Below are 126,506 nucleotides of genomic sequence, written 5' to 3'. Positions count from 1 at the left end.
GAAAACACATATATAATTACATATTGTTTTTGTGATTAATCACTATGCTTTAATTATGTTCAATGTGTAACAATGAAAATACATCCTGCATATCAGCTATTTACATTACGATTCATAACAGTAGCAAAATTACAGTTATGAAGTAGCAATGAAAATAATTTTATGTTTGGGGGTCACCACAACATGAGGAACTGTATTAAAGGGTCGCGGCATTAGGAAGGTTGAGAACCACTGTTCTAGACTGACACAGTAGATAAAAACATACAAACTCGTATGTCATTGTAAGACTTTAAATCTCCTGGGATAAAGAGAGATCTTAGTAGATTACAAAGGATCAAATTATAATGCTCTCTGGGCCCTGGCTGGTTTGGCTCAGTGGATAGAGTGTCAACCTATGGACTGAAGGGTCCCTGGTTCGATTCTGGTCAAGGGCACATGCCTGGGTTGCAGGTTCAATCCCCAGTAGGGGGCATGCAGGAGGCAGCCGATCAATAATTCTTTCATCATCGATGTTTCTATCTCTCTCTCTCCCTTTCCCTTCCTTTCTGGAATCAATAAATATATTTTTAAAAAATGCTTCCTGGTTTTTCAACAATAATACTAGAAGCTAGATAAATCAATGCCTTCAAAATGTTGAAGAAAAATGACTCCTATCTTAGAATTCTATGCATAGGTAAAACACCCATTATGTATGGGGATTGAATGAAGACATTTTAAAAAGGCACTGTTTCAAAAATCGCATTTTTCCATGTGCCTTTATCAGAAAGCTACTAAAGGATATGCTTCACCAAAACAAGAGAGTAAACCAAGAAAGAAGACATAAGATACAGGAAAGAGGAGATCCAACAGAAGAGAGGAGTGAAGGGAATCCTCAAGAAGGTGGTGAAGGACATATCAGGATGACAGTTCTACACCAGATGTTGAAAACAAACAGTCCAGACTGGACCAGGTCAGAAGATGTGGGGGACACTTCTTCAAGATGAACAACTTGATTAAATATGTGATGCTCTGAATGCTTTGAGGGGAAGTTTATATAATTGAATGAGAGTTGGTGTTTGAAATAGTGATAAGCAATAACAACAACAATACTAGTAATAATAAAAATTATTATCCAGAAAACAAAAAGTTGTTCAGGATAGGAAAAGTCATTACAGTTTACTACATGGCTTAGTTCAGAGTAACATTTATCTATATATATAAAAGCCTAAGCTACCATCGTAACCGAATGGACGACCAAACAGGCTGCAAGGGGCGACCAGGTCGGCAGGGGGGGTTAGTGAGGGGTGAACAAATGACCGAACAGCAGGCTGTGTGGGGCGACCAGGCCCATGGGCGGGGAGTTGAGGGTGACCAGGCTGGCAGGGGGGCGCAGTGAGGGTCAACCAGGCTGGCAGAGGGCGCAGTGAGGGGTGACCAGGATGGGGGGGGGGCAGTTGGGGGTGACCAGGCCAGCAGGGGGGTGAAGTTAGGGGCGACCAGGCCAGGTAGGCAGGTGAGCAGTTAGGAGCCAGTTGTCCCAGATTGTGAGAGGGATGTCTGACTGCCGGTTTAGGCCCAATCCCCAGGATAGGGCCCTAAGTGGCAGTTGGACATCCCCCGAGGGGTCCTAGATTGGAGAGGGTGCAGGCTGGGCTGAGGGGACCCCCTTCCCCCCCCCCCCGCACAAATTTCATGCACCGGGCCTCTAGTATGGTCATAATGATAGAAATACCAAATAAAGATCTAACAAAAATTATTATCTGTGTGGGAAGGATAAAGGGATGGGGAAGTTATGTGTGTTACACAGGGGTAAGGGAGGAGAGAGAGAGCCAAATCCCTAACTTGGAAACTGTTAAGTCAATAGATGATGCCTAAAAATGAAAAATCAAGGAACCTGTTTGCGGGGGGCGGGGGGGGGGGCAGGGGCGGGAATAACTCAGTACTCTTCTGAGTTCTTAGCTGAGACCCCTGTAATAAAAGGCAGATTAGCAAGAGGGAAACAAACGGAAGTTTATTAACCAGTATGCCTCATGTGTGCATGGGAGATACCCAGAGAAAAGTGAGTAACGCCCCAAGTGGCTTAGAATTTAAACTTAAATTCTCATAGGGAAAGGGGTAGGATGTGGGCCCCTCAGGCGAGAGGAAATGATTTTAAGGAGCGATGAATGGGCCCACAGGAAAATAGATGGGCGGTATGATGGTGTGCGACAAAATGGTGTTCACTTCTAGTCTCTTCTCCTCTCCTAAGTCTCACTAAGTCTCCCTGGTTGATGAAACTCCTGGGAGGGGATTTATGACAATTGAGTTCCTCTTGGAGGTTCTGTCTTTAAGCAAATAAGGGGACTCAGAGGAAGCCGCCCTTGCATTTGCTATTTGTCAAATGCGTACAGTTCAAAATAGTCAATATAAACCGAAGTGGCTTATTGGGCGAGGGGGGTGAGTGTCCTGAACTACAGTCATATTTCAGGGTGGCATATTCCACTGCCTTCAGAAGCAAAACAAATATTTTATTTAGAAATATAGAGGTTAATACTAAAAGCATCAGCTCAGCCTGGCCAGTGTGGGTCAGTGGTTGAGTGTTGGCCCATGAACCAGGAGGTCAGGCTTTGATTCCTGATCCAGGCACATGCCCGGGTTGCAGGCTTAATCCCCAGTAGGGGTCATGCCGGAGGCAGCCAAACAGTGAGTCTCTCTTATCATTGATGTTTCTATCTCTATTCCCCTCCCTTCCTCCCTCTGAAACCAATAAAAACATATTAACAAATATATATCAGCTCAGACTCTCGAAAGTGGTTCGTCCGGAGAAGAGGCCATGGGGGAAACTCTGTCTTCACAAATATCAGAGACTCAAACTAGCCTCACCTAATGCTGACTCATCCCCCTCCCCCTCCCTTCTTAATCATGAAGCCCTCAGGACAGTGAGGTTCTGGTCGGCATCCAGTAGTCTTAGAAACAAGGTCCTACTGACTATTGAGACAGTTTTCAATCCAACTAAACATAATATCTAGTCTCAATGGTGTTTTAGCTCCGGACCCAGAAAAGCAGAACGACCCCACAGAACAAGCCCTAGTGAAATTGGACAGAGCAACTCCATGGCTGACATCAGGACCAAAGGCTAGGATCAGTTACCCCTCCCCTAGCACCAACTAATCAGCAGTCACATTGATTAGTGATCTTTCCTGTATAATCCACGCCTGGGAAGCCATTGGGGAGCCAGGTCTGTGAGCGGGAGCCAGGTCTGTGATCAAGAGCCACCTGTGACTCCCCGGGCATGGCGCCATCTCCTTCAGAAATCCTTACTTTCTTGGCTGCAAACTCCTGTTGGTGTGTTATTGGGCTTTCATGCGCGCTGGCCAATGGTACTGTTCAGCCTGGTAACAGCATTACTTTAGTCAAAATTAAAGTAAAAGTATAAACAAACAGAAAAAGCCCACATGGCTTGTCTCTCTGAACTAGTAAATTAAACTAAGCGATGAATGTTTTATAACATGATAGCATGTGATTCTAGCCAGTATTGCTTGAGGCACTTTGAGTTCAGAGCCAGAAAGTCCTGTTTTCACACATGAAGGGAAGCTCAGCATGTGCTCAGTGATGGACACTTCCCAGGGGTGGGAAGGTCGCAGCCACATAAGAGATGCCGTTCTTATTGATGGTTAAATTCCAGATGCAACCTGAAATTTCAGTTTTTCATGTGCATATGCAATGATGCGGAAAAAGAAGTCTTGAGAAATATGAGATGTATCTGCAACATCACATTTAAACTTCCTGGTGCGGAACCCAGCCAAAGATAACATAAAGAAAAGACTGAGCACAAGAGTGGTGACTTGAAATTCAAAGGTGTTGACCTATTAGTCACCTGTCCACAGTCACTAAAGAAACCTGCTGAAAGAAGACCCACGGGGTGGGGTGGGGTGGAGAGCAGACTCTTACATTCCACACTCCAAATGGGTCCAAAGAATCAACTGCTGAATGTGAAATGGATACCTGAACCCGTGAGAGCAAACTGAAAACATTTTCAAGGAAACAGGAAATGAATTCAAATATTGCAAATATTTCCCAAGCTTTCTCTCTCTCTCCCTCCCTCCCTCCCTCCCTCCCTCCCTCCCTCTCTCTCTCTCTCTCTCTCTCTCTCTCTCTCTCTCTCTCTCTCTCTCTCCCCCCAAATCTTGTTTTGGCTTCAAGTTACCTTTCCACCAGTCTGTTCAGATTCTAATTTCATGGTGTGATCATTCAAGCTTTGGTGAGCGCCCGGCAATAATTTGAGCTGGCCGGTCAACACACCAAACCCATTACAACTTCTCATTTGCATCGCTAACATCTAAAGCACTGAAGAGATTCAATGTAAAGGCAGTCCTTCAGTCACACAGTCTCAGGGAATCCTCCCCCCCCCCCCCCAGGGTAGAGTCGCTATGGGAATAAATTGTGAAAACCAAATGTGTAATTTATGCAAAAATAATCACAATAGTTCCTTAAAAGGTGAGGTTTTCTGTGTTTTACTGACTTTATTTCTTAAAGTTTATTTTTAAATTTATATGCAGTAAAATTCACTCTTTTTTGGTGTATAGTTCCATGAGTTTAAACACATTGTCAACCTTAAAAATTCAACAGCCAGTTATTTTGCCAGCAGAATGGGTTTATTAGGGAATAGTGGAGAATTGCGATTGGTACAAACAAGCTATAGCAAAATTCACAAACAAGTCCAGTGAGCTAGGGAGAGGAGCATTATTTTATAGAGAGAAAGGAGGATGTGGGCAGGGTTGTTTGAAGGAAAGTCTATTGGAGGAAAGTGAGTGTTCAGGGTGGTGGCAGTTTCTCATTGGCTGAGTTGCTGGGCAAGTGAAGTAGTGTTGGCATGTAAGGTCTCCTCCTGTCCAGGTCTGTAATTGACAATTCTTCCTGTTGGCATCTGTAATTGATGTCCAGTGGTAGTGCATGAGGGTCCCCCGTTAACCCCCAATTCCGTTTTAAATGAAGTTTCCCTTTATTGATTCTCACATGTATAGATTCCTGTGACCCCACAGCGAACAGGACACAGAATGGTCCCATCATTCCGGAGTCCCTTGTGCTGCCTCACATGTAATGCTGGGAAACCATGAACTTGCCCTACACCCCTGAAGTCTTGCCTTTTCCAGAATGTCATATAAATGAACTCATTCAGAATGTAGCCTTTTGTGCCTAGCTTCTTTCACTATACATAATGTGTTTGAGAGTCATCCATGGTGTTGCCTGCATCATACATGTGTGTGCACTCATGCACATGTGTATTCACATTTCATTTTAAAATAAGTATAGCATCAGAAGAAGTTGCCAAGGCAGTACCAAGTGGTTTCCTGGACCCTCAGCCAGTTTCCTCCAATGATTGCATCTGACATAACCGTAGTGCAGGATGGGTTCCAGGAAACTGACACCACCGCCAGGTGCGCCATTCATTCCGCCACATGCACAGGCGCGTGCGGCTACCACGTCAGCCAGCACGCAGAGCTCTCCCCTCACTGCTCTGTGGTCACCTACTGCTGCCCCCACCCCCATTCCTCACCCATGGCAGCGACTGGGCAACTCTTCCCATCTCTATAATAGTGTCATTTCAAGAACGTTACATAAATCAAGTCATACAGCACGTGACCTTTTGCCATTAGCTTCTTCCTCAGTACAACGCCCTTGAGAAGCTGTTTATTCCTTCTTATTACTAAGGTGTATTCCATTGTAGCCGTGTGGCAGTTGGTTTACGTACTCACCTGTTGATGGACATTTGGATTATTTCCAATGTTTGGCAAGTATGAATAAAGCTTCTATAAATATTTGCATATAGATGTTCTGTTTCTCTTGAATAACACCTACGAGAGGAATGGCTGAGTCATATGGTGAGTGAATGTTTATAAGGAACTGCCACCCTGTTTTCCAAAGTGGTTGTATCATTTGCATTCCCATCAGCAATGCATGAGGATTCTAATTAGCTGTTCCTCATCCTTGCCAGCACTTGGTGGGTTGTTTTTTGGGTTTTTTTGTGTGTTTTGTTTTGTTTTTTTGGGGGGGTGGGGAGGGAGAATTGTTAGCCAGTCTAATAGATGTGAAGTGGTATCTCATTGTTTTAATTTGCATCTATCAGGATAGATTTGGAGTAAGAAAAAGGAAAACTCTGTTTGAAGAAACATTACTTTGATTTTCTACTTCATAGATTTATATTTTCATTTATCAGCGAATCTATAAAAGGTCGCAAAGAGTCGCTGGGTCCAACCCAGGCCTCAGGAACATGAAAATGGGAATTTTATGGAGATAGTTACCTTCTGTTTTAAATGCTTGACAACTCTGGTTGTCAACTAGTCCCTGTGCTGAGTGAAAAAAGTTAATCTAGTCCCCATTAATTACCTCAAATAATTATGCAAAATGTATATTACAGAGGCACTGTGTGGATACAAACTGTGTTCCTTGAATTATTTTTGAGGGCGTTGAGAACGCGTGGTGTCCTAAGGAATCCCAGTGGCATGCATTTGTTGAAAAGGCATCAGCGGGCTTTAGTGGGAAGCTCACTGGGTAGAAGTTTGAAAGTCTCATCTCCTCTGCAAAAGGAAGGTTTGGGTTCCCTTCAGCCACATTCCCTGGTCCTGGGTGGGAAGGGACCCCTTCCCAGTGCCAACTGAACAGGTTTGGTCCCTCCTGTAGGTTTGGGGTATTCTGTGACCTCAGGAGTTTAGACTGGGGAGGCTTAATGTCATGACGAGAGTGTCAATCAGGAGTCAAGAGGCCAAGCTGAGCTGAGGGCTTTGATTTCCTCATTCATTAGACAAAGTTTTCTTCTGCTCACAGGTACCAAGATTCTAGGAACTGTTTCTGAGTTTGGGGAGGAACAGCCACATCCCATCCTGGATGTGGAGGTGAGAGGGGGCCTCCTCTCTCCTCTAGTTCCACGTCGCTGGCCTTTCCTGCCCTCCCCATGCACCGGGCCTTGTTTGCAGGCTTGTGGGTGAGGAGACAGGACGTGCTGGCAGCATTACAGGGCAGACACCTTGGGATGGAGCTGGGGGAGTGGGGCAGAGCCAGGGGGAGGCTGGAGAGGGCAGGTCAGTGCAGGAGGCAGGGCCCACCAGGCCGCCGAGGAAGTATCAGACACAGACAGACAGTTCTGGGCAATGGGATAAGCAGACAGCATGCCCTCACCCTCACCTCGTTATCAGGGGACGTCCCTCCAGATGGCTCGGCCCAGGAACTGGAAGGAGAGGAATGTCTTGAAATTAAATTGGCACAGGAGGTACCAGTGACACTCTTTAGAGGAAGGCACATTCCTGTGTGACACTCAAGGCCATGTCTTTCTGAAGCAGGTGGCACTAGGATGCTGAGGCACAGCCCGTTGTTAGGGGGGAGCCTGGAGACAGCCCAGGCGCCTGTCTTGCCTCCTCTCACAGACCCTACCTTTACTCTCAGCCCAGCAGAAGCAGCAGAGGCAGAGGCAAGCACGCAACAGCCGGCCACAGCCCCAGGCTGCAGTGTGCCAGGCTCAATGGGACAGGGCCCAGGCTCCTGGGACATCGTGGGAAGGGCTGGGTTTCCCCAGAGAAGGCTGTGGCCCTGGGTTGGATGGGATGTCCCTGTGGAGGACAGGAGGGGTGTCATTCCAAGTGGGGATCTGGAGGAGAGGCCAGCGTTCCTGAAAACACACTCAGGTTGAACCCTGGGGTCTCCTCTGGGGACAGTGATCTTCCCAGAGGGAGGGAGGCACCCCCACACAGAGGCTTTAGCAGCCCCACCCTCGTGGCACCAAAGGCGATGGGGTGCGTCAGGCAAGGATGCAGAGAGAGACCCTCCTTCTCCTGCCCTAATTCCACGTGACTTTATGCGTGGGCATTTTCCTTAGGCTGGAGGCAACCGGCCCTTTAACACCTTATTGGAACAGAATTACCTGTGTATGCCTGTACTCTCCGTGCATCTCCTCCGTTTCCTCCCTCACAGTGCCTGGGGACTGATCATGTAAAGTTGGTAACTCTGTTGCTTAACACCTGCGAAGTCCACGCTTGCCGCAGAGCAACTTCCCTGTGTACCAGTGAGCAGATGGCTGTGAATTCTTGTCTCGTGGGGAGGTCAGATCATGGCCTCCGGCATGATTGGCTCCTGACTTTCAGGCAACAGATCTGTCCTCTGAGTTGTCACCACACCCATCTCCTTTCATCCACGCCAAGGAAGAGAGCCCTCCACTTAGCAAAGGCCTAGCCCAGTGTCCTGCAGGAGCCTTCCGTGTCCCCAGCATCCCTGGAGAAGAGAAGCAGCCCCTGAAAGTGCTGTTACTAATAACGCTGGCAACATCCACCTCCAGGAGCCCGTCTTGATCTGTACCCTGGGGACCCGTAAGCCCAGGGCAGTGCTCTGGGGGCCAAGACTAGAGACCCACCACAACCCTCTGCTTCTTCTTTCTCCTTGAATTTCCTTTTACTTTAATTATTTGTGGAGTCACAGGGTGGTTGAGAGGTTTCTCCAACCCAGTTCTCTAGATGTGGGTAAGGTTACACCATCCTAGCAGGACTACCCTGGTCTTAACCTTCTCCAGAGAATAAGGCCTCCATATACCCCTCTCCCGCCCCTGCCCCCACCCCCGGGACCTGGGTGCAGACACCATTGCTATGGTTGACCATCATTCAAGGTTTGTTTTCTTCTCAGGTATGTAGATCATTTAGAATGTTTCTCAAATCAGTTTCCACCTGGCATTTTCAGTGGCGAACTGCTTTTACAATCGGGTGGAATTACCTCTCCATTAAGATCCTTGTCTTCCATCGAAGTCTAGCAGGCTTTGTTTACGTTTTACAGAGTCATGGTTAGGCATCATCTTTTGTGGACTATTTAATTGATCGGCCCTCCTAAGCCTTCTCTTCTTCACATTACAGAATTTTATTTCTTTCTCCTTACAGAGGGGCCCCACGCCCATGGGAGATGTGACCAGAGTGGAGAAATAGGGATATTTCCCCTCAGAGACTAAAGCAAAGGCAGCCAAGTTCCATATCTCATGGTCCAGGGTCAGCAGGCGCCCGGTGGTTGGTCTGGTTCTGGCCATTACCGGGGTGTAAATCTAGATCTCACTGGGCTCCTTTACTTAGAGTCCTTCCAAGTCCAAGACGACCCCAGGGAGGCTGGGACAGGCCCAGGGCAGACCCAACCCTGAGCCTTCCTGAGAGCCATGGCAGCTTCCTGGGGAAGCCTTCCGCGGGCGCCTGCTTGCCCACAGCGGGCTCGTTTTGGAAGGATCCACAGCTCACCCCTCGCTTCTCTCAAGCGCAGGTCACCTGCCTGGGAAGCCCCTGCTGACCCCAGGGCACCCACTGGTGGGTGTGCCGAGAGGCTCTGTCTACAGGATGGATGAGATCTGGCTCTATTCTAAGGAACTGAAATGCGCCATTTAGTCAAAGTCTATGATACAAATAGCCCTTCTGTGGGAGCACGATTAAGAATAGGCAGTTAGGAGAAATTTTTCAGCTCTTGAGAGATTAATTGAAGTAGAGTTAAAAAAAAAATAGACCTATTTCCCTTGTCTGCCCATTGGTGACGTGTGCGGGCAGACATGGCTACTTTTTGCTGCCTCAACAGACAGAATAGCACCTGCACATGGGGTGGGGGCATTTCTCAGCTAACTGACCCCACAGCGGGGTTGTTGCATCTTTGTATGGTGCTGAGTGACTGGATGCCTGCCCAAGCCTGAGTGCGTTTCATTCTTTGAGTTTGGTGCCTGAATGTTTGTGTGAGCAACAAAGAGTAGCCGAGTTTCCCCTTGCACCCTCTAGGTCAGGGGACAGAAATCTTTTTCTGTAAAGAACAGACAGCAAGTGTTTCAGGCTTTGTGGACCTCATATCCTCTGTGGCAGCTGCTCAACTCTGTTGGGATGGTGGTGGCCAGCAGCCACAGAGAGTATGCAAATAAAGGGCTTGGCCGTGGTTCCAATAAACCTTTATTTGTAAAAGCAGGTGGCAGGCTCACTTTGCAGGCTGTAGTTTGCCCGCTCCTGCTCAGGAGTCAGAGAGATGAGGAAGTTCCTTCCCTCTCCTTCACTGTTCTCAGGTGATGCCTGGGAATAGTTTGTTCATTCAACACATACTTACTGCGCAGCCTGCTACTAGGCCAGGCTCTGTGATGTGAGTTTAGGAGAAAAAGGAATATACAAAGGTTCCTGATTCATGGGACTTACACTGTAGCAAGGAGACTGGTGTGACTAGAGAGGAGTGTGAAGGAGCCACTGAACTTTGAACTGAGAACTACATGATCTCTTAGGAGGGGAGAGCAGTAAGTAATCCAGGAGGGAGACGGTGGTAGCATGAACTGGAGTGGTATCAGGGAAGATAGTGAGGAGTACTTGGATTCGGGTGTATTTTGAAGGTAGAGCCAGCTTGATTTCCTAATGGACATGATATGTCTGAGATAAAGGATGTTCTGGGCCCAGCAATTGTACTATGGAGTCGCCACTAACTGAGACGGGAATACTAAGGTGGAAGCAGTGTCACACATGCTAACTTGGAAATTTCTCTAGTCATCCAAGTGGATATAGTCAAGCCTGGCATTTGGGAGAGAGGTCTGAGCTGCAGAGGATACATTTATATGTTGTCATCATGGGATAATAGTGGTATTTGAAGTGATGGGCTCAGGTGTGATCGCCATGGAAACGGAAGTGGCTAGAGAAAAGAGGAGAGCCAAGACTCCGGGGCACTCCAGTATTAGGACGTTGGGGAGAGGAAGAGGGTCCTGCAAAGGAGAGAGAAAGGGGTGATGAGTGAGCCGGGAAGAGGAAACCAAGAGAGGGCAGTGTCCTGGAGCCAAGCGAAGAAGATATATCCGGGAGGAGGGAGTGATCTCCTGGGACAAGTCCTGCTTGTAGGTCTGGATCTGTTGTAAGATGAAGACTGAGTGTTGACCGTTGGCTCTGGCAGTTTGGTGGTTCTTACTGACTGTGATGAGAGCAGTTTATGTGGAGGGGAAGATGGCCTGATGAGAGGGGTTTGGCTACTCAGAGGAGCAATTTAACGGCGGGGGGAGGAGGGAAGTAGGATTAAAAGAAGATTTTTTTTGTTGTTTTTTAAAAAAATGTTTTTATTGATTTTTAGAGAGAGAGGAAGGGGAAGAGAGATAGAGATAGAAACATCAATGAGAGAGAAACACTGATTGGCTGCCTCCTGCATGGCCCCCACTGGGGAGGAGCCTGCAGCTGGGGCATGTGCCCTGATCAGGAATAGAACCGGTGACCTCTGGGTGCGTGGGTCAATACTCAGGCACTGAGCCACACCGGCCAGGCTTTGTTGTCTTTGATATGGGAGAAGCAGTGCATGTTTGTACGATGGAAATCATCCAGTAGAGAACAAAAATTTGATAATGAGGGCGAGACAGGGAAGAACTGCCGGAAAGGTGTCCTTTAGTAGGTGAGGAAGATGGGGTCTGTACCAAAGGGAGGTTTCAGCTTTAGACAGCTGCTTCGAGGACTTCAGCTTCTGGCCAAGAGCGAGTACTTGGTACTGGGCTCTCCATATACAACTAGAAAACCAGGAAGATTGTTACAGCTTCCTGTTTCACTGAGGACGCTGAGGACGGCGGCAAAGAGCTTCCAGAGATCCCCACCATCACCCCCTCCAGCACCCACCTCCGCACGCTCTGCTGCCCTCTGTGCCCTTATCTAGACCAGCTTCAGGCTTCACGGATTGTCTGCCTGTTGTTTGTCCCTATTCTATGTTGACTTCGGCTCTGATCTGTAATATTTCTTTTTTCTGGTCAGTTTGGTTATTTTTTCCCTTATTTTTAGCTTCATAAGGTAGATGTTTACATCATTTTTAGACTTTCTTCTTTTTAGTGTAAGTGTTACATTATACATTTCCTTCGAAGCACAGCTTTGGCGGCCCCTCACACATATGAATGGTAGGACTTTTACTATTCAGCTGAGAGTGGGGACAGGCAGCTGTGATGGGGGAAGCGGGCAAGGGGCCGCTGTGACCCGGCCCTGGGACTGGGGAAGAGCGTGGTCTCGGCTGTGTGCTAGCCTGGCCACATTAAGGCTCCCTTAGCTTCAGAGCACCTTCGCATCTGCTGCTTCAGGATATTTAATAACATCCTTGAACAGTCTACAGGGTGGGCGTCATTGTCCCATTTGATAGATTAAGAACCTGAGATACCAAAAGACTAAATGGCTAGCCTGCAGTCCTGACAGTTATTATTGGTAAACTGGGATCTAGAATTCTTACAAAGACTGCCGCATGTAACCACAACTGAAGCTGTGTTATAGGTGTGAGAGGATCTGAAGCTCTAAGAAGTTAAGTAATGTGCCAGCGTACACACAGCTGATCTCCGCTGGAGCCCAAACTTGAACTCGGGTCTGCTAAGGTCAGATGATCTTTTCACCTCACCCACCTCAACTGCCAGGAAAAGTATACATGGAAATATTGCATAGTAAGTGGATTCAATTAAAACTACTTTAAGTTCGTTTTCATTCTGTATTCATGGGGCAGCTATGATTCTTTTACTGAAGGAGGCATTTGTATTTCTCCAGTGGGTTCAAGCAGGCTAGTTTGATTACACAGGGTATTTTTCTAAATAAAGACAGTAGTTTGCTTTAGATCCTCCAGGCCATTTTATAGATACACTGACTTCAAATTAACCAGTTTATTAGGTTATTTGCCCAGTGTGCTTTGCGCATATGCCTGGCCTCTGTTCGTGTTGTGCGCAGTGTCTGAAGGTGTACATATGCAGTGAGCCAGCTCCTGGGCACCCCATGTAATAAGTAACCCTCAGATACTGTTCATTCATATGAATTAATCAATCTCCGTATTGAAGTTTCTGATTCCGAAATTCAGAGGATGGTAGGTCCTGTAAGATCCATGAAAATCACAATCATCTAGTTCTTTTAAAGGTTTAAGTTGTAAAAATAACTTTTGAGGTGTTATGTGTTGATTTTTGATTTGGAAAATTTGATTAATATTGTCCCTAAAATGAGCAATCTTACAAAGGCTTTAAAAAATACCCACAGAACGCATCACATGTTACGAAGGACTTTTAAAGCAAGCTTGTGAGGTCCGTGTTGCGATTCCCATCTTACTGATGTGTCTGAGGTTCGGATGAGAATGCTGTGCCGTGAGGGAAGGCTGGGACCCTACTGCTTAGCCCAGTGCTGTCATCACAATAACACACCTTTTCTAGAAGCACCAGGACAGGTCAGGGCTCAGGCTAACCTGCTGGCCACAGCCCCATCCGAGGAGCACACGCCCTGCTCTTCCAGTTGTTTGCTTTCTGTGACCCCTGCTTTGTTTAGCACGACCACCCAGAGCATTCATTGGAGCACACTTGGCCTTTAAAGAGGAAAAGAGCTAGGATCCCAGCTGGTGTGGCTGAAGACATGCCTCAATGAAATCCGTCTCCCAGAGGGAGTCTTTGGGCAAGGCAGACACAAACTGTGAGAGATTGGCTCCCAGGAAGCACACCGAGACGGCAGTCACTTTTAGGGTGGGATCGTGGGGTTCATCATCCCCACGTGCTCTGCTCTGGCCTGGCCTCTGGGCTGTTCGTTGGTTTGTGAGGTGCAAACAACCCTCTTCCACTGGGCACCTGAAAATTCTGCTGGGGCTTGTGTGAAAGGTCAGGTCATAAGCTGTGGATGCAAGTCATCTGTGTATTCATCAAAAGGCCGAGCTGTTCACAGAGGACTGCTGGTTGCCCTGGCAACCTCACAGACAGGGCTCCAAATAGACAAGAGGTGAGGACAGCAGGCAGCGTCTGTAGGGTGGTTTTCTGTGGCTGAGCCGCCCCTGACAGCAGTCACAGCTACAGCCTGGACACAAGAGGCCATGCTGGAAGCCTGTGTAACACAGACCAGTCCAGAGCCAAGCTGGTGTGACTGGCTGAGCAGCGGGTCACTGTTGCTTTTCCCTGACACAGTCCAACGCTCCTGGCTCTTGGAAACCAGGGGAGTGCAGCTGAGCTGGCCCAGCAGACGGATGCTTGGTGCTGTGGAGGGGAGGGGCTCTCAACTCCCTCTGCAGCCACCATATTCAGGGATTTTAGGGAAACGACCTCATCCTGCCTCAGTTTCCACATCAGTCATGTGAGGCTGAGAACACATGCTCTTCCTTTATAAAGGCAGCTGTGAAAAGCAGATGTGACAAGAGCAGAGCGTTGCTTGGAGGTCACAAGTACAGTTCCCCAAACATGCCATGCCATCCTCTGGGAATAGAAGCGGAGACTCGGGATTGCTGCGTTTGCTAATTGTGAATTAAAAGATATTTCATAGTCTCCCCCCCACCTCCTGACGGTTCCAATATCACCGGTCTGACTACATGGATCTCATTCTTCTTTCGTTCTTCTTCCTGTGTGAGGGCTTGTTGTGGCTATATTAGCTGATAGCCTCAGGCTAGAGGTCAGTGGAACAATTTCAGCTTGCAAACCAAATGGATTTTGACACCCATAGTGTTGTGGTTGTTTTGAAACTTGAATTGACTGACAATAAAAATCCAGATTTTTAGCTTCATTCAAAAAAATCAGATCTGGCTTCATTGCCACAGCAGGCAGGTGTCTGAGCAGCCGCCCCTTGGGCCCTGAGCTCCAGTTTGTGGCATCTCTACGCTCCTCCGGGTTCAGCCCTCTCCGCCCTCTCACAGGCCAGTGTCAGTTTCATGTCAGCGGCATTCACACTGCAAGTCCATCTGCTCCCTTAGATGCCCTGGCTGCCGGAGTCTTTCCAGTCCGTCATCTGGTATCTCAAAAGTGCCAGGTGAAAATCCGGCCAATGGCCCCAATGTCTGTGGGAACCCCAGTGCGGGGGACAGTGCAGGTCGGTTCAGAAGATGAGATTTGTGAGCCTAAAGGGTTGTAGGCTGTTCACAGTCTTGGCGACTCAGCTTTGCGACATCCTCAGATCCCCTTGGAGACACCTGCTGCATCCAAGTCGCTGGTGCCCTAAAGCACTTTCCTCGTCCACCGAATGTCTCTGAGGCCAGTTATGTCTTAGAACGGCCTCTTGAGCTGTTTCCTCCTGCCTGCTGTCCCTGGTCTTAATTAACACCTGGTCTTAGCACTGATCTTCTGTTCTCTTTCTTCTCCAGTCTGTTTCACTACCCACAAAACAAACACAGCCCACTTTCCCCTCCACTTGGAAAGCTCTCTAAAGGATGAAGTCAGAACTCCTGACTAAAGGGCTCCCCATCTGCCCTGACCAGTCTGGCTCAGTGGCTAGAGTGTCGGCCTGTGGACTGAAGAGTCCCAAGTTCGATTCCGGTCAAGGGCATGTACCTTGGTTGCGGGCACATCCCCAGTAGGGGGTATGCAGGAGGCAGCTGATGGATGTTTCTCTCTCATGGATGTTTCTAACTCTCTATCCCTCTCCTTTCCTCTCTGTAAAAAATCAATAAAATATTTTTTTTAAAAAAGGGCTCCCCATCAGACCCTAAAGCACTGCTCCGTCCTGCTCCGTCCCAGCTTCTGCCATGCACGGGCCTCCTCCCAGTTCTCCACAGACCCTGGCCTGTCCCCGAAGATGGCCTTTGCCTTCCTCAGCCTGGAATGCACTCCACAGCTTGCAGACCATTTCTTAAACGTGGGCGATGTGTGTTGTGGCATTAGGCCAAGTAAGAGAGACTATAAATTATAGTAATGCCTTCTATTATCACCTTGATTTCACGAGAGAAAGAAAAACTGCAACACTTCAGCAGTCGAAAGTATGTCATCTCAAACCGAAGCTGCTTTCGGTGGAATAAACCTCGCTTTCTGAAAAACGTGCTCCCTTGCCCTATCTTCCCCATTTCCCCTCAGGTCACTGGAAAACTCATCGCCAGTGCCTCTCCTGGGCTTGCTTTTGAGACCCCTGCCCTCCCATCTTTTTCTTTCCAGATAATCCCCGCTCATCCTTCCAGTTCAGTTTTGCAGGCTGCTTCCTGAGTGGGGTCTTCCCCGACTCCCCACGGTAACGGTGGCCCCTCTCCCCTTGTGTATACCCTTGTGGCGGCGATAGACGTGGCCTTTTGATGGAAGCTTCTTGGGCACATGGAAAGGGAGTTATACCACAGATCACTAAAGCCTGTTAAACGTCTTCTTAACCTACCCCTTCTCCCAGATTTCCATCCCTCGGGCAGCTGTGCTCCCCTCAGGTTTTCTTTCTAGAATTTCTCCTTCAGCCTTTCCCGGCCTCCCCTGCACCCTCACTGCCTACACGTGCACTGGAAGAGTCCAGTTAACCTAAATCTGCCCAAAACAACCATGTGCCTCAAGCAGTGCATGAGTCCAGCCAGCCACATATTTATCTACTCAGAGTCTTCCTTTTTATTTTATTTTATTTTATTTATTTTTATTAAATTGATTGGGGTGGCATTGATCAACATGAACATATAGGTTTCAGGTGTGGGTTTCTATGTTACAAGATCTGTATATTGTACCATGTGCTCACCTCCCAAAGTCAAATCTTCTCCTGTCACCATATATTAGGGACCCCCTTCTCCTCCCACCCCCTTCCCTCTGGCAACCACCACACTGCTGTTTGTGTTCATGAGTTACAGTTTTATATCCCACCTATGAGTGAAATTATATGGTTCTTAGCTTTTTCTGACCGACTTATTTCACTTAGCATAATATTCTCAAGGTCTATCCATATTGTTGCAAATGGCGCTATTTCATCCTTTCTTATGGCTGAGTAGTATTCCATGTGTATATGTGCCACATCTTCTTTATCCAGTTCGCTATCTCGGGACTTTGGTTGTTTCCATGTCTTAGCCACCGTGAATAATGCTGCAGTGAACATAGGGGTGCATATATCTTTGCAAAGAAATGATTTTGAGATTTTCATGTATATACCCAAGGGAGAGGGATTGCTGGGTTGTATGGTAGCTCTATTCTCAATCTTTTGTCTACTCAAAGTCTTGTGGCCCCACGTAAACTGGTAAACCGTGTGAGATACTCGTGGTAGAAAGAAGTCACCTTTGCATGCTTTGCCTTACACACACACACACACACACACACACATTTCTATAGACAAAACAATGAGCAAATAAAAGTTCTGTGGTCAGTAGTCACACAGTCCATGAGGAACATCCTCATATCTTCTCTCATTTGATACATTTCTTGTTCTGATAACCACAGTCCCCATCTTTAGACATTGGGGCAACTTCACTGGAACACCAGGACCTGGCAGCCCAGTGGCCACAGAGGGTACGATGCTGAAACACAGATGAAAGCCATGCTCTCTGGAGCCCAGATCCAAGCAAGGGTCTCTGATAGTGACACGGAACGGTCCCTGGTGTACTTGCCAAGTGGGCTCAGTGTGCACAGGCTTATAGCAACTGCATGCATTGCTTGTTCCTGTGACCCCTTTGGCAAGCTTCCTGGCCCTGGCTGGCAGTCCAGTTTGAGAATTCGGAGAAGAGAGGCCCCATGCTGGCACCAGCCTGGGACCTAGCAGGTCAGCACACGGGCTGTACCCTGGACTTTCTAGAAACTGCCTACCACTTAGCCAGATCTGCTGTGGGCAGGGTCTCATGCCAGCACATACAGAGCAATGAGATTCTGGGAAGAAATCAGGCCCTCTGTGCCCTTTCCTCTCTTGTAAAACATAGGCACCGCTGGTTCCCTGGGGCCTCCTTCATTACATAAAACTGCTCCTCATCGGGTGAAGGGATTAAGCAGAGAAAGGAAAAAAGGGCTCATGGGCTTAGACAACAGTATGGTGATGTCCAGAGGAAAAGGGGAGTAAATGGTGGTGGAAGGAGACTTGACTTGGGGTGGTGAACACACAATACAATATACAGATGAGGCATTACTAGAATTATGCACCTGAAACCTATATATTTTTAAATTTTTATTTATTTATTTATTTGAGAGAGAGAGAAACATTGACTGTTCCACTTATGCATTCATTGATTGATTCTTGTATATGCTCTAACCGGGGATCAAACCCACAATCTCGGCATATTGGGACAATGCTCTAACTGAGCTATCTGGCCAGTGCATGAAACCTATATAATTTTATTAACCAATGTCACCCCAATAAGTTCAGTAAACATTAAAAAAACAACAACCCTGTTCTTTATCTTTTCTGAGGACAGAACTGCCAACACTGTGGCATGCGACACTGTGCTGAGACCAGAGGGAGCAGAGTGCCCACAGCATGTCCAAAGGCTCTGCCCACCGACTATCCCTCGTGTGGCTCCCTGCTTCCTGGGGCCTCCTCCAGGCTGTCCAAAGCGGGCCATCTGTCTGCAGGGGCCTTGAGAGAAGAAGTACATCCCCCCTTTATGAACAGCATGTCTCTCCCCTGGGGTTGTTTGTCCAAACCCACAAATGAGCAGGAGCATCACTTTATCTTCCAGAGAAATGACGCGACCATGTGAGGATGAGAATGTAGAGGAAACGCTGTGTCTGGCGGTGACTACAAGGTACAAGGGTAGTGTCCAGGCCACAGTGACTTCGATGACAGATGGTGAGGGGGTGATAGAGGCCATGCTTCTTGTAGGAGAGACCAGCTTAGACCTTTAATGTACCTTATTTGATGTTACTGTGTTGTGTTTTTATTTGTTTGAATGGATAAAGGCAAGAGAACTGAAGGATGTTTAGTTTTTATCAAGGTCACCTGACTCAAAATTTAGCCACTGAAATGAAGCCATATCCTTTGGCCAACTTCTTAGGAGAAGGTTGTGTGGTGGGGACAGGTGTGGGCCTTTCCTGAGGAACAGGCTGGTCCCTGGTGCACCATCATCCCGCTGGCCACGGCTGCTCACATAGCCCAGCCCCCCGACCTCTGATGGCTCTGGGGGTCTCTCTCCTCTCCTGCCCCATCACTGCTGGCTCCTGGTGTCTCCAGCCGGTATAAAAACTTCCTTCTGCCACCCAGTCAAGCCTTTTTAACAGGGCCCTTCTCTAGAGGCAGTGAGATACATCCTTTAAACAGGGGCCGAACCAGACGCACCTGCTGCTTCCCAGCATCTGGGAGCAGATGCATCCTTGGCTGTCTCTATGGGGATGAGCAGGCATCCAGGCTCACGCCTCCTTTTGGCTGTGCTTGGGAGCTTAGCAACGGACACGCAGGCCAACGTCACTCTGCCTTACATTACACCCTGAAGTGGAACAACTCAAGTGCTCAGTAATATGAAATGATTGGGAAATCGTGGTCTATTTGTAACAGCTTTTAGTGATCATGTCCTTAAAGCTTTTTCAGTGAGATGGGCAAAAATCTCATGATATAATGTTGCATCCAAAAAAGACTATAAAGTGACATAGATAATATAAACCCAATTATGTGACATATATATGAAAGCAGGAAAGAGATGTATAAAGTATAATTTGCCTTTGAGAGATGGGGTGAGAAATGAATTTGTCTTTTTAAAAATTTCCATGAGTTTTTGTTGTTACAGTAAGCATATATTGCATAACTAGAAAAACACACCTTATATGTATGTATTAAAGCAAAATATACACATATGTGTGTATATATATTCTGTTTTCCAAGAGGTCTGTGTGTATATATCTGGCCAGAGAATCAGGGGTCATCTTATACTCAACCTTGATGGTTGCCTCTCTCAGGGTCAAAGAAGGCCCCTGGAAGAGACAAAAAGAACCTTCAGAAAACATGTGCTCCGCCAATTCTCTGCCCACCCAGTGCCAGGGAGGAGAGGGTGGAACCTGGTCACTAGACAAGTAGGAGTGGTGCCTGGAGGGCGTGGCTCCGTGGTTGAGCATCAAGCTATGAATCAGGAGACCACAGTTTGATTCCTAGTCAGGGCACATGCCTGGGTTGCGGGCTCAATCCCCAGTGTGGGATGTGCAGGAGGCAGCCAATCAATAACTCTCTCTCATCATTGATGTTTCTATCTATCTCTCCCTCCCTCTCTGAAGTCAATAAAAAAATTATATATATGCTGTATCTATGTAGGAGTGGCTGTGCCCATACTCACAGTGACCATTTTTTTCCTGCTATTACAAGATCTCTAAAAATGTGCTGAATCTGTCTTCTCAATGATCTCCTCTCTGCCCCTCCCCACTCCACTTCCTTTGGGGGAAGGTTTTTGTTGTTTGTGTTGAAGGAAATCTGTTGGTTAGGCTGGATCCCCTCACCTGGCCACAAAGGAGAACCCGTTCGAGACCTCTCCCTGTGGTTCCCTGGGCAGGGAGCTGGGTAGGAGGCTGTCACCGCACCGGCTGGGAAGAGAACCCAATGTTCTTGATCTCTGTTGTCAGGTGAGAAAGCATCACAGCAGAGAGGCACAGGGCGCCGTGGTCCCCTCTCTGGGTGCAGTTGTCGTGTGCTTCCTTTTCATGCATTTACGTAGGCATCTTGTGCTTTATTAGGAAAGGCGTTGGGATGAAAATAACAGCATTTATATTACAAATTTAGAATTCGGGGTTTACCCTAATTTATACGTTGATAAGTTTTTTTTTAAGAGGAAGGGAGGAAGGAAGTGATGGAAGACCAAATCAGAGAAAAGGGAAAATAGAAGTAAAGAAGGAGACCAGAGGGAAAGCTCATGCAGAGAATGTGTGTGGGGAGGCCCTATGGAGCTTCCAATACTGGGGGGCGGGGGGACCACTCAGCCAGAGCCCCCTACTGGTTAAAGAGGCTCTGGACAGCAGACTCCTTTTATAACAGGGCTCAGTGAGGAGAGAGCCAGGTAGCAATCTGGCTTTATGGTTTAATCATTTTAAAGTGCTGCCCAGAGATAGCTGGCACTGTGTAGAGACTGGTGGTGGAAGATGGCAGCTAAAAAATGGAAAAGAGACTGAGAGCCAGAACCACAGCTAAGGGATAGCTGCCCACCTACCAGAAATTTCTATGGAACAGTTGGGAGTGTGTGTGTGTTACAGCAGTTAACCTGCCCAAAGTAATACACCCCAAGAAGAGAACTTAGGAATGCACAGGTGGGTTTCATTGCCTTTTCTATGTTTTCATACCCTCTCTTCAATTAGACTGCAAGTTCCTCTGGAACAATGTCAAAGGAATTATACCCCCAGAGAGCCTAGCATAGAGCCATGTGCATGGTGAGCCTTCAGTAGATGCTGAATGATTGATTCAACAAGCTCCCCAAAGGATGGAACTGAAGCTCTGTGGCTTGTCTCCGGTAGTAATTAGTACAGGGCTAGCTATGTGCTACTGGCTACTTGTAATAAACACTTCGCTATTAAGGAATTTGAGACCCAGTATATTCCTAGACAGTGGGGCTCTAGGGGAAAGAAATAATATAGATATGTCCAAAAATCCATTTACATTTCACTGAGAGATATTTATCTCTTTAATCCTGGAGGTTATTGAATGTAACGGAAGCTTCAGGAGAATGGAAACAGGACTGTGATTGGGAGAAGGTTGTGTCCAACAGCCACAAATTGTGTGACTTTCAATTTCCTTGCCTCCGAGAGGAAGCCAGCGGTTCCCAATTGAAATTCTGTGCATTAATGGCACACTGGCTTCCATTCGATTACATATCTATTTGTACGTCATGTGGTTTTGGTACACAACCAGATTTGGGAACCTCTGGACTAGGGTATTCCTAACTCATGAGTCTGCCTTTTATAACATGGAAATATAATTTTATTTTTCTGGCCTAAGGTTATAGAACTTAGACCTGGAAAGAGACATAGGATTGACCAATCCATCTCTTGGGGGTGGAGGCGGGGAGGAAATGAACAACAACAAAAAGAACACCTTTAGGTAGTCCAAATATAAAATGGAAAAATAAACACGATCTAAGATGATTGGGTAGAGGACATATTTTCTTTGACTGGATATTAGAGAATTCATCAAGAGTTATTAAACAGAGAAGGCAAAGGTTCCATTGCAGGAATTTAATAAATATTTGTTATTTAACCAATCGATGTACTAATTCAAGCAGAGAAGGAATTTGTTGCTGTTTTAAAGTCAGAACTTCTAATTGCCCTGTTCAGGATAAAAATACACTTTGTGTTCGCCTGAGCAACCCAAACTATCTACTCCATTCTTCAAATACCCAAGAGGATTTAATGTATTCTTTGGCAATCAAAGGTAGAACTCCCATCAGACAGATATTAGCGATTACTGTTAGTTATTGGGAAACATTACACAATCCATGCCCTGTGATTGACAGAGTAGGTTTAAATCCTGAACCCTCAGGCATGCCAGGCAGAACTCCTTCCCTTTGGGCGGCTGCATTCCCTGCCCCTGTGCTTTACCATACCTCTCTCCAAGGGATGGCATGGTGCCCTGGCAGCCGGGCGCAGGCACTGGCCCCTAGTCCGGAACTGCCTGTCCCTGGGAGGGTGCCCAACACTAGAAAGTTAGAGATTCAGCCCCTCTGGCACTGAAGAGGTTCGCAACAGACAAAACTAGATATTCAAGTTTCAGAACCAGGGCAGAACCCAGCGATTGGGTCAAACATGGGAATAATTTGGGGAGTGAAGCAAGAGCATACAAGGCAGGGGCTAGAGAAGCGTGTTGGGCTAAAACCACCGGGCTGAGGGCAGGACTGGCCCCCAAGGCTGGACTGAGGTTGGGCCTGCAGATTTGGGATGTTTAGAGGAGATGGTGCAGGGACAAAGGTGAAGGCTGCTGCTGACCAGGCCGAACTTCACACTGACTTTTAGCCCAGTGTTCTTTTCTCTTAAATATTTACCTGTTACAAATTCTGCATATCGGGGGACTTTCCACCCTTGAACCTAAAAAATGCAAATGAAAGAAAGGCTAAAGAGGGAGAAGGCTTTGACTGGCTCCTGCTAATTAGGGGAAAGCAGTTGTGTTTACCCAGATTTGGCCATTGCATGTTGGAGAACTCAGGCAAAGGAAAGCCACAGCCCGCAGACAGGTTCTCCTGGGCCAGGCTCCCAGTTCTTCACAAACTCTAGGAAAATGGGCACTTACGTAGGTGTGGCATAGGTCATCCTTTAAAAAGTCAAGCAGAGCATAAAATGTAGGATTCAGTCCGAGAGATAATTGTTGCGAAAACTCGTGCAGGACAAGGAGGGTTGAGACCCATCTCCAAGGCAGGAGAGAGGTGTGTGTGTGGGGGGGTGGGGGGCGGTGGGGGGGGGGTGGGGGGGGGAGGACCGGAATACCGGTCTCGGAGTCAGAAAACCTGGCTTCTAAGCACAACTCTGCTACTGCAGTTGCTCTGGCCAGTGTCCTCATCTATGATCTGGCTGCTACGTACCCAAGAGAGGGAAGAGATTCAATAGAATTATGTCTTTGCAAGTCCATGGGAGGGCGTTGCAGAGAATCTTCTCCTGTGATCGAAGCCCACAACCCTCCCTTCTTCCTCAGCCCCTCAGATATTCTTGGCTGAGTTGAGGGGTAAACAAACATTCCACTTGATTTGCCCAGTGTAGACCAAGCCTGGTGACCAACTCCACTGTCCCTCAGGAGCTTGGTGGCTGGTCCTTTAGCAACACCTCACCTAGTGTCCAATCGCACCCAATCTGAGAGCAGTAGAGAGAGGCTAAAATCCCTCTCACTATCCAGTAAAATTAGTGGGATCAAGTCATAGCAAACTAGGAGTGAGGGAAGGCGTCGAGATCCAAGAGAAGAGGGTGACTGGGGTCCCATGGAGCCCCCTGGCTCCTTGATGACTCTCATTACAGACTCTCTCATCCCCAGCACTCCTGGGGACATGGCAGCCAGCCACCCCTGTGGGCAGGTAGCTCAAGCTGGACTCACTTCTGAGAGTTCTCAGGACATTGTCCTCTGGAGTTGATGAAGCCAGTGGACAAGGAACTACAGGACTAGAATTGTGATGGTCCACACAGGAATCAGAGAAAGTCCCCATGGGCCTTTCATGAGAGAGGGCATGGATTTCCCAGCCAGGTTCTATATGTCTGGCACTGCGCTATGTGCCACATACAGGGTGTCCCAAAAATGCGTACACGCTTTGACTAATTATAAAGGCAGTGTTTATTAAAATACATTTCATTTTCAAAATGTAATAGAATCTATGGACATTATGTGTATACATTTTTGGGACACCCTGTATGTATATTAATTCTCACAAAACCTTGAAGAGTGAGTCATTATAGAGATGAGTAAAATGAGGGTGATAGGAATTAAATTTGCTTAATGTTGCCAGCTAGCAGGCAGCAGAGCCAAGAAGTCAAGCTCAAGTTTGCTAGAGAGCAAAGCCCAAGCTGTTTTCATGGAACCACAGACCTCCTCCTCAGAGAAGTGCTCATCTGTGTGTTGGAGCTAAAGAATCAAAGGCTTACAGCCCATTCGGTTAAGGCCAAGAGTACCATACTGACAACTTAAACCTTCCTTTATGTCTTCTCTTTCCCCTCCTCCCTCCTGTTCCTTTACCAATCTGGGAGATCCCTGGAGAGGGGGGCGGGGAGTTTGGGCTGGGTCTGGGGGTGCCCTCAGAGACTGAGATTCTGTTAGACAAACAAATGAGCCAGAGTCATGGGTGCAATCCCACAGGGAGTCACTGAACGTGTACCACCAAGTGCTCAGTGCGGACGGCTGGCATCTCCATTGGGGAGCAGGATAGTCACCCCAAGTATTAGATGGCAGGTAGTGCTGTATATGACAAGAAGCCAGGCGGAGAGCTCCAGGCAGCAAGGGCTCAGCCCGCAGCTGAGCTCAGAGGAGAGGAGTGTGGATGAAGGAAATGGCTCCCAAGAGGCAGGAGGCTCAGGGATGCCCACCCTCTTCAGCCCACACAGTGTCCAGTGTCTGGCTCAGTCCATGTCTGTTGAACAAATAAATGAAAACTGAAGGGTGGTTTGAATTCCAACAGGAAAAAAGCGAGTTGCGATGAGATTCCAAGAAAGAGGAAGCACACCGAAGTCCTGGGGCGGGACTAAGTGTGCAGAGGGAGGGAGGACCCTGTGGTCCATGTTGGGAAGGAGGGGTAACTGAGTGTTGAGTGGAACCGAGAGAGGCAGGGCCTTGAGTGCCTAGGATGTGTCTGTTCTGTCCTGTGGGCACACGGCTTGCCAGCCCTCAGGCATCTCCACTTGGCTGCCTCATAAGCATCTTGTTTCAAGCCGAGCTCTGGACCGCCCCCCCACCCGCCCCCTAAACCCCAGTCTTTCACATTTTTGTTGATGCAAATGCATCCTTCCACTTGCTCAGGCCCAAAATCTTGACATCATTCTTGATCATTTCTAGAATTTAACCCCTTCTCGCCACATCCACTCACCACCCTAGTTCAGGCCCCTCACCTCCTGCCTGGATCACCAGTGCGGCCTCCTGGGTGACCTCCCTGCACACACCCTTGCTGCCCTCGATCTGTTATGCAAGTCGGATCTCCTCACTCCTTTACTCAAAACCCGTGGTTGGCTGCCATCTCTGTCAGTGAGAGGCCATCGTCGTTAACAATGTCCTTCAAGGCCTGTGCTGTGCTTCCCTCAACCCCGCACAGCCTCCGCCCCTCCCCCCTCCCCCACAAGGACCTCAGAATGTGACCTTATTTGGAAATAGGTTTCTTAAAGAGCTAATAAAGTTAAAATAAGGTCATTAGGGTGGCCCTAATCTAATAGACTGGCGTCCTTACACAAAGGGGGCATTTGGACATGGAGACAGACAGGCACAGAGGGGAGAGTTGGTGTAAAGACACAGAGGTGAGCCGGCCCTGTGGGATGGGAGTGGAGATGGGAGCTGTGCTGCCATAGCCCAGGGGCTGCTGGGCCATCAGATTCTCCCTCCGCCCCAGAGGAACCAGCCTGCAGACTCCTATTCATCTTGAACTTCTAGCTTCCGGAAAGAACCGCGAGACTACAGCTTTCTGTTTCAGCCACCCAGTGTGTAGTTCTTTGTCCCTAACAGCCCTGGAGTACTAACACGGATGGGATGCCTTCTCTTGGCCAGGCGGTCAGCCTACTATGGGCAGAAGGTGGGAAACGCAGCCCTCAGCTCCCGGCTGCTGACGGGGGTGTGGAGAGGGCCTGACGCCAAGGAGCAGGAGAGCTGCCCAAGGCTTGGTGGGCACCGCAGACCAGCATGTTGGTTCCCCCTCTACATCCTGGCCCTCTGCTGTGGGCTGACCACTCCGCCATCCAGGCCTCCACAGCGTCACCTGCAAAGGGAATTTTTGGAGCGGGTCTTGTCCACAGCGCCAGTTAGCGCTCCTTGTTCTGAGCCATTCTGAGCTCTGACCGCGGCAGAAGGCAAGAGGAGAGGACATTTGATTAAACCGTGAAAACACTATCAAAAGAACTATTACTTTGCAGAGCCCAACTAAATGATTAAAACACTTCGTATGTTCCCCCCCAGCTGGCTTTTGGCAGCATTTATTTCTAGCCTGGGCTGATGTCATGGGTGGAATGAATGGGGAGATGAGTCAGGGCCTGTGTAAGGCAGAGCCCTCCGCGGTGGCGACTAAATACAGCTAAGTGTGGCCTCTTAGGTTCAATTAAAAAGCAGACATGGGACAGGAAATGGGAAGGAAGCAGGCCAGAGGAAGAACATTTCGGTCTGTCAGGGAATAGATTGTGCAGAGTGGCCCCGAATGATGCCCAGCTGGCAAGCTTCCCGTGGGCTCTGCTGCTTCAGTCCCAGCAGAAGTGCGTGTCAGCTGTGTCAACTGCTATAAATAATGACGGGTTTTGCAAAAAAGTACCTCCAAACAGCAAGCTCGTGTCCTGTGGGAGCTACGGCTCTGAGAGCCAGATTTGGAAACAGGATCGTCCTCCTCCGAAACCTGCACCCGCAGTCTGCAATCAGGAAAGCGTTGAGCAACCCACGTTCAAGCACTCACTGCCCAGGGGTGGGAGTGTTTTGGGGGAGATTGTGACACGTTAGTCTGGACATGACACGGCTGTTACTTAAGCTGGAAGTAGGGGCATGAGAGGTTACCTGTGGACGCATCCACTCAACCCGAGAAGTTCATTCGACATAACCTGCTCCTTCCCAGGCGAGAGACCCTAGAGCAGTGATGGCGAACCTATGACACGCGTGTCAGAGGTGACACGCACACTCATTTTTTTGGTTGATTTTTCTTTCTTAAATGGCATTTAAATATATAAAATAAATATCAAAAATATAAATCTTTGTTTTACTATGGTTGCAAATATCAAAAAATTTCTATATGTGACACGGCACCAGAGTTGAGGGTTTTTCAAAATGCTGACACGCTGAGCTCAAAAGGTTCGCCATCACTGCCCTAGAGATACAAGTCAGATGATGTTCTGCTTTAACAAGCTTACAATTTCAGATAAAATGCCTGGGAAATATGATAGCTGTGAAGGAGAAAAAACAGGGCACGTAGCCTCTCTCCTGAACCCAACCTGGCTCCCTGGGCCTGCCAGAAAAATCCTCACCTGGTAATATTTTGTTCCAATAAGTGATGTAAGTTTTTAGGAAAATTCTTTAAGTCAAATGCTTTCATCCGTACTCAGAAACGACAGTATTTTACTACCTTTCTTTCTCTCAGCAGTGAGCAGTATTTCTCTTAAGTCTCCCCGCAATGTGTCGCTGCACAGGGGTGCTTCTGTGGCCTGGTGCATGGGGAAGAGCACCAGAAGTCGGGGGGGTTGCCTGTTAATATTTGTGTTGGGGTGCGGTGGTTGGGTATGTGGCATTTGGGAAGTAGTTACCCATCATCACCCTTCTCAAACCCTGCGGCTAAGGGGGTGAGCTGAGTTCACTGCCCACAGCCTACCGTTAGAGTGGCCTCGCTGGAATAAAGGAAGTGAGCCCAGTTGGAAGCTAAAAACCAGGCTAACGCGTTAGTGAAGATTTGTTCAAGCTGTGGTCCTTGGGCCCCCTGCGTCGGAGGCAGCGGTTCTCAACCTGTGGGTCGCGACCCCTTCGGCAGTTGAACGACCCTTTCACAGGGGTCGCCTAAGACCATCCTGCATATCAGATATTTACATTATGATTCATAACAGTAGCAACATTACAGTTATGAAGTAGCAACGAAAATAATGTTATGGTTGGGTCGCAACATGAGGAACTGTATTTAAAGGGCCAGAAGGTTGAGAACCACTGGTCTGAGGCATCCGCAGTGCTTGTTAAAGGGCCGATTCCTGTTTTGCCTAATTGTCCTCCAAGTTTCTCCACACCAGTCTCACGTCATTGTGGTGGCGGATCCTTGTCACTGCTGTCCATCGTTTCTGACCAGAAGCCCTGGGCAGGGCACACCAGTGCTCTGAAGGAACCGCCTCGCTCCTCTCATCCTGATTTCTAGAGATTGCTTTTTCTGTTATTGTTCATTTACGGTCTCATGGGTTTTTTTTGTTGTTGTTGTTTTTTTTTTTCACTTTTTTTTTTTTTAATATATTTTATTGATTTTCCACAGAGAGGAAGGGAGAGAGATAGAGAGTTAGAAACATCGATGAGAGAGAAACATCGATCAGCTGCCTCCTGCACATCTCCCACTGGGGATATGCCCGCAACCCAGGTACATGCCCTTGACCGGAATCGAACCCGGGACCCCTCAGTCCGCAGGCCGACGCTCTATCCACTAAGCCAAACCGGTTTCGGCTCATGGTTTTTTTTTGACATTTGTTTATTTGTTAGTTATTTTACTGTTGACAGTATTAGAGATGTTTCCCATTTTTCTCCCTTTTTGCCCCCCTCCAACCAACCCCTGCCTCACCTCACCGTAGGCCTTTCCCATGCTATTGCTTGTATTCATGGGTTGTGCGTATATGTTCTTTGGTGTTACTGTCTCATGATTTTTAAAACTTATTATGAAAATTTTCACATAGGTGACAGTAAGGAACTATAATCAGTGATGTTGTAACAGCTACATAGGGTGTCAGATGCATACTAGACTTAACTGAGGGATCACTTCGTAAGTGAGTAAGTTTCTGATCACTGTATTGTATATCTGAGACTAATATAACACTGTATATCAACTGTAGTTGAAAAATTCTAATTAAAAATAAATAGATGAAAATAGACAGAATAGTAGAATAACCTCATGTGTCCATCATTGGCTTTAACGCATCAACTCATAACTAATTTTGTTTTAACTGTGTCCCCACTAATGTCTCCCACCCCTGGAAATCCCGGACATCCCGTATTTCATCTGGAAATCTATGTTCTATGTGTCAAGAACTACTGCTCCGGGGGAGGAGCAGCCCAAGGAGAGGGGGCTGGAGAGGCCCCTGGGTGGGTAGCCCGCTGGGGTAGCTGGGCTGCCCTGAATCTGCTATGTAGAGTTCGTCCTGGGCACATTCTGGGGTCTCTCACAGCTCTCGACGCAGCACAGTCCTGTCTTGTGTAGGGCTGTCCCTCCTGGGCTGTCGGAGGGCCAGACGCGAGGGCATTCGCTGAGGCCACACACTGGGCTGGGGAGGAGGACATCCTGGAGTGGACACAGCTTAACGCTGGGGCTGAGGTGCAGTTTGGCACAAGGGAAGTGCTTTGTTATAGTTTGAGTGTTTTGCCAGACTTTTTCCACCCTTCAATGGGTTTGGTTTCTGAATTTCCTCAGCATTTTGTCCTCACTCCCTTACCCCCTACAAATGCTTAATTTCCAAAAGCATTCACTCCCCTGCAGGAGTACATGAACCAGGAGGTTGCTGGTTCGATTCCCAGTCAGGGCACATGCCCGGATTGCAGGCTTGAAACCTGGTGGGGATGTGAGAGAGGCGGCCAGTCGATGTTTCTCTCTCATCGATATTTCTATCTCTCTATCCCTCTCTCTTCTTCTCGCTCTCTGAAGAAAAAAAAAAAGAAGCTTTTCTCCCTTTTTAAAGAAAAAGATGGCCATGTGCAGAATAACAATTTCTGTTTTTACAGGGAAAATCCACGCACTTCATAGATGCATGATAAAATGCCGCTTTATGCTTTTGTAGCCACTGTAGGCTCTTGTTTGTGATCCTCCACAATCCCCCAAAGCCTTCGGTCTACTGTGCCACTGACCGGCAAACTGGGTGCATCCCAGACAACGAGGAAGCCAGAGCCCCCACCACGTAGTATCAGGGACACAGATTTCGAGAATAAACCACACACCCAAACTGCAGGCGCTGCGAGAGAAGCTTTTCATCACCTCTGAGTTAGACGGTTTCCACTAAGTTTTTCGAGGGGATGTGTGATGGTAGGATCTGGATTGATCTTTGGTCCAGAAAGCGAAGGGCTCTTGCTGTTGGAACTGCTTTGCATGTAGTTGGCAACTTCACATTCTGATTTCTACTCCAGCACATGCCTGGTAGCAAAGGTCTTTCGTCATTAGGCGAACTCGGTTGGAAAGAGCTGTATTTCTTCAGCATTAGGACACCACTCTGCTGCTTGTGAAAGACCCTGCTTTCCACGAGAGGAGCAAAGTCTTGGGAAACAGGCTCCGATTCCTCCGCCTTGTCAGTGCCTTGTTGCCCAGGCGCTTGGGTCCCTAAAGACACTTGGTAGAAGCTGTTGGGTGAAATCCGCCACTGAACAAAGCACCCCAGAAAAAAGTAGAGGCACCAGGTTCCATTTTTCTTGTTGCTTCTTTAACAGCTTGATAAATTGGACCCGAGTAAAAATGTGCAAAGTGTAAGTTATAACCTTTTCACTCATATAATTGACAAATATTTCAAAGAATAATACCCTAAAAAGCAATGGTAGGAAAAGGGGTCCCTGATAATGGGAGTATAAATTAACACACCATTTTCTTTTGTTGTTGTTGTTAATCCTTGCCTGAGGATATTTTTACCATTGCTTTTTTTTTTTTAAAGAGAGAAAGAGAAACATGGATGTGTGAGAGAGAGACACATCGATTGGTTGTCTCCCGCACATGCCCCAACAGGGGCTGGGGATCAAACCTCTACCCAGGTAGCTGCCCTTGACCCGGGAATCAAACCTGAGATTTTCAATCCAAAACACATGCAAGAGAAGGTACTATGGAGTCAGGAGAGCTGGGAGAATTCCAAGCTCAGAGTCAAGGAAATGGAGAAGTAACCGAATAAATAAGCAACTGTACAACTGAGCACCCAAGGGAGGGGGTTTCTCCTCCGCCCCCTATGGGAGCAACAGCATCAGCAGTTTAGCACCAGCCACAGCGCTGGCCAGCAGGGAATATTACCATAGCTCTGCTCCAGGCTTTTCTCTCCTACAAGAGAGCAAGGGGCTGCGGAGACAAGTTTTGAGTCACAATATATAGATGGTATTCAAAGCCATGGGACTACATGGGATCACCTTGGGAAAGAAAGTAGATAAAGGAGGGAAGGGAGCCAAGGACTGAGCCCCAGGACACCCCAATATGTGGAGGACAGGTTTTCTCTATGGACACTGGATTATCTGCTCCTGTGTGTACTCGCATGCATGCCAGGGAGTGGAACAAGCTGTATTATAAATGGATACTGGCATGGAGATGAATCTGTATGCCTATGAGCACATCTGTGTGCATCCATGAATATGTATGCATTTGTACAGCTATCCACAGGCACAACACATATGTGCATCTGTTGCATACACCCTTTGTATACATAGGAAAAACACACATTGAGATGAATTGGGAAGGGTGGTATGAAACAATGAAAGTAAAATTGCTTTGGGCAGCATTGGCAATTATAATTAAAGGGCATGATGCAACATTGTACAGGAGAGAGTTTGCTTATTCAGCATTTAGAACAATAGTAGGAGTTTTTAAAAAAAGTTTCCCAGATTATTTCTTTCTAAATATGTGATGTTTTAACCTTGAAACAAAGTAAAATTGAGTTTGTTTAAGCTGAGAGCCTACTTCTGAAGAGAGCATTATCTACTTTCGTTCTCAAATTGTTCTGTTATTTTCAGGGGATGGGAGGAAAGAAAAGCCTAGAGCAAAGCTATATTAATATTTTCTGCTCTTAAAATATAATGTGCTCCTCTACTTTATCAGTCAAGAGGGTTGTGATGGTTAATTTTATGTGTGAACTTGCTGGGTCATGGTTCCCAGGTGCTTGGTCAAACATTAATCTCAATGTTTCTGTGGGGGTGTTTGGATGAGATACATATCTCAATTGGTGGACTTCACTCAGCTGGTGTGGCTCAGTGGTTGAGTGTCGACCCAGGAACCAAGAGGTCACCAGTTCCATTCCCAGTCAGGGCACAGGCCAGATTGTGGGCTTGATCCCCAGTAGGGGGTGTGCAGTAAGCAGCAGATCGATGTTTCTCTCTCGTCGATGTTTCTATCTCTATCCCTCTCCCTTCCCCTCTCTAAAATCAATAAAAATATATTTTAGAATAAGTGAAAAGAAACCATAAAGGAAACATCCTGCATCAGAGGTCAGATTAAGAAAGATCTACGTATTTCACTCTGACCATGTCATCTATGCATTTTCACTCATATTTTGGCCACATATTTTAATGGTTTGTGTGAACAGTCTTTCTAGACCTAGCTTTCAGTTTCCATATGCCAGGTTTTTCTTCTATAATACTATATGTATTTTCTGTAATATACTCTCCATTTTACCAATCCGTTCTTCCATTATAAAAGCAAGGCTCAAAGAGCTCAACCTTCTAACATCTACCTAGTGCCTTATGCTCCACGTTGACTTCTAGAATGGACCAAGCTTGAGCACTGCAGTGCTCTACTTGATGTGCTTTTCATTCTCAAGTAAACTGATTATGATGTGCTTAAGTCTGAGCTTTGGTTGGCTAGTTTTGTTTTCCCTATCATTTGTTAGACTTTCTTGTCATAATAAACAAGGAATGACTTCAAGCTAAATATTCGTTTAACTGCCTGTAACACTCCATCTGCAGTCATCCTGTTTCCTCTCCCCCATTTGTAAAGGCATCTCTTGATTTGGTACTGTGGTATCGAAATGCTACTCTGAAAGTTTTATTTTATTTCAAATTGTTGATTAACCACTTCCCTGGAACCATTTTTTAGTGAATTTCTATGAAAAAGAAGCCAATGCAAGGAAAACAAAAATGATATCAGAAATTTGTTCCAAAAACATGGTCCAGGATAAAGTAGGTCTGTATAAATTCATCCTGTTCCCATACACATTTTATATTTCCATCTATTCAGTAAAGATTATGGTTCATAGTGGTAATCCTAAAGAACTGATAGTAAAGTCCTAAAGTTTAAATAGTCTTGAAATCTTTGACATGCAATGTAACTATTGAGGCTGGAAATAATAATTTATGTAAAAGTGATTTTTCGACAAATGTTTTTATTTAAAAGAGTTTTCTGCTTAAGAACTTTTCTTTCATTAATTCCTATTTTACCACCACTTCCTCTGATTCCTCTATTGCTGGGGTCATGAGAGGTGCTGCGGAAACAGCACATATTAGAGAATATGTCTGCTCGAGGTCAAGTAGCCCATCAAATACAAATGAAGTCAATCATTTTTAAAAACATGTTTTTATTGATTTCAGAGAGAAAGGGAGAGGGAGAGAGAGATAGAAACATCAATGATGAGAGAGAGTCAGTCATTCATCGGTTGCCTCCTGCACTCCCCTCACCAGGGATCAAGCCCACAACCCAGGCATGTGCCCTGATTGGGAATCCAACTGTGATCTCCAGGTTCATAGGTTGGTGCTTAACCACTGAGCCACATTGGCTGGGCAAAGTCAATCATTTTTATCAGTCAAATTAGCAAAGATGTTTCAAATGCTATCACTCAATATTGGGAGAGCACAATATACTCTTTGATAGGCACGGGCAGAGCCCTGCACACTTCTAGGAAGCCATTCGAATTGAAAAGAAAACATCAAGAGAAGTTTAGATAATGTGACTGCCACACGAATGCATCTTCTAGGAACCTATCCTTCAGAAACAGTAATATCCATCACACACTTGGACAAAGGCTATTCCCAAGGGTGTTACAGCCTTACCTACTATGGCAAAAGCCTGAGATAGCCTACATGTCCAAACATAGAAAAGTGGTTAGAGAATCTATTATACGCCTATAGGGAGACTGCTACTCGATCAGATAAAATGTGTCCCCCAAAATAAAACAAAAACATGGGTAAATATATAATAATTATAGTAATAATGTTTATTATGTATTTATAACACATAAATATATATTTATGATATATGCATACATAAAAAATAAAGAACGCTCATGAAATATTTTAAAGAGAAAAAAGGAAATGCAAAACTGTACATACTGGAAAAGCTGAAATGTCCATCAATAAATAGATGAATGGATAAACAAAATGTGTTAGTAGTCAGTCTTAAAAGGAATGAAATTCTGATATATGTTACATAGATGAACATTGAAAATATTATACTAAGTGAAATGTCAGACACAAAAGAACAAATACTGTATGATTTTATTTTTTATGTGGTACTTAGAATATGTAAATTCATTGAGACAAAGTAGGATTGAGGTCATCAGGGATGGGGAGGAATGAATGGGGTGCTATTGTTTAATGGGTACAGAGTTCAGTTTGGGATGATGAAAACGTTCTGAAAATGGATAGTGGTAGGGGTTGCACAACTTGTGAATGTACTTAATGCCACTGAATTTTACACTTAAAATGCTTAATGATAAATTTTGTTAGGTGTATTTTACCACAATAAGAAATGCATAGGAAAAAATTATATACACACGTTTACAAAAAATGCATGCTTTGAAATATAGGATAATATATAAATAGATATTAAAATGTAATTTCTGGACACTGATTGGTTCATTTAAAAATATAGATTCAAAAATGTATGGATTGACTCAGAGAGAAAAGGTTTTGTATTGAATATCTACTATGTGCTAGTTACTATGCTAGAGTCTGGGAATAAATTTTGGTAAAAAGACAAATGGCCCCTTACTCTAGAGCAGACGATAAGAGATACTGAGATGATAAGAAATTCTTTCTTTTTTGACCTTTTCTGTATTTTCCAATTCTTCTCAATGAATATGCTATTTTTATATAGGGGAAAAATCATAAGTGGGAGAAGGGAAATAATTAGGAAAAGCAATATTGGCTTGAGACAGACTTTCTCCCTTGGTGTAAACTCATATCCATCAATACAGGCCTGACGATGATGGGGGAGGGGGGCCTGTGGTATGCGTTCAGTCTACCTTCCCGCTCTTCTCCTTGTTATGTTTTGGGCGTTCTGGCTTCCAGAAGTATCTAGAATGTGGCCATTCTGTTAATCCTGCTTGCTCTATCAATGGTAGTTTATATCAGTGTTCAAAAGATTAAGAGCTTTGCTTTCCTGGTGTCAGGATTTTATTTCTTTAAAAATAGCCCTGCAGTAACTTTTGAGTAATTGTTTTGGCCCTCTCTCTATTCACCCTAAGCCATCAAACATCTTCTAGAGACTCACAAAACTAACCTGAAAACATGAGGCAGAGGTTAGTAGACTTACTAATTCAGTGCCTCTCTGCCAAGAAATAGTTGCTCATTTTGGGCTCCTCTTACAACAGAACAAAACTGAAAATAATTTCATGGCTTTTCAATGTAAAAAGTCCTCAGTAGTCTCATTCTACATCCCCTGTCCACCCCCAAGTAACTGACCATGAATTTTTGTTCATTCTTGATCGGCTGGGATTGGAGGAGGGAACCTGACGGGGGTGAGTGGAGCTGGGCTTTCCTGAACCCCTGTTCTGTGCTTCCCTCTGTGGTGATGACAGAGCTGAAAGAGGAAGCCCTCCTGTAATTCCTCGCTTATCTTGGCCCAGGGATCTATTTTAGGCGGCAGTTTCCACACCCCCTCTGTCAGCAACCTCTCTAGCCATTGAACTAGATTTTGAAGGTGTGTGAACAATGGTTTTTAGAGTGTGAATCCCCTAAAGGCTGATACCATGTTTGATTCTCGCTGTTCAGCGAATGTTTAATTTATAAGTATATGATGCATGAATAAAACCAGCTTTGATGGCTTCATTTCAGTCTTATTCCCAACACAAATTTTTCTTTCTCTATTTTCCCCACAAAAACTGCCTTTTTTCTCCTTCATTTTTTCCATCTCCCTCTTCCCAAAATCTGCAGGTATCAGTTCTTCCATTGAAAATTCCTCTCTACTCTCCGTTCCTACCTGTTCATGACCTAGTAGCTTTATCTAGGAAAGACCGTGTGATTTGGTGGTTAGAAAGCACAGGCGGCCTGAGTTCAAATTCTGATCCCACCACTTGTTTGTCAGCTCTGTGAGCCTCAGTGTCTTCATCTGTAAATGGGGCCTAATGGTAGAAACTTCGTGATGGGGTGGTGAATATAAAGTACCCAGCGTGGGACCTGACAGCTGAGGAAGGATTCAGTAAATGCTCACTGTTAGTGATGTTGCCTAAATGGGATTTAGGTAGGCGGTTCTTTCTCCGTGGTCTTTGTCCACATCTAGACTTGATCATCTGAGGAGAAAATGGATAATTGGCCTGTGAAGAACAACCTGGAAAAATTTGCTGTTTGCCCCCGAGAAGAGGTGACTGAGAAGGGAAACAGCTCCCACTAGCCCAGCACCTGCCAGCTCTGTGAGTGCTTCCTGTGTCTCAGCCCCTTTGATCCCACAGCAACCTGCCCATCTGCTCAGAGTGAACAGGCAAATTGCCAAGACTCAGTGTCCCTCCTTATTAGCTCTATCATTTCCCCCTTAAACAGAAGAAGCTGCAACCTAGGTATACAAACAATTTGTCCAGGGCCAAAAACCAAGTAGTGACAAAGCTGAGTTGAGATTCCAGGTCTTAGGGGGGGTCAATCTAGGACCTTTCAGAGACAGAGAGCTGCTGGTTCTTTATTTCCACCTAATCCACCTGCTTCTGGGGCCTTGCCTTCCTAATCAACGCCCAACCACATCCTTTCACACCCTGGACACAGTCCTGGACACCATAGGTGCAAAGCCTGAGTGTCTCTACCCCTCCTCACATAGATGGCGGAGCTTGAGAATAAGTCACCAGCTCAGACCAGGTCTGGCCACGACTGCTTGACTCAGGTGACTTCCTGAGGGACCTCGTTGTCAGACCTAAAGAACTGATGGCTCTCTCTCCCAGTTCTCATCTCTAGCTGGGCACTTCCTCCTTGGGTCTGATCCCTTGCCCTGTCTCATCTCCAGGCCATGGGGAGACTAGTCTTATTCTGAATCTCAGTTGTCAATGGCCTTGGCACCCAGCCTGGCCCCAGCTCTTGAACTTTAACTGACCCATAGTGTCATTTCCTTCCATAAACAGACAGATTTCAGAGAACAGAGCTTCCCCCTCTTGGCTTCTACGCACTAGAAGGCTGCCGGCACCCCCCAGTCCTAGACCTTGACCGTGTGGTTACTGATTCTCTTTTCCCCACCACTTCAGAAACGAGAGCCTACCTTCTTTCTTACTCTCTACCACCCATTTCATGAAAGGGCCCGTGATATTTTGCACACAAAGTAGCCTTGATTTCAACACAACCATGAGATTGCTAATGCTTCTCTATGGAGTAGAATTACACTATCTATTCCAACTGTGACATTGGGCAAATCATTCTACTGCTCGGAGACTTTCCTTCTAGTTAAAATGGGGCATTAAATTAGATGACATCTTTCTACCATAAAACTGTGAATTCAGAGCTGAAATTCTCTTTATTTTATGTTACCTGATGACTCTGAGGACCTAAGCATGGTTATAGGGCTAAGGGCTTTAAGTAAGTCTGTCTGTCTTCCAGGAGGAGATTCTGAAAACTTTGTCCACCATGGACAAGGAGCTCTAGTCTTTATTTCCAACTCATATCCCTTATGCTATTGCTTGAGAATGACCTTCCTGTCTACATAAACTATATTATATTAGTCTTTGTGTGTGTGTACTTTCAAAACTACCTTTAAAACTTTTGTAAAACACCCTCAACTTTGTCTATTCAGCTACTTGCATGAAAAACATTCTAATTTATTTCAACCTGAACATGGTTTGAAGACCTACAACAATGACAGTAACCTCTACAATGCAATTCACCTTGATGCTAATATGGAACATTGAAGTCATAGGATTTCCACAATTACCATGTTGCCTCAATATATACTGCAGTTGTTGGCTAAATGATTAATTGTCATGGTTCCTCTCTCATTTATGCTTCTTAGATATCTTCCACCATATCTCTATAGAAGCTTCATTCATTTAGTAACACACCAATTCAACAAATAAACTTTTGCAATCCTCATTTACTCCTATGCTTTTTTAAAATATATATTTTTTTATTGATTTCAGAGAGGGAGAGGGAAAGAGAGAGAGAAACATCAATGATGAGAGAGAATCACTGATCAGCTGCCTCCTGCACACCCCCTACTGAGGATCAAGCCTGCAACCCCGGGCATGTGCCCCTTGACTGGTATCGAACCTGGGACCCTTTGGTCTGCAGGCTGACACTCTATCCACTGAGCCAAACCAGCTAGGGCTTACCCCTATGCTTTTACCAAAAAATGAGACCCACATACTTTTTTGGTCTTCGCATTCCAGAGCATCTGTTTGACATGGAAAATTAAATCATCCCATGTTTATAGGCATGTCAATTGGTAGAAAAATATGAATTACTGCCTAGATTTCTTTATTCAGAACAATACTATATTTTCTTCTACAGAGATTGACTCACCAATCCTAGGAACACAACCAAATTAATTTCCCACTCCCTGCTGCATCTGACTAGTTCTCAGCAATGGGACATAGAGCAAGGATACTTCCACTTAGGAGCTAAGAAGTTCTCGTCCATTTCCCCCACTTGTTGACTGACTGGTAATACCAGGATGATCTTGAGACCTTGTGTTGAGATGGCAGAACTACAGGAAAGTAGCTGCGCTACTGAATTATCCCGTGCAAGGCCACCTGCCTAACACCTGCTTGGACTGTGAAGACAGTCATGGGAGTTCTGGGTTGCCTGACACAGAAGCTAGCAGGCCTGGCTAAATGCATTCCTCTTATCCTGTAAGTGAACAAATTAGAAACTGCAGAATCCCCAGGATAGGTAGGCGGCTACATGGCACAGCCAAAGGCGATGCCATGCAGATGATTTAGGAAACTTCCTCTCACTCTGCCTTTAAGTAATAATTGCCATTCCCCGCAGAACAAGAAGGGGGCTCAGAGCCATGAATGCACTCTCTCCCTTCAGGCACCTTTGCTGCTCACCCACAGTGCCAGACCCACCTGCCAGAGCTCAGAAACCTGCCCTGATCTCTCTCGTGTTGGCATTTTTGAATACAGCACACGGGCTCTCCCGTGTGACATAATCTCAGAACCAAAACCAAGTATCCCCTATCTGGCCCTTCTCACTTCTTTCAGACCATTCAGTAAACAGAACCTGGTTTCTTTCAAAATAACACAGTTACCTAATTTTCTTCATGAGTGGCGAGGTAAGCAATGCTGCTGGCTCTCCATGACCCAGTTTCCTGGGTGCATTTAAGGCTTTTCCTCTTACACTTGTGTCCGCCACAATCTCACTTCTTAATGTGACCTCTGGCTCTTCTGTTTAATGTGCTTCCTGTTTTTTCTGTGTTACTTACAAACGTGAATGCCTGGGGTCCTCCTCTTCGTTGCTTCTAGCCCATTGCATCTTCCCTCCCGTCCGGGCCTCTTTCCCGGCGGTTCCCTGGAAATGTAACTCACATCTTTCCTCGGCTCTGTCTTTTCTCGAAGAGAAGGGGTTTAAAGAAAGGGTGCAATAATCCTGAGTGTACCGTTTCTCCTCCCCTTTACCACAGTTGGCACCGACTGTGTTCCTGAACCCCCCTCCTGGTCCGCGCCTCTTACAGGATAACCTAAACACAGACCTCTGGTTGCTAAATCAAATCAAACAACATAATAGCCAATTTTGTCTATTTTCTCATACTTCTTCTAACATTTAAATTTCTCCACCAGTCAGTTAATAAATCACTTTGGAACACTTTGCCAGGAGCTTTGAGATGGGAACAGAAGAAATACTAACAAGCTCACAAGTAACGTGTGAGCCTCGTTTATATGAAACCATTTGAGAATAAGATAGTATACAATACTAGCCATCTAGTGCACATAAAAAGCGCATTCAGAATTGCAGAGGGGAGAGAGCAGTGTGTGCTGGCTAAAGAGAACGTTTTGTGAAGATGGGATTTGGCCTTTAATAACTGTTAGGTTAGAGCAACAGAAGAACATGCATTACATATGTGGGGAATACCATGAACAAAAGCAGAGAGGCAGAAAAAATAGGAATAGTCACAGTGGGTCCTATTTATCGCGCACCTATTATGTGCCTTGCGCCATGCTGCGCTTTCTGTAATCGTTAGATTTAATCCTCACAACAACCCTGGGATTATGGGGTGGGTATTTCACAAGTAAGAGAACTCAGGGTTAGAGAAGTACACATGTCCGTTCATGACTCGGTGCCGTGCTCCACCCACTGCTTGGGAAGGTGGGGCCGTTAAGAGGAAGGGCACCACTCTGGACAGTAGAAGGCAGTCAAGCGGGCCGATTGGTGAGGCTAGTTTAGGAGACGCTGGGTGTTGAACAAGGATGCTGGACCTGATAAGTCACAGGAGACTGCTGTCAGTTTTTTAGCACGCATGCAGCATGCCACACATTGGAGTTGACTAGATACGAGTTCAAGGCCATATTCCACGTTAGCTGTATCACTCTGGGACACAGAGGTAAACTTGCTGAGACGCAGTTTTCCCATTTGTGAAATGTGTTTAACAGTAGTGTCGATTCATAGGGTTGAGAGGCTTAAATGAGGTAGCGTATTTAAAGCTTCTACTATAAGTACTTGGCATATAGTAAGCACTTGATATATGAAGCTACTGCTACCAAGACAGTGTTTAAGGAAGATAATTCAGAGAGAAACGGCTACCAGACTCTCCCCTGGAGAGATGTGACGAGATGGCTTTCGATTCTTGGGATGAGAAGAGACAGGTAGCAATGAATTTATGAACATGGCAAGGGTGAGTCCACAGGACTTGGTGACTGATGGAGGGACAAAGGGACAGGAAAGCCCATCCGCACAAATTCAGGAGGATTTGAGAAGTGAGATAACATGACCAGAAATTAGGAAGTGAGGGAGGACGTTAGGCTTGGGGGGTGGGGGGTAAGTTAAGTTTTGGGTATTTTGAGTTTGAAATGATGACAACACAGCAGGGAGCATGTACTAGAAGCTTTGGCAAAAATGGTTGGCTTTTTGGAAATGTAGCTTTGGGGATTCTTTTAGTAAATGTATTTATTGAGAATATAAAACTGAACTGGTGTCCAGTATAAAGCGAGAAGACCAGAGGACCAGGGTTGATCCTGGGGGTGCCCACAGTCAAGGAGCGTGAAATGGGCGAGGAGTCATGGAAGGTCATAGGAAAGGAGCAGAGGGAGATTGGGCAAAAATGTAGATCACAGAAGTCCTAACAGGGAAGGGACTTTCCAAAAGGAGGAAGGGACCCACCAGGCCCAGGGCTGCTGAGGGCAGAAAAGACTGAGGGGATTGGGAGGGGACTTCTGCAGTTGGCACAGTGCTGGCGTGGGGCCCAGCCTGGGAGGCACCAGCGGGAGTGAAAGCCAGCAGGCAGGCCCATTCCTCTGAGATGTAAGTCCATGGGAGAACCAGGCTGCGGCTGCGAGGCCAGGACCACCAGCAACCCTCCGAGGGAGCTTCAGTTCAGACCACCCCTTAGCACGGCCCGTCCTTCACCGACATGCCTCCTTCCCATGATCACTCTCACAGTCTTGGTCTGACCTCCATTAACTTTTCTCTTCTCCTTTCGGTTTCACTATTGCTACTACACTCATCAACCTGACCCATGGAACCCCAGCCCCACCATTTCTGATGATGTCATGGCTCCTACCTTTCCCAAACACATCTAAGATGGTCTGTTTCTCTTTCAAAGGCATCATCAGGAATGCAAGTTACTTCACCTTGCACCAATAAATAAAATGCATTGATGTTTTGGTTTGACACAGGCATCTACAAGATGACAGTGCTGGCTCTTATCACTGTGGGTTTCAGATCACTCCTCGCAAACACTCTCTGAGCTCCTGTGCCTCTTCGCTGGAACTCCATGAGGAGCTGCACCAGCTGTTACTTGGAACGTGCCCGGGAAACAGCCTCCCGGCCCAGCCCACTGAGAATCAGCCTTCCCCCGCGGAGCCCCTCCAGGTGGGTTTCTTTCCCTTTGCCCGGGTTAAGCCTAGGACTTCCAGTTACTTCCCTCTCTCTCCTTCCCAGACTTGCTCCCTGCTTTCCACCTCCACCAACAAATGCTGAGTGCCAGTGACCAGCGTAGACACAGTGCTGCACTGTGTACGTAATGCCTTATTTTCCTTCTTTTGTTGGTTTTACCTGGTAAGTTGGCCTGAGTTAACTTCATTTCACATTACCTTATATCAGACAGATCAGAAACCCTGTCTAATTCAATGCGTCTAACTAGCGGTCACCCTCTATACTTCAGTATCCCCACAGTGTCCTGGAACACTTGGGACTTTATAAATGCTTTTTGTTGATGAGTTGATAATTGGGGTCACAGATAGCCTCATTTTTCTCCCATTTCCTGCAAACACATCTCAGGTATCAACTTTCTTCACTATGAGCAGTTCTGAGTCCCCGTCTTCCTTCCAGAGAGTTTCAGGAAAGAGCCTCTTTCTTAATAACTTGTATCATGATGTCTTCATGCTTTCCTTGCACTCACTCTGCCTCTGGCAGGTACAACTGCATCCTGATTGGGAGAATTCTCCGCAGACTAGCTTCTGGTGATGCATATTTCAAACTAATTCCTTCTGGTTCCGTATACCACAGAACACAGTCATGTCCTATGTGACCTCTCGTCCTGGCCTCTAGCATCACAGCACAGGGTGAGTCAGCCAGCAAGCCAGAGCAGTATTTCTGGAAGTCACTTCTACTTCAGGAAGCCCAGTAATAACCTCACTGTCTGGTGAAGTGGCTGAAAACCACATCAGCATATCCCTGTCCACCAGAAATTGTATCTTGTGATTTAATTTCCCCTTAACAGGATCTCCAAAGTGTCCATACCATTCCAGTGACACCTGACACAGGAGAAATGTGATTGAGGGAGGTTGAAGTGGAAGAGTACAGTAGACTTAACCAATCGCAGCTAAGATCTCTTGCCCCTGAAAATTTACAGAACACACGTACATATGAACACGTTCTGGGTCCCTCCTGGTGCCTTGACAGAAGGTGTCATTGCTAGTGAGGGGCTCTGAAGCTAAAGCTTCATCAAGTGCATTGAAAACCTACCTTTCTACTCCACATCTCTAAGTTCTGTTTCCTCATCTGCAAAAGAAGAGTGATATTTATTTGCCTATTTGAAACTAATGAAATCATCTAGTTTTTAAAACCGCTTTATATTATTGCTTAATTATTATTGCATCATCAGGGCTTGCTGTCACATTATTTACCCAAATTGGCTACAACAACATCTCCCTTCCCACATCCTCTTCTTACAAAACACGTTGACGCTCCTCGCCTTGAGAGGTGGATTCTCTGATCCCTCCCTTTGTGTTTGGGTGGGCTTGTGACCACAGCAGAAGTGGTGACATGATCCCCAAAGCTAGGTCATAAAAGGTGATACATCGTCTACCTGGCCCTGTTGGGATGCTTGTTCTCGCAACCCAATAGCTGTGAGGAAGCCCGTGCTATAGAGAAGGCCACATAGGAAGAACAGACAGCTTGGCCAGAATGGCTGGGTGGTTGAATGTTGACCTATGAACCAGGAGGTCATGGTTCAGTTCCCAGTCATGGCACATACCTGGGTTGTGGGCTCAATCCCTAGTGCAGGGTGTGCAAAAGGCAGCTGATTGATGATTCTCTCTCATCATTGATGTATCCCTCTCTCTACCCTCTCCCTTCCTCTCCGAAATCAATAAAAATATTAAAAAAGAAGAAGGAAGAGGAGAAAGAGGAAGAGGAGGAGGAGGAAGAGGAGAAGAAGAAGAACAGACAGCCACCTCCAATTTCCCAGCTGGGTGATGGTGCCATCTTGAAAGTGAACCCCCAGTCCCAGTTAAGCTGACACTGAGTGAGTAAGGACAAGCTGTAGATCAGGAGCAGGATAAGTGACTGTTGTTGTTTTAAGCCTTTACATTCTGGAGAGGTTTGTCACGCAGCAGTAGGTACCTGAAACATCACTGATCCTTCTATTCTCTCCGTGACCACACCTCACAGTTCCCTGCCTCTGTGCCTTTTCTCATTCCTTTTCTTCCATCAGCGTGTCCTCTTCCCATTGAAATCTTACGGCTCCTCAAGGTCTCATTCAATTGGCACTCCCTCCAGGAAGCTCTCCTCATTGCTCCAGTTGGTTGTGATCTCTTCCCCCTCAGAACTCTTGGAAAACTTTGTTTCTACCACTTATATAGCACCTATTGCCAGGATTGATATCCAACATATTTAGCAACTGGCTAAGCCAAGTACTGACCAATCAGAAGGGAGGCCTCCTGAGTTCGCAGCCCTGTGATTTCCTTGCCCTGCAGCCACACTGGTTCCACACAGAATGAGCTCCTCTTCCAGCCTGCAAGCACCTTCAGGGCGGGGCACCCCATCTCTGTAAGTGTCCCCTCCCCCATGGGTCTTCATGTAATATACTATAGATGTATATAGTTGTATGAGTAATTTGTTGAGACTTAAAAAAAAAAATCTCTGACTAGTAAACGAGAAGGTCCAGAGAGAATACCCAGGGAGCAAAAGGAGTTTAAAACTTTAAAACTACAAATAACTGAGAAATAAGGTAAATCTCCTGAAACCAGGGCTGTGAAGCCCCAGGCTCTTTGACCTGAGAGCTTACTGATCCCTTCACTGGTTCTCACACTTTTGTGTGCAAAAGGATCACTTGGGGAAAATGAGTGTGGGTGGGGGCTGGGGGAGAGAATGTGGATTCTGGGTCCCGCCCCCAGACATTCTAGATAAGTAGGTCTGGGTGGGGCTGATGAAATCTCCTCCGTAACCAGCTCTCCAGGTGACTCTGATGCTGGCATCAGAGGACCACACTTTCGGGAGCCCTGCTTATTCAGGACAAGAGAGCAAAAGGAGTTTATTCCTCTTGCTGTAGACCTGTGCCCTTTGAACTGGCTATGGGCGCTGGACTGCCGCGTGTGGAAGAGGCAACATGGTCGGAAGGACAGAGAAGTTGGGAAAGCCATACTTCAGGTCTGTCTTTAAGGAGAATCGCTGCTGTAATCTTTGGGTGGTGGCAACATGAAACAAACACTGCATGGAGATCAGCAGACAGACAAGTTGCCTGGTTGGCTGGGGAGTCTCCTATCTGGGGGTGTCCTGATGTGTGGTGACCTGTTTCCTCATAGTCGAGTAAATTGTTAAGGGTGTGACTCGCTCTGTGAGTTTAGCCTCCACCCTTGGCTACCCGGTTCCTACCAGTCCAACGTCTAATTTCATTCACTCATAACCCCAGAGCTCACATCAGAACCACAGATTCTAATATCAGATTATCTACTTCAACTCTTTTTTTTTCCAGAATAAAATCTAGACAGTTCTGAATCCTTCAACTATTTAGGAAAAAATCCACAGTCTTTCCAGTTTTGTTCTTCCAGCTTCAGGCTCCTCATCTCCTAGCATCCTTCACCAAAGAGTGAGTCTGCCCTGGAATCTGAGTGTCGGATGAGGTCTCAGAGCCACTGCTTATGCCTGTGACCTCACCCTGTGATTCCTAAGAGGTGCTCCCCAGCCTTTGACATTTCAGCATCTTCCTGGAATAAAAACTGAAGGGTGTTCTTTAACTAAACAGCTTTCCACCACCAGCATCTTCCCCATTTAGAAGGGGAAGCAGTGAGCAGTGAGCAAGTACCACTGCTCTCCATGAATTATTGTCACCCTCAAATTATTCAGGAGCTGTGGAATACATCTATCTTATGTAAAATTTGGGGCCTTTCAGAAATACTCTTTATCTTCTCCAATCCTTGTGCATTGAAAAAATTTTATAAATATCTGCCCAGAACATAATTTTAAAATCTGACTTGGCTTGGGGTGGTAAACACACAATACAGATGATAATGTATTGTAGGATTGTATACCTGAAACCTGTATACTTTTATTAACCAATGTCACCATAATAAATTCAATTAAAAACCTAACATCTCTGAAGTGGTTGAGATGCTGTGGAATTTGAATGCTGGAATAGTGTGCAGTGTTGTACAAATGGAACCACAAAGATGGACAGTCCTATCATTGCCACAGACTTCCCTTATGACAGAATGCAGACGTCCTGTCATTGGTCTTCAATAGCGGCGCTTTGTTGATTTTGTTCACCATGTGAGCATTCGTATCAACATTGTACAGAGTACTCTTTACCACAAGTTCATTTCCTTCTACACAACACTGTGAGGCAGGTGTGCGTTTAAGATCAAGAAGCCAAGGCACTTAGAGGTTGTATCTAAGGTCACAGAGCTAGTGAGTAACAATCAGGGCCTCGACCCAGGACCTCAAGGCCAGTTCCAGGGCACATTCCATCCTGTCACTTGGTGCTCGCTCTGTGTACGGGCTGAGCCGGGCCCACACAGCTTGTTGTTGAGACAGCCTGAGAGCAGCCAGGAGCATGCACCTTGCAGACCTCCAGCCCCTGGCAGCGTAATGGGCCCGGCACCAGCTGCTGTCCTCTGCTCTAGAATCCATCTCTGCCTCTGCTGAGCTCACCGTTCCCACAGGCTGCTCCTGGCCGATGACTGGGTGTGGCAGGGGCGCTAGGTACAGGCCCCTTCCTGGGACACATGGGACTCCTCTCACTGGAGACTTTGTCCTGGGACCTCCTGGCCTTGCTCAACTTTCCTGAGATCGCATGGGGGCCAAGGAAGGCCACCCACCTTCCTTCCTCTCCTCTCCAGGCCAAGCCCGTTAAAGTCTGCAGGGAGCTCCCTGTCTGCAGCTCCCTAACCAAACCCTTGGCTGCTGCTTCTCAGACCCCACATTATCACAGGCTTCTCATTCCTTGTGCGGACCTAGCTCCAGGCTCAGGAACCAGAGGAGAACCTAGTGTTCAGACTGTCCAGTGAGGTAGCAGGTGAACCAGGAAGGCAAGAGACAGACAGATTAGGCCAATTTCAACATGCATGACAGTGCTGGGCTGAATCTGTCCCGAGACATGGAATCTTCTGGGAAAGTAGACACTGCCGTGGGCATGTCGCACGGCAGCCTTGAAGTGGTGGGAAGAAGTGGCAGTTCCTGAGTGGGGGGTCCCCGATGAAGCCCCGGTTCACCGTGGAAGACCAGTTCTTTCTGTTTGACCTCTGTATCCCTCTTGTTTCTAAAGCCGTCGTCCTGTCCTCCAGACCTGCTCTTGTTGACCTTGGCAGAACCTGTGAGGTGGGAGAAGCAGGCAGCTCTGATGAATACTCGTTAAAGAAAAACGTCTGTGCTGAGTCCGCCGGAGAGGAGATGTCAGAAAAGACATTAGTCTTTGTCTGTATCTGTCATTCGAAGAAGGAACCAATTTCAAAATCATATCTCACACTTTCTCCTCCCCTGAGTCACGGAGCAAGCTTACCGTTCCTGTGTTCACTCACTGAACACAGACTGAGCCCCACCGTGCCCGGGGGCTGGGATTCGGAGAAGAAATGCTGTCCATGGAGCCACTGCACACGTCAGGGAACGGGGACAGCGGAGGGGATCTAGGGAGACTCCGAGTTTGAGACAAATCAATTCACCAACTCAACGGAACACCAACTTCTTTTTAACTTTGCTGATAAACTTATTTACCATGGTGGCAATGCTCTCATTTTAGAAGCACACAGCAATTCTCCTCTAGTGGATCCCTAATTACCCAGGTGTGGCTGAGGACAGCCGGATGCCGATGTGGGCGATGGTGGCACCGGCATCATCAGGCTGCCTTTGCTGGTCCTCAGGTTGTGTGGACGGATAGCTGTGCTCGGGGCTGTGATGCTCAGAGTTTCCACTTCACCGTTTTTCAGCTCCCTGGAGCTCCACACAGTCCCCAGTGTCTTGAGATGACCAGCGGGGCAGAGGGGATGGATTTGCACGTCAAGAAGCAAAGTTGTACAACACCCTTTAGATTGTCTCATCCAAGAGCCACATGAGGCAGTTGAACACTTGAAATATTGTTAGTCTGAATTGAGATGTGCTGTATGTATAAAATACACAATGGATTTTGGAGACCAAGTTTAAAAAAAAGAATGCAAACATCTCTCTGAAGTTTTGATACGGATTACATGTTGAAATATTATTTTTGGACATACTGGATTCAGTAACATATTAAAATTAACTCCATCCGCTTCTTTGTATTTTTTTTTTTTGTAAACTGGGCCATTTTAATGACTGCAGACATGTAAACTGTGAGCTAGTACTCGGGAACGTCACAGTAAAGGAGCTTTCCTGATTGGTGCAGTCTTCAATAATTATAAGGAGTTACTTGCTGTCAAACCAGTAAGACTGCATTTATGCATCCATCGTTTTCAGGATGGCTGGTTACCTGGGCATATTTTCACGTCACAAGGTCCAACTCGCTCACATTCACCTTGATGACAGCACCTTTGCTGATAACACCCAAAGTTGTATGAAGTGGGGATGAGGGTTTCTTCTTTACAGAAAATACTGGCAGGCCAAAGGTGGCCTTCAGTGCAGGCTGTGTTACATGGGCCTGATGAATCTTTCAGATTTAGGTGGTTTTCAAGTAAAGCCACCTCCAACAAAGCAGACTTTGGTAACCAGCCTCGTTGACACTTTCTTTTTCCTCTTTCCTGTTCGGATAACGTTTAATACCCCTGTGTCCCCCTGGGCATGGACGCTGGCTGCCCATTGTGCCACTCTCTCTTTTCGTTTTTGGTTCATCCCTTTGGAAAGTGCTTTAGCTGGGGTGGGTCCCTCTCTGCCCAGCAGATGAGCAGGGACTGCGCGCTGGGGACTCTTCGTCATTCTTTTGTTTGGTGTTTCTCTTCTCACGCTTCCTGATGGGCCCTCTCGTTTGTGTCTCCTCAGCACTGCGCTGTGCAGGGTAGAGCTTAGCCTTCAGACCACACATCCTATTGTCCTTTCAGTCCCATGTCATTAACTCTTATTCATCTTGGTTTTTTTTGTTAGCAGATTTATGAATCCAGTTTTTCCTTAGACTTTTGAAAATTCCTACTCAGTTCAATGATATGATCTGAAAATTGCTCAGAAACCTGTATTTTAGAATAAGTGTCAGAGTCCTCTCCGCCAATCTCTCTGAAGAGGAAACATTTTTTGCAGAAAGTATCAGAGTAAGACAGTGACCCTATAAATGACCGACTTGGAATGACTGTTAAAGACCAGATTATAATGCAAATGACAGATTTGTTTTTCTCAACACATATTTTAGTGTAACTCGAATTGCAAATAAAAACATTTTATCAGAACATTGTAGATCCTTAGAAATTTTATATAATTCCTATAATATTTCTTTTAATAACAGTAATATGTGCATATGAATATAACACAATTGTTACTGTTATTTGACAGTGATTTCCATATAATTTTAACATATCAAATAGACTTAATTAGTTTAATTCCCCTCTTTTACAGAGAGGAAGACATTCTTTGAAATGTTTCAGGGATCCTGATAAATATTCTCAAAGTTATTTTCAGGTTAAGAAAGACTAATTTTTGAATTTAGGGAAGTTTGTCAAACATACCAAAAGTTTTAAAACATTAGGTCCAATGGGATCATAGGTCCTTGTGACATATATTGTTTGTTCATTTAGTCACGGTGACAAAGACTGCTTACCCGTCTGATCACAGTGACGGTGCCAGCCTAGGGCTAGGCCCTGTCTCAGGATCCCACACTCAGGGCCATGTGAACAGAGTGACTGCTGTCTGGGCAAGCCCGCCAGAAGACTGCCTGCAGGCTGGTGCGCTGGGTGACTGCCACCAGTTTCCACCCTCAGTTGTGTGCGCCATTGAAGCATATCTATTGAACACAGATACAGAAACCTTCTTCTACAGTAAAGTTTATTTGGATGTGGCTGGAGTTTATTTGGATGTGGCTGGAGAGCTGTCCAGTGAGGAAAGCAGGAACAGGTTATGAAGGACATCCTAGAAATTCTTGTAAAGAGTTCGAATTTTACTGGTTGACATTGAGAAGTTAGTTGAATTGGGAGATTGGGATACTTATAATTTACTAGAGGCCCAATACACGAAATTCATGCAAGAGTAGGCCTTCCTTCCCCCGGCTGCCAGCACTGGCTTCCCTCTGGCATCTGGGACCCGGGCTTCCCTCACAGAAGAGGCCCCACCCACCTGCCACAGCCCGCTGGTCAGTGGCCTGGGCCTCCCTCTTTGGGGCAATCGTGGAGCCCCCCCTATTGATCGCTCCGCCAGCCAGTGGCCTGGTCCTCCCTCTGCAGTGCCATCATGGGGCAATGGCTGGGCCCCCAACCAATCGCATTGCACCCACCTTAGCTGACCTGGCACCAGTGGGTGTCATAGCGTAGTCCTGGATGGTCATCCGGATGGTCATTCCGCTATTTGGCCATTCGGTCAATTTGCATATTATGCTTTTATTATATAGGATATTCAACATCGACTAAACAAAGTCATATCACCTCAAGACATAGAAAGTCAGGTGTTGTGGGAGAGCAGGATGAATTCTGGAATCCCTGACTTTATCCAGCAACTATGCTGGAGCAGCACTGCATGCTGGGAGAGGGCCTGACCAATGAGGCTGGGAGAACTCCATCATAAAGTTAATGAAGTCAGTGGATCAAGTGCACTTAAAAAAGAAAAAGGATGTTGGAGAAGAAAGGACCATAGCTTAAATAGAGAAGACCATGTGATAATCATCAGTACCTACAGAAAAGTGTTCTTTTGGTGGAAATATCCTTCTTCCTTATTGCTGGAAGTCCGAGAGAGCTGTACTAGCAAATCTGAGCAGTAGCACAATAATGCTGAAAGAGTCCTGCCGACTATGGATGTTAACACAGCTTCACTAGGGCCCTCATTCACTGAAGGTGCTAGCCATGTATTCACATAAATGTTTCCGCAAAATTTGCAAAAGATAATTTAGCTGTAATCAGTTAATACTGTTGCCATTCTCTGCTCCAAGTCCCCTCTATCACCATCCTCCCTTGGGAGTGCTAAAATGGCCAGCTCATATTTAGAACCCAGCTAAGGGAACTGGAGTTGGAATATATTACTTTGGGATTGGGGAGGTATATTTATGGGCTTTCCAGTTCTTGCATGTATATTTCTAACCTTCCCATGTTCCCAGAACTACCTCTAGATTCTCTTTCAACTCCGCAGCATCTTATGCCCAGAGGGCCTGCAGTCATATCTCCTGATCAGCCTGTCCTAAGGCATCTGGAATTATGTGGGGAGTAAAAGAGAAACCAGGATGAATGGTACATAGTCAGAAGTTATACTATTGAAAATTATTCTGATCAGCACTTATTTAAAGTGAAAAGCAATGGATTCAGTTCTCATCAATGTCTGATCAAAACTGTCAATTAAAAAAATTCCATCAACCCTGTGGAAGGAAAGAATGCATTTTCCTTCTCTTCTCTCTATAGAAAATAGTAACAATGTCTTCCTCCCAAAAATCCATACCCCAGGCTTATCATGAGAAGAATATCAGTCAAATCCCATTAGGACATTTTACAAAATTAAATGACCAGTAAGTACCCTTCTAAGTGGTCAAGCTTCCCCAAAACAAGGATAATCTGACAAACTACCACAGCCAAGAGGAGCAATTTTTCTGTAAGTCTAGAACTGTTCTATAAATAAAGTTTATGAAAAATATAATGTAAAGAAGCAATTAACGAGTATGCAGCCAAAAGGTAGAGTCTAAAAATTATTACAAAGGTAGGAGAAAAGAGTTAATATTTTTTAAGGTTATTTTTCTGGATTTTGTGAAATTTATGGTGTTATACATTTTTTGTGTTATAAACTTTTTAAATTTGTATTTTGCTATATTTCTGTTTTCATTCCAAAAAATGTTTGTTTGTATCCAACTTTATATTTGTAATTTTCTTAAAGAGGTCCCCTAAATTGTGTGAACTTCAGACTCCACAAAACCTGGCTCCACCCTTTGTTGCCATTGATCACATATGAATATACAGAAAAATGTGTCCAATTCAGAAACGGAGTGCCTACGATGTGTAAATACTATACTAGGACTTGCAGGGAAGTGGGGGTGTATGAAGATTAACAAGCACTTACAGCTTCATGGGAGAGACAGGTATCTGTCTAATGTAGACGTAGCCTCAAAACAAATTGAGTGACAAACACCCAGCCACTGACGCCAACCCTTTCTTTAATCATCCACTTACCAAGATGTGGAATTAAAAGCACATTGGCCATTATCAATTGATGCAGCTCTACTTCAGATGGCCCTGCTTAAAAGCAATGGGCATAGGAGATCAATAATAGTAACAACTTTGCAGTTGGCAATCACAAGTGGGATCTTTGGAGACAAGACCATTGTCAACCTGTCCCTCAGCTTGTCCCCAAAAGGACTTCGACTCTCTTTAGCTTCTCTAGTAGATTGATCAATCAGTTTTAGGCAGATGTAGATTTGGATCTAGCCAGAATTAGCCACAAAATTTTAATCAATCCAAAAACGTAATGGGGTGAGAGCAACTTAAAAAGAGACTCAAACTTCCATTAGGAAATTTGTTCCCCTGCAGCCGCCAATTGGCTCTTGTTCGCTCGGCTAGAGAGATGCTTGGCTAAAAGAAAGTAGAAAAAAGGGCTTAAGTCTCCTACTTCCTTCCGAGTCCCCAAAACGGAATCCCCAACTATGGAGTCTGGAACCTTCATTAGTGAGAACACTGAACCATGGGCTGTCGGTCCTTGCAGCACCTTCTGTGTCAGGTTATTATTATAGGAATAAGACTGTTATTATAATAATGCTAAGACTTTTATCCCTGTCTTACAGAGGATGAAATGGGGCTTAATGCAAAGTAGCTCAACTCCCAAACCTGTGTTCTTAACCACTATGCAGTCCTGCCTCTCATCATACCCTCTGTCTGGTGGTCATAAGACAGCCCTTCAAACCCTGAAACTTCTATATATACAAAAGGCTAATATGAAAAGTGTCCCCTTGGGCGTTTGACCGTGAGAGCAGGGGTTCGATTGCTCGCTATGATGTGCGCTGACCACCAGGGGGTGGCACAGAACATGGCGGGCGACCAGTGGCAGCTTTGGCATGTGGGTGGCGAGGGAAGGAGGAGGCAGGGAGGCAGGGAACCTGATTGGCCCTGATCACTGGCCAGGCCTAGGGATTCTACCTGTGCATGAATTTCGTGCACTGGGCCTCTAGTTTTGAGATAATTAGGGAGAAACGTGTGTGTTTTTAAAGTGTTAGTGCTGAAAGGAACCTGAGAAAATATTTAGTCTAGCCCTCTATTTCCAGAAGAGGTTGCCTCCCAACGTCAGGATGGCTCTGCCAGAGGGGACAGAATCCAGTTGTGATGCCTGGTTATTTGCCTTTCCGACCCTAGAGCTGCCAACCACCGGCACTGAGGGCTGAACCCAGGGAGAGGCATGCCTTTGGGAGAAACGTGTTTTGGAGTGGGGAGGGGTAAGGGGAGAGCCAGTGACAGTTGTCACATGTTATGAGTTGAATTGTGTCCCCCCCTCCCCTCCAGATTTATATGTTGAAGTCGTAACCCCCAGTACCTCCGAATGGGATGTTATTTGGAGACAGAGTCTTTACTGAGGCAATCAAGTTAAAATGAGGTCATTAGGGTGAACCCTAATACAATATGACTGGTGTCCATATAAGGAGAAATTTGGACACAGACACACGCAGAGGGAAAACCATGTGAGGAGACATAGGGAGATGACCACCATCCCCAAGCCCAAAAGAAAGGCCTGGAACAGATGCTTCCCACACAGCCTTCTGAAGGCGCCCCTGCTGTTCACACCTTGATTTTGAACTCGCAGACTCCAGAACTTGTGGGACAATACTTTCCTGTGTTTAAGCCACCCAGTCTGTGGTCCTTTGTTATGGCAGCCCCAGCAAACTGATCCAGCACAGAACTTGGGAAGTGCCTGAGGAGGCACCAGGCTGAAGGACTGGTTGGAGAAGAGGAAAAAGGAGAGGCTAAAATGATGAAACCCTGGGTGGGGAGAGAGAGACCTGGGCAGAGAAACCAAGGATTAGCCAAGTGGAAACCTAATCAAAATGAAAGTGGAGTCCATTTCTTCTTTTAATTGACGAGTCTAGGTCTGGAATATCTCAGTGTAGAAAGGGACCTAGAAGAACACAGCGGTTACAGAGGCCACTGGAGTGTGGGCTGCCCTCACCGTCACGGTGCCACGGTGCCAGCACACTGCGGAGAAACAATTACTGCCACCACGTCCAGATGTTCTGGAGAGGTGAGGAGAGCCAAGGAAAGTTCTCAGCGTATTGTAGGGTGGAGCCACCTGGAATGTGCTTGAGGCCTCCATGAGCACAGTCATCCCCCGTTACCAATGGGGATTGTTTCCACTGAGGATACCAACATCTGTGATGCTCAAGTCCCTCCTATAAAATGGCATGATGTTTGCATGTAACCTGCACACATCCTCTCATATACTTTATTTATTTTTAAAAATATATATTTTATTGATTTTTTTACAGAGAGGAAGGGAGAGGGATAGAGAGTTAGAAACATTGATCAGCTGCCTCCTGCACACCCCCTACTGGGTGTGTGCCCGCAACCCAGGTACATGCCCTTGACCGGAATTGAACCTGGGACCCTTCAGTCTGCAGGCTGACACTCTATCCACTGAGCCAAACCGGTTAGGGCCTCTCATATACTTTAAATTACCTCTAGATTACCGATAATACCTAATGCAATGTAAATGCTATGTAAATAGTTATTATGCTGTATTATTTAGGGAATGACAAGAAAAAGTCTGTATGGGTTCAGTACAGATGCACCCATTTTAGGCCTAATTACACAGTATACACATCAGCAACATGACTTTGTTCCCCTGGAATATTTCTAACCCATGGTTGACTGAACCTGCTAAACCACTTATACCAAGGCAATATATTTTCTTTTTTATTCATCATAAGAAAAAATTTAAAAACTTTATTATACTTATTTTACAGTTCAGTATTGCTTTTATTTTGAAACACAAATATATTTTCGTGGTTATTATATATGTGCACGCTCTGGAGGCAGATTGCCTGAGTTCCAAGTGTAGCTTTGCCCTCACTAGCATTCAACCTTTCTGTGCTTCAGTATTCTCATCTGTAAAAGGGGAATGATGACAGCACCTACTTCATAAGATTATGGAGATTCAATCAGATAATGTGAGTGAAGGGTTTCAATAAACGGTATCTGTCATTACCAGAGGCGTTTATTATAACAAGAATTCCTCTCAAGCCTCAGATTCAAAGTGTAATAGATAACAGCCCTCCGCCCGCTGCTGGGCACAAGCATCACTGGGACCCGGACCACCGTGATTAGAGGGTAAGGCTACTAGCAGGCCTCAGGCGCCAAGAGGAACAGTAGTAACATTGGGGATAGCAGCCTGAAAATAAATTGCATTGGCCTCTGAAAACCCCCAAGTAGGTATCGCATGGACATAGAACCCCTGAAAACCTCACAGCCAGGAGAGCAGGGTGGAGGGACCCCAGGAACTTGGAGGATGAATGCTGCTCTTGAGCAATGTCTTCAGCTCTAACTATATACCCCGCTGATAAATCGCCCAGGGTTGCTTCATGTCCAGGGCGTTGCAGAAGTCCAGACCAGTCCTCCTGGCCAAGGGCTGTGTCAAAACCCAGTGGGGAATGTGGTGAAATCGGGCTAAAAGGGGTCGTGCGCGTTGGTGCCAAAGAAAATAGGAAAGGAAAGCGCTGGGGCTGTCAGGGCCCCTTCTGCAGAGGTCACCCCTCCAGGGCCCGCGGACAGCAGACCCCCAGAGCTGGCGGGGCTCCTGCGCTGAGGCACCGCAGCTCACCCTTTGCCCTTCCTCGGATTCCTCACGAAACCAGGCACGTTCCGGGGACTCGAGCGCGCCCGACCGTCCGCCCCTTCCCCGCACCCGCCCGCGGGCCGCACGCCGGCCGCCTGCGCGACACACGCGCGCCTGCGTGGGAAAGCGGGCACGCGGGGGGCGGGGCCTGGGTGGGAGCGCGGCGGGGCGGGGAGGGGGCGGGGCCAGGGGCGGGGCCCGGGCGCGGCTCACGCAGCAGCAGCGGCCCGCCCCCGCGGCAGCAGAGGCTGGTGCGCAGTCCGCGCGCAGGGGTGACGGCGGCGCCTTTAAATAGCATCCGGAGCAGGCGCGGGGCAGCCAGTGGTCTGCGGTGACAGCCGGCGGCGCAGCGGCCGGGCCAGCCGAGGAGGTGAGTGCGCCTGCCGCTGGGATCTGCGTGCGTCCCCGTTGCGGTGCCCGCGGGCTCCGCGGAGGTGCCGGGCTGGAGGCTGCCCCGCCGGCCCGAGCCCGAGTGACGGCGGCCGCCGCGGAGGCACGCGAGCAGCGGCTCGGTTCGTCGGGACGTTCCGCTTTTATGGCCTCTGCCCGGCGGCTGCCCTGCCCGCAGCTGCGGAGGCCTCGGTGCCGCCGGAGCCGCCGCCGCCGCCGGTGCCTGAGGCGGGGATGCCCGCACGGGCGAGGCGCTGGTTCACCGTGGGGTCCGGTGACGTGCGCCGCGGGTCCGGCCCCTGGTTGGTGCGGCGGCGGGGACCGGCCAGGCCTGGACCCGCCTGAGCTTCAGACGCCAGGGGTGGGTCCCGAGAGGCAGGGATCGTGGTCTCTCGGCCACGCCGTCCCTCCTGCACCCGCGGCCGGGCTTCCGACAGGCGCTCCGGCCGCGCAGGGAAGCATCGCAGCCGGAGCCCGACTGCCCGCCGCTCCTGCCGCGGCCGATGCCCCGTGAGGAGCGCCTGCGGAGGGGCGCCCGCCGCACCCGCAGCCGGTTGCCATGTGCAGAACCCGCGGTGTCTCGGAGGAGTGCCCGTAGCTTCTGCCCGAGCCCGGGGGCGGGGGGTGGGGGGGGGGTCATTCATTTAAGGAGTCTGGCTTTTTCTTTTCTTTTTTCTTTTTCTTAATTAACAAGCGGCGGAGATATCTACTACACGGCATCGTAGCCGGAGAGAGCTGATGGATGACTGGCGTGCACAGTGCCAAAACCTAGAGACAGGTGCGGGGCAATCGGGTGCCATCGCGACCCCCTTCCCACCCACTCACTCACTTTCAAGGTTATGGCGCTTAATTAAGACAATTGTCCAAGTGCCCTTTGTCTTGTAAAGTTGAGACTTTTCAGGTCCTTTTGGGGCAGAACTATCCCAAGTGCTCCCCCCCCCCTCCCTGTCAATAATACCCTTCCTTTTATTCACGGACCTTTGCTTAGCAGGAGAGAAGCTGGTTAAATCTCACCGTTTCTGACACAGATTCCACCTCTGTTTTCCCAGTGTAAACAATTATTTCTAAACACAAAGCCAGTCTTCTGGTTGATTCTGCATTTGCAGGTGGAGGTGGCCGGTTAGAGTGGCTGAAAACTTCAGGCTGGAGTTGACAGTCTGCTTTGGGTGTGCTTGAGAAGGGGGTGCTTTTAAAGGAACCCGCTGCCCTTCCCATTCCTGTGGTTGTCTTGTCCTGACTCAGCTGGGAGAGGCCCTTCCCAGCCTAAATCTTGGCTCCTCATTTGTGAAAAGACTAATGTGCATGAGACTAAAGTCTTCCAGGAACTAAAATTCTGGATTAGAAAAAAAAGTTAATCCTTAAAAGCAGCACACCTCACCTCCCTCCCTTAAAATAATATAGATATATTATAGACCATATACTACAGACCTCTATTTTCTGCACCTACTGTAAACAGAAAAGACTTTAAAAAAAAAAAAGAAAAACCACCCTTCCCCCTCAGTTATAAGTATTTGGTACATTTTCTTCCTGTCTCTATTAATGCCTGTTTTTATTATTATTACAGGCAGCCAACTAAAGAGCAATCCCTTGGCTTTTTAGATTTTGGCATTTAATTGATAGATAGTCATGACATATGCAGGGGGACAGGCGTCTAGTTATACCATACAGGCAGAGTTTCCATGGCTGTGTCTGCTTTTGGATGAAGCTTGGAATAACTGAAAGTGGACCCGCTGGCCACAGTGTCATGGTGAAGGCCCAGGTCTTGCCACAGCTCTCATTTTTTATATATTTTTTTTATTGATTTTTTACAGAGAGGGATAGAGAATTAGAAACATTGATGAGAGAGAAACATCGATCAGCTGCCTCCTGCACATGTCCTACTGGGGATGTGCCCGCAACCCAGGTACATGCCCTTGACCGGAATCGAACCTGGGACCTTTCAGTCCACAGGCCGATACTCTATCCACTGAGCCAAACTGGTGCTGGCTCTCATTTTGATGTTGCTGTCTTGTGGAAAACGTCTGTGTGTTTGAGGAGGGCTTGGGGAAAGATCACATGGTTTTGTCATTACAGCTGGGGATTTCCCCATCTCTCTCCCTTCATGTTTCACTTTTCTGGGAAGAGCAAGACTGTAGGAATAGGAGTAATTTCTAGAACCTTAGAGAAATGGATAATTTAGTCCACTATTCTTTTGCATTTACTGTCTCTTCTAACCAAATTCTGTTATGTTAGAATGCATTAACAATGTTTTAGGAATGGTCTCCCTTGGATGATGCCACGAATTAGAGAACTGTGTTACAGAATACAAAAGAACATGGTTGGTGTTTTTTTTTAAGGCAACTCAAAACTGTTGGTATCCTAAGGCCATTCAATCCTTACCCCCTGACAGGCTGTGGTTAGTCAGGTGGTAGATTGAAGGTGCCAGAGTTTTTATTAAACGTTGTCGTCCCACCGGTGGTCGGACAAACACATAGGGCCACTTTAACACTCCCGCCTGGAGACCAGGTCTCAGCAGACAGAGCTGATCCGAAGCTGCTGGTAGTGGAGTTTCAGCATTCTAGTACTTGAGGGGCTTCTGAGAGCTTTTAACGAAATACCAGCCCTGAAGCAGTAGCTGGACTTGATGAACTGTAAGTAGAGGCAATTTTATCAGAGTTTGTGGCCACGACCCTGTATCTGCAATTCCTTACCCAGCATGCTGAATGCCAACTCATAAAGTTTGGGTTGTGTAAGGCCAAGGTGACACCTACTTTGAAACAACTGCTCATACCATCGTGGCAAGAGAAAACTGTCACAAAATCTTAGTTGCGGTCATTTCTCTGCTTCTCTGCATCCTGACATGTAGAAGTTCTTGAGTGTGCTGGAGACGGCACAGGACTCCGTGTGCTGTGGCCTTTGTGGAGTGCGGAGGGGAGAAATGCGATGGCGCGTTCCCTGTGGCGTGGCCGGCAGGAGGGATGGGTGACACGTTCCTGGGACAGAGACTTCGGTGGAGTGAGGACTCCACTCCCCTGTGCTGCCTGCCTCCCCAGAAGACGTTTGGCAGGAGGCACACGTCTTATCTCCAGAATCTAAGATTTCAAAACCGGTGGCTCAGTCTAGGTATCCGGGCTAATGCTCTTCATGAATTAGTTGCCAGTCTTCACGTTTTAAATAAAAATGCAAAAGCTCTCCAGTATCTAAATCAAAAACCATTTGCCTCAGAAAAGCTATATATAACATACAACTTTATATTACATACTCATATTACCATAGGAATCTATGCTTATTATTAGGAAATTGGGGAACTATGAAATTAAGGTCTTAAAGAGATTCAATGCTATTCACATTTCTGTGTATTTCCTTTTTGTTTCTCTAAATATATTTTTAAAATTTTAGACATATATTTTATGTTGAAGATAAAATTTTTGATAATTTAATTTTAATGGCCTAAAGCAGCGGTTCTCAACCTGTGGGTCGCAACCCCTTTGGCAGTCGAACGACCCTTTCACAGGGGTCGCCTAAGACCATCCTGCATATCAGATATTTACATTACGATTCATAACAGTAGCAACATTACAGATATAAAGTAGCAACGAAAATAATTTTATGGTTGGGTCGCAACATGAGGAACTGTATTTAAAGGGCCAGAAGGTTGAGAACCACTGGCCTAAAGTATATTGTGAATATTTCTTTTCATGTTTTAATATATCTTTTAGAAATTAGGGCACATTCTGCTTTAGAGCTGTTGAAATTGACAGTGTTTTGAAGATTATTTTTATTCATGAATGGTTTTAATGTACTTTGGGGTTCGTGTGTTCTAGTCAAAAACTGTTAAAATAAAGATTTCATGGTTTGGAAAGATAAGTGGAAAGAAGTGAGGGCATCATGGGAATTGCCTTTTGCACCATTTCCTCACCCCGGGAGGGATTTCTGACACACGTGTTATCTGCCCACTTGCACAGTTCTGGCTCTTTGCCCTCGGGTTTGTTGAGGGAGCCATGTCCCTAAGACATAAGGCTGATGTGCCCTGAGTACGTTCTTTATTTTATTAACCAGAAAGGGAAAGTTGCTTCAGGAACTGGTTTCTCCTTCCCTGAACGCCATGGGGGCCACAGGCCGGGCATGGGCAGCCCGGGGCAGGGTAGGTGATCATAGCACAGACAGTACCAGACACTGTTCGCAAGGCCTCAGAGGTGCTCACTCAGGGACCAGCCCTGCCGGTGGGTCCTGCTGTGACCCGTCGTTCACAGCAGGTAAAAGGACAGGTGCAGAGGTGAAGTCACCCAACCCGGGTTGAACTCGGCTGTCCGGCTTCAGGGCCAGAGCTCCTGATTGCTTGGCTCTTCCGGGTGAGCCAGCAGGTGGCGGGGCTGAGGACCGGGCTGCTGCCTCCTCGGTGTCATTGCTCCTTGATTTTTCCTGTCTCATTTGCACTCGGTCTTGGACCGCGAGACGGGTGTATACCACAACAGAGGTTGACTCAGCTTGGTTCTGTGAGTGTTAAGATCTGCTACACACTGTTTACTTTCTGGGGAATTAAAGAGTAAAGGGCTCGGCCTGCCCGGGAAGTTGGTCCTATGAGGCTGGAGAACAGTGGAGAATGGTGATTAATGCATCGTGTGCGGAAGGAGAGCACGAGGGGTGTGAACAGGGACCCCGGCTTAGCAGGGACAGAGGAGCGTCGCTCACTTACATAGGAGAATGGCCACACCATGGCACATGGGATTGCTTTCTGCTGCATCCCTTGGGGTATTTTATTTTATTTTATTTTATTAATTAATTTTTTTTTTTTTTTACCAGAACCAGACCTTCTCGGCAAGTTCTAAATCATGCTGAAAACGTTTAATAGACGAGAGACTAGAATTGGGAATGTCCAGGGTTTGAAGGCACGGTGGTGTGGCCGCTTCTCCCCAGTACGATTTTAAGCGTAACCTCAATGTATGAAATAAGTAAAGGCTGGGCTGCGATGGCTGGAGGCGGCCAGGGGCTGGGAGTCCCAAACCACACAGACAGGAGGCGCTCAGGACAGCCCGACTCCCTCGACTGACGCCGCCACTGGCGCAGGGCCGGGTGCCTCAGCCCATCTGACAGCCGTGTCCCCTCGGGCATGGCACAGTGGAGTTTGTTCCCGAGCCTGGTGTCGGTCTGGCGTCTGGCTGGGCCTTGGGGTTATCTTTCTTTGTGCCCCGACATCCAGTCACTCAGCAGGTTCTGCTGACGCTAACTCGTGCTCTGTACCAAGCTGCCTGATACACACCCACTTCTCCCTTTCGTTCTGTGTCGCCATCCTCGTCCAGAGTCTGTCACCTCTAGCAAAGGCCCTCCGTTTAAGAACGGGGGAGGGGGGTGCCTTTCCCCCTCTGCCCAGCGCCGTCCAGGGCTCCTGTGAGGCCCACGTCTTCAATGAGCTTGGCGGTCAGGGCTTCCAGAGTCTAGTTCCAACCTGCTGTTTCCCTTGCTTCCCAAACCACCACATCCTGGGGCCTTTGGAGCACGGAGTCTCCAGCACCCGGCCAGCCAAGGCCTCTGCACCCCTAGACTGCACCCCTGGGGGGACTATTCCCCTCCCCCAGCCTTCCTGTGTCCTGGAAGGGCCTCCCGGGCCCTGCATGCCCCCCTCGACCTGTCAGCAGGGACGTTCCTCACCCTCCCCTCGTTCCTCATGGCCCTGCTCCTCAGAGGCACTTGCCTGGAGCCACTCACTGTCCTCAGACTCCAGGTCACGCCCGGACCCCTAGGCTGACATTCAGCCGGGGTGCGCCAGCCAGCACAGCGGTGACCGTGTTGAAATACTCCCAGACTGGTTAGAAAATGGCTGCGACCCTAATTCAGAAACGGGGAGAGGGGTTGAGGCAGGGGGTGGTTCGTGCCCGGCCTGAGAGGGTCTCCTGCACCCTGATCTGGGCACTGGCCGTTCTCCCCGTTGGTGGGGGCCTGGCTGTCTGTTATTCAGTGTGTGAGTAGCCCCCTCCCTCTGTCCTGCATTTGACTTTTCAGGGGTGTATATCTTGCTTCCCCAGTTAAATGCCCAGCCAACCTCCAGGCTCTGGCTACTCCTCCTCATGGTGGTCAGCAAACTCATCAGTCAACAGAGCCAAATATCAACAGTACAATGATTTACGTTTCTTTTGAGAGCCAAATTTTTTAAGCTTAAACTATATAGGTAGGTACATTGTTATTAACTTAATTAGGGTACTCCTAAGGCTTCGGAAGAGCCACACTCAAGGGGCCAAAGAGCCACATGTGGCTCGCGAGCCGCAGTTTGCCAACCATGGGCCTAGGTCAGCCGTGGGCAAACTACGGCCCGCGGGCCGGATCCGGCCCGTTTGAAATGAATAAAACTATTGAAAAAAAGACCGTACCCTTTTATGTAATGATGTTTACTTTGAATTTATATTAGTTCACACAAACACTCCATCCATGCTTTTGCTCCGGCCCTCCGGTCCAGTTTAAGAACCCATTGTGGCCCTCGAGTCAAAAAGTTTGCCCACCCCTGGGCTAGGTCCTAGGGCAGTGATGGCGAACCTTTTGAGCTCGGCGTGTCAGCATTTTGAAAAACCCTAACTTAACTCTGGTGCTGTGTCACATACAGAAATTTTTGATATTTGCAACCATAGTAAAACAGAGACTTATATTTTTGATATTTATTTTATATATTGAAATGCCACTTAACAAAGAAAAATCAAGCAAGAAAATGAGTTTGCGTGTCACCTCTGACACGTGTCGTAGGTTCGCCATCGCTGCCCTAGGGGGTGACCCGGCCTCAGCAGCATGTAACGGCTTTAATGCCGGCGAGTGCTCAGTACCGGCTGCTGGTTGCGTGAGACCTGGAAACATTCTGGTGGTCGATGTCCCATGGAAGGGTCGCTGGCAAAAATGTACATTTACATGTTCCTGTTTGTATATGGCGATGCCGGGCAAAGCTGAGGTCTCCAGAGCAGAGCCTGTGCTTCCATGGCGGCACTGCAGGAGGCTCTTTCAGTTCTGCTGGAGCCGCAGGTGGTGTGGGCTTTGCAGGATGTGTGTGTGTGTGGGGGGGGGGGGGGGGAGATCAGTGTCAAGTTCTCGATAATCTTACATATCTGTACTCTAGTCTTCGTTGACCTGGTATTCCTACTTAGAATCACACCTTGTTTCCAGGCCTCCGCAGCTGTCTGTTCTTCCTGTAGGACAATTACCCACATTGTGCCTCACTTGGCTTCCCGGATGGCCTGGTGTGGAGCTGGCAGGGACCTTGCCTGTCGAGCAGTCCGATCAGCCACCTCACTGAGGATGGCACCAAGATCCAGAGGGTGTGGCTGAGCCGCCCAGAAACAGGCTCGACTGTGAGGACAGTGCCAGTGTGTTCTCTGCTGACACGAGTCAGAGACGAAGGCCACGAGGCCAGGGCCTCTGTAGCGTTCAGGCAGCCAGACAGTGCTCTGCCCTGAGGCAGGAGCTGCTGCCGTGGGGTCCCCAGGACACACCTCCTCAGATGAGGTGCTGTGGCCCCAGGACCACGGTTCTCCTTCTTCCAGAGCAGCCGCAGGCCACTTGGGCAGGTGACAGTCCAGACAGTGTCCTGCACTCTTCCCTCCATCGTGGGGCAATGCTGAATAGCTTTGTCTCCCTCCCGGATGGAAAGCCTGTTAGCAGGCCTTGGCAGGCGCTGCTCCCGGCCCAGTTCGCAGTTCTGTTTATTGTGCCCATGGTTGGGAGCTGCCAGAGACACGTGATCAGAGAGGTTGCAGGTGCTGCTCAGGAGATGGGGGGCCGTCCCCACAGTGGGGGGTGTGCCCCCGGTGGGTGGGGGTAGACCATCCATTAGAGTGCAGGGTGGATGTACTAGGATTTCTGTAGATCCTTATTTTTTAGCTTTCTTTTTAAAGTTATATGTTATAGAAATATATGTACATAGTTTATATGTAAATGCACTTATATATTAGGGATGCATTTTACTTATTGCCTTGGGTGCATTGTCGAAAGGTTAGGGAATCAGAAAATCACCTCCTTCTCTACCGCTTTTCCAAGGAGAAGACTCAGTTTGTCAGTGAAGGGGAAGCGAACTGCTTTGTGAAACGAGGCTGTGAGCCGTGTTCTCGTGGTCTCTGACCTCGGGTGAGTCAGGTGAAATCCAGAGTGCCTTTTGCTTTTGGACCCAAAACTCGACAGTGTAGAAGCCTCATTAGGACATGGTTGTTTTTTCGGTGTTGACATAGATTGGGAACATAATATACATTTGCATTTTGAGAACATGGACCTTTTTCTCACATGACAATTAAATGCCACGCTGGTTGGCCACGCTGAGTCAATATTTAAGTTGGCTTTCTTGCTTTAGACCTTCACGCGGCTGGCGGGAGGCGGTGTGTGCTCTGGTCCGACCTGCTCCCCGCGCAGGTGCGCACTCAGGCTGTGGGAGCCTGGAGCTGGACCGGCCTCAGAGGTAATGATAGGATGTTTGGGATTTGCCTTAAAATCCTTTTAAAAAATGGATCAAATGAAACAATACTAGCAAAATGTTGATCTCTATTTAATATATATATTTTTATTGATTTCATAGAGGGAGGGAGAGGGAGAGATAGAAACATCAGTGATGAGAGAGAATCATTGATCCGCTGCCTCCTGCATGCCTTCTATTGGGGATCGAGGCCTCTCGGGTGCTGTCCTGGGAGAGAGGCAGGGTGTCCTTGGCCTCTGGTTCAGGACACAATTGTTCCTGACCCCCTGCCCTTCGGCCTCCTCTTTTCTCAACCCAGGCATGTGCCCTTGACCAGAATCAAACCCGGGTCCCTTCAGTCTGCAGGCCGACGCTCTATCCACTGAGCCAAACCGGCTAGGGCAAAATGTTGATCATTATTAAAGCTGAGGGCATGGGTGCGTGGTGGCTTATTATACTGCTCTGGCTACTTTTGAATAGATTTGGAAATTTCGTAATAAAAGTTTAACCAAAACATAAAGGAAAAGAGACTCAAACTAGTGTCACCCAAGTAGGTAATAGCCAGACTGGACAATCTCTTTTTCCTTCTTTCCCTCCTTTAAACAAACACTGGCCTATTATTCTATAATTCTGTCAGCTTAGTAGATTTGTGTTGTGTTAACTCCCCCTGGGGCCAGTCCTGTCGTCTTATAGTTACCTGAACGCTTGGTGTAACTCTAGCTCGTGTCCCGTGGTTGTCACCAGCACCTCCCTTATCCCTCCTTATACAATGAGCTAAACCCTGGCTAACCTTTCCTCTGCCTCACATCCCTCCTGCAGCACCGCCGAGGGCCTGGGCAGGGCTGTGGGAGTTAGAGGTCATCGGTCCGGGCTCTGCTGGGTCCCGAGGCACCGCGCGCAGCCTGGGGATACTCTGTGGGTTCCACTCGCCTCTGCTTCTGAGGGTCACGGCGCTTCATGCTGAAGAGCGCAGCTCGCGGTCCCCGCTCCGGGACAGGTCTGTCTCTGTGCCCTGCCTTCCACCTGCCCTCTTGTGCCGAGCCCGCTCTCTAGTTGTCCAGGCCCTCTGAAACCGCGGTCTATTTTAGGAGGTGTAAGTAACCCTACCCAACCTGCGTCCCCTCAGCCTCCTTACCCGGGTCACTGATATCTGATCGTGGTGACTTCTTCCAGCCCTAAGGCCTGGGTCTCTCCTCCGCCTCCAGCACAGGCCTCACCCTGGCAGGGACATGAGGAACCGCGGCTGCCTGCGGCCAGCCTCCTGCTCCCAGCTGCGTCATAGCCTGTGGACAGGGTGCTGTCCTGGGAGAGAGGCAGGGTGTCCTTGGCCTCTGGTTCAGGACACAATTGTTCCTGACCCCCCTGCCCTGCGGCCTCCTCTTTGCTCCTCGCACCCCCACCTGTCCCTGCCGGTTCCCACCTGGCTCTGCGGCCAGCCCTCCCTGCCTCTGCATCCTGGCGGCTCCTTCAGTCCTCACGGTCTGTCCGTACAGGTGTCTTTGTCCTCACTGAAGGCAGAGGGCCCTGCAAGCGCTGTGTCCTCATGCTGAAGGCCTCCTGCCTGCCGGGGACTCCCTAGGAGAGGTTTTGTTCCCCTGTGGTTTCAGAGTGTTCCCCTGTGTGTTTCTTTGCCATGGGAGCCTTGGGTGGAAGTTGCCCACATAGCAGGCTGGTGGCTGCACCGGGGCCCAGCACAGGGCAGATGGTGAGAGCTGGATGTGTACTTGCTGGGAGGGGCCGGCTCCTCCAGCGTCCTCTGCTAGGACAGGTTTCCGCCCGGAGCCCTTACTGAGCAGGTGGCCAATACGTAAATACCAGAAGAAATGGACTGACCTAGTTAGAGTGTCTTTATCTTATTTGTAAAGATATAGCAAAGTTCAAAGAATAATAAAATCATAAAGCAGGTACCACGTGCCCACCACCTAGAATTGATGCTTTTTAACATTGATGGTTTCCCTACGTGCCCTGCGGTTGCCTGCGGGTGCTGGGTGTAGGAGGGATCCTGGGCCAGGGCTCCCGGCCATCCTCCGCCTTCTCCAGCATCGTCCTAGAGGTGCCCCTTGGCATTGGCGAGGGAGGGGGCACCGCTTCCCTCAGCGCCCACGCCTGTCTCTCCCCGAGGCCCGCACAGGCAGCAGCGGCAAAGCTGACCCAGGATGTCGTAGCCCATCGTGGTTACTGCCAGTTCCTAGGACACAAATCAAATGTTTGGCATTTGACTCTACCATTCTTTCCATCTTTCTGTGCTGTCTCTATATTCACCACTGAAGTGAGCAGCTTTGGACAAAGCATCCGATGGACCCCAGACTTGGGTGCCTTCTGTGGGTGCAGCTTCTCAAACAAACGGGCCCACTCCCCTCAGTGGAGAAGAGTCCTGCCTCCAGGCCCAGCGCTGGCCACTGGGAAAGGATGCCTGCCCCTTCCCTGTGACGTGGTCCTCCCTTCTCTCGCCAGAGCTTCTCGTGTTCGGGTCGGCTTTGGTTTCCAGCAGACCAGGAAGGTCATCTCTGCCTCTGGGTTGTCAGCAGAGCAGGACTTTTCTCTGCGTCTCCAGCTATTATCATAACAGGCTCTGCTTGTGTTGCCCAACAACTCCCAGCGTTGGTGTCAGCTTCTTTAACATGCAGACCTGCAGGTGCGATTAGGCTCTTCCTGTGCCGCATGCCAACCGAAAGGCCACGCTCCTTGGTCCAGGTGCGGGTGAGCAGCTGCACCTGCAGGAGCCTGGGCGCCTTGTTCTCGCAGAGGGCGGGCTCAGCCTAACCAGCAGGCCTCTGGTCCCCATCGGATGGAGCAGAGCCGGCTGCCCGAGGCCGCCTGCTGGTCCGCGCCGGCTCCCCTCGCCAGCTCCTACCAGCCACATCCTTGCCTTGTCCCAACATATGTACAGTAATCGCTTAAGAGTAGCAAATCCGTGGTTACCCGTGGAAACATCTTGTTTCTCTTCGGAATTTTCTTGAGTGGGACCCTCTCTAAGAATCAATAAAAAACGTATCCTCAGATGAGGATTGAAAAGACACACACACCCCAGGATTTGGTAACTAAATGGATATAAATGGAAAAAATAGATGAGATTGGAGGGCTAAATTTTTGAGCCTGGGAGAATGTCATGGAGCAGTGATGAGGAGGGGAGGGTGGGCAGGAAGGAAGGAATTCCATCCTCTCCCCCGGTTCTCTGGGCAAGCTGGCCAGGGCACCGCCTCACCATGGCAGTAAAATTTAGCTCCTTAGCAGTAAAAGGAACCTGGTGTCCCGCACAGGCTGCTCCGTGCTGTCTCATTAGGCGTGTCCTGACTATAATTACCATCTCCCCAAGTGGATGTCCAGGGCAGGCCCTCATGTCTGTGTTGAAGAGAGAAGCAGAAGAACCATGTGGTTGGGTTTTTTCCTCTGGAGAATGTTGGGCAGGTCCTGTCCTCAGCATTCCTTACATCTCTGAGTGCCACCCCAGCCCTCGGCATCCCTAGAGTCCTGCCTTTACCCAGCTCCTGGCTGTTCGTCTGGTTTGGAGGAGTCTCTCTTCTGACATAGAAAACTCGCTCCCAGAAGCCGAGGGCAGCCCTGGTGTCGGGCTCTGGGCTTGCGCCCTTCTTCTGGCATTTGCTGTTCCACTTCAGAAAGGTATTTGTCCACTGTTCCCTTCCCTGTGGGCAGGCGCGATTTGTTTAAAGTAATCTGCAGTCGAAGGTCTGAATGTATGTCTAAACGTCTGCTAAGAGAGGCCCCTTGTCCTTGGATGACTTGGGTTATTTGAGAAATAATGGGAAGAAGGCAAGACACTATTTTTTAAAGTTTGTCTTTAAGTATTTAAAATTTACTAAAAGTATTGCAGATGTCCCCCTCCCCCACTGTTTTCAAGGTTAAGCCATGTTGTAGCAGGTATCAGAATTTCTTGCTTTTTTAAGGCTGGAATACATCTTCCACGTGTTGTGTGTCCCTTTGTCTCTTGCTGGACCTGGTGCTCATCCTGCCTTTTATCACTGTGTCCCGTGGCTTTTGGCCGTCCTATGTGTCGCCTCCCACCTCTGTCTGGATTTGAACCACCGTGTGCCTGGGTTGTGCACTTGCCTCTCAAGGTCCCTCGGCTTTGGTTTGAGACCTGGGCTCCGTTCCTGGTTCCTGTTCTTGCGTGGAGCTGGGGCGGGACATTGAGCTTCTGGGCGCTGGTTCCTGGTCTTTGAATTGAAGGTAGTAACAACCCCACCAGGGAGGTCTCCAGTCCTAGTCTTGAGTTCTCGTAAAGGCCAGCTAACCGAATTTTACTTTTTCTAAGGCGCAGCAGTTTAGTACTAGCTGGCTAATCATTTCTGGAGGTCTGACTTTACAAAGGCAACTGTCGGATATTATTGTCAAAATCTCTTAGATACCAGTTTAAAAGGCAATAAAGCATGTGGTTTAGTGCTATGAATATGCCCCCATAGGACACGTTTTATAACTGTCCTAACATTATACAACTGTGTTCTTGTGACTTGGGAGACTTTTTCAGTGGCAGCCACATGTGTGACTTCAAAAATGCTTAGACAACTTAAGGGAAAGAGAGAGAAATGTGGAGAGAGGCCACAGAAAACTGTCCACCCTCCAAGGTGGCCTCAGCGAGGCCGGAAACCCTGTCTGAAGAAGCATGTTCAAAGAATTTGAATAAAATACTGTAGTAAGGAAATGTGAATAGGAAAAATTGGTATTGTCATGTGACTTAAATATATCTATAGCTTAATGAGTACAGAAACTATTTTACGTAGACATCTGACCATTTCATCTAATCCCTAGCAGTTTATCTGCTCAAGTTGGACACCCTATATTTGGAATCTATTTTGGTTATTTATTTGTGGCCTGTGGCCAACATGAATGGGTGAGGTATGGCCCTAATCTTCCTGGTTAAATTTGGTCTAGCCTTATCCTTGCCCTGAAAAGCATTGTGTCTCGCTCTTTCTGATAACTTTTGGGGAGATAGGCAGGGAGTGGGTTAGTGTAGACATGTTCAACTTGACTCGAGTAGTTTAATACATTGGGTTTCTGAAAACAGCATCCCTGCTCTGTTTCTCCTTAAAAAAAATATTCTTGGAAATGGACTTGGGGAGCCATAGAATCGCTGCCCTGAAAACTCAGTGGGTTGGAGGGTTACTGTTCTTGGAAGAGCTCCAGGCAGTGGGTGGGAGTCCCTAGTCCCCTGTGAATGCCTGCTCACTGTCCCTGGGGTCCCAGGTCCCCCAAGTGGCCCTGCCCTTCTCAGGCTCAGGTGAGGAGGTGGTCCCAGGGCAGCACCCTGTGTGCGTGCTCGGGAATTCCTGTCTGGGATGGGGCGGGGCAGCGGCCTCTGCTGTCCCTTCTCACTGGTGGCCTCTGGCCTCTCGGGCGTCTGCACCTCCCTCTCTCCAGGGAGAGCCGGCTGCCCTTCTGGTGCAAGGGGGGATGGCTTAAGCAAATCTAGCTCTAGGTAATTCGCCAGCCAGGGCTAAGGAGCACGGATCCGACGGGTCGGAGTGGCGCAGTGAAAGAACAGCACGCGGTCTGGCTGCCGCTCTCTTGTCCCTCCCGAGGCTGAGCTGCGCCCGGCCAGTGCAGGACAAAGGGGGCGCTTTTAGCCTCTGTAAATGGCCTATTGTGCCAGGGGAGGAGGTGGAGCAAGGAATGGCAGCCTCTTGCCAGCTTGGCTTGCTGTTTTCAGCAAAGATGTCAGGATTTCTCCATTGGCTGCCGCCGGGCCAAGGGTGCTGCTTATGTGGGTTTGTTTGAGGGCTTCATTCCAAGTGAAGTTTTCTTTCAAACCGCTGGTACTCAGCTGGGCGAAAGCTTGAGGGGCTTCAGAAGGAGACAAACACCCAAACCACCCGGTTTTTTGGTTTGTGCATGGCATGAAGAACATACAATGCTCTTGTAAGTATGAGTTTGCAGAATTGCAGGAGCTGTGTGTGTGCGTGTCCCTGTGTGTCCCTGTGTCCTTAGAGAATGATGCCCTTGTGGGTCACCTCTGGCCTGGACCACTTTTTTCCTGGTGCCCACAGAACGGTAAAAGGGGAACCTTTGTGCACAGTGGACCTGGCACCCACATGCTCAGAGGTCGGGTGAGGGGTAAAGGCTAGTGGTGACGTAAGGAGGGGAGAGTTGGGTGGATGTCAGACGCCAGTTCTGACACCGGGGACTGAGTGCTGGGAGGCCCTTGGAAGCCACCTGCTCCTGCAGGTCCTAACCTGGGTGGGCTGAAGGGGACGGTGAGCCCACATGCAAGGAAGTGTGTGGTGGTTCTTAGTGGTAAGGGCCAGCGGCCCCTCCAGAGGGTCAGAATTGTCCATGTGGAGGAAACGCACGGATTTAGGGTCAGATTGGTGTCCCGATCTTGGGAGACACCTGGGGGAAGCTTTCTAAGTCTCCAGCCTTGATCTCCCCATCATCACTTTGTATTTGGTGTTCAGCTGAGACACCGGATGCGAACGCGTTCTGAACACGAGATCGATGCTCATTATGTCATTAGCTGCCTTTCTCCAAGGCTGGGCAGCTGGGCAGCAGGCTTCCTGCTCTCGGCCCGTGCGTCTGCTTCTCGGGTCTATTTAAGGGCGGCCTGCGCGCTGCGCTCTGCACTGGCTGGGCTTCTGCCAGGTTCCCTGACCCTTGCCACGTTCCCCGTCAGTCTGTGGTTTTAGACTCCAGCTTCTTCATAGGAAATTCAAACTGAGCAAATCCTCTTTTTGTGGGTGCGGAGAGGAAGTCTCCCGTGTCCCAGCCGAGAAATACTAGCTACTGTCTGCATAAGCCTTTAAGCCAACTGAGTCGTCTTCTTAGCGACAACAGCAGGATCATCTGCCTGGGCTGTACACTTCCCGAGATGATAGCATGCAGATCTGCTTTGGAAAGAATTTTTTAAAGATTCCAACCAGAACAGCATTTGGAGTAAGAACTAATTCTGAGTTTTAACCATCGTTTGGCAAGTTCATGAGTCTTGATACTTCTTCGAGACCAATTATTGATTGAGACGATCCTAAAGCATGTTCACCTACAGCAGTGGTTCTCAACCTTGGCTGCACATTAGAATCACCTGGGAATCTTTTTAAAATCCTGATTTCTGGGCCTCATCCTCCGGAAATTCTGTTTCTTTGTTACTAATGATGAGGCCCAGAAATCAGGATTTTAAAAAGATTCCCAGGTGATTCTAATGTGCAGCCAAGGTTGGGAACCGCTGACCTACAGCATTTGAAGGCAGTTATTGTGGCTCATTTTCTTTGAATGTAGGTCTGCCTCCTATTCTAATGGCTCCAAGTTCCTTTTCCTCACAGCAGTTAAATAGATGGGGAGATTGAAAATGCTCTTGGTTCTTTCCCCGGATCTAACTGAGGTCTTGGCTTAGTCCTGCATTGCATGGGCTGAAGTTTCCTGCCCACAGCGTTAACCAGTTTGTTCGGTGTGGCTGGTTCGCCGCTGGTTACTGATTGCCAGCCAGGAGGCATGGAGGGAGCTGCAGCTTGTCTCTGTCACCAAAGATAAGCATTTAGCTGGCGTTAAGCCCTCGGCGTTACAGGTCAGTATCCAATAAACTGCTTTTGCACGAGTGCTACTGTACTTTCCTGAAGTTTTAAAAAAGCTTTCTTTCCTAGACGTTTCTAAAAATAGATGCCTTTCATTCTTAGTTTGATGCTGTCTGCCGCTTGGCTATTGCTAATGCTTACAATAGAAAAAAAAAAAAACTGCCCGTTTAGGACTGTACTTGTTTGCGAGGGAGTTATTTAATATTTTCACACGGGGATGTGATTCTGTAGAACAGGGGTGGGGAATGTCCTGCCTGAGGACCGTATAAGGCCCAAGAAATCATTGGGTCTGGCCCTGCCAAGGCCTTGGGGGTGAGTTAGTGTTTGACTATAACAGGCTAATTTTGGAGTTGACAAGTTTGTATGGCCCTCGAATGATGTTATAAATATCCAAATGGGCCTTGGCAGAAAATAGGTTCCCCACCCCTGCTGTAGAACAACCCCTGTAAATTCACACGATCTAGGTTTTATTGAAATTACTTCGGGGAAAGGCAAGGGTGTTGGGTGAGGGTGGGTGACTCCCATTCAACTTAAAGTGCTGAGGCGGATAACAAAGACAAGTGGGAGGTGGGTCGATTAGAGGGGAAGGCAGGTGTGCACGTTAACTGCAAAAGGTTGCTTTGCATTCGTAGAATTACAGTACTGCATGAAGTCTGACAGCTCAGTGCCAAGAGGACCGACTCAATTTGTCTGCTTAGCTTCAAAGTCTCCTGTAAGCATCTCCCTCAGAGAGGCCTAGCCTGATCACTGGATGTCAGTGGTGGTAACACCCATCACACCTTGTAGATATTAATTTTGTACTGTATCTCCGCCCGCCCCCCCCCTCCCCCCAGCTGGTTGGCCCACTGAGCACCCGGCCCTGTCTTTAGCGCTGTCCTCCAGCTCCTAGCGCATGCCTGGTGCACACTGGAGGCTCAGAGTAGTTTAATTCCTATGAATTCATCTAGAATAAAATGTGCTGTGAGTGTATGTTGACCGTCTGTTTCTTTCCTGGTCTGTCTTGTGTTGGTTCAACATACCACCCAACATCTGATCATTTCGGTGGCTTTTCAGAATCTGCCCATTGTCTCTTCCTATTGGGGAGCTGAGCAGAAAGAAAACAATGTCTGTTTTCAGAGCTGGCACTGGCAGTGACACTGACTGATGCCTGTCCCTGCCCATGGGTGGAGCAGTGGGGTGACTCTGCTCCCAGCTTCTCATTGGCCATCCTTCACCCTCTTCCCCTGGGAAGTCAAGTATGGATTTTGTCTGCTAGTTACCTTTAGCCCAGTGGGCAGCAGCGCAGGACCCGGCATGTGACTAATGCCCCGAGAGACCTTGGCAGGCGGGTGAGCCTCAGGCTGAGCTCCTCCACCCGGCCCCACCCCCACCCGCCGCCTTTTCTGTCTCTGCAGTGGTGTGTCACCTGCACTCAGCTGTTGGTGGCACAGATGGTGAGTGGTTTTGTAAGTACTGGTGTTTTCTCTCCAGAATTCTGACCTGAAGAAATTTGCTTATCCGTTCATTCTCTGTTGTCATGCCAGAGCTTGAAATTTCCAGTGTGTGTGTGTGTGTGTGTGTGTACATACGTGTGTGTACATATGTGCTTACACCTACACAGAGCTGTTGTAGCACAAGATTGCATGAGCTGAATGGATACATTCTATTGGCCCTTGTAGTATCAGTGGCCAGTGAAAACACTTGATTTGCTGCTACGCTGTAAAGAAAAGAATGCAGTGGTACAGACTGAAATTAAAAGAGGACTTCTATATTTGAAAAAGGAGGATTATTTTCAGTCTGTTCAAAGGAACATGGAACAGGTAGCTCACAAATACCCGAACTTTGAGCTAAAGGAACGCTTAGTGGGCTGCCAAGAAATTTTCGAGAAAACTCTTTCAGGCCACTCACTGTTACCTCCTTTCCTGTACTGCCAAGCATACTGCAGAGCAGTAATTCATCAATGACTTTCTAAGGAGAATTACTCTTCTGTACTACCTGTACTTCACACTTTTTATACTGATGTATATGTAAATTATAACATACAATTTGGGGCTTTAATATGCTTTGAGTTATTCATCTAATTTTGGCTTCTAAATTTTGTTTGTAAACTTTTATTACCTCTGTACCTTACTGTTCTGCACACAGGACTAACCACAGAGTATTGGTAGAGGAAATAATGATGCCTGCCATTCATTGAGCACTTCCTGGTGCCTCGTACCATTCTAAGTTCTATGTGAATTATTTAGTCCTTATAAAGGCCCTCCGAGATAGGTTAATATTTTCCATCTCCATTTATACATGAGGAAACTGAGGCACAGAGAGGTGAAGTCATTCGTCCCAGATCACACAGCTAATGAGCTGGGGAGGCAGGATTTGGTTCTGGAATCTGGGACCTTAAATACTACTCTATATGTTTTCTCCAATACTACGCTATAATCTCTCTCCACGTGTGTGGTGGTTGGTGTATAGTTTATGCACACTGGTTTGTTATGTTTTAGCTATACTATGCGTTGAGGAATATAAAGGAAATTATCTTATCAGAATAGCCAGCCATCGTTTCCCATGCACCTACTTCTGCTGTTGCTTTCATGGTGCAGAGGAGGGGGAGGGGAGACACACATTGACATTGGATGGGTCTGTTGATCAGTTGGGAGCTTGTTGTGGGAAAGTGGAAACCGACGGCCCTGGGTGGTTTGGGCTTGTTTGTGCCTCTTCACTCCTCCCTCCGTTCGCTGTGCTGGTGGCAGTGACTCTGTGTGATGAGGTGGAGGAGAACAGAGCATACTATTGGGGAAGAAGATGGTAACTTATGCCACTTAGCTGGGTATTTTGTGGCAGGAATTCTCTGTGCGTAAACATTTGTAAATGTGATTAATGAAAACTTGATACAGGCTGATAGAAGTAAAATGCTTCCTAACGGGATCTTTACAAAACCGGAATCACACAGCCAGGAGCGGACCTGGGCTGTGAGGCTGGGGCCATCGGGTCCGGTGTGGGCTCTGGGATCTGCAGGAGTCCTCCCTGGAATGAACATGGTGTTTTTCTCTCCCCACAGAAGTCAGCGTAGGGCACCACCGGCACGGGACGATGCAGGCCCACGAGCTGTTCCGGTATTTTCGGATGCCAGAGCTGGCTGACTTCCGACAGTATGTGCGCACGCTTCCCACCAACACGCTCATGGGCTTCGGCGCGTTCGCTGCACTCACCACTTTCTGGTACGCCACGCGGCCCAGGGCCCTGAAGCCGCCATGTGACCTCTCCATGCAGTCGGTGGAGGTGGCGGTAAGTGGACGGCTGGCCCGCCTGTGGGTTTCCCCTGCCTTTCCCCAGACGAGCCACGCCCCGTCAGACGTGATTGCTTGCGGGGCACTTTGTAAGGGAAGATGGACCCGACAAACAGAAGTTTGCCGATAATTGTAAATGGAGGTGGAGGCCAGAGTGTCGGGCAGAGGGACCGATGAGGTAGTGTTGGCTAGGGGTCTGCCCATTGTCACGCAGGGGCTCGTTCTAGAAGTCCCCGAGCCTCTCCCCCGCGCTGGCCCTGCGGTCGCCCCAAGATTCTGCGACAGGAAGGACAGGCCGAGCCCCAGCTCTCCAGGCCTTATGTTCCAGCAGAGAAGAGGGTTGTCAAACGCATGTCAGACTGAAGGATTTCGCTTGTGCTGTATCTGAAAGTTAGAACACATCCCCCAGCCATTGAAAGGGACTCTGGGATTTCAAATAGAACTTGCCAGAATAACGTGGCCACAGAGCTACGTCAGGACGCTGGGGGCGCCTGGGGTTGCGCTGCTGAGTGCCATGGCTGCATATCCCTCGGGCAACGAAAGGTCATGCTGTCATTGTTAGGAAAATACACCGGAGCAGAGCGTGCCCTCGTAATGCAACGCGGGCTGAATGGTGGGATGGCCGAGGAGAACGAAATGCCTCCCTGTCCTTCCCAGGCTCTGCTCCTGCCTCCGCCTCTGAACCTTCCCCTGGTCAGTAGAAACGTGAGGGGACCGGAGCCGCGTGCTCGGCGGGTGACTCTTGCCCTGCTCTCTGCGCTGTCCCTTCCTTTCCTGCCCCACTCCGAGTGCATTTCGTGCGCGTTGCTTTCGACTTATATGAAAAACAGTGTTGTAAAACGCCAGTTGCCTCACTCCCGCTCTCAGATGTAGGTGAAAGGCCTCCCTCCCGGAGGGCAGGCATGTCGGGGAGGGAGAGTGAGCCCTCCTAAATATAGCTTCTTGGTACTTAGAAGATTTTAGTTCTTTTAGACAATTTCTTGGATTCATTAATGTGAAACTCTTAAAAGGTATAAAAGATACGCCAGTTTTATTCATGTCAAATGTAAAAATAGAAGGAGTGAACTGCTGAGGAAAGGTGGCTTTAAGATACTTTATGCCTGTGTAGAAGGTCAGCTTCATATTTCACCTCAGCTAATCACCTACCAATGATGAGTAGAATCTAGTATTTTCTAAAAGATGCGAGTGAGGGTTGGGGAATTCTTTCTCTCCCGGCAGAGGACCTGATGTCTCCTAGCAGCATTGCCCTCACTATGAGAAGAGGACTTGGCAAGTGCGGATTCAAGATATTTATAATTTAGCCCGGCCGGCATGGCTCAGTGGCTGAGCGTTGACCTACAAACCAGGAGGTCAAGGTTAATTCCGGGTCAGGGCACATGCCTGGGGTGTGGGCTCGATCCCCAGTGGGGATCTCATCATTGATGTTTCTATCTTTCTCTCCCTCTCGATTTCTCTCTGAAATCAATAAAAATATATTTTTAAAAAAGATGTTTATAATTTAGCAGTAGCTAAAAAGTGCCTAATTCTTATTTCTTGTATGAGAAATTGTGGAGACACTTACAATGTGATTTTTAAGTTCCAGCTTAGCATGAAGTCACTGAGTCTTACTAAAATACTCATACATTTTCTCTGTAGACCAGTTTAGAACTACAGATAAGCACAAAGAAAATTAGAATCTGTAATTTCACTACCTGGCATATAGGCTTCCTGATTTTTCTTAGAAATGGATTTAGCTCAGATTTTCAGAATTTGTAGGTCTTGGGTTTGCAAAATTTGCTTTGCATTTCTAAAAGAAGATCTTAAAGTTTTGGATTTGAGATTAGCCTTGGGTGATACTTAGTAATTATAAATGCTTGTCTAGAGCGCACTCATCATACGGACTTCTGTGGCAGAAAGAGGAACTTAATTCATCCCATTAAGTATTAATCAGGAGCTTGTGTATCTGGCAGGGGCTGGTCGCCCGATGAAAATGTTGTCGCTTCGCTCCTGCTTGGAAAACAAGCGAGCACCCGGTGCCAGTCCCCACGCTCACCCCACTTCCCATTCCACATCCGCGGTTTTCACCCTCCTCTCCCCATAAACTCTACTGGATATTAAAATGAGGAGAATCTGCTCTTTTTGGTTTGGCTGCATCTCATCCCTGCCCACACTGGCTGTTTCTCAGCTACACTCTTTTAAAGCCGCAGCACTGAGGTCTTCTATAAGTCACAGCTTGTGAAATTTCCTTTCACAAATCTGGCTCGTAAAGAGGACGTTAGCGCTCACGCTCTGCACCTGTGCAGGAAGGCGATAAAGACATAAACGGTAGAATGGACAGGGAAGCTGGTGCTAGCAACAGAATCCAGTGTCTTTTTTTTTTTAATAGATTTTTATTGATTTCAGAGAGGAAGGGAGAGGGAGAGAGAGAAACATCAATGATGAGAGAGAATCATTGATCGGCTGCCTTCTGCACACCCCCCACTAGGGATCGAGCCCGCAACCCGGGCATGTGCCCTGACTGGGAATCAAATCGTGACCTCCTGGTTCCTAGGTCAACACTCAGCCACTGAGCCACACCAGCCGGGCAACCCAATGTCTTTTTTAAATTTGTGAGCGTGGTCTGCTCAGCATCCTGTTTGGAGAGCTGTGTCCCGCCTTCACTGGCAGCTCCCCAGCCTGCAGCAGGGAGGTGAGGGCCGGTCTTTCCCCGGTCAGGGAAGGAGTCCGTCTTGCGAAGGGAGTTTGCTTCTGCTGCTGCATGACTTTGAGCAGACGCTAGAAGCAAATTTTTATATGTGTGTCTGTCTGTTTTTCCCCTCAATCACTTTCCCAAGTGATCATGGGAATGTCCCAGTTGTCGCTGGTCTCGGTCTGTTCTCTGGGATTGTGGTCCCCCTGCCCCCCGGTGAAGAAGACCTTCACTGGAGTGATGGAAACCATGAGGGACTGGTCAGGGCACAGACCACGGCACGGCGGCTGCAGTAGGGACCTAGGAGAGCATGTTGGAGCGGGAAGGGACCAGGGGCAGAAAGATGTGGCCGAGGCCGGACCGCTGCTCTGCTGGGACCAGGCAGCCTTGGGCAAGTGCTCCCGCCTTTCCTGACCTTCAGGGCCCTCATCTGGGAGACGGGGGCCGGTGCCTTCCCTCCAGCGCGTTGGTAAGAGGACCGTGTGGAGATACGCAGAGGGTCCCTGGCCCGCAGTAAGTGTTCAGTACATGCCAGTTTCTTCCGTAAAGGTCTCCTCGTTCCACCCGCACATTGTGCACATGAGAAAACAGCCGTCCAAGCAGGCGGAGTTGTACCGGCCAGTCCGTGGCGGGTGCACAGCTCAGTCGTGCTGCCTTCATTACAGTGAAGGTATGTGTTGTACCTGTGGCTGGAGGGGGCGATAACTAAGGGCAAGAAGGAAACTTAAATTTGAGGGGTCACTGGCTAGAGCTCTTGGTCCTAGGAGCAGGCTCTTCTGAAAATGGATGCGCAGGGAAATGAGTCTGAAGGTGGTGATGGAAATGAGAGGAGGAAAGGGGGCAGGTTAGGTCAGAAGTGGGGTCTGGGATTCTGCACACAGTGGGACATCCATCAGAAGCTCTCAGGAATGGGAGTGAGGACCGGGGGGGGCGGGGCGGGGGGGACACACAGCTGTCCAACCGGGCGCAGCAGCCAGAGCTGATCCCGCGAGCTTCTGCCTTCTCCTCATCCTACACCCTCAACAAGGCGGGCCGGGGACCGGGGGACTGCAGAGAGGGTATTTAGAGGGGGTTTTGCTCAGATGTGTTATTCTGGGAGTGTGCAGCCATCAGCACTTTATACCGGTGGGTAACTTTTGCACCTTTTCTAAAACCGTGGGCTTTTTAATAACTATGAAAACCTGGCTAACTTACTTTTTCTTACTAAACTCACATTATAGGAAACAACTGGGTTTCCACGTGTTGTTGGACTTGTCCACAAACTTTAAAGCGACTAGTGTTTTCGAATGCGGTAGTAGAGGGTTCGCTGGCCATGGGAAGCGGCCTTGGGTGGATGGGCGATGAGGGGACGGGTGGGCAGTACAGGGAACTGGGGGAGGAGTTTCTGAGCTGGGTGCCATGACCAGGCCACAGGAGTACCAAGTAGCTGTCTTCAGGAATTCCAAGCAGGGAAGGGGATTGTTTTAGAAAAAAACATCCTGGGTTCCTTTTACCAGGAAGAAAAGCCGCAGGTCACTGTATGGGGATACGGTGATACGGTGACGCGGGCCTGAAAGCACATGTCACTCTGTAGAAATGATGCCACTTCCCGGCTTCATCCAGCAGGGAGCATGTGGGCCGTAATGTGGGCTGGAAGGCTGGTTTGTTTTTTTGTTAATCCTCCCCCCCCCCCCAGGATATTTTTCCATTGATTTTTAGAGAGAGTAAAAGAGAGAGAAGCATCAATGTGAGAGAAATATATCGATTGGTTGCCTCCTGCACGAGCCCTGACCAGGGCCAGGGTTGGGGAGGAGCCTGCAACCAAGTACGTGCCCTTGACCGGAATTGAACCTGGGACCCTTCAGTCCCCAGGCCGACGCTCTATCCACTGAGCCAAACCGGCTAGGGCTGTAATGCTTACTTAAGTTTAAAAATAGCCTCCCCGAAGCAGGTTCAACATGCGCCAAGTGGAAAATGACGGACGTAGGCATTCCCAGCCTCTGGACACAGATCCCGGGTCACACCAGCCTCTCACAGGCCGCAAAGCGCCGCGCTGGGCTCTGGCCCTGCAGCCTTCGCTTCAGGAGCGAGGGACGCCTCACACATTCTGAATGGCAGGTGTATGGAGGGGCCCGGGCCGGCTCGTGGTGCTGGGACAGTGGGGAGGGGGGGGGGTTAGCAGAATTTGGACTTTGTGGCTCTAAACTTTCTCCCCTTTCACAGGGTGGGGGTACTGTGTTCCCTTCTGAGGGTGGTTGAGACTGAGGTGTGTGTAGCAGCGTAGAACCAGTTTGTTAATACTGCCAGCCTCCCCATCCCTAAGGGAATCCTCTGATGGGGACAGCGGGAGCTGGAGAATGCAAAGTGCAAAGGCTCGGCTTTGGGGAAGGCATCGAGCAACCAGCCACCCCGGCAGGCAGCGGTGGTCGGGGCCTGGCTCTCAAAGACGAGAGGACCAGTGCGTGGCCGTTTGAGCCTGCTTGTGAAGCGCAGACAAGTCTCCTAACTTACCAGGCGGCCGAGGAGCTGGGCTTGAAGCTCGGCTCCCCCACGTTTTGGATGTTGGAGGCAAGACAGCCCCCCCTCGGTCTGTTTTCTCCTCTGCAGATTGGCTGGCCTGCAGCAGGCGCCCAGTAAACACGCACTCGCCTGCCCCTCTCCTGCTCAGATGGCAACGCCGGCGGCATCGTCATGTGATGGTCCTGCCCTCTCTGTGCTCGCTTGGGTGCAAGGGATCGCGGGAAGTGAGCTGGTTAGATGCTGACCGGAAGTAGTGGATCTGAGGGTTCAGGGCTCCCTTGTGGCCTTTACGGCTCAGCATATGGGGAGTCTAGGTATGCTTTTCCTGTCCTGCCCACGGTCATTCAGAAAGTGTGGAGTGGGGGGGGTCACTGTGGGCTGGCCCTTCAAGGCCCTAGTGTGACCTTTCGGAGATCTGGTGCTGCTGGGATGAGAACTGGGGGCCAGAGGCCTCGCTGCAGGGTCCTTGGATGGAAAAAGAGGTGTGTGCCTGTCTGTAGAGCAGCGGTTCTCAAGGGGGTTGAACGACCCTTTCACAGGGGTCGCCTAAGACCATCGGAAAACACATACATAATTACATACTGTTTTTGTAATTAATCACTATACTTTAATTATGTTCAATGTGTAACAGTGAAAATACATCCTGCATATCAGATATTTACATGACGATTCTTAACAGTAGCAACATTACAGTTATGAAGTAGCAACGAAAATAATTTATGGTTGGGGGTCACCACAACATGAGGAGCTGTATTAAAGGGGTGCGGCATTAGGAAGGTTGAGAACCACTGCTGTAGAGAGAAGGAGGTGGTGGTGGTGGTCTGCGCCATGAGCACCGTCTGGAATGTAAGTGCTGGAGGAGTCTGTTCACATGGAGGATACTGGAAAGAGAGAAGAATGAGTCATCTTTACTCCCTGGGACTGTGGTTCTACCTGCTGCTTCCATCGCCCCTCCCTCCCCCCGCCAGATGGATTTAACATTAAAATCCAGCCAAGTCTTCAACAGTCCCTTTAGAAGTTACCGAGTTCTCCTCCTCCTCCTCGGCTCTCTCTTCCTTCCCCTCCTACCTGTGTCCCTGTGACCCTGTGTCCCTTCCTCTTCCTCTTCCTCTTCCTGCCCTGCCCCCACCCCTCTCCATAGAGGGAAGAGCAGGCTAAGGAGAGGGGTAGTTGTGGCCTGTACGTAGATGTCCATTTTCTAGATGTGGTTTGCTTTTGCATTTCAATGTGGGGGTGGCCCCAAATGCCTCTGACCATCAAGTGCTCCTTGTGCCAGATGCTGGCTATGGTTCTAGTCTGGGAACCACTGACACTCATGTTTACTGAGGCCCTGCCCTTGCTGCCCCCAAGGGGAGTCTGAACTTGCACTTCCTAACCCAGCTCACATGGGGAGCCTCTGGTTTGACAGGTGGGGGTTTCACTCACCATCTTTTTTCTTTAACAAAGCTGGGAAATTATATGGCCACAATGAAGAAGTGCACAGCAGAAGAAATAAAAGGCCCACAACCCTCCCTGACTCACAGTCTTACTGATTTCTGAACATCTGATTGGGGTTATCTGCTTTGTTCACCCTGTTTCTTGAGCAAAACTGACACCCCCATCCCCACCCCCAATCTGCAGATTATATCAGAAGTCCAGAAGGCCAAATTTGAAGGTTTTATTTATTTAAGTGGGCAGTCCTAAAAATAGGCACACATGCTTGGATAACCCAAGAATTAAATCCCCAGCTTTTGAAATGGCTCGATTTCTGTGGCGCAAGCAGATGTTTTGAGTCCAGTTGCTACAAACGTGCTCCCCGGCGCTCAGCTCCAGTCCCTCGCCCCTTGTGGGTGTGGCCAAGGTCCTGACACCATGTTTGCATGCAGCCTTTCGCTCGGGAAGCATGGCCACATGCGTGCGCATCGAAAATGGATCTTTACGGGAACGTGGTCATTTCCAGAGCAACACATTTCAAAGCACAAACGGCGCTGCTTGGTCTCCGCCACGCCTAATTCATCCCGTCTCTTCTCGTGAAATCACGGGCGTGCCACACAGTCAAGCGGCAATGCGGCCTTTCCCCCTCTTCCCCTAGGCCTAAAATTGGCACAGAGCCCATGTACTGCTTCATCCTCAAACATCAGCTAATTCTTCTAATTGCTAACGAGAATAATAAGAAATTCCTTGTCCCCAGGGTATGTTGTTGGGAGGATCACTGTACCTGGGATATAATGAACTCCTTTAACTTCGGTTTGACTGTTTCACCTCCACGTTTCCCAAAGTCCTGAGGGTTATATGCCACCAAAAAATGAACCCAACCGAAGACTTCTTCAGCCAGAAGTCTGTTATCAAATTATACTCTACAGCAGGGATTCCCAAAATGAACTTGGGGAAGTTGACCTGTCTTGAAGGATTATGGTCACCACATATCGAAAGCTAAGCTTAATCTCTTTTCTCAAACCCACCCCCAGGTCCCAGTCTTCTGTTTTTGATAAAATGGAAGCACTGTCTTCTCAGTCCTCCAACTCTCCCTTCTTTTCTCCGCATACAGTTCCTGCGCCCACCTTCTCCCCGTTCCCACGTGCGGCAGCCCTAGACCAGGCCCGTGGCTGTGGATGTCCCCAGTCTCTCCCCTCCTCCTGCTCTCGGCGCCCTGCTCACGCTCCTTGTGGATTTCTCTCTCACGCATCACCCATCGTCACCACTTCCCCGCGGGACCTTCAGGCCTCCAGGCGGTGGTCCTCCCACTTGCACGTGGATTTGGGATTTCTCGGGGCGGGGCTTGCTGAGCGACCTTCAGGCCTCCAGGCGGTGGTCCTCCCACTTGCACGTGGATTTGGGATTTGGGGGAGGGGGGCTTGCTGAGCCACAGCCCCAGAGCTGCTCATTCGGGGGACCTGGCGAAGGGCTAGTGACATGCTTTTCTTACAAGGGCAGTGCGTCGCCCTGGTCATCCTTTGAGGCCTCGGCTCCAGGGCGAGCCGGGCTCCAGACTCCAGGCTGCCCTGGTCTATTCACTCCGACTTCCTCCCTGCTCTTGGGCTCAGCCGGTGCTCATTGGAGCCCCTCAGGTCACGTAAGGATACGCATCAGGCTCCTCCAGAGCGAGCTCTGTGTCTTAGCCCCTGATTCTCATCTTCGCGGTAACAGGTGTGGGCACGACTCAGCAGAGGGCCTGGGGGGAGTGAGGGGGCCTGGGCTTTGTAGACAAAACACTGAGCAGCGTCAGCAGCCCTCCCTGTGGAGGCCAGGCTGCCTGTGCCTCCAGGCCCCGGTGCAGGCAGCTCGGCCAGGAGGCCTTTGTTCACGGCAGAGGCTTTTCACACCTCTTCCTCCTCCTAGCCTTTTCTTCTTCCCATCCTCTGGCATTTAATTCCCCATCTCTTTTCTCTTCCTACGTAGTCACGATGCCCTGCGTCTTTTGGTGGCTTCCCGGGTTGAAGAGGTTTCTGAATCTTCTTACTACAAAGCCACAAAATTGCTTCTGAATTTTTTTTTTAAATATATTTTATTGATTTTTTACAGAGAGGAAGGGAGAGAGATAGAGAGCTAGAAACATCGATGAGAGAGAAACATCGATCAGCTGCCTCCCGCACATCTCCTACTGGGGATGTGCCCGCAACCCAGGTACATGCCCTTGACCGGAATCGATCCTGGGACCCTTCAGTCCGCAAGCCGACGCTCCATCCACTGAGCCAAACCGGTTTCGGCTGAATTTTAATCTGAATATTGTTTATAGCAAAGTCATTGGCTAAGAAGGACCGTTATTGTAGTTAGGGCATGTTACAGGGTGTCTGAGTAATAGTCGACATACTCATATTTTACAGGAAACAGGAAAGTTGTAGTTTAACTGAAAATAACCCTGGACATGGACACATGGTATCCCCATTTTACAGAAGGGAAAACAGACTTAGCGATTAAGCAACAATGACGCATGATTGTATTTCCATCTTTATGCACACGGAGAATAACTGCTTTGCTTTCTAAAGTAGCGTGTTGTAGTTACTAACTATATTTGGCACTGTGGCTACAGGTATGAGAAAGTTTCTGCCAAGTTAGAGAAGAGTGTGTGAAGATAGGAATATATGAGTAGGTGATATTAACTCCAGAAAATTATTAGCAGTTTCAGTTTTAAATACACATAGGTAGCGCTTAGTGGAAACTAAAAGAAGGTATATAAATGTAAAAACATAGAAAAAAGTCTGGAAGGGACTCACCACACTGGTAATAGGGGCTAGTCATTTTTTTCCTTGGTGTTATTCAAAAATTTTTCACTATTGTAAATAACAACTTGGAGGGGAGGAAAGAGAGCGTGTGGGAGGAGGCGAGAAGAATTATAATTAAAAAACAACAAAAGCCCAGTTGGTGTGGCTCAGTGGTTGAACGTCGACCTATGTACCCGGAGGTCACGGTTCCATTCCCGGTCAGGGCACATGCCCGGGTTATGGGTTCAACCCCCAGTAGGGGGCGTGCAGGAGGCAGCCGGTCAATGATTCTCTCTCATCATTGATGTTTCTATTTCTCTCCCTCTCCCTTCCTCTCTGAGATCAACTAAAAACTATGCTTTTTAAAAAACACAACAAGAAAAGGAATCCACCCAAACATGCCTGGCCTTCGTTACCTTAGGGAGGGTCTCCACATGGCTCTTCCCACCAGCTCTGCCTGCACAGCCGGACTGCTCTACGAGACCCAGGCCTGTGCCTCTTCTTCGCGAAGCCTTTCCTGTCTCCTTTCTTCACACCTCAGGCCAGCAGCGACTTCTCCCACGTTCGAGCAGTCCTTTCTCGTGGTGCCAGAAGTCCTGGTACCGTCTGTCTGATTCCCTAAGACAGTGTTTCCTGATATCCCTAACTAAGGCAGTGTTTCCTGATCATTGGCAACTGTGAAGGCCCCTTCCTGAAGTTAAAAGGAATTACAGGCTCTGGCATCACAGTAGCTGACCTTTGACTCCTCAGTCTCGAAGGCCTGCTTGGCGTTCCTATGGGTACCTGGACCCCTTGCAGTGTCTGAGGTCCCGAGGGCGCAGCAGCTCACAGGGTGAGAACAGCTGCCCCTTAGGATGACTGGGCTACGGGTCAGGAGTCTGCTGGGCAGGTGTGCTCACTGAGCCAGCGGGGGAAGACAGCGCAGAGAAGGGCGCACCGCGGCACCAGCTCTGCGTAGCTGTGAGTGCGCACGACACGCATGCACAGACGTGTCTGCACATCCTGCGTCTTGTAGCCAATGATCGTAACTGGCAGATGCTCTGAGAAACCGAAGTTCCCAGCCAATTACAGTGCAGTTGGCAAAGGGAAACAGTGGAAATGATCGCAAAGAGCATCTGGTCAGCTGGACCTCAATTAAAAAATAAAGACTGTAGATAACGTGTGGACGCGAAACTGAACGGCAGGTCGTTTCCCTAAGAGCCGACACAGGAGGGGTCCCCTGCCGCCCCTCAGTTCATTCACTCAGCAAACACCGCCTGCTCACGGGGCAGCCGCTCCCCAGGGCCCGGGGGTCAGGGCGGGCACGTGAGGCTGTTCCCTTTAGTGCTTTCTTCTCGCGTGCTCGCTCACCTGTCTGTCTTCCTCCGCAGGGCAGTGATGGCGCTCGGAGATCCACGCTCCTGGACAGTGACGAGCCCATGGCGTATTTCTATGACGACGTCAGAACCGTGTACGAAGGTTTCCAGAGGGGCATCCAGGTGTCGAGTAAGCACTGCTGAGTTTACGTGCTGGCGCTTAAGGATTCCACTCAGGAGTGGCCTTGCTTCGCGTCCCCCAGGCCTCCCCTCCTCCCAGAACCCCTCCGGAGTGAGTCCCTGCGCCCCCTGGCCCCTCCGCACGGCCCCTGTGGCAGCAGAGCAGGCTCCCCGGTGAAACGTGCTCGCACGTCGTGTATTGTATAGTCACACGCACATTAGCTCATTATGGGCCGACTTCTCCGCAGTCACGAGACCTGCCTACCTGGGTCCGGCCCAGTATTTTTCAAAGCTCTCAGTCAGGAGAAGCATATTTTAAGAAATAAATGCTGACGTCCCCAGGAAGCAGTGTTTCATCGGGGGCCCTGGGGACGTGGAGCGTCCCTCAGTTACCAACGGAGCGGCAGAGACCCATGTCCCGCACCTGCCCTCCCTTCCAGCCCTCTTCCCGGCTCCTCACGGGGCACGTCCCCTCCCCACCCATCGCACAGCCTGTTCTTCCTACCCCAGCCCAGGGCACTTGACATATTCTTACTAATCCTCTAAATTCAGGTGGCATCTCTCCTTTTCTCTAACACCTTCCTGGGCTATCATCTTCCATCCCCTTCGGTCGAGGGCGGTGTCACCCTCCTCCTCCCAGCATCCGCACCTGTGTTACCCGCCTCCTTCCGTCCCGTCAGCGCTGCTCCGTGACCAGGGCAGCCGCCTCTTCTCTCGGCACCGACACAGCCCGGCACACATAGCCCTCTTTTGCTTTAGTCTCTTCACTTTTGCTCGATCCCGGTTCCGCTCTCGGAATGGTCCTCGGGGCCCACGCTTCATTGAAATCTCTTGGCGGTTGGACCGTGATCTCCTCACGGTCACGGACTGTGGTGCCGTTGCCCTCCGTCCCCCACATGCTGCTGGTGACCTGTGCGCGAGCGGGGCCGTTGGCTTTTACTGGACCCTGGCAAGCGGGACTCTGGGTTCACTGTGTCGCCCCAGTGTTCCTGCAGCACATTCATTAAGCCCCACTATAAAGGGAAAGCAAACGTACTCCTAGATATTGAATTTACAAATTTCTTCAGAGTTAGTATCAGGGTAAGGGTTTGTCTACGAGAATAAATAGAAGGTAGATCAGCCTAGCATAAGGGGACATGAAAAAAAAATATGTATGCCTGTGTGTGTGTGTGTTATTTACCACTACCACAAAGCACATATGTGTGTAAATATACATACATTGTTTCCGCTGTTAGCAGAGGATGGGATTCATCTAGGACAGCCGTGGGCGAACTACGGCCCGCGGGCCGGATCCGGCCCGTTTGAAATGAATAAAACTATTGAAAAAAAAAGACTGTACCCTTTTATGTAATGATGTTTACTTTGAATTTATATTAGTTCACACAAACACTCCATCCATGCTTTTGTTCCGGCCCTCCGGTCCAGTTTAAGAACCCAATGTGGCCCTCGAGTCAAAAAGTTTGCCTACCCCTGGTCTAGGAGGATGGGGACTTACGTCATACTTCTGAGTGTGCCCTGATGTTAAGACAAGTCACGTAACTTTTGGGGCTCACTTTCTCTACTGGGAAAATGAAGGACTGACATGAATGATTCGGAGAAGTTGAAGAAAAGTAAGCTCAGTGTTTTTAGCCCATACTGATTGAAGGCGTGGCTTTATAGGTTATTTTACTCTTATTTCTTTCCCCAGAGGAGCTTTTGATTCCAGCTTTGATTTCCCGAGGCTACCCTAAGATTGCCCTTCCGTAGGAGAGCGTGACCAGAGCTAGATCATTGGAGTTTGCTGAATGACGGCAGAGCCAGCCGGGAGCTTTTAGACCTGGTGTTTCAAAGCTGTGCTGGGGCACGGTTTGCCAAGATCGCGTTCCCTGTGTCAGTGCTTCCCAGCCCCAGCTGCGCTTCAGGGTCAATGGGGGGAGGGGGAGGCTTTTGAAAAATACTAAGGCCCAGGCCCCATCCCTGTCCGATTACGTCAGGAAAGTTGCCAGCAGGGCCTGGGTATAGTATGGATTTTAAGTTCCCCAGCTGAGCCTGGGGCTAACTACGCTGTTCTAGAGCTAGAGTCCCCAAACTTTTCCTGTGAGGGGCCAGATAGTAAATGTTTTGGGGTTTGGGGCCATCTGGTCTCTTTTCAACGATTCAGCTGCAGCTTTAGATAATACGTAAGGGAATGAGTGAGGCTGCGTTCCAAAAAGTGTTTACAAGAGCAGGTGGCAGGCCTGATTGGCCCGGGCTGTAGGTGGCCCACCCCTTTTCTTGAGGAATAAAGACATATTATTTCTTATGGCCAGTGTATTTTCTTTTCCATCTGAAAACATCATCTGGTGGAGCTGAGCCGGTCTTTTTATTCTTGGAGATGACGACATACAACGTTTATTAGTTTTACGTATACAACACAGTGATTCCCTCACATAGTTACAGACTTTGCTTGTGATGGCGACTTTTAAGATCTGCTCTCTTAGCAGTTCTCGAACACACAGTACAGCTTGGTTAACCAGGCTCTGTGCATTACCCCCGGGACTCGCTTACTGACCCCTGGCAGCCGGGCCTTTATTGCAGCCCCTGAGGATTGAAGAGGCTCTGAGAACAAGGCCCCTTGGCACTCTCTCCTGCGTTGGTCAGGACGGCCTGAGTCCTCACGACGGGATTCTGGAACCCACACGTGCACCCCACTTCTCAGGGCCCCAGAGGGGACCGTGCTCTGCTTTTCCTCCCCCTTCCTCCAGGTCCCCACCCCAAACATGAACCCCTCAGCTGGCTCAAACACAGAATGGTGAAGCCAGATGTCTTAGGTCTCAAAGCGGAAGTGTAAGATGCCGCGGTCAGAGGGGAGATGACAGAGCTTCCGACTTCATTCCATGCCACGGGAAAGGGGCTGTGCAGGCCCAGCTCACACCGCTGGTGGCACAGCCTGGTTTCCTCAGGACACGTTCCTGTGTGCGGTCCGCTCTGACCGTCCGAATGGCAGCTTGTTCCCGGGTGAATTAGCCTTTCCTTCAACAGCTACAGCTGAGCTTAAAGTTCGCTTGGATCCACCTGTAGAAAGGAACATGTGTAATTCCAAATGTTAGTGACTTGGATTATATTAGTGAGCTAGCCTTTAGCGTGAATAATTAACATAAGTAATATGGGTCTTTCTTTCTGCTTATTAGGTACCTAAGTGGGAATCGGGACACATCCTGATATTTCCTAACTTTTGCATATGCCTTCTCTCCTCTCATTTCCTCCCCTCCTGCCCCATTTAAGAAACAAAATAGAAATAAGTAAACAAGCAAAAAAATCAAATCAAACCAACACCCAGGGAGAGTTGTTTCCCATCTGAACTCATTATTTCTAATCTGAGGACCACTAGAGTCTGCCGGAGACTGTGTAGAATGAGGTGAATACAACTTGAGATGTTGATGCGTGTGACACCCATTGCTTTCTCCTTTTGCAGATAATGGCCCTTGCTTGGGCTCTCGGAAGCCAGACCAGCCCTATGAATGGCTTTCCTACAAGCAGGTGAGTTTTCTGGCTCTGTGGGCGCCTTGCCCAGCTGTAGTGGTTCAGTTTGTGGGTTCTGAGAGCCATCGAATGTTCGGGCAGGAAGATCCCTGCAGAACGTATGTGCCTGACTAGCTCAGAGCTTTAGGATAAACATGCAGCATCCGGATGGGGAAGTCTGACACAAAGATTTGGGGAAAACTAGTGAAGTGATTTAGCTCTGGGTTCAAAGTACTTTATCTTTTTTATTTATTGATTGAGAGGGAGGGAGGGAGAGAGAGACATCAATTTGTTGTTCCCCTTATTGATGTATTCATTGGTTGATTCCTCTATGTGCCCTGACCGGAGATGGTACCCGCAACCTTGGTGTATCAGGATGACGCTCCAACCAACTGAGCTATCCGGCCAGGCCTTAAGCTCTTTATTTTGGAACCAATGTGGGTGCATTGTGGAGTAGAGTATAATTTTGAAGATAAAATTATAGAAATGTGTTGAAGCAGGTGGCTCCCCCCAGACCCGTGTTGGGGTAGGACTGCTCCTCTCTGCCGTGAGAGGTTCTAGAAGAGTTGAGAAGCCCCATATAAGTAGCCCTCAATTTGTAGATGAGGAAGACGGGTCCCAGAAAGGGATAGGCTCGCCCCTGGTCCCAGCTGGTTAGTGGCAGAAGCAGGGCCAGAAGTGGGGTCCGTGCCATCTAGTGTGGGGCTCAGCAGTGCGTCCTGGCAGCGTGGGACCCCTGCGACATGTAACCCCAGGGCCACCATCAACAGCCGCACAGGGACACACCTGTGTTCATCATGAAAACCAAGGACGCTGGGGTCTGGCAGTTCTCACTCTTGTCCCTCCCGTGTGGCTGGGTCAGCAGTCGTTTGTGAGTGGCAGGTAGCAGAGCAGGAGGACACTGACTGTAGCTGTAGTTTTATGATTCCGGTGAGTCCACACGCCCGTGCTTCTCCGTGGTCCCAGGGGAGCCTGCGGACCCACAGGAGCAGCTGGCAGTGGTGGCCTGGCTGCCTTTGTCCCCAGCGCAGCTGCCAGGAAGTGCTCCCTGCTCCAGGGGCAGGGTCTCCCGGCCTCCGTGAGCACACGCAGGCTTCCTCCTTCCAGGCTTTGTGTGGACGTGTGGTTCGCAGTTGCTGTCGTCCGGGGTGTGTATGTGGAGGGGTTGTCATTAGGAGCCACGGAGCCAGCTCAGGAGCCAAGCTTCAGGTCTCCCAACACCAGCGCACGCGTCCTTCCCTTCCCTCGCCTGAGGGTCATCGGCTTCCGAGGCTTTGCCTGGGTATCTGGAGCGAGAGGTCAAAGAGGCGAGAACGGTGGCACGCCTGGGTTGTAGGCGTGACTGGATGGATTTTGCTGTTTTGTTTGCCTTCCCAAAGCCAAATAATAGTGTTCAAATAGTAGTTTTCAGATCCCTCCTTTTTGCATGTGGTTCACAGACAGTGTCTGTGTGTTGCACATGCATCATTGCATGATGGTCTCAGGCCTCACAGCATCCTCAGGTGCTTTCTGGATTACCTGTGTCGCGTTACCCACAGCGGTATTTTCCCACATGACTTCTCTCGTGTGTCGGCGGGAAGCGAGAACTCCCCATTGCAGGCTGGGTTTTTCTGACACTGGACTCACCTGACACCAACTTTGGGTTTGTACATTCCCATTTGTTTTTTTTTTCACTACCTGGGGGCTCTGACCTTTGGGGGCAGCAACCCCTTTTGAAGAAAAGTACGGTCCCTCTTTCTAGAGACAGAAAGTCACGCCTGTTATCCCAGGGAGCTCTGTAAACACTGCAGGCACGTCCAGGCTCCCGTCCCTCAGTGCCAGCCATGGTTGTGAAACAGCCACGGGGTGTGCTGGTGATGAGCATCCTGGTGTCACCCTCTGCCACTCACCAGTGTCGCTCTCATCCCACGGCAGAGCCACGATGGCCCTATGGGCAGAGCCAATCAGGTTCTGGGTACAGTAGGTGTGCTTGACCTCTGACAGGTGTGGGCATGAGCTCAGGGCGCTCCTGAGAAGAAAGGAAAGAATTCCAATTTTAAAGATTTTAAAAGCTTTTTTAAGTTAATTTGGGCAGGAATGGGGAGAAGATGGGGCAAGTATATAGTCCTGCCTCATTTTTATAAATCTACCTATTTTTACTTGGTTGTAATAATAGTATGCATTTTTGTGTATTTTTACTTAGGATTGTTGCACATATTCTATGTTTGGTGTGGTTTCCGTAATTGTAATATGTATGCGCTGTGTGGCATTTCCCAGAGATGTGCATCGGTACTTAACCCAGCCGTGGCTTTCGGCCCCTGCAGTTTGGTGACTTTTCAGGGATGGGGAACGTCCAGCCAGCAGGCTGTACAGGCCCGCGGAACCATTTGGTCTGGCCCTGCCAAGACCAGAGGATTAGTAAATTAAATGTTTGACCAAATACAGCAGGCTAATTTTTAAGTTGATAATTTTGTATGGTTCACAAATTATGTTATAAATATCCAAATGGCTGTTGGCAGAAAAAGGGTTTGCCACCCCTGCAGGTAATTTTGAAATACATGTCTTTGTACATAAACATTTATAAGCCTTCTTTTACGATTGAATTATTTCCTAAGAATAAAGTCTCAAGAATGGAATTGGAGAGCCCAATGAGAAGAACTTCCTTATTTTTTAAAAAGATCTTCCCCAAACTTGCTGTTTCTGTCTTGATACCAGATGACAAGTTTTGGCTGCTTTGCTGCTCTTTATAAATACAAAAAAAAAAAAAAAAAATTCGGCATCCCTGTATGTCTTTTATAATTTGATGGGAGTTTGTAAAACTGGAGTCTGAATGGGCCTGGGTGAGAAGCCCTGCCCGCAGCTGCAGCCGTCGCTCTGCAGGAGGGCCCGTGAGGTCAGAGCTCTCAGGAGTGAGTCCTGGTGAGGAGGCCCGTGTTGTTCAGAATGTGTCCCCGACGGTGCCGTCTGCTCGCACCTTCTCTGTGTGGTGCTGCTCCGCTGTCCGAGCTCCGTTCCTGGCATCCGTCTGAGCTGTCGCTGGTTCTCCTCCCGCTCCAGGTGGAGGAGATGTCGGAGTGCGTGGGCTCGGCGCTGATCCAGAAGGGCTTCAAGGCTGCCCCGGACCAGTACATCGGCATCTTTGCCCAGAACAGACCGGAGGTAATGCCCGGCTTGCCCTGCCCACAGCCAGCCTTCCGGTGCCCACTCCCTGGGGGACCTCCAGGCCAGCCAGTGGCTCACTGACCTCCTTTCTGCTTTTAATCCTGCAGTCCCCGCTCTTGGGACCTCCTTGCCTTTCTGTCCATCTGTCCAAATTGTGCTGCTCTTGCAAGGGGCAGCTCAGTTACCTCCCCGGAAAGGTGGCCCTCAGGGCTCTGAGTCACTGGCTTGTCTGGTTAATTATCTTTCACACTTGCCTCAGCTCTCCCAGCACATTGCACCTCCTTTTAAGCAGGGTCTAGTATTTGGTCCTCACTATGAATCCCTCGGGGCCTGGCGTGGCGTAGTAGATGCACTTTAGAGCTAGTGTGGTCTCCGTGGAGGGTTCCCTGATGACATGTCGTGTTCTCTCCCCGCCCTTACCGTTTGTTTAGTGGGTGATCATTGAGCAGGGATGCTTTGCTTTCTCCATGGTGGTCGTCCCCCTCTACGACACCCTGGGAACCGAAGCCATCACTTACATCGTCAACAAAGGTACGTTGTGGTCTTTGGGCGGACACTGGCCTCATTGTTAGATTCAGTGGTTTACATTGGCCTATATTTGATTTGAAAGGGGTTTTATATTTAAATGTCCATCTACCTTTTAAAAAATTATACAGTCAAGCTCATTTTCCAGAGCATCTTGCTCATTGTACCTCTTGTTCTCCAGCTGAACTCTCCCTGGTTTTTGTGGACAAGCCAGAGAAGGCCATCCTGTTGTTGGAAGGTGTAGAAAATAAGCTGACCCCAGGCCTTAAAGTCGTGGTCCTCATGGACTCCTATGGCAGCGATCTGGTAGAACGCGGCAAGAAGTGCGGGGTGGAGATCACCAGCATGAAGGCCATGGAGGTGAGTCCTGCCTGCATTTCTGCAGGGATCCCAGGGTCATCTGGGCGCAGGTGTGGCATCCAGTGGGCCACACCGGCTCAGCGCTGGCTGGCGGCCTCAGCCAGGAGCGATACGGAGCAGAAACTCCTGTCCCGAGTGAAAGAGAATTCCACGTGCACACCCAGAGCCACTGTCCCACGTACAGCTTCCTCTCCTCCGGCGAGGTGCAGGGCTCACCCCTTTGTCCCAGAGCCCGGCACGCCGCGCCCGTGAAGGCGGGAACGTGACGCTCACTTGCAGGCGGGGACTGAGCTTGGTGCCTCTTTAGGCTTTGGTGCCTTTCACTCTCTGATTTGTGTCTAAAACGGAGCCAGGCCTGGACATCCGCCTCCTTATTCTTTTTCCCGAATTGCTTTTGTAGAGGCCTGGTGAGTTTCCAGCAGGGATGTTGGATTTGGTTTATTTTCACACTAAATTTCTTCAGATTCACATTCATCACAACGTTAAAGGTAACCATTCTGGGAAAATGAGTGCGGCTCACACTGAAATTGCCTGTTTGGCATCAGCTCACGTGAGAAGCTGATTCTCCCTTTTGGCTCAGAAATTAGAGTTCAATCCCAAGTTGCAGGCAGGAGGAGGACCTTGTGTGTACACATCATAGCAAGTAATAGTCTGAGTAGAGTCAGCAGTTCCCTTTCTGAAAACCTTATGTGCTTTCCTGGATCTGTTATAAATAGGGTTTAAAATTTATGTATGGCTTTCTATAAAGCATCAAGGCTATATTAAATAGGATCTATCAACCCTTTCCTGCGGAACTTCAACGTCAGAGAGAAACTGTCATTTGTTGTAACAGAGCCTCCTGCCTCACTCACAGACACACACACTCACACTCACACATCACACACTCACACATCACACACAGACACACATCACACATCACACTCACAGACACACATACTCACACACACACACACACCACATATTTACACAGTACTCTCACAGACACACACATCACATACAGGCACACATACACACATCACATACATGGTACCCACACATTCACGGACACACACATTACACTCACCGACACACTCACACTCATACATCACACACAGACACACAGACACTCACACACCGGAATTTTTTTTGTCTTTTTTGACTACTATATGATAAAGAAGTAATTTTAAGGTTAAAAGTGTAGATGGGTGAATGAAGATTATAATATAAAATTTATATTAAAGTCCTTATTTGTAAAAGACATTGCTTTATACTTACCTGTGTAATATGATTCATATTTTGTTTTTAAAAATTTTGTGAGCAAAAGATTAAGGTTTGAAGAAATGAACTTTTCTTGGCCTTGTAAAAGCTTATGTTTATTGTAAAAGTTGTTACTTGTATCTCTAGTTGATGCCTCACACCTCTGTTGATTTCATTGTTGTCGTACCTTTTTAAATGTAAGTATAGTTGGTATACAATATTATGTTAGTTTCAGGTGTACAAAATAGTGATTGGCATTTTTATACCTTAGTATGTGGCCCCCACTAATTGTAGTAATCACCTGTCGACACAGACTTATTTAAAATTAGGTTTATGGCTGATCTTGTGATCATGTGTATGTTACTATACATTTATGTGAGATCAAAAATAGAAATATTGGTATTTGGAATGTTTGCATTTTATCCAATATTTTATTATATAATTTTAAAACATGAAAATAAGTTGAAAGAATAGTACTGTAGATGGCGATGTACCCACCAAAAGTCTACAATTAACATTTTGATGTATTTGCTTAATCACATGTTTGTCGCTCACTCTGTCCCTCTATTCATCCATCAGTCTTTTATTTAATACATTTTCAGTAGGTTGCAGATTTCATCACCCTTAGAACTACAGCGTGCTAATCATTAACTGAATTCAGTGTTTCCTTTGCTTATGGCTTATGGCTCTTCTTTTTTGGCATTTGGAACCTGAAGATGGCAGCTTGTTTACTTTTATGATGACGGTGCTTTCTTCTAAATGATCACATAAGACAGGCTTCAGGCAATGAAGCTTTCTTGGCAAAGAGTGCACCAGTTTGGATAACAGTTCTGTTGGTGGCCATAATGGCACCAGGTGTTGGGTCTGTGGGGTCAGACTGGACCTGGGTTCAGCAACCTTTGTACTTGAGTTCTAGGAGAAATTTCAGGGCCAAGACTAAATACCAAAGAGAACATTTATTTAGAAAATCACAGAGGAGGAAGAAATGAGTCAGGAAACAAGTTACAGAGGCAAAAAAGAGGGCCCTGGAGCTAGGAGAGAGGAAGGGGAGGGCAAAGGGCCTGAGGGGCGGGGAGGAGACAGGAGGGGAGGAGCAGGTTGGATGTACTTATTCCCTCCTACAGCTTTTAAGGGTGGGATTTCAGGGGCGGTGCCAGGGGAAGGTCTCATAGAATATTCATCAGCTTTTCAGGTGTGTCCTTTCAGGGTCTCTACTGATTGCTGGCCAGGCAGGGGGTGTAGTCCAGTGCCGCTGGTCCTGGGATCAGCACAGTCCTGGGCGGGTTTTGCCGCTTTTCTGGGCCTGGAGCTGAAGTACTAGTACAGCTGAGGCCTAGACATTATGTCCTAGGGAGGAACGGCCAGGGGATCCAAACCGCAGGACCAGGATCTGCTGGGGGAGGAGAGGTCACCCTGGGGGTGAGGTCCTTGATTTTCTGGTTTTGCCCGTTGCTAGGCACCAGGGCTTTCTGCCCTGGTGAGTTTCTGTCCTTGGCTCACCGACCTTTCTCTGTCTAAGCGCCTACCACACTTCCCAATAAACTGAAAGCTAAATTGCATATCATTACTGCTTATTTGACTTACTATCAATTTTTGAAGAATTAGGGATCTCAAGAAGTTGTGTAAGAATTTTGAGTAGATGAGTAAGAATTTAGATCTGATGAAGATTATTTTGGGGAAAAAAGGAGGGAATTCTCATTGATTTAGTTCTTAGTTGGCTTCAGTTTGAATGTTAGTATTCCTGTGTTTAATCAGCGATCTGCTGTGTCTGTAACTTAAAATGAAGAGAAGATGAAAAACTGTTGAGAACTGCGCCGGACAGAGACTCACTGAGGCCTGCGCACACCTGTGTGATTTTTATTAATCTAGGTGCGCTCACTCAAGTGGCTCAATTTCCACAGGAAAAGAATATACAGTTTATTTTAAAAATTAATAGAGATTAGCCCTCGCTGGTTTGGCTCAGTGGATAGAGCATTGGCCTGCAGACTGGACAGTCCCGGGTTCGATTACAGTCAAGGGCACATGCTCGGATTGCGGGCTCAGTCCCCAGTAGGGTATGTGCAGGAGGCAGCCAATCGATGATTCTCTCTCATCATGATGTTTCTATCTCTATCTCCCTCTCCCTTCCTCTCTGAAATCAATAAAAATATATTTTAAAAATAAATAAATAAAAATTAATAGAGATTAATGTTGTTACAGAAACTGCTTCATGCAGTAAACCACCAATGTCACAGTGAACCCTTGGTGGGAGCAGCTGCTGGGATGCGCAGCGCCTCCTAAACGAACCCATCCTTCTTTTTGTTGTTAATCCTCACCTGAGGATATTTTTCCATTGATTTTTTAGAGAGAGTGAAAGGCAGAGGGAGCGACAGAGAGAGAGAAGCACCAATGTGAGAGAGACACATCGATTGGTTGCCCCCTGCATGCACCCTGACCCAGGCTGCGGATCCAAGTATATGCCCTTCACTGGAATCGAACCTAAGCCCCTTCAGTCTGTGGGCCGACACTCTAACTACTGAGCCAAACTGGCTAAGGCGAATCTGTCCTTGTAACCTTCACGTCCATTCTGGAGCGGCCTTAAATCCTCCGTCCAGGCCTATTTGATAATCAGAAGTTCCCAAGTCTTTTCTCCACTCCTCATGGGGGGGCACAGTACTGGGGCTTCTGAAATGGCTGGCGTTGAAACCTGAGCACCGACTCTTTGGATGAAGGTGTTCGCTAGGCAGACTGGGTGAGCAGGCACCTGGCTGTGCTCTGGTTTGGGGACCGGATGAGCATCTACAGCTAGTTCTTTGGTGACAGTCAGGAGCTGGGTTTTGTGAAAGGTCAGAATAGGAAGTTGGGGCCAGGAAATCTATCATAAAACACTCTGATTCCTGTCTTTTGAGTAAATCCTATCGCAGAGGCCATCCTAATACCATTTACAGAGTCTCATGTAAGAGAGATGTCTGGACAGTGGCTTCTTAGAGCCGTGGGTATGTCTTTTGGTTCAGGTTGACTTAAGTTGCCATAGTTGCCGTAATAGGAAATGTATGCTGTCTTTGGGCGGCCGCCAGTGAGTCCCACAGCGAAGTCAGGTGGAGGGACTTAATGCGATCTTCTTCTTTACATGGAGAAGAGTGTCCATTTAAGATGTTTTTCTCTTCTCTATAGGACCTGGGAAGAGCCAACAGGAAGAAGCCCAAGGTAAGACGGTCAGGCCTGCCCAGTCCCCTGGCATTCCCACTATCTGGTCTCCTCGGTGATGAGCAGGAGTGGTAGGTGACGGGTTATGGCTCACAGTTGTCTGTTCTGACTCATGCGCATTCTTCTCCTTTACTGTGCTTCAGCCTCCAGCACCGGAAGACCTTGCAGTCATTTGTTTCACAAGCGGAACCACTGGTAAGCTTCGCAGTGAACTTGCCTCTGAGTGGTACCTGCCAGTGTGTACTCCTGCCCCCTTTTGAGGACGAGTTACTTCGGTGGACCGAAGGCAGAAGAGACAGAAGTGGTTCAGACACTGTCTTCTTGTCCCTCTGTGAGACATTCTCAGAATCTGAGTGTCATATATTTCCTCAGCCATTTATTGAAGGTGACACTTCATCCATCGTCCTGAGACAAACTGTATCGGTGATTTACAGAAATACAAACAAACTCCTGGTTTTTCTTCTCTTATTGCCACACACCCTCCAAAATTTGCCCATAGCAGTAAAGGTTGTTTACGATACTAAGTTTCATTGAAAGGATTGCAGGTCGCTCAGGAGTTGATGTGACTCAGCATTTGGCTTTCCTGGCTGTACCTGACTCTGAGGCCCCTGAGACCCTAGCTAATGGAGTGTTCCCTGTGTCTGTTGTTCGTTTCTGGATGGAGTTTCTGTCCTCTGACTTTGCTCATGTGTGTTCCTCAGGCAACCCCAAAGGAGCAATGATCACTCATCGGAACATAGTGAGCGACGCCTCGGGGTTTGTGAAAGTGACAGAGGTAAACTTTTGGGATGTTGCCATCTTTCTTCATGTTCATTGGTTGGCATTAGGCCTCGAGAATGAAAGTGGTTAAAGGCAGGGGAGAAATGACTCTCTTGTGCTTTTATCTCCTAAACCAGTGGAGGGAAATAACTTCCTTAAGTTGGCAATGAAACATTAGATGCTGCTGAAGGTTTTGAGTTATTATTACTTTTATGGTCGGTTTGACTTCCATTTTATCAGAAGGACTAAAGCCTCAAACTTCAGTTGCTATCCAAGTGTCTTAGTCTGCGAGGGCTGCCATAACAAAATAGCCCAGGCTCAGCAGCTGAAACAGCAGCATGCTGGACGCTAGAAGTCCATGATCAAGGTGCAGTGAATTCGGGTTCTGGTGAGGGCTCTCTTCCTGGCTTGTAGACAGCCGCCTTCTCTCTCTGCCTCGCATGGCCTTTCCTCTTGTGCACAAGGAGGATGAGAGAGTTCTCTGGTGTCTCCTCTTCTTACAAGGACGTCGTTCTTGTGACCTCATTCAGCCTTAATCACCTCCCAATGGCCCTCTCTCCAAATATGGCCACATTGGGTTAGGCCTTCGGCAGATGAGTTTGGAGGGAACTGGGGGGAGAAGCCACCATGCAGTCCATAACACCAAGGGTATATTTCAACGTGCCCTTTAGAAAGTTGCTATTGAACAGCGTGACGCCTCTGTCTCAGACCCTTGGCACGGTTTGCGCAATGTGCGCGCTCGGTCTCTGTGGGTTCTGTCTGTGGCAGGAGCCTGCACCTCTTGGGTTGGGAGAATGGGCATCTCTGCTGGTGCAGAAGGCCGATCTCACTGCCACTTACACTCACACCCTCTTAGTCCAAAACCCCTCTCTTGGTATATACTTTCTAAACAGGAGCCAACCCTCACTACCTTACCAAAGCTCACTTCTCACTTTCTAATGGGCCTTCAAAGAAAGCTTCAAGTGCATCAGTGGCTCATGAGACAAATGGTTATAGAACTTTTGTTAAAAGTACTGTATTATTGGGGCATTCGCAATGTCGTAAAAACTTCTGATCATACTAATGCAGACGATGTTGTTGCACTAAATCGGAAAATTGAAAACTGTAAATACCGTTGAGTCTGATTTCTGATCATCTAGCACTTGCCCACAGAGAAGTACTAGTTTGGATGCAGGTCATCCTGGCATGAAATTACTCTCAGGTTGGGCATGTCCAGGCTGTGTCACGTGCTCTGGGACTCCTGTGCTCGCTCAGGACTGGCTAACGACGCGAGACTCCATGCAAACCCTCGCTGTGCTGGCCACATGGAGCGGGCCTGGAAGCCAGATGTCCGGACTCAGTCCAGATACAAACCTGTCGCCACCCGCACGTCAGGGGAAAGCAAGTCCCTGGCGCCAGCCCAGAGCTTGCATTAAACCAGGATTATTTCACAAGTGAGGGGGGCTTTATGGTAAAGCTGTTGATCAAACTAAAATACTCCAGATGCACTTGCGCTGTAGACAAAAGGAGCTTGGAAATCCAGTTTCTCCTACCTCCTCTCCCGCTTCCCCTGTACAGCATAACATGCTGTCTTACGTTGGACTGGATCTCATATTTCCACAACATAACGTGCTGTCTATGTTGTGCTGGATCTTACCCTGAGCGGGAATCAAGCTTGCTGGGGACTAGGGTACTGTAATTTTGAAATAATTAATGATTAGAGCACACGATCCCCTCGCATCCCAATTTGGGCAAAACATTTCTTATTTTGGCTAAAGTCCTGAGTGCATTCACTTTGTCATTAGAAATGACCCCCACCCTATCTGAGTAACTGAAGTATTGCTTTTCACTTCACTCCTGAGTGAGAAATACGTGCAGAGCGTAAGCAAAAGCCTTTTCTCCCCAGTGTTGAGGGATCGTGTGCTCTAAGTGACGTGGGAAATTGCTGGAATCTTAATGCCTCTCTGCCTGCTGGTGTCTTTGCTTACAGAACATTGTCAATCCCACCCCAGATGATACTCTCATCTCTTTCTTGCCTCTTGCCCATATGTTTGAAAGAGTTGTCGAGGTAAGGCACGGTTTTGTTTTCCTTGCTTGTTTGTGTGTGTTCTAAGTTGTTCTGTTTTACAGAAGGTACTTGGCCTGAATGCCAGTGACACACACATTTCGTTTTTACCACTTGCACACATGTATGAGCAGCTCTTGCAGGTAAGTCTGAGCTCACACCGCCATCCGTACTTAGTTTTTGCCGAGCCCCGTTTTAGAAATGGTGCTCATTATTTAAAGGAGTACAATTTTTTTTTTCTGAGCCTGAATACTTGAACTTGAATCATTCATTTTAAAATTAGAAGCTCAGACTTTTGAAGGATATGAATGTGGACATGATTCCAGAAAGATTGACTATAAAAGTTGAATTTTTATGAATACCATTCTGTAAAGGCTTCTGCTCTGTGAGATGTCTCGGTTTTTTATTGTGCTTGTTCATAAATGCACAAGTTGGCTTAAGACTAATTTTTTGTCAACAAAATGCTAAGTGACCTTGGAAAAGCAGGATGGTCTTGACCTTTGCCTGGGCTCCCAGGATACAACTGTGTGACTAGTTTAAAAACTGGCCAAGAGCCACCTTTTTTCCTTCTTGGATAGTTCTGGATTGTATTCTATTTTTTTTTAATGGTTTTTTTTTTTTAATCCCAATTGTTGAAAGTATTATATGTGTCCCCTTTTCCCCCATTTGACCTCTCCCCGCCTGCCCCTCTGGGTTGTATGATAGGAGAAATGAGCAGCATTCCTTTATTTAGCAAGTATTTATTGAGCAGCACCCGTGCCCCTCACCCAGAGCTGCTTACTAATGGCTCCGCCCTTGGATTGCCTGCACCTGGTGGGATTTCCTCACCCGAGGACCAGGGATCTTAGCTCCCATCTTCCAGTCTTCCTTCCGCCTCCTGCACACCTCAGGAGAGCTTGCGAGCTTAGCACGAGAGGGCAAATGAGTTGATAATGGACCATGTGTAGCTGGAGGTAGTGTTAGACATGTGCCTGGGAGGCGGGACACACGGACACAGCCTCTGAGCTTTCATTTTTAAGCAGTGAACCCTGGTGCCTTTCTAGTGGTTTCTGTTTTCAGGCTTGAACCATTTGACCTTCCATTGCATCATCATTTTTAAAATTTTATTTATTTTTTTATTAATCTTCACATGAGAATATGTTTATTGATTTTTTTTTTTGAGAGATAGGAAGTGAGGGGGGAGAGAGAGAGAGAAACATCAATGTGAGAGAGAAACATCAATTGGTTGCCTCCTGTACATGCCCTGACAACGGGATAAAGCTCTAACCAACTGGGCCACCTGGCCTGGGCTGTTGCATCATCTTTTTCTTGTTAAAATTTGAAAGAGGCAGACTACTTGCCAAGTGCACATGGCTCCCAGTACAGTTTACATCCAATAGGAAAGTATTCATGCAATAGGCTGCAGCTGAATGAGAAGCCACGCTGGTGTGAGTTGTCCTCGTGTCTCACCTGCAACATATTCAGTGGCTCTTTAGAGATTTTTAGTTATCCTATATAATAAAAGGCTAATATGCAAATCGAACGGCAGAATGACTGGTCACTATGACACACACTGACCACCAGGGGGCAGACACTCAATGCAGACACTCAGTGCGCTCCCACAAAGGGAGCACTGCTCAGCCAGAAGCTGGGCTCATGGCTGGTGAGCGCAGTAGAGGTGGGTGGTGGGCCTAAGCCAGCAGTCAGACAACCCCCGAGGGGTCCTGGACTGTAAGAGGGCACAGGCCGAGCTGAGGGACCTTTCCTGCTCGCCCCCCCTCCCCCGTGCACAAATGTCATGCACCAGGCCTCTAGTAAAAAGAAAATGAAACTCTGATAAGATTGGACTGTAGGTACTAGTAAGCAGCTGAGTTTTTGTTTTGAGAATAAATTAGACCTAAAGTGCCTGGAAGACTAAAAACACGTGATTCTTTAATGCCATGTCATTCAGTTAACATAGCAGAACCAATGTGATCCTCACCAAACCAGCATACCCTGGTTTCTGTTAGGTCCCCATCTTCAGGATGATCCAGAGAAATGCCCCATTTCCAGGTTGTACAGTCACCAAAGGCTGCAAGAACTGATTTTAAAAAGCTGCCTTAAGTGTAGATTTCTGGAAACTGCCCTGAAATGCTACAACCGTGTGTGTGTGTGTGTGTGTGTGTGTGTGTGTGTGTGTGTGTACGCACACCCCCCCCCCCCCACTGGAGTGCTGCAGTGTTGGTCACGTGTGCTTCCCCCCTCCAGTGTGTGATGCTGTGCCACGGGGCGAAAATAGGATTTTTCCAGGGAGATATCAGGCTGCTCATGGATGACCTCAAAGTGCTTCAACCCACCATCTTCCCCGTGGTCCCGAGGCTGCTGAACCGGATGTTCGACCGAGTAAGTTCACGATGCACAGAGCACAGGCCGAGGGCCGACCCCGAGTCTCGGGCTGGAGTCAGGCCTGGCCAGGCCCCTCTGTGTGGCCTTGGACAGTCCAGTCAGTCTCACAGAACTAGAGTTTACTCATCTGTTCATTAGCTCACAGTTGTTTTTAAGGAGAAGACACACTTATAAACATGAAGGCACAATGAGGTATGGGTGGGAGGTCATTTTGTTTCTATAATTAACTCTGAGCCTCTGTTTCCTCATCTGTACAATGGACTGTTGCCTCCTCTGCCTTCTGTCTGCCTCATAAAGTTGCTTTTTGCATCACATGAATACAGTGACTGTGAAGTGGTTTTATAAATTGGAACGCTCCAGGCACATGTAAACTATTGCTTAGCCACCTTGAGAGAAGTGACTAAGCCAAACCGGGGATGGAGAAAGCCAGCCCCTGTGGGGCCCTTCCAGCGTGGAGCACACGGCCAGGGCAGGGTCAGCAGTGGCGGGCAGTCTCCACGGGGACTTTGGCCTGGGCAATTGATTCTCTTTATTTTGAGGCATGGCTTCTGCCATCTGTGAGAACCGACTCATTTCTTAACAGTTCTTCTAGAAAAAACTTTATAAAACAGCTCTACACAGTTTACCCACCCAGAGTGTACAGTGCGTTCACAGAGTTCTACGACCATCCCACAGCCCACTTAGAACATTTTTATCACCTCAAAAAAAAAAAGCCCTTTACCTCCCGCTGAGCTGTCATCCTCCACCCTGCTACCCGCCTTCTCCCCTCAGCAAAAAATAATCTGCTGTTTGAATCTATAGATTTGCCCATTCTGGACTTTGATATGACTGGAATCATGCGATGTGTGTTCTTTTGTAACTGGCATCTCTCACTTAACATGTTTTCAAGGTTCTTCCAGGTGGTAGGATGTATCTGTACTTCATTCCTTTTAGCAGCCAGATAATATTCCTCCGTATGGATATAGCACATTTCATTTGTCCATCCATCCACTGGTGGGCATTTGAGTGGTTCCCACTTTTGGGCTATTATGAATAGTGCTGCCACGGACAGATGCCTGTGGACAGGTGTTTCCATTTCTCTTGGGCAGATACCGCGGAGCGGAATTGCTGGGTCATATAGCTCTATGTTGACCTGTTTGAGGAACCGTTTTCCAAAGCTGCACCGTGTTACATTCCCACCACAGGGCCTGGGGGCTCCGATATCTTCACACCTTCACCAGCACTTGTTGTTATCTGACTTCCCGATTCTAGGAATTGTGACACCTTCTCCTTTCCTGACTCCTTAGATTTTTGGGCAGGCAAACACCACACTGAAGCGATGGCTCCTGGACTTCGCCTCCAAGAGGAAAGAAGCAGAGCTGCGCAGTTGCATCATTAGAAACAACAGCCTGTGGGATAAGCTGATCTTCCGCAAAATACAGGTAGCAGCTGGTCTCACTGTTACTGGTCATGGGGACTAACTTGGGCTTCAGATTTTCTGGGGGGCTCTTTTTAAAAGAGAGGTGTGACGCTAAGAGAGAATGACACCTTGTTATTAATTCTGGCACGTGTCTAAAAATTAAGGACAAAGCCATTACAAAAACCTCAGGATCCAAGATAAATCAGTAAGATTGTAGCTGTCGAGCATGGAAAAGGAACCAGGATACTGTAGCCTTTCCTCGTCTCTATTTGGTCTTACTTTTCTGGAAGAAGAATATCACTCTTGAGGTAACTTTTTAGGCATGAGTGGCAAAGAAGAATACTATGTCTAAAAAAACACCAGAAGTGTGGCAGTTGCCACCAATCCATCACACTCTTGTTCTAATCCCTTAAGATACCAGCACGTGGGGGTGCCGCCTTACTTCCATCCCAGTTCAGAGCAAAGGGTGCAGTGTCGGGTGGGAAAACACTCCGGGGTGCTCCTCTCCGGCCGCCTGCGGTTCTCAGCATCGGCGAGCTCCGTGCGGCCTGCAGAGAGCTGGGGGCCAGGCAACGGGGCGCTCACCGACTCCCACCATTTAACCCTCTTTCTCTCCTGCCTGTCTTTGAAGTCGAACCTGGGAGGGAAGGTCCGACTGATGATCACGGGGGCCGCGCCCGTGTCTGCCACGGTGCTGACGTTTCTGCGAGCCGCGCTCGGCTGTCAGGTGAGCGGCTCCATGCAGCCCGTGGTCTCAGCCTTCGTCCCGCCCAGGGGTCTTCTTTCCACAGTCACTCGCGTTCTCCTGTGGGTGTCTTCTCTTTTTTTAATATATTTTTATTGATTTCTAAGAGGAAGGGAGAGGCAGAGAGATAGAAACGTCAGTGATGAGAGAGAATCATTGATTGGCTGCCCCCTGCACGCCCCAAACTGGGGACTGAGCCCACAACCCAGGCATGTGCCCTGACCGGGAATTGAACCGTGACCTCCTGGTTCCTAGGTTGACGCTCAACCACTGAGCCACGCCTGCCAGGCTCTCTTATTTTTACATAGACTGTCCCCTTATTCCCAGGTTGCTTAGAGAAAGAAGTAGGTATGTTTGACCCCAGGCAGGGGACATGCGCTGGTGTCCACACTGTGTGGTGCTGTTTGAGGGTCAGGCAGGAGGGTGTGGGTGGGTGGTAAGGAGTAGCCACCTGTGCACCAGGCAGAGAACCTGTCTTCAGGGGGCGGGAGACAGCAGAGACCAGCTGACACAGAGGACATGGCGGTGGGGGGCGGGAGGCCGAGCTGGCGAAGCCGTGCCTTCCTGGGTGGCCCGTCTGCAGGGGACTGTCCTCCGTGTCAGGGTCCTCCCTCGCCTTCCGCAGGTCACAAAGTAGAAAATGAACATGGATGGGGCTGGCTTTGGCGTGAGCGGGGAGACGTTGGGTCGCCATAAGAAAGCATGTTGTGGTATCGAATGAATTTACCAAACAGGAAATGCGAAGAGATTTCACCCCCGTGGGCCGTTACTCAGGGGTTGGGGGAACTTAATTTCTGTGCACTTCCGGCCACGGCTCCCCTTCTAATCATGTTTCCTCTCCTGTGACCAGTTCTACGAAGGCTACGGACAGACCGAGTGCACGGCCGGCTGCTCCCTGACCATCCCTGGAGACTGGACCGCAGGTACGGTGACCGGTGGGACAGGCCTTGTCGATGCCCTGCTGTTCGGAGTGGGATCGAGTTCACCGTTCATTGGTGCTGCGTCTCAGATGCGAGGCCCCGGGGACACAGCCCTGTGAATCAGGGCGCCAGAGCTGGGTGGCGGCTGTAAGAGGCGCTGCCTCCAAACCGGGTTCAGACCAGCAGAGCTCGCAGGAACTGACTGGGGGCTAGTGACCGCCGGTAACTTCAGTTAATGTACCGTGTGTGCTGTGCTGGATGCTGAGACTGCAGAGCGAGACGCGCAGGTCCTTGTTCCCAAAGGGACAACGTGGAGACACAGAAATAGTGGGCTCAGCCCCTGCCGGGGGTGCGGCTCTGTGTTGGGGCCTGAGACGTACACTGTGTGTATTTCGTCCCTGTGGGATACGGCCTGCTCGCTGTGAGAGGCAACGACCGGTCGTGGGTTAAAAGCATGTAAATGGCCCCGCATCCTGCTTGGGGGCCAGGGTTCCCACCCAGCCCGGCCACGCCCTCCCGTGTGCCCACCCGGTGCGCAGAGCCAGGCCCTGGTCTGTGCGGGCGCTACCACGGGAGCACCGTGTCCGGCAGGGTCGAGCATCCGCATGGCCCAGGAGCATGGTCTGCTCGGTGGGCACCAAGTCTGTGACCCGGCTCTGCGGTGTTCAGTGTTTAATGCCTGGTTCCTCACCAGCCGAAGGCTTTGGAACAGGGACCTCTGAAAGCTGAGATGATTAGCACGCGGGGAGGGTTATTTGCAGTGCTTTTGCAACCTGTCTAATTCCTGTCACTCCTGCGTGGGGAAGAGAACCCAACCCCACCAGCCTTCGGCAAGGCAGTTCCGTTACCTGTAAAGAGAAGCATCGTCCTGTCCTCACAAACTTCATCCTAAAACCCGGTCCTTCACTCGGGAAATGAAGGCCGTGTTGTCCAGAACCGGGGGCGGGGGGGGGGGGGGGTGAGAAAAGAGCCACGACTGCTCTTCTCTCCGCACAGAGAACCGGGACGGTAACAAGTTGTCGGGGAGAGGTGGCAGGTGGGCCGGGGCCATCGGACCAGAGGGGCCAGGGGAACGTGTGTGCAAAGCTCGCTTCCAGGTGCTCGTGGAACCCTGAAGAGCAGCATCCAAATTGTTCGCACTTTGAAAGGAGTTTAGCGCATCAAACCTGGGACAGGTTCCTGGAGACGTGAACCTTTCAAACGGCCTCTCTTTTAGGAGTAAACTCCCTAAACTGATTTGTCCGGGGAGACTGGCTGTAACGCAGCAAGCGAGTGCGTGCCAGCGGTTCTTGTGAGCAGGCCGACTGGTCATAAAGTGATTGGGCCGGAGCTAGTCCACCCCAGGACTAACCGTTCTTTCACTGCACACACAGGCCACGTCGGTGCCCCCATGCCGTGCAATCTGATAAAGCTCGTCGATGTGGAAGAGATGAACTACCTGGCTGCCAAGGGCGAGGGCGAGGTGAGCGAGGGCCGTCGTCCTTCACCCTCCTTGCCGTTGCCTGTAAAGCCGGCTGACCAGTGCGGCGCCCCGCCCCGCTCGGTGCCACCAGGGCCTCGGCGCCACTGAGCGTGATTTCCCTGGTGATCCTCGTCTGACGAGCCTCTTTCTGAAAGTCCATTTATGTTTAACTCCCGGGGGCGGGGGGGGGGGAGTGGGAGGGGCCACCAATGCCTCCTTCGGCCAGACATGCTAGGGATGGGGGCCCAAGAGCTCGCAAAGGCTCCGGTGGCCTGAGCCCTGGCACAGCTCCCGCCTCATTGCCCTGGACACCTGCCTGTGAGTGCGCTGCCGCTGGGCTGGGGGGTCGGGGGGCTGATTACTTTAGAGGGATCTCGTTCCCTCGGGGTCTCCAGCAGCTTTGAGCGGAGCCCAGAGCAGCATCAGCCCTGCAACTGGACAGCAGCTGAGGCTCCTGAGACAGGGAAGTGGGGCCCTGGAGGCGCCGCCCAGCACCCTCAGGTCCTGGAATCCAGGGCTTCTTGCTAAAGGTCGGGACACGCGTGTGCACGCACACACACGCATGCACACACACACACTCACTCACTCACTCACACTCACCCCGGTTCTCTCTGGAGAAGCCCCTGTGAATGCCACCGACAGGTCACCTTCCCAGGGATTGAGTGTGGCTGACACGCAGGCGGGCAGGTCTGAGGTGTGCGGCCCCAGGGCCTGCCTGCCTGTGCTGAAATGGCCGCAGCAAGTTAGTCCACAGCCTCACCGCAGAGACACCAAACCCTACAAGGAATGTCTCCTCCTGTGGTGAGGACTCCTGGGACCTCCTCTCTGAACAGCTTCCCGACACACCTCCGCAGGCCGTCACCCGCACCTGCTCCCCTTATTCTGGGGTGTGTCCCTCCTGACCTCCATCTCCCACCCCCCGTCCTCCCCCTCAGGTGTGTGTGAAAGGGCCAAACGTATTTCAAGGCTACCTGAAGGACCCGGCGAAAACAGCGGAAGCGCTGGACAAAGACGGCTGGCTGCACACAGGGGACATCGGGAAGTGGTTACCGGTACGGGTCGGACCCTCCCGTTCCCTGCCCCGGAGGGAAGAGCACGCCCCGTGCCGTGCCCCTGGCGCTGCCTTTCCCTTTGTCCTGGGCGAGTGGGGGGGTGGGCGGGGGGCGGGGGGCAAGCCTGTCCCTTAGCAAGCGGTGCAGGATTCTCACGGGAACTGAGCGGAAGGTTTCATGTTGGTGGCTGCCATCAGTTCTGGTTGCTGCTTCCTGTTTGAAATGCAGAGAGCCTGTAGCTTTTTACGGGCAGTGCTGTGCCTGCCTGAGGCTGCAGGTGAACAGGTGTCCGTGGTGGGCTGCCAGGGACAAGGGCAGGATCTGAACACCGGGGGTTCTTGGGTTCATCCTCTTAAAAATAGGACAGGCATTTCCCAGCTCAGACCGCCTCCTTTCTACTTGGTCTCAGGGCCATTGACTGTAGAGGAATTCCAGACGCCGCTGAGGAGCGGGAGGTTTGGCCGACGTGGCCCCCAGAGATTTGGCCAGTTTTGCAGCTGCAGTAACAGCCACTGCTTTTCAAAGTCATTAACCGGTTTAACTGCAAACACTGAAATGGCTAATGTCATTTTTATGGTGTATTGTTTGATTCTTACAGATCCAAGATGCTTAACACTATGACATTTGTATTGATTTGAAAAATGCCTCCCTAAGTAATTCAGATTTCAGATACCCACGCTCTTTAGGAATAAATTAAGTCCCTCTTCCCGGGTTCAAGAGGGATTAAGCATCGGTTCTCAGCCTGGCACTGGCCCTTGTTGAAAGCGGAGGACAGGGGTGGAGAGAGATCCTGGAAGTTCCCCGCAGTGGCCCCGGGTGGGGAGGGGTGACAGTCGGTGGGCACTGCTGGCATTGGGCTGGTCTGGCCAGAGACTCCAGGGTGCCACAGTGTTAGGTGGGCAGGTGACCAATGCTTCCCGAAGGGCCGGGAGCCCGGGGGCAGGGATAAACCCGTCGTGTAGGAAGCATTGCTGAGCCTCACTCTGTGCCAGCACTGTGGGAGGGGGAGGGGAGCCGGCTGTGTCCCTGGTTCGGGTAGGAGGCTGCACGGAGCTGGCCCCCCTGACAGCAGCCCCTTGAGCGCTGCCAGAGCTGGTGAGGGGCGAAGGGGGGTGCGCATGGGCTCGGCCGGGTCGCGCCTCTCTCCCCGCTTGGCTCAGTGGCTTTGGGACAGTTCTGAGTCTCTCTGAGCCTCAGTTTCCCTCTCTGTGAAACGGGATATGACTGACCCTGCCGGGCGTGGTGAGGATGGAACGAGGGCGCACAAAGTGCCCTGTGCAGGGTGTGATCCCGGGGCGGCCAGCCTGGCCACTCACAGCCCTCCTTTCCGCTGGACAGAACGGGGCCCTGAAGATCATCGACAGGAAGAAGCACATATTTAAGCTGGCACAAGGAGAATACATAGCCCCCGAAAAGATCGAGAACATCTACCTGCGGAGCGAGCCTGTGGCGCAGGTGTTTGTCCACGGAGAGAGCCTGCAGGTAGGTGCCTTCCGAGCTGTGCGCTCTGACGCGGGCGTGGCGAGGCCTGTCTCAGGCCCCAGTGCGATGGTGGGGCAGCTCTCTGGCCTGACCCGCTGGGATGTTGCGGATGCATTGGTGGTCTTTGCCGTCGGGGTTCTTCCTCAGAAAGTTTCTTCTCTTTACTTTCCACATGGTTATCTCACCCAGAGGACCAGGGGAGGCGGATAAAAGCTCCTAGGCTAGGGAGTGGGTAAAAATACGCTCCCAGCTTAATTCGGAGGGAAATACTGACATGGATTTTACAAAAGTTTAGCGTTTTCAAACTTATTAAACCCAACTTACTTACGATATGCCTCCCACATCCTCTGTGAACAAACGGTGGCTGTGAGCCAGCATGCACTTACAGTTGGAAACCAAGGTCAGTATTGTAGCGAAACGTCTACACGTTGGACAGATGGCGACAAGGGAGAGAAGGGGACCTAGTTTCCTGAAGGTTAATCATGTTATAAACTTGAGCTTTAGAAGAATGTTTTCTCCTAAAAGAAAGCGCCTGTTTCTCTTTGACCTGGAATCGTACCATGCCTGTCACTTGTTATTTATTTATTTACCTGCTCTCTGCCACCTTTTTGCCGACTTGACCCTGTTTTATTTTTGAAAGGTACACCCAAAAGTAAATAAAAAGCAGGGTCTTGTTAGATCTTGATCGCCAGTGGTTCTCGGAGGACATGGTTGTGAAATTCCTGATGCCGTGGACTTAGAGCCCAAGCTCTGCCCTGGCCAGGGCCGGGCTGGCGGGAGGGTCTGCAGAGGGCCTGCAGCCTGCGCCAGTTCCCCGGGGTCTGCGATGCTAGAACTTGCGGGTCAGGCCAGGTAGTAACCCCCCCCCCCCTTCTGTATTAAAGGCCTTTCTCGTTGCGATTGTGGTCCCCGATGTGGAGACGCTGGGCCGCTGGGCGGGAAAGCGAGGCCTGGCAGGGTCCTTCGAGGAGCTGTGCCGCAGCAAGGTAAGGGCGCCGGCCTCCAGCCTCCAGCCCAGTGTGCAGTGCGCGCAGGGCCTTCCCCAGGCTGCAGGGCTTCCCCCACAACCCCCCACCCCCCAGGCTGCAGGGCCTCCCCCACAACCCCCCACCCCCACCCCTCCCAGGCTGCAGGCCTGCGTCTCATTCTCCTGTCTCTTTAGGACGTCAAGAAAGCCATCCTGGAGGATTTGGTGCGGCTGGGGAAGGAGTCTGGCCTGAAGCCATTCGAGCAGGTGAGACTCCCTGGAAAGTGCCTCCGTTCTTGTAGGTCACAGGGGGGTGAGATGACCTCAGGACGTGCATGAGGAGGGCAGTGGGGTGGTTGGCAGGGAGGGGTTTCTCTAATGGGGAGGGGGGCGGGGGGGAGGGCGAGATTCTCTTCCTGGAGGTCAGGGAGCAGTCCTGACCTCTGCCTCAGCATGCCGCCCTTCCCTTGGTGAGAGGTTGGTTGGCACCAGCATCAGGGCCTATCCCCTGGGGCCGACGTGCTTGGGACTGGGGTTCCACCTGCCCCTCCTCCTTGCTGATTTGTAGGTCAAGGGCCTCGCTCTCCACCCTGAACTGTTCTCTATCGAAAACGGCCTCCTGACCCCGACGATGAAGGCGAAAAGGCCAGAACTTCGGAATTATTTCAGGTCACAGATAGACGAACTGTATTCCACCATCAAGGTTTAAGGGAGGAGGAGCGCTCGGAGAAACCACGTAGCTCCGCCATCTCCTCCTCCGGTGGCCTTCACGTTGGCGATTTGACTACAGAGCATAGGGAAGGGCGCCGTGTGTGACTTGTGCGTCGGGTTCTTGTCATAGGAACATTAGAGGAAGCGGGACGCTGCCCTGCGGTCGCCGGGCGTGGCAGACCCTGTCCCCGTGTGGTGACACACCATTTCCAAAACGAGCCTTAACAGTTGTCAAGGGAGACTTTACGTGTGCTAGGTTATTCGCGATTCCCTGGGTCCGGAGGCGGATGTGGAACTTGTCCCCCTGTTTTCCTAACCAAGGGACGCGGACTTGCTCTTTCTGAATGTCTGCTGCTTGCTGCAAACCCTGCAGCCGCCCGCTGCCCGGGAGAGTCTGTGCACTGGAAGGAACCTGTCCCTCACCAACAGCGTCCGGCTGGGACTGTCACGCGTGGACCAGAGATTGTTTTATCCCTGTCACCTCCCCTGCCCCCCCCCCACGCTCACGCCCCTCGGATGAAGGCTTCTGGAACACCTGCTCTTCCTCCCGACTCTGTTGGTCCTGTTGGCGCAGACGGTTCCCAGCGAAGCCCAAGACAGACAGACTCCGGACAGTGTTGACACCGAGTCCCGGACGTGGCCGCTCCCGGCGCCCACGGAGCAGCGTGCTCTCGGGCTCCTCTCCGGCCCGCCCGCCCTCTGTCCCCGGGGTTGTGAGAAAACCTGCCTTACACTCAACAGTGAGGACAAGCATTTCAAGAAGGAAAGACTCACCTGGCAAGACCACGCTCAACTGTGACGCCTCAGCAACTGTCCACGTCATCCCCACTGCACGTCCCTCTGTTTGTGACGGCCCACGGGTTTTTAACGTGGTTTTCGTATCAGAAGTTCACGTTGTGCTTCACTGGCTTTTCCCCAGAGTAAACTCTCAGGCAAGGCGTGTCTCCGAGGCGATGAGGGAGTGGATAGGCGTGGGCACGAATGGGAATGGACGGTAATAAACTCGCTCTCCTGCCATCACGCTTCCTGGCTCCTGTGAAATGATTCGGCAAAAGCCAGATTCTCGGGGTGGAAGGCCGGCACTGGCTTCCCGGGAGCCACGCCTCCCGGGACTCCTTTCAGTTAATTGGGAAATGAGCAGCATTTCACATCCCGCAGGCCTCTGCCACGGGCACGGGAGTACGTTGTCATCGTGCACTTGAAGCAGTCGCTTCTGGGCGTGAGCACGCGTGGCGCACAGCACGGGGGTGGCACTCACGTCCTCGTCGTGTGATGCTCCGTGGCCTAACCCGAGTGTATGTTCCTCACTGCACCAAGCGTCAGTAACTCGTCACATGGGGGTTTCGAATGTTTGCTTTAAGTGTTGGCTATTTCTATGTTTTATAAACCAAAACAGAATTTCCAAAAACAATGAAGGAAACCAAAATAAATATTTCTGCATTTCACGGGAGTGGAGCGTCTGTTTTCAGGTCGGGCGTGGCATTGGGGCAGCAGGCGTGGCCCTGGGCCCCGAGGGACGCTGCCTCCCCCTCCGGTCCCCCTGCTCCCCGACCCCCTCCTCCCTGCCTCCTCTAATGCGTCCTGCACGGCCCGGTTGCAGCCCTGCTGGGTGTGGAGAAGGAATCCACAAGAGGGAATAAGAAGCCCAGTCTAAAAAAAAAAAAAAAAGACGCATAGTCTAGAAAACCCCCTTTCAGGAGATGCGCTGTAGTGGGTGGTTCGGTGCTGGGCCGAATTCTGCTGTTTCCGTCAATCCCGTCTGTTCTCTCCCTGGCTTAGAACTGGTCTCCAAGAGCAGCGGCCTTGCCTGTGCCCTGTCCTCTACCCTGTCCTACCCTGTCCTTTTAAAGCTTTCCCTTTCTGTTGGTGTTAATCAACCCTCAATTTCTCTTTAAAATTGTTTTCTTTTTTCTTTTTTTATTGATTTCAGAGAGGAAGGGAGAGGGAGAGAGAGAAACACCAATGATGACAGAATCATTGATCAGCTGCCTTCTGCACGCCCCCGACTGGGGATTGAGCCCACATCCTGGGCATGTGCCCTGACCTGGAATCAAGCCAGTGACCTCTTGGTTCATAGGTCAACGCTCAACCACTGAGCCACACCACCGGGCTGTCCTCACTTTCTTAGCCTGTGTGTGTTAGCCGGTCTCCCCTCGGCCCCGTCCATCTTGGGTTTGCTGTGATGTTTGGCTTCTTCCTGTAACGCGCGAGCCCCGTGCACATCTCTGCTGAGGCTCCATGTCCCTCTGCCTGTTTCTTTCAGTGTCGAGACCCTCATCTTGTCTGTTCTCACCCTCCTCGTCCCCTCTCTCTCTAGTACCTTTCCTTTTCCCTCTCTCAGCGCGAACACAGCACTTGGAATCGAGTCGGTGTTCATTAAACAAGTCTTGCTTGAACAAATACCTGAATTTTTTAAACAAAATCCCTCTGTAATGAAGCTGATACAAACACTAGTTTTTTTAAAATTTTCTTAAAAAATATACAGTAAAATACACATAATATTTACCACCTTAATCACTTTAAGTGACATTTAGTGTGTCCACACTGTTGTGAGCCACCAGGGCATCCGTCCTCAGCGCTCCCTTCTCCTTGCAGAACTGGGACCTCCATCCCTCCTCCCTCCTAACTCCTCAATCCTCACTCCTAACTCCTCCCTCCTAACTCCTCCCTCCTAACTCCTCCCTCCTCCTAACTCCTCCCTCCTCCCTCCTCAATCCTCCCTCCTAACTCCTCCCTCCTCCTAAGTCCTCCCTCCTCCCTCCTCAATCCTTCCTCCTCCCTCTTCCCTCTTCCCTCCTCACTCCTAAGTCCTCCCTCCTCCCTCCTCACTCCTCCCTCCTAAATCCTCCCTCCTCTCTCCATCCCTCCTCCCTCCTCCCTCCTCCCTCCTCCCTCCTCCCTCCTCAATCCTCCCTCCTAACTCCTCCCTCCTCCCTCCTCCCTCCTCCCTCCTCAATCCTCCCTCCTCCTCCCTCCCTCCCTCAGCCCTGGCGGCCACAGGCTACTCCGTCTCCAACATGCTGACTTCCTTCTCCAGGTGCCACACACAAATGGGTCCAGCCTGTGTCCTCCGGTGCCTGGCTTACTTCCCTCAGCACAGCATCCTCAAGGTCCCTCTGTGTTGTAGGAGGTGCCAGCCTTTCCTCTCATGAGGCTGAATAATATCCCACTGTGTGTATACACCACGTTTTGTTGATCCGTTCACCGTTGATGGACACTGGGTGGTTCCCGCCCTCTGGCTCTGGTGACCAACGCTGCTGTGACCATGGGAGTGCCAGCGCCGGCTCAGCCCCTGCTCCGGTCCTTTGGGGCAGCCATCTAGAAGCAGTCATTGGATCCCACAGTGATTCTGCTCTCACTCTTTCTGAGGAACTCCGTGCCGTTTTCCACATCTTACACCAGCAGTGCGCTAGGGTTCGTTTCTCCACATCCTCACGTATCCTTGTTGGTTCTGCGTTTTGTTTATCTGTAACGGCCCTCCTGATGGGTGCACGCTGGTGTCTCATGGTGGTTTGGATGCATTTTCGTGGTGACAGTAAAGCTGAGTGTCCTTTCTGTGCTCACGGGCCATCTGTGTGTCTTCTTGGGAGAAAGCCTACGTCCTTTGCCCATTTTAAAAATCGGGTTGCTTGTTTGTTTGTTATTGAGCTACAGGAGTTCTTTAAATATAAGTATTAATCCATAAATACTTCCCAATTCTCTTTTTTTTAAAAAATACTTTTTTATTGATTTCAGAGAGGCAGAGAAACGTCAATGATGAGAGAGGATCATTGATTGGCTGCCTCCTGCACGCCCCACACTGGGGATCGCGCTCACAAACCGGGCACGTGCCCTGACCCGGAACCAAACCCTGACCTTCTGGTTCCTAGAGCAACTAGTGTCCCTGAGCCACGCCGGCTGGGCCCCTCCCGGTTCCTAACCTTCATGGTGCCCTGTTGGGGCAGTGCCCGCTCACCTACAGCGCGATGGTGGCCCTCCACCCCCCAGACCAAACCTGCGCCCCCAAGGCCGTGGTCTCTGCCTCAGACCTTCTCTCCAGCCAGGACAGAAGGAGGAAGGAGGCGCCCTCTCCCGCCAGGCCCTTGTGTGCTGGCTGCTTTCACTACCTGCCTCTCAGTAGCCCCCCCGCCCCCCGGGGGGCACAGCCTGAGCCCAGAGGCCCCGGTGGGAAGCGCTGATCCAGCCCAAGTGGCCCTGCTGTCCTGCGCTCATCCCACCCCTCCCGGCAGGCCCAGCTACCACACGCCCTCACCCTCTCAGCTCCAAAATACGGTCTGTTTTTAAGTAAGTATATTTGGCGTTTGGCAGTTACATAGTTTAGTCCCACTCTCAATTATTAGGTTCCTTGGAATACTGTGAAGGACTAAGAGGTGTGGAGTGTTGCTGCAGGCCAGGCACTGTTCTTAGCATTTTACACCGATGACCCATGTCACCTTTCAACTCTCCGAGCCAAATGCGGCCTCTGTCCCATTTCACAGATGAGGACTTCGGAGCACGCCAGCAGTTTGATCCCTGTCGGGCTCGGACAGGACCAGAGCCAGGCTGCCTGGCTCTAGAACAGCCTCGGCCTCGGGCTGCGGACGCTCTCGTCTGCCTTTGGCCATGAACTTGCTGACAAAACGTGTCGCTGGGTAGTGGCTGGGTGGCTGCTGGGTGGCTGCTGGGTGGCAGCTGGGTGGCTGCTGGGTGGCAGCTGGGTGGCTGCTGGGTGGCAGCTGGGTGGCTGCTGGGTGGCAGCTGGGTGGCAGTGGTGCTGCTGAGCTTCAGGCGAGTGGCCTGGGCTCCTAAGGATTGTCTTTGTCCCGGAGGGGCTCCGAGCCCTGCACAGACTTGTGGTCCGGGGTATGGCTCCTCAAAAATGACATGTGGAAGAGATCAACCGAAGGACTTGTATACATGTATATAAGCCAAACCAATGGACATGGACAACAGGGGGATGGGAGCATGAGTGTGCGGGGTGGGGGGTGGGAGGGGGAGGTTGGGGGTTAATGGGGGGGATGAGGACACATTTGTAATACCTTAACTAATAATAATTTTTAAAAAAAATGACATGTGGCTGCTCTCGGCGACGCTGGGAACCCCAGATCGTTAAGGACCCTAGCTTTGGTAGGACCAGCTGCTCTGCTTCAGGAGGAAGGCAGGGGAAAGCCGGCACAGACACGCGGCAGGCTCGTGAGGTCCCTGGGAAGGTCTGTGCATCGCCCGCTCGGCCACAGAGACTGGATTTGCTGTGGGCAACAGGCCGCACTCTGCACAGGTGCTCACGTCCTCCTCACCACGCCTCGGGTGGGCAAGGGCCGTCAGCGGGGACCTGAAGCCTGGGCAGGCACCAAGGTGGCCCCAACAGAGCCCTGGTGCCCTTGGTGTGTGAGCAAAGTTACCGGAGGAGCCGCGACAGGGAGTGAGGCCTGCCTGCCAGGAGAAGGGTGGGAAACCAGGGGTGAGCTCCCTGAAGCCAGGGCTGAAAGTGCTCAGGAAGAGGCAGAGGGGGCAGTTACCTCCCATGCTGGCGGGAGGGGGGATGGGTGGGGACAGGAATGGCTGCTGGACTCGCAATGCTAGTGTCCGCAGAGCAGGGAGCCCAGAGCCTGGTGGAGCAGGCAGAGGCGGAACCGGAGGGGAGTGGGAGAGGGAAGACAGCTCCTATTTTTTCTTTTGTTTGAAGTTTTCCTGTGAAGGACCTTAGATGGAAGGATGGTGCTGAGAAAGATGGGAGGGTGAGAGGTGTGCTCCTGTTTGCTGGTGGTGCAGATTTTTAAGACGGGAGATTGGAGATACCACAGCATCATGCTATGCCCATGGAATGGTCCTGGGGCCTGTAGGGGGGGCGGGGGGGAAGAGAAGGGAAAATATGCAGAAAAGACAGGAGGCTGCCCCTGGGAGGGGGAGGGTAAAACCCACTGTTGAGTCCAGAGATCAGCCACCAATAGGGAATCCCTTCCATCATAGTGGGGGTGCGGGGAGGGGGGATGTGTGGGTGTGTAAGCACAGATGTAAGTAGATCATGGGGGGGGGTGGAGGTGTGTAAGCACAGATGTAAGTAGATCATGGGGGGGGTGGAGGGGTGTAAGCACAGATGTAAGTAGATCATGGGGGGGGTGGAGGTGTGTAAGCACAGATGTAAGTAGATCATGGGGGTGTGGAGGGGTGTAAGCACAGATGTAAGTAGATCATGGGGGGGGGTGGAGGTGTGTAAGCACAGATGTAAGTAGATCATGGGGGTGTGGAGGGGTGTAAGCACAGATGTAAGTAGATCATGGGGGTGTGGAGGGGTGTAAGCACAGATGTAAGTAGATCATGGTGGGGGGTGTGGAGGTGTGTAAGCACAGATGTAAGTAGATCATGGGGGGATGTGGAGGGGTGTAAGCACAGATGTAAGTAAATCATGGGGGGTGTGGAGGGGTGTAAGCATAGATGTAAGTAGATCATGGGGGGGGGTGGAGGGGTGTAAGCACAGATGTAAGTAGATCATGGGGGTGTGGAGGTGTGTGAGCACAGATGTAAGTAGATCATGGGGGGGTGGGGGGGTGTAAGCACAGATGTAAGTAGATCATGGGGGGGTGGAGGTGTGTAAGCACAGATGTAAGTAGATCATGGTGGTGTGGAGGTGTGTGAGCACAGATGTAAGTAGATCATGGGGGTGTGGAGGTGTGTGAGCACAGATGTAAGTAGATCATGGGGGTGTGGAGGTGTGTAAGCACAGATGTAAGTAGATCATGGGGGTGTGGAGGTGTGTGAGCACAGATGTAAGTAGATCATGGGGGGTGGAGGGGTGTAAGCACAGATGTAAGTAGATCATGGGGGTGTGGAGGTGTGTAAGCACAGATGTAAGTAGATCATGGGGGTGTGGAGGTGTGTGAGCACAGATGTAAGTAGATCATGGGGGGTGTGGAGGTGTGTAAGCACAGATGTAAGTAGATGATGGGGGGTGTGGAGGGGTGTAAGCACAGATGTAAGTAGATGATGGGGGGTGTGGAGGGGTGTAAGCACAGATGTAAGTAGATCATGGGGGGATGTGGAGGGGTGTAAGCACAGATGTAAGTAAATCATGGGGGGTGTGGAGGGGTGTAAGCACAGATGTAAGTAGATCATGGGGGGGGGTGGAGGGGTGTAAGCACAGATGTAAGTAGATCATGGGGGTGTGGAGGTGTGTAAGCACAGATGTAAGTAGATCATGGGGGTGTGGAGGTGTGTAAGCACAGATGTAAGTAGATCATGGGGGTGTGGAGGTGTGTAAGCACAGATGTAAGTAGATCATGGGGGTGTGGAGGTGTGTGAGCACAGATGTAAGTAGATCATGGGGGGTGTGGAGGGGTGTAAGCACAGATGTAAGTAGATCATGGGGGGGGTGGAGGGGTGTAAGCAGAGATGTAAGTAGATCATGGGTGGGGGTGGAGGGGTGTAAGCACAGATGTAAGTAGATCATGGGGGGTGTGGAGGGGTGTAAGCACAGATGTAAGTAGATCATGGGGGTGTGGAGGTGTGTAAGCACAGATGTAAGTAGATCATGGGGGTGTGGAGGTGTGTGAGCACAGATGTAAGTAGATCATGGGGGGGTGGAGGGGTGTAAGCACAGATGTAAGTAGATCATGGGGGTGTGGAGGTGTGTAAGCACAGATGTAAGTAGATCATGGGGGTGTGGAGGTGTGTGAGCACAGATGTAAGTAGATCATGGGGGGTGTGGAGGTGTGTAAGCACAGATGTAAGTAGATGATGGGGGGTGTGGAGGGGTGTAAGCACAGATGTAAGTAGATGATGGGGGGTGTGGAGGGGTGTAAGCACAGATGTAAGTAGATCATGGGGGGATGTGGAGGGGTGTAAGCACAGATGTAAGTAAATCATGGGGGGTGTGGAGGGGTGTAAGCACAGATGTAAGTAGATCATGGGGGGGGTGGAGGGGTGTAAGCACAGATGTAAGTAGATCATGGGGGTGTGGAGGTGTGTAAGCACAGATGTAAGTAGATCATGGGGGTGTGGAGGTGTGTAAGCACAGATGTAAGTAGATCATGGGGGTGTGGAGGTGTGTGAGCACAGATGTAAGTAGATCATGGGGGGTGTGGAGGGGTGTAAGCACAGATGTAAGTAGATCATGGGGGGGGTGGAGGGGTGTAAGCAGAGATGTAAGTAGATCATGGGTGGGGTTGGAGGGGTGTAAGCACAGATGTAAGTAGATCATGGGGGGTGTGGAGGGGTGTAAGCACAGATGTAAGTAGATCATGGGGGGATGTGGAGGGGTGTAAGCACAGATGTAAGTAAATCATGGGGGGTGTGGAGGGGTGTAAGCACAGATGTAAGTAGATCATGGGGGGGTGGAGGGGTGTGAGCACAGATGTAAGTAGATCATGGGGGGGTGGAGGTGTGTAAGCACAGATGTAAGTAGATCATGGGGGGGTTGAGGGGTGTGAGCACAGATGTAAGTAGATCATGGGGGGGGTGGAGGTGTGTAAGCACAGATGTAAGTAGATCATGGGGGGTGTGGAGGTGTGTAAGCACAGATGTAAGTAGATCATGGGGGGGTGGAGGGGTGTGAGCACAGATGTAAGTAGATCATGGGGGGGTGGAGGGGTGTAAGCACAGATGTAAGTAGATCATGGGGGGGTGGAGGGGTGTGAGCACAGATGTAAGTAGATCATGGGGGGGTGGAGGTGTGTAAGCACAGATGTAAGTAGATCATGGGGGGGTGGAGGGGTGTGAGCACAGATGTAAGTAGATCATGGGGGGGGTGGAGGTGTGTAAGCACAGATGTAAGTAGATCATGGGGGGGTGGAGGGGTGTGAGCACAGATGTAAGTAGATCATGGTGACGGGCGGAAGCGGTGGGGCGCCTCTATCTTTTCCCGCTGAAGTGCTGTCCTTGTCATGGAGGAGAAGCGGAGCCCCGAGAGCCTGGCCATGGCCGAGCTGCACCGTGTTACACCTGCCTCGTGCCTAGGTTTGCTGCCCCTTCCTCTCCGAGGCGTGGTCCCCGCGAGCGCCTGAGCACCCTGAGCCCCATCAGGTGTTGGCCGTGTCGTGGCCATTGGTCCTCAGGCGCCGCCAAGCCCCCCAAGGCGAACACCCCTGCTCACCGTTGGAGTCCCCACAGGTGGAGGAGAGCAACTGCCTGGGGCTGGGCTTGCCTGGCCGTGTTTTCATCACACGCAGCGCTTGTTTCCACGGCAGCACAAGCAGGAGGGAGGCCTGCCGGCCGGTCCCCGGGTGCTGGGCAGAGCAGGGGGCCGAGGGCAGGGGGTCCCTCAGCACCTGGAGAGGGGAGGGCGGTGGGTGTGTTAAGGAGCAGATTGCACACCTCCCCCCCCCGCCCGCTGCACACCCCCCACCCTGCCCCCAGCCCCCACATGGAAGGAGGGTGGCACTGAGTCTCTCCCCACAGGGCAGACGTCCCATCCGTCAGCAGCTGCCCAGCCCAGCTCAGCTGGCCCCCGCCCTGTGTGCGAGAGCATATGCCCACGGCTGTTCGTGCGGAACTCACTCCACTCAGTGTGGGCACTGGGGAAACTGACCCACATCCCCCAGTAGCTGCATATTTAGCACCGAGAGACGGCGGACTGCCCTGCCTTCCACGCCCTCCACTGCTCTGTGCTCGTTGCTCGGATGGCGGGTGTTGCTGGGGAACCCTCAGCCGGTCCTTCGGGTCAGAGGGACTCTGCTCTGGGCTGGAAACAGGTGGGCTCCCACAGACAATGCTCCGTGGACGTTCTCAGCCACTCTCTGCTGCTGAGGTTGGGGGGCGGGGGGGACTGTTACTGTCAGATTTCCCTAACAGGACGTGTCCTGGCTAAGGATAAGGCTGCTGCGTTTCCCCCCAAGAACTCGGAAGCCTGCTGGTTGGGATGGAGGGGTGAGTGGGGCGTGCCATGGGTGCCGGCTGCAGGGGCGCCCACGGGAGGCGCACGGGAAACCAGTCGGCTCACATTCTGCATCAGGCAACGTGCAGACGCAGAGGAACCCCGTTTCTGAGAGGCCGGGTTCCCACACCCCCGATACTGCTCCCTCCGCCCTGCCTCTGGGGCCAGCCCGCCCCGCCCGCTGAGCTGTCCTGGGCCGGGCTCTGGAGGTTCGGGGCTGCACCCCCCCCCCCCAGTGGCTTCAGACCACAGCCTGCTGAGCCTGTCCCTTGGCCATGAAATCTGTCCACTACCCTCTGCCCCTTACCCCTCGGCCCTGTAGGGGCGCTGGCCGTCTCTTGCTGGGCAGCTGCACCGGCTCTTGACTGCCCTCCTGTGTCCTGGGTTGGCCCTAGTGGCTCCCTCACCTTTCCCGTGTGGCCCCGGCTGTCATCCAGAGGCGCCCCGGGCTCTGAGTCCGAGCGCTGAGGTGCTTCTCAAACTTGCTGTGCGTCCATCCCGGCATCCGAAAGCTCGGGTTCTGACTCAGCAGTTCTGGACTCAGGCCTGAAACTCTGCATTTCGCATTAGCTCCGGGTGATGCTAACGCTGCAGGGAGCTGGGGGCGCGGGGAGGGGCGCGGGGAACCCTGCTGTCTCCCTAGCCTCCCCAACTCTGTTCCGGCCACACTGAACTTGCAGCGCCCAGAATGCTCCCCGCTGGGCCTCGGAGCAGGCTGTCTCCCTGGCCTGGCCGGCTCCCCCTTCACTGCAGGCACCATGTAGGCGTCACCTCCTCCAGCCTTCTCGGACCGGGCGGCTCAGTGGTGTGCGGTGGAGGGGAAGGTGGTAGCAATCCTTCTACCTGTGGCAAGGTCAAGGGGAGAGTGAGCGAGCCTGGGAGTTTCAGGGCAGCAGCCGGAGAATGGGGGAGCTCCTTCCTCCTAGAGAAGGTCCTCACAAGGTCGTCTGCACACCCCCCCCCCCCCCCCGCCGGGTGCGGGAGGCCTGTTGACCTGAGGTCAGTGTCTGACGGGTCTCCCGCTGCTCAGTTCTTGGTTGAGCGGGAAGGATCCCTGAAGTAAAGACAGCAGCTGCCGGGGCCCTGAGCAAGGCCAGCCTCACCGCTGTCTGTGTTCTCAGGCTGCAAACGGGGTGTCTGTCCTGTGAGCAAGGTCATTGCAAGGGTGAAACCTTTTTTCGGAAGGTTCTCGACCACAGCTTGAGTGAGAGTCATGGAGACCCGTCTCTACTGTAGAAACTTTATTCTGGGACCCTTTCTTCTTTTCTTAAGAAAACAGTTTAAAGGGCTGTCCTTTCATTATTTTCTGTGCTCACTTGAGCTGTAAAATTACTTCCCATGCAGGGTGGAAGTCAGCGACGCCCTGGCCGGAGAAGTCCTGGAATTTGCTGGGAATGGAATCTGAGACATGTGACTGAGCCAGGCCGACGTAGCCATGTGATCTCAGCTTGGCAGGGGCCGTGCCAGTTGAGTCTGGAAAAAGTACATGCATTACCGAGCAAATACGTTGACCGGTCGCCCAGTGCCAGGGAGAAAGCATGTGACTCACGGGGGCATCTCGTGTCCCTGCCCTGGGTGACAGTGGAAAAACCTTCCTGCCCTCCAGCTTTCACGGTCGGCGAAGAGGACGTCCTTTCTGAACTGCATTTCCTCCTTCCTTAGAGGGAACATCCCCGTGCAGGCCTCCCTCCCGGCCTCACCCTGGCCCGCCCTGCGGGAGCTGCAGGCCTGTTGTGCTGCGTCACAATCACAGATGCTGAGCCGTTGGCCTGTTTACAGCAGATAATGACCTTGGCTTCTTCCTGAGGAAAACTGCCAAGTTTGGTGGGTTATGCCCATGTAGTCACTAGTTGGCACTGTAGAAAGTTAAAAAGTAAACTGTTCTCTTTTTCATAGTAGAAAATCGCACTCTTTTTAAAGGAAACTTACAGGAATGGGTTTGATAAATTAGGGGAGAAGAAAATGCACGAGGAGGAGGAAAACGAGTTGGGCAAGGGCATTGAAGACATCCAGTCTTATTCGTCTGGAACCGACTTTGAACTAATATTTACAATGTCTGCAAACCGGTGGCTCTGGTCTCCAAATACCTTTCCAGATCTCCTGTCCCGTTCTGTGTCTGCCCTCTAGAGGACACATGCTGAACAGAAAATTCAACCGGAGAAAAAAGCAGAGGCGCAATAAGAAATGACAAGCCCTTCTACATACCAGTATCTGGGGGAGGCAGCTAGTCAATGTGCCTCTCCCACATCGATGTTTCTCTCTCTCTCTCTCTCTCTCTCTCTCTCTCTCTCTCTCTCTCTCTCTCTCTCCCCTTCCACTCTCTCTAAAAATCAATGGAAAAAATATCCTCAGGTGAGGTTTATTTTTAAAAAAAAGATGACCAACTCCAGGGAAATGCAAATTAAAAAAACAACAACAACAGGTACTATTTCAATGCACTAGTTAGGTAAAAATTTGAAAGTCTTGAAAAGTTCTAGGTATCAACAAGTATATGGAGCCAAGGGTACTTTTATATACTGCTAGTGAGGCTGTAAATTGTCTACAAAACAATGTGTAAAAACTGGTTTTATCCTGTAAAGCTGAAAATGCCTTTAAATAACGAGGTGCTCGTTTTACCACCGAGTCTCTCCCTAGAGAAACCCTTAGACATGTATCCTGCAACACGCAAGACTGTTTAGTGCTGCACGGTGGTAACAGCAAAAACAAAAGCAAAGCAAAACAAAACAACAACTGATGTATCCGTACCCAGGAGCGTGGATCCGTACAATGTCGTGTATTTGTTTGATGCATCCCAAAGAATGAAAATGAACAAACTACAGCCCCGTGCAGCGACGTGGCTAAATCGTAGCTCTGAGTGAGAAAGAGCACCTGCAGAAAAGAAAAGGAAGAGCCTGGGAATGATCAAATTTACCCCGGGGAGGGATGGTAGCGGTTTATTTCCTAATCCAGTGGTGAGTACATGGGCGCTTCTTTTTACGTTGACATTATGTTAGGTTCTTCTGCATGCAGGACAGATGCTCATATTTTCTGTTGTGGTCACAGATGCCTAAGGCCACATTTAGCACTGTGACCGCTTTTAGCTGTAGGATTGGCGCAATGACTTGAGCTCATCACTCACTGTCCCACCGCCCGCCCCCCCCCCCCCCCCCGCGGCCGTGCCTCTGCGGACCGTTCCATCACCCACTGCGCCTGCGCGGCACGTCCACGCGCTCATTGCCGAATCCCTCACGAAGCTTTGCCCTCGGCTTTCTCCTAAACGTGTCATCGTTTAGCGCTTAGGTTTAAGCTTTTGGTCCACTTTGGGTGCATTTTTATTGATGGTGTGATGAGGCCCAACATCATTGTTTTGCAGGGTCCTCCCACTGATGGATGAAGAAACCCCCAGTTCTCGCCACTGGTTAAGGGCGGCGGCCTGGCAGTCAAACCCAGCCTATTGGGCAGCGCCCTGCACTAGACAACTGCGCAGGCGCCCAGCAGCAGGCGCCCCAGCCCAGGGTTTGGATCCGCCTCTTTGCTGAGAGCCCTTTGACTTTTGGGCTAGGGGCCCTCCCCTTTCCGGTTCCCGAGCAGTGGAGCCCTGAAAATTGGCGCAGGCGCGGGTGGGAGGGAAAGCTTGGCAAATCTTTGGCGTCGGGGCCGTCAGCAGCTGGTTGTAAGACGTGGACTCCAGCTCCGCGTTGTGTTGTATCCAGGCCGCGTTTTCCCTCGCGCTCTAGGACGGGGCGGGGCCCTGGGGGCGTCGGTAAATAAGGAAGGGGGCGGGGCTTGGTGCGTACGCGTGCGCGTGCGCGTGCGCTCTGCCCGGATTGGCTGCTCAGAGCGGCGCTGGTGTTGGCGGGAGGTTCGGGGGTTCTGCGGGCTGGGAGCGCGGCGGTGGCCGGGATGGCCTCCGCGGGACGGGTGCGGACACGGCGAGGCGCGGGGTAAGTGCTGCGGGCCCTGGGAGCGCAGGCCCGAGGCCGGCTTTATCTTCTCGTCCTACCGCGGTTTGTGCCCCTGGCAGCTGTGCTGCTAGCGAGGCGTCCTGGCTCAACCATTGCGTTGGTTTTCCCGTCTGTAAAATGGGAATAATAATCCCCCATAGGATTGCCGTGAGCCTTAAGTGGGGTTACGGTTTAACACTGCCGGGCGCGCAGGAAGGAGTGGTAGCTAGTGTTGGCATTACCCTGTGGGTGAGCGTCAAGTAGGCTCAGAACACTTTGAAACCAGCTGTCCAACAAACGCCGAGCGCCTGCCCCCTGCCAGACATCTCATTCCTGCGGCCTGTGCTCTGGCTAGTAGTCAGTATTCTTCTTTTCCAAGCCCTTGCTGGTTTTTTTGTTTGTTTGTTTGTTTATAACGCAAACCACAGATCTTAAAGCTGAACCACATCTCAGCGGGGTTGAGGTAGGGGGGACGACAAAGCTGCCGCTTTTTATATAACATTTTTATTTATATGTTATGTATAACATTTTATTTATGTATTTATATGTAAACTTTTTTTTTTTCCCCTTTGAGACTCATGAAATCTGTTCATCCCTCCTCCCAAAATGCACTGGTGTGCAGACAGCAAAACTTTTACATATAGTATCACAGGGGTTTCCATCTTTGGGAAATCTTGCCCCCACCCCCACCCCCGCCCCCGCCCCGCCCCCTTGCTCCTTGCCGAAGGTAAGAAAGAAACGACCATTTTGGGGAGCACAGTTAAGGCACGAGCTTAGGTTAAGAAGCTATGCATCTGGCTTCCAGTCCTGTTTCTGTTACTTGACGGTGACCACGGGAAGTCACTTAGCTCACCTGCACCCCCACATCACCAAATGTCGTAAACTGGATGCCTGTGCTGTCTTCTTTGGGTCTGGAGGTCAGAGACAGCCGTGGTTCTCCAAGTGGGGTTCCCCGCCCAGCGGCGTGGGCAGCACCGGGGACTTGTTAGCGATGC

General features: G+C 49.6%; 1 protein-coding gene across 2 annotated transcripts; it reads left to right on the top strand.

The window, feature by feature from the left end:
• The first annotated feature begins 55,710 nt into the window (after positions 1 to 55,710).
• Positions 55,711 to 113,189, top strand: ACSL1 (acyl-CoA synthetase long chain family member 1). Of its 2 annotated transcripts, none has more exons than XM_081084084.1 (21): positions 55,711 to 55,887; positions 74,857 to 75,083; positions 85,804 to 85,918; positions 89,342 to 89,406; positions 92,425 to 92,526; positions 92,961 to 93,060; positions 93,236 to 93,414; positions 97,804 to 97,836; positions 97,980 to 98,031; positions 98,538 to 98,611; positions 100,565 to 100,642; positions 102,866 to 103,000; positions 104,290 to 104,424; positions 105,034 to 105,129; positions 105,998 to 106,070; positions 107,441 to 107,529; positions 108,465 to 108,581; positions 109,920 to 110,063; positions 110,948 to 111,049; positions 111,226 to 111,297; positions 111,599 to 113,189. In XM_081084084.1, the coding sequence occupies exons 2-21, from the start codon at positions 74,889 to 74,891 to the stop codon at positions 111,737 to 111,739; spliced, it is 2,097 nt and encodes a 698-aa protein (XP_080940210.1). In that variant the 5' UTR covers positions 55,711 to 55,887; positions 74,857 to 74,888; the 3' UTR covers positions 111,740 to 113,189. The 2 variants fall into 2 exon arrangements, with proteins under 2 accessions (XP_080940210.1, XP_080940211.1); XM_081084085.1 differs by lacking the exon at positions 55,711 to 55,887 and adding an exon at positions 100,705 to 100,782 and having other exon boundaries at positions 74,874 to 75,083; positions 111,599 to 113,186.
• Positions 113,190 to 126,506: the final 13,317 nt, after the last annotated feature.

The sequence above is a fragment of the Myotis nattereri genome, assembly GCF_964212035.1.
Source record: "Myotis nattereri genome assembly, chromosome: 2".
Classification (NCBI taxonomy): Eukaryota; Metazoa; Chordata; class Mammalia; order Chiroptera; family Vespertilionidae; genus Myotis; species Myotis nattereri.
The sequence above is the reverse complement of the archived record's forward strand: the minus strand, read 5'-3'. Positions and strand labels throughout refer to the sequence as shown.

Excerpts from the sequence above, each read along its gene's own strand:
- ACSL1 (XM_081084085.1), top strand. The coding sequence starts at position 74,889 with ATGCAGGCCCACGAGCTGTTCCGGTATTTTCGGATGCCAGAGCTGGCT. Across the intron at positions 93,061-93,235 it reads CACTTACATCGTCAACAAAG|CTGAACTCTCCCTGGTTTTT; the intron begins GTACGTTGTGGT and ends CTTGTTCTCCAG. Across the intron at positions 111,298-111,598 it reads GCCTGAAGCCATTCGAGCAG|GTCAAGGGCCTCGCTCTCCA; the intron begins GTGAGACTCCCT and ends GCTGATTTGTAG.